General features: G+C 37.9%; 6 protein-coding genes and 1 long non-coding RNA gene across 15 annotated transcripts in view; 4 read left to right on the forward strand and 3 right to left on the reverse strand.

Moving 5' to 3' along the window:
• The window catches only part of LOC122042334 (mitotic spindle checkpoint protein MAD2), a 1436-nt gene extending 827 nt beyond the window's left edge, over window positions 1-609 (forward strand). The window contains exons 5-7 of the mRNA XM_042602382.1: window positions 1-70; window positions 146-267; window positions 350-609. The exon at window positions 1-70 is cut by the window's left edge and continues 34 nt beyond it. Coding sequence (XP_042458316.1) covers window positions 1-70; window positions 146-267; window positions 350-400 — 243 coding nt within the window. The 3' untranslated portion in view covers window positions 401-609. The remainder of the gene's footprint in view (window positions 71-145; window positions 268-349) is intronic.
• Window positions 610-690: 81 nt separating this feature from the next.
• On the reverse strand, window positions 691-14715 carry LOC122042333 (trihelix transcription factor GT-1-like). Its single transcript, XM_042602381.1, has 5 exons — window positions 14012-14715; window positions 11984-12022; window positions 5802-5930; window positions 5363-5584; window positions 691-995 (listed from the first exon to the last, which is right to left on the reverse strand). Exons 1-5 carry the CDS (start codon window positions 14613-14615, stop codon window positions 781-783), a joined length of 1209 nt encoding a protein of 402 aa, XP_042458315.1. The 5' UTR covers window positions 14616-14715; the 3' UTR covers window positions 691-780.
• A 2801-nt stretch (window positions 14716-17516) lies between these two features.
• On the forward strand, window positions 17517-19838 carry LOC122042336. The gene is made up of 2 exons (XR_006129200.1): window positions 17517-17815; window positions 19625-19838. It is a non-coding gene; the product is annotated as an uncharacterized LOC122042336 (long non-coding RNA).
• Window positions 19839-34825: 14987 nt separating this feature from the next.
• LOC122042338 (phosphopantothenoylcysteine decarboxylase-like) lies at window positions 34826-61692 on the forward strand. 9 transcript variants are annotated; one of them, XM_042602389.1, is made up of 7 exons: window positions 34826-35388; window positions 36032-36065; window positions 42307-42468; window positions 42642-42713; window positions 52292-52393; window positions 60758-61116; window positions 61184-61692. In XM_042602389.1, exons 6-7 carry the CDS (start codon window positions 60793-60795, stop codon window positions 61454-61456), a joined length of 597 nt encoding a protein of 198 aa, XP_042458323.1. In that variant the 5' UTR covers window positions 34826-35388; window positions 36032-36065; window positions 42307-42468; window positions 42642-42713; window positions 52292-52393; window positions 60758-60792; the 3' UTR covers window positions 61457-61692. The 9 variants fall into 9 exon arrangements, with proteins under 9 accessions (XP_042458323.1, XP_042458325.1, XP_042458327.1 ...); XM_042602391.1 differs by lacking the exon at window positions 42307-42468; XM_042602384.1 differs by lacking the exon at window positions 52292-52393 and having other exon boundaries at window positions 34827-35388.
• On the reverse strand, window positions 56793-58510 carry LOC122043999. The gene is made up of 2 exons (XM_042604549.1): window positions 57203-58510; window positions 56793-57089 (listed from the first exon to the last, which is right to left on the reverse strand). Exons 1-2 carry the CDS (start codon window positions 58508-58510, stop codon window positions 56793-56795), a joined length of 1605 nt encoding a protein of 534 aa, XP_042460483.1.
• A 2230-nt stretch (window positions 61693-63922) lies between the features above and the next one.
• LOC122042337 (CBBY-like protein) lies at window positions 63923-80783 on the forward strand. The gene is made up of 8 exons (XM_042602383.1): window positions 63923-64368; window positions 64504-64574; window positions 64953-65111; window positions 72886-72952; window positions 75568-75663; window positions 78319-78365; window positions 79532-79612; window positions 80453-80783. The coding sequence occupies exons 1-8, from the start codon at window positions 64021-64023 to the stop codon at window positions 80574-80576; spliced, it is 993 nt and encodes a 330-aa protein (XP_042458317.1). The 5' UTR covers window positions 63923-64020; the 3' UTR covers window positions 80577-80783.
• Window positions 80784-83010: 2227 nt separating this feature from the next.
• Window positions 83011-100613, reverse strand: LOC122042340 (T-complex protein 1 subunit epsilon). Its single transcript, XM_042602394.1, has 9 exons — window positions 100319-100613; window positions 96933-97251; window positions 94416-94764; window positions 93995-94127; window positions 93855-93907; window positions 89193-89295; window positions 84779-84945; window positions 84584-84697; window positions 83011-83504 (listed from the first exon to the last, which is right to left on the reverse strand). The coding sequence occupies exons 1-9, from the start codon at window positions 100515-100517 to the stop codon at window positions 83334-83336; spliced, it is 1608 nt and encodes a 535-aa protein (XP_042458328.1). The 5' UTR covers window positions 100518-100613; the 3' UTR covers window positions 83011-83333.
• Window positions 100614-144179: the final 43566 nt, after the last annotated feature.

The following is a 144179-nucleotide window of genomic DNA, read 5'->3' on the forward strand; positions in this document are numbered from 1 at the left end:
AGGGAGATCCAAGCAATCATGCGTCAGATTGCATCGTCGATCACGTACCTGCCGTGCCTCGACGAACCTTGTGGGTGCTCAATTTGCGCTTAGTTTCTTGGCACAGTTAGTTGTTTTACTGGTTTTGCTTGTGTTACTCCTGAAGGTGTTTTCGATGTGTTGGCCTACACTGATATGGACGTGGCCATTCCATTCTCTTGGATTGAGAGTGATGCAAAGTTGATCGAGAACCCGCAGATGGTGAAGCTGCATTCCTTTGATACCAAGGTAGGATTGTGCTTTTGATCTAGTTCTGTTTCTTCTGGCTTGTTCTAATGTTTGCCTTTGTCGACATGACTACTTGATGCAGATTCATAAAGTCGACACGCTGGTTTCTTATAAGAATGATGAGCAGGATTAGCGGTATTATATCGTGTTTGTGAATGATTCATTCACTCTTATGTGCGGGAGTGTCTGATGGTTATTGTTGTTGTAGCACAGCATTGTCTTGCTCCATGGTGCTTGTTGGCTGTGAGATTTATGCTTTAATGGGGTTTCAAATCTGGTCTGTCTGCTCTTTGGATGAGATTTGTTTGTGCTGAAATGTGATAATATTGTCTTCTGTCAGGAGCTAAGGAATTGCCAATTGATTGTTTTGGTTTCTTTATCATCCAAAAGGAGAGGGGATGATGGAAATTAAGTGAGCTCTAATGAACCGAATGAGTCAAATAATATAAAATTCTTAGTACTTATACACAAACACACCATGAAATCTCACACTTTTAAGAACTTTACAGCTAACTAATCGCTAAGCAATCTAACTCCCTGGTACACGGCACCTGGGTGCAGTTCATCAAGAGAATCGACATTTTTAAAGCTGCTTAACTCTCTAAGGCCGGTCCATCCACGGTGAGAAAGGAAATCATGGAAACCGTCCTCTGTGTACAATGTCTTTTCTTCAGTACGAACTGGTATATGATCCGTGTCATCATAAATACAAACTTTTATGGTTACACCTGCAAAAATTAGAGTTTCATAAGCAGGGGGGAAAAAGAGCAAACTGAAGATGCAATGAACTTTATTGTCAGTCAAAATAAACACATCAAATTTAGACAAGTTCATTTGAACTGATGCTGAAGAATGGATTACCAGAAATAGGGAAAAAGACACATCAAATGTAAATTATAATATCATTGCATGTGTTATCAAGCATACAACAACAAACTTTATCACATTAGATAGGATCGGCTATATAGATCATTTTAGACCATTGGACTTTATCCCCTACTATATCATCATCTATATTTAAATAAATTTTATTTTGTTTTATCTTTACTAGCTAAGTCTTATTTGATCTTCCTCTTCCTCGTTTAATGTGTATATTTGTCATAATTTCACATCATCTAACTAGAGCATTTATCAATCATCTAAGTATATGTTCATACTATCTTAAATGTGTCTCTAGGAGTTTTCTCTCAATAGATGCATTCCCGATTTTCAATGTCCTCATTTTTTATCTTGTCCATCCTCGTATCTCCACGCATCCACCTTAGTATCCTCATCTCTATGACTCTCATCTTATGGTACTTGAGTTATAGCCCAATATTTAACTTCATACAGCATAACATATGTAACCGTCATTTTATAGAACTTCCTTTTAAGTTTTTAGAAATACTTTACGATCACAAAAAACACCTGACGCTCTCTTTCATTTCAATCATCCTACTTATATTCCATGTAAGACAACTCTCTCAACCCCTCCATCCCGTTGTAAAAACGATCATAAATACTTAAAACTTATAGATAACTCGTCATCTCTAATCTTAACAATTATATTATTATGTCTAATATTTTTAAACTTAAATTCCATATATTCTATCTTTACACTACAACACCTAAAGCTTTCATTTCTAGTATTTCCCACTAAGATTCGAATTTAGCATTTACTTCTTTACGTGTCGCATCTAAAAAAACAATTAACATTACAAACAACATGCATCATGGTAACGTGTCTTAGATGTATCTAGTAAGTTCATCTATGATTAGTGTAAAAAAATAAGACTTAGCGTTGATCCTTGACATAACCTATCTTCGTAGAAAATGCTTCGATTAATCTATTTGGAATCTTTAATCTTGTAATTACATCCTCATACTTATCTTTAATTAATTTAATATACGCTACGTTAACACCTTTTTTTCAAGAATTCTCCACATAATTTCCCTTAGATTCTACCATAAATTTTTTCTAGGTCAACAAATATCATGTGTAAGTCTTGCTTTTATTTCCAATATTTTTCAATTGGTTAGAAGATGTATAACTTTTATCGTTGACCAATCCAAATTGATTTCAATTACCACAGTCACCTTCCTTAGTTTTTTTTCTATTGCTCTTTTCTCAAAATTTCATGATATGATTCATTAGCTTAATACTCCTAAAATTCATACAATTTTATATATTTCCTTTGTTTTTATATAGGGATACTAGAGTAATTACTGGATCATATATTTTTTTCGTTTTCAATATCCGGTTGAATAACTTTGTAAATCATTCAATACTTTATTTCCCCAAGCACTTCCATACCTCTATCAAAATATCATCTAGTCCAATTATTTTTCCATTGTGCGTCTCATTTAAAATTTATTCTACTTCTGAAGTTTGAATTCTATAAATAAAATTTAAATTTATATACTCCTATAACCTACTTAAATAGTTAAGTTCGTCACATAAACCTTCATTAAAAAATTTATGAAAATACCTCTTACATCGATCTTTTAGGGGGTGTTTGGTTGATGGGTTTGGGAATGAGGGAATGGAATGATAGTAAAAAATAGTGTTTGGATTGTGGGTTTGGGAATGACATTTTGGGAATGATTACTAGATTTATAGGAATCACCAAACCCATATAACTTGATGGGTTTCATTTTCATTCCTATTCTCATTCCACCCTACTATCAAACTCATACCTATAGTCATTCCCATCATTTAACCAAACACCCCCTTATTTCCTTATCATTCACTAATACCCTATTACATCCATCTTTAAACTTGCTTTAGCTATTTTATGGATGTCCCTTTCCCCTTTTTTTATATACATACAAGCATTCAAAATTTTCATTCTTAGCTTCACTCACCGCTTTCTTGACCTCTTTCTTGACTACTATATAGTTTTTTCGGTTTTCTTCATTCTTACAAGTGAATAATACCTTGTAGGTTGTCCATTTAACCTTCACTTTCTCTTATACTTTTTTGTTCTATCATTAAGATTCTTTACTTGATGATACACATCCTTTTGACTCACCGAATACACTCTTAGCTACCATTTTAACTTTAATGTCATCTTATCCTATATCGTATTTGAGTCATCATGTCTTTCTCTTAATACTTGTACTTTACTCTCTCCTTAAATATACTTTGTTTCTCATCCTTTAAATTCCACCACTTGATTCTAAAAGTCATGCATGTTTTTCTTCTATTGATATTATATTTGAGACACATATCCAACATTCATAACCTATGTTGGGTAGGGATAACTTTACAATCTTTACAAATTTTTTTATCCTTCTTCCTAACTATAAGAAAGTCAATTTGTGATTTATTGTTCTCACTTTTAAACATAACCAAGTGTTCTTCTCTTTTTTTGAAAAATATATTAGTTATTATACGTTCATATACAACAACCAAACTTTATCCCACTAGATGGGTCAGCTAGTTATTATAAGTTCATATGCTATCGCAAAAAATCCAATATAATTTTTCCTCTTTCATTTCTTATTTCAAAACCATAACCTCATGCACCCTAACATATTCCTCATTTCTTACTCCTACATGCCAAAATCATATCTCTATGCACCCTATCATATTCCTCATTTCTTTTTCCTACATACCCATTTAGATCTTCTATTAAAATCATTTCGTTTAGCAGAATATTTTATACTACCTCATCTAGGTCTTCCTAAAACCTATATTTAATGTCTTATCTAATCTTACTTAAGATACATATTTGTTAAGTACATTGTCCCCACGAGTTGGCATAGTTGGAACCTGCATGGGAGTTTGCTTCAATAAGTCTTGGTGTCAATTCTCAGAGATACAAAATGCCTCGTTGGGTGTCTGACCTCCCATGCAAAGGATCGCTGCACTAGGGCAAAATGTCTCCCATGATTTATCTGCATGTATCTTGTCGTGGGACTAACGATACTAGGCCGCTTGGGGTAAGCGATATCACCTTTTGCTCCAATATATGTTAATTACATTAATAAATTTTTTGTCACTACTATCTTGAGAGTTATAATCTTATACCCTTTTAACTATTCTTACTACTTCATTTAACAAACTATCTATAGCAGTACCTATTTCATTTCTTATTTTATTCCTTCCTACTATAGCTTAAAATTTAAGTTCTTTAACATTTTTCCTTCTCTCCTACTTATTTTATCTCTCATAAATATAAAATATTAATTCTTCTCCTACTCATATCTAGTACCTCCATTGTTTACCAGTGTGTTCCTATGTTTCATGTTTCAAATCTAAAACAATTGGTATTCTTAAAAAAATGTTTGTTTTTATCCAACCATATGAAAACTCTTGCATATTTAAAATGCACTCAATTTCTCATGAAGGTGTAGTAGTCTTTGCCGAGACGTTCTAGTCGAATCCGGCAATGCAATCTATCTTTTCGAGGAATAATAACCCAATATTAGTACAACAATTTGATGGATTCATTTATAGAACATTAGCTTGTGTTTAACCTTGACTAACAATCTAACACAGCCCTCAATATTTTTTATCAAGCCTTAGGCCCCGGCATCGGCAGGACCAGCATGACTATTTTGCATTCATTATTAAGCATCATGGGACAAAATAAAATCATTCATCAAGTGCATGAATCTGTATCAAATTGTCAGAACAATAAAGGAGAGATAATAAGAGCACTCATTACAAGACCAATAATGATCACAATAATCGCATATTAATCTATAATTACATTTAGAGATAAAGATGTAATATTAAATTTTGTAGTGTATCAGAATTGCAGCTTTTTATTTCTTGCTTTCATAGCACTGTTTCAATTTATTACCGCAATTGCATCCAAGTAGACGGCCAAAGAAACATTATTTGTCATTAGACTTGTATTCCATTCATAATTGTGTATACTTCCTCCAAGTAAAAAAAAAAACAATTGTGTATCCACTTTTTGTGCAATAAGGTTTTGTTAAGTACAAAAATTACATTTAATCAAACACAAGTTCTTATAGAAAGTATGAAACACATAAATGATAAGATTTAGCAGTCCAAAATTTAAGAACAGATGACAAATGAAAGTATTATTGTCACAAAAGGTGCAGTTTTAGATATATAGTCATAAAAGCATATTATCATTACCTTCATAAAGATGCAGAGTATAGGAACCAAGAGGCATTTCTCTGTCAAAGCTGCGAACCACATTGTCTTCATCTTCTAACCAAAAAGCCCTTTTTGTTCTTAAACCAAATGCAGACTTGATGGCTTCCTTAATCGCCTCTGCAGTGCCGTCAATGCCAATTTTTCTCGAGAAATCACCCCATTTGACTAAAATGACTCTTCCAACATAAGAGGCACTATTATCTGCATAGTATAAAATTGACAAACTAATCATGTCATCAGAAGGAGAGTAGCAGTATTTCAAAAACAAGACCCTTTTTTATATGATAATACTATATGTTTAGGTTAGCAACACAAATGAAACATTTTGAGTTGAATAGTACGTGTGATATTCCATGTCCAAGATGGAATCAATGAATATCCAAGAAGATACTTCTAATATCGATAAAAAGTTCATTACCATTCACAGATGCATCTCTCCAGTTCCATGGGGGAACACTATTGGCAGCAACAGCATCAGCTGTTGTTATAGCAAGTGGATGTCTGTCATGCTCTAATGTTCTGTCAAGGTTTAGTGGTGACCTACCACCTGTTAGATAATAACTCAAAATCTTATATACTTTATTGCTACAAACTCGAATTAGAAAATCTAATCTGGCACAAGTGGTAAACATTCAATTTTGATCAATAAGATGACGAGTAAGCTTATCACAATCAAATATAATAAGAACATTTAAAGGGCTATTTTACAAGGACATATTCTAACAAGAAAGATAACCCATAGCACATTTTCTCTTTACATGAATCATAAATTATTAAGCAACAAAGTAGCTTGGGAAAATATCTAGTTTGGGTGTAAAATTCAGTAGCTAAACACCCAGAACCATTAAAGATAGAAAAGGCTAATCAAATCAATGTAACCAGTCCCAAGGATACACCCCTCCCTACACATGCAAGGCAAAGATTGCTGGACTCGAGAGATCCTAAATCTGGCATTGAAAAAAAAAAAACCTCGTACACAAAGATAAAGTTTCGTATTTCTGATAAAACACATAATAGATTCACAAATCCAGTTTATCAAACGACCTGGCAAATGTAGTCACAAAAAACCTAATCTAACCATTTATCAATTTGTTTTCAGTCAACACATCGTCTTGCCTGAGTGATTGCTCTAATTGTGAGCTGCCACTATGATACCAGCACACCACAATGAAGTATTGGCTGAGGATAAAAGTTCAACGGCTAAGTGGGCATGCAATAAAGGTAAGAGATTGAAGTCCATGTCTTATCTTTATTGCCTGTGTGTCAATGTACTATATGTACAGCAATGTGAGAGGGGGATAGTTTCCAAGAATATGAACATAAGTTACGTTTCCCATCCATAACTATGATGAAATGTAATACTTCTGTTGAATGAAATGACTTTTAAGGGAGTCCAACCAAATGAGGAAACTTCTGATTTATTAATATTGGGTGTCAACAAAGCACCTGTTGAGGGAAGGACAAATAATCCTTGGAGTCATCTCCAGTGCCAGAAATAGTCAAGCATTCCGTTCCAACATTATCCTGCCTGTTCCAATTCTAATTCTAGTGACGTCGGTCTACCTTCCAATGGTGAACCAAGATATATTAAAATACAGGTGGAGAAATCAATTCCAGTAGTTTATATCCAGGGAAAATTATTTAATTTAGATCTTGAAAGATTGTCAAATTGATCTCACAAAAATGCTACAAGAACTGATGCCCTCATCTGATACACCATTCATTTTGGTATTAACAAGGTGATCAAGATGACGCATGCAACAATTTGTAACCTATTGCTCCCAAATGTTAATGGAAATATTTTTTAAAATTGGTAGAGACCTATATTTTAAAATAAATAAGTGCTAAAATTGTGTCAGCACAGTAGTGTACAATTGCGTCAATATACAATGCCCTAAATTAGCAAACGCCACTAATTTTATCAAATTTAATCCATTCATAATATTATATTTTAATTTAAACTAACTCTTATCAGGGTTGACATACAATTATTATGGTAATCAAATTATTAATATATATTTTTAAAGGACTCTATTTATTCTAAAATACTTGCATTATAAAAATATATTATAATTATATCACTATAAATAGAATTATTAGATTACCTTTTCACAAATTTAAATAATATATCACATTTGTATTGCTATATATAAAATTATTAGATTAGTTGAACAATAACATAAAATAATATATATAAAATAATATATCATATTTGTATTGCTATATATATATATAGAGGGGGCAGAAATCAATCTTGATATATATAAAATAACCATGTTAAGAAATCACTTAAATAAATACAGAATCATTTAACTTATTAACACTATTGCAATTAATAATTAAAATTAAGAATTATTAATTTAATTTATAATTTTCCACCTGGTTAAAGAATTAAAATAAGAAAAGTAATAGTGGATGTTTCCAAATTGAATAGGTAAACTACAAAATTACATAAAAATTATGGTGATATGACAATACAAGGAGAAGCTTTAACATTTTGCTTTTATATAGAGACAATGATATTCTTATAACATAAAGCTATATGCAAGGTGTAGGGATCTTTTGCGAAACAAGGACATACGCAGCGGAAAAATGATCCCTCCAAAGATCCAAGCGAATACTATATATATGTTATTCTACTCTATCAAAATAGAATAGTTACCTTTGTTGTGTGAACGGTACCATCCCGAAAGCAACTTTGATTTGTCTGATCTCAGCACAATCAAAGTGGTCATGCCTCTTCGAAATCCACACGAACACATCCTTCGTTCGTCTCACAAACTCAGCCTTCGAAGAAGAACCACCTTCATTGTGCTAGCCACTTTAGTGATTCGACCAAGAGAGGAAGAGGAAGAAGATCAAGAGTCTCACAAAATTTGACTCAAAAGGGTCTTTTTATATTCATCCAATGAATACCAAGGGTTTTGCCATTTGGTGTTCTTCCATTAATGATGAATTAATCTCCATTAATCTTTATTAATCTTATTAATGGATTGGATTTAATATATTAGATTAACCATTACCCAATAAGTCAATAACCCAATGAGTCTAATCCGTATTCATTTGAGTCTAACTCAATGAGTCAAATTCAGATTAGATTTAACTCTATAATCTTAGAGTCCATCATATTTTAGTTAAACTAAAATATACCCATCTCCAAACCAATATGTTCTTTGTGTGTGACCCAATATACTCTCGTAACGTTGGCAATGTCTCAAAAACAACATTTTAGATACATAAGAAATGAAAGGCATCTAGCAATGCATCATTGCTACCTAAGTGACGAGAATGTCGAGATCCGACTTAATCTTTTTGTGTCTATTATATTGTATAACTAGTTCCTTCTATCTTCGATATCTAGATTGATCGATAAGGTATAGATCGTGTCATCCTTTTATCAATCTTTGTATTTCTTGATCTCCAAATAGACTCACTTAACCAAATGAGCTCAATATCTCATATTGATTTATTTGATCATGGTCATGCATTTTAGTAGTCCTACTTAATCAAGAGGTCCATAGATATCACTTTCGTCATATGGAAGGGATAGATCTCATCTACATCACTCGCATCCCTCCGCATAACTTATTGCATACCCAATGATCGACTTTATAGTCCACCTTGTTACAGGTGACTTATGAGATTAAGTCAACAATTGACCTACATGCTAATCTCAACGTATTAATATTGTCCTTGTATATTAGTACTTGACTAGGAATAGTTAAGAGTAGTGTTCTATATATGTCTACAATTTCTCACTATCAATTCAACCAATTGATATGCTATAAACTAGAACCTACTATCCTACAATATTATTATACTCATTCATCTGGCACAGATCTGAAGTAAATATAATAACCATAACATTGTCTTTTATTGATAAATATGATACAATATATCCTAAATCAATCAACTCTTGATTGACTCTTAAGACTTACACTAACACAAGGTACCATACATATTTACAATCAAAGTTCTAAAATTCACTAGGCGCTAGTCGAGCACCAGACCAGCGCCTAGTGCTTAGGCCGCTTAGGCGGGGACTAGGCGCTGCTAGGGGGATTCCACGGTATCAACATAAATTACATAATAAATCACATTCTATAACTCTAACACAATAACATCAAATTCAAAATGAGCTTAAAATTAGACAACTAATAAAATATCACAAATTTATTCTACTTCTCTATAATTTTCAATAATTTATTCTTCATCGGACACAAATTCAATATCATTATTATGATCCTCCACTTCTTCTTCGAATGTAAAATCATCCACATGAAGTTCTCTCACTCTAGAGTTTCTTCAGAGTTGTCTGATCAAATGACGTTTCCAAATGATGAGGATTTGGCTAACCTTCAATTCAATCGCTTCCAAGTCGCTCAGTTAAGAAAAGATCAGACAAATTTTTCTTCAAATCAATTTCTCCAGTCTGTAACTCTTTGATTTCTCATAAATGTGGGTTTCTTCATTTGCTCTAATTTCTCCAACTTTGGTTACTCGGTACATTGAAGATGGAGTTTGGTGCTAACCGCTAGGGCAAGCTAACAAATCGAGTTTCTTGTTGGACCAAAGTTTAGGACTTATAAACCTTAAGCCCAATAAAAAAAAATGTTATATTTTTGTTTTTTTTAATTGGGTTTTAAATTTAAAAATTCAAATTAAAAAAAAATCATGAAAACCCTGCACGATTTTTTTCGTGCCTAGACAATTCAACCGATTAGTCAACGTCTAGGGCTGCCTAATCCTGCCTAGGCTGGTCGACTAGCATATTTTCGGTGCAGCTGGCTTGTGCCTAGCGCCTAGGCAGCATCTAGGCGGCCGCCTAGACCGATTTTTAGAACGCTGTTTAAAATAGGTCAATATCAAATTTATTGTTAAGGAGTTGGGAAGGAAGTCTCCTATGGCTCTCAAAAAACATCTTTTATAAGAGAAATATTAAATGAATCTCTTTGCAAGAAATCAGTATGCTTAGATTAAAACTTACAGAAATTGCAAAATTGCATAATATGTGATCATACAGCACTGAATTTAATAATTGTTCCTGTAATTAAAGAGGTGCAAAGACTCATCTTGTATACAATGCCAAACATAAGTCAAGCTATCAAAAAGCCAAGAAGTGTTACTGGATAGTAGCGTTAAGCATTCTGCAATATCAAAATGCATTAAAGAAATGATTTACCTTATAAGTATGGACATCTAAATAGTGGTGTCTATTATGATTTAATTATACTAGGTTGATTATTAATAAAGTATCCACTTCAAGATTTTATACATATATCAAAGGCAACCTAGTAACTTAATAATTGAAAAGGCAAGAAGCAATTTGTTGTATGATGAAACTTGGAACAGAATATAGTGCAATAGCTCACATAGCTTGGTAGACAATGTAGATTCATTTTCTTTGAAGATCTCAATTTTGGTAGTATTGAACCAATGAATATGCATTATGACAATTGAGAACGCATTTATATTGTAAACAATCTAATGTTCCATGAATCAATTAACAGGTAGACTGCCACTTCATCTATGATATATAGTTATGTCTTATAAAAGAAGCATGGCATACCTTCTTTTGGAGAACAAATTATTGGCATTTTTATCATGTCTCCTACTACTACGATTTATGTTTAAAAATAACAAGCTAGCCACAATAAATACTTATATTCTAGAATGAAGGAGAGTGATCGTAATAGGAAAGATAACAACCTAGCCTTACACCTATATCTTAAACATAATTACTAATGTTAAAGGCTATAAATACATGAAGTATAACCTATATTTTGATATAACAGTAAAATACTTAAGTTTTAACTTTAGACAATGTACTATTTACGAAGTTATGAAGGATTATTCTGCTTTAACTAAAGATCTCTACTAGATGATAATAACATGAAACATTTACGCTGGGAAATTGTTTTCCTCATGGGAGAGTTAGATTCTTGAACATGTGGAACAAACATGAGAATGTTATGATCCCTCCCTAACCTAACTGGGATTGTATTAGGCCAGACTTACAACTAGATACAAAAATATGTATATATGCTATCACAGTAAGAGATTCTCTTACCACTTATCTTTTTTCTTAAAAAAAACTACCTGGGATTGTTATGAATTCATGTGTCAGCACCACCCCCAGTTTTATTTTGCAAATCCAAAAATTAGATTATTCAAACATCAGTATATTATGCTAGATAAAATATAATACAAGAGTTTGATCAAGTGAAAATATGAGTTAGAGATTTAATATAAATTAAGGCAGCGTTTGGTTTGTAAATTTTCTATTTTCATTCTATGAGAAAATAGAAAATATTGTTTGGCTGGCAATTTCCACATTTGTTTTCTAGAAAAGGAGATATCATTTTATGGGAAAATAGAGAATACATACAAGTCATTTTCTAAGAAAAGGAAAAACGTGTGTTTTTCTGAAAATGAAAATAGAAACCAAACACTCTCTAAGTTTGAAAATAGAAAAAAAACATTCGCACAAAGATTTCAAAGCCCATCCATGCAATGATGACATGGAGCTAACTATTTCATGAAGCAATGACCATATAAAGGAAAATGGATAAAGCATAGTTTAGAATGACATGATAATACCTTCCACAGATCCAAATGGAGTGTTTACATCTTCAAGACCTACAAGAACATGTATGAATGTGACAAATGACGAGAACTGAGAAGATAAAGCAACAAGGTCATAAAGGTAAATCCATCAAAGTAATCTGTTCATGATTCCTGGCCATTAAATAATCGTGCATCCTAAAGAATTGTACAGAACTCAATCAGGTAATCCCAAACATAAATGTATTGACTAAAAGATAACTTATGCAACACATTCAATAAATAAAAAAAAGAGAGAGCTTTTATTATGAGCAGACAACAAAAACTACTAGACCCAATTTGTGCAGGATAGTTAAAGAATAAACAACTAAAGGATCAACTGTAATGCAACTAAAAACAAATCAGTAAGTCATCCAACACAAGAATAAAAAGAAGAAATAACCTTTATCATGAGCGAACATAAAATTCAAATGATTGCAAAGCATTGTCGTGTAGCGGCTTAACAAAATTTTAAAAAAAAATATTGAACCAAGTAACACCGAACCTTGGACGACCTGCCCGGGGCCACGGAAGTTTCCCACCGACCGTAGGATAAATCGGGAAGCGCTCGCGGCGAGCAACCCAGAAGCCCAACATCCCGTGGTTGCGTGCCCCATTTGGAGGAAAAATCCCTACAAATGCGTCTTAGCTCGAAATCGAACCGTGGGTGCCTAAGTGATAAATCGACGCCCTTCCGCTGCACCGCAGCCCCGAGGGCAGCAGCTTAAGCAAATAGTAAGTGGGCAAGGTGGTTACAACCAAATAATAATGAGTTGCATGAATAAAATTACTAGCCATAATAGTTTTAGGATAATTAGGAAATAGGTGCTGACAAGGAAATCTCTCCTTAGTGGTCACTCTAGCATTAAGTGGATTCCTCCCGGCTAGAATACACATTGACGGATTAAATTATGATTTTGAAATAGCAAAAAAATCATCATTAAACAATATAAAGTAATGTAAAGAATAAAATATTTCATCTTATTTACTTTATCACTTGTGTTTAACCTTAATTGTTTAGAATGTCACTATATATCCCTTATATTGCTAGTCTTGTAACAATAGAGGGTGCACAACAGTAAAATATTGGGTTTCTCCTTGTGACTTGAGTAATCATGATTTGATTCTAAGAATTTAGTACCATTATGTTTCTTAATTTAAATGAACAAAGAATACAAAAATTCACGAAACTGGGAAAATAAGGTGTAGCAATCAAGGGAATTAAGAAAATTGACCTTTAGAATGCAAAAACAACTAATAGATAAACAATGTAAACAGAAAACTCAAGCATAGTTAAGCATAACATCATGGGATTACTTCCAATACTGAGAAATTCAAAAAAAAAAAAAAACCTATTATAAATTCCTAACAAAGTAAACCAAAAAAATGTTTTCCTATGAAAATTAAATAACAAAGAGGCAAGTGATGATTATGATGCCATTATATGTTTGAATTGTTTTTACAATGCTGAAAAAGTCCAAGAAATGAGAGACAAAAGATGGTTATGATGGCATTGTAGAATACATTTTGTTTTCTGGAAATCCCGAAAAAGTAGAAAAAATGAGACGCGAAAAATTGACTTACATCAAACCGTACCTGTACCTCATTGATAGATATAAAGTAATTTTCCTAACAACTGTGAATCTTATCAAAAAAATATGGACCACAACACTGTTTTATTGAATGTATCAATCACCATATTGTGCCATGAAAAAAGAACTTTTCAAAACTTAGTTTGGGAATTGTGAAGCATTAACGTGAGTTAAATGGAGAGAGTGACATAATTTCTAATTTAAAACAAAAGGATAAGTAAAACGTCAAATGAAATAAAACTAAATGGATTCAAATGCTAATTCCAGCTTGTGAACTTGCGGACAACTTAAAACATAAGTAGATGCTAACTCCAGATTGTGAGGATGTAAACAACTTAAACAGAATTAAATGTTAATTCGAGATTGTGAAGTCATGAACAACTTAAACAGAAGACAAGTAGAGATTCAGGATGTAACAACAAGAAAAAGGCACCTTTATCAGGAAACTGAATGTATGTGTCAACCTTTGACACCGAAGAGCTCTTGAAGCTGGATTTCTTGCTTCTCTCTTTGAGCAACTCATCCAACTCCTTGTAGTATGACATCTTGGCCGACCCGCTCCCTTTCGACTGGTGCTTCGCCTTCTTAAACTCCTTTAGCAAGTTCCTCCACTTATCCGTGCACATCGTCGGCGACCTGTCGAAGCCTTTCTCCCGCATCTTGGCGGAGATCTGCTCCCACAGGTGTTTATTCGACTTGGAGGTATTGAAGAGCCCATCGATCTCCCGGCGGAACGCGATGAGGCTCCTCATCTCCTCCTGGATCCACGTCTCCGCGCGCTTCTTCGTCGCCTTGACCTCATGATCATCGCCACTGCTATCGCCCAAAATCATCTGCTGCTGCTGGGGCTGGGGCTGGGGCGGCGGCGTCAAGCCGCTGTTGTTGTAGAAATCGATGCCGCGGGGCTTCTCGGCCAAGTACATCGTCTTGGCCGGCTTCGCCGCGGCCGCGCCTTCGACAATGGTGAGCTGAGCACTCCCGTGGAAGCAAGGAAGAGACGATTCGGAGAGGAACTGGTCTAGGGTAACGAGAGGCATCGTTGAGGTTGTTCCAAACCCATGCCGGAGAAAGAGAGTGTAGGATTTTGGCTGCCCAGGAGATACTATGGGTTTGGGATTATTATGCAAAAGATTTGGCCGAAAATTAAAATGCGCCCCCAATTAAAAAAAAAAGCAAATGGGCGTTTTATAAAAAATTATTAAAAAAAAAACTGATGTTTTATCTCCGTTCTTTATTTTAGGATGGTGGTAGAGATCGATAGCGACTATAAACATATAAAAGTTATTCTTTATTATCAACGTTGTTGTAACTAATAGTTATTATAATATATATAAAAGTTGTCTCATAGGATTTGATATCATGCCAAAAGATATGACTTATTTACTAAGTAATCATAGTTCAATTCCCACATATAATATATTTATGCCTATTGAACTATTAGGGAAACTAGGATACTCGTCATATCATTGTATTTCCAAGATTTACTCAATTGAGTACTATAATGTGATGAAAAAGAAAGTGCCCCAATGAGTGTTATAAATGGCAGTAGGTGGTAACGAGATGACTAATGATCGTCTACTACCTCAATCACCTAGGTGGTTAAATTTTTTACTATTTTTGTACCTAATATTATAAATAGTCATCATTTTTTATGATGCTTATGCATAAATAAGTGTTGGAACCCTGTGATAATTTTGATGTGATCAATCGGGTTATGTTAGGTTCTGTTGTATTTGACTCTTGTGTCTAAGTGTGCATGAACTTAGGAACACAAAAAGTCGAGTAGTAAGACGCAGCTAGCGAGAAGGATGACACGGGAAGGCAGCCGAGGGACTTGGAGCATCCGAGGAGCAAGGTACTGCGGAAGAGTATACCGGTGGACGAGAAGGACATGCGCGACGTTCTAAAGGATGAGAAGTCAGAGCGGAAGCCTGCATGAGGAGAAGGCCGAAAAATGGATCCAGGTGAGTCCTATTTCGGAAGGCCACGATTATCTAGGCGATCAGAGTAGTAAAAGAACGAAAGAAGACTGAAGATGTTGCTGGAGGCGCCTTCAAAGGGAATTGAAGGTGCCTTCGAGGTATCTCCGTGGCGCCTCTGTGCTTCACTGTGGAAGGCGCATTCGATGAACAGTATGAAGGCGCCTTCCAGCCCTATGAAAGGCGTTTTCGACTAGACTGATTTTAGTAGTTGCCAAAGGATAAAACTTTATCCTTTGGCGCCTCGCTGGAGGCGCCTTCCAGCCTTATGGAAGGTGTCTTCAAACCACGGATAAGATTTTTCAGGAACTAAAAAAGACCCCTGAACCTAGGAAATAGACAATCAACTCATGTATTCTTTTCCTAGCAACTGTCTGAGCGTTTAACGATTGTAATAGACTTCTCCGCCTATACGAAGGAGATCTTTTAGAGATTTTTATTGCCCTTGGATTAATAACCACCTATGTTATAACCAAGTAAATAGTGTGGCTCGTCTCTTTAGCTATTAATTTAAGTTATTATTATTGTTGCTTTTAATTTAAGTTAAAAGAACGGGAAATGTATTGTTTTTATTTTCAGGTTATTCATATCTTCCTCCTGCCGACCTCCAAGGATCATAACAATAAGCTTCATATACAATATAATTTATATAAAGTACAAATAAATATAAATGTAACTAAAAAATAATTAATACAAATTCATTGTCATATTAATATTAAAAAAAAATAATATCATTACTTTTACTAAAAGACTAAGTTTATAATTTATTAGTTTCAGAGTGTAGGTTATGAACCCTACTTTTGTATTTTGAATTTCATGGTTTATTTTTTCGATATGACTTTTTGTGTTTAGGACTAAGCAGCGACAGAACATCTCCGAGCTATAGGAAGTAATGTATATCTCTATTATTGTTATACCTCCTGGGTTCACTACTATGTTTATTGTATTGTTAGACTAGTTGAATGTCTATTGAGTTTTCACTGATTTGGTTTAGCATGATTACACTTGGTGAGTTAACACACTTGTAATCATGGTCAAGAACGACCACGAAAGTGACAAGTTGACAGGTCCCATATGTGAATAACTTATTAGAGATCAGGGATTACAGTCTCAAGAAATATCACCAACCATACTAACCCTAGTTACTACCAGCCGGGTGAAAGAGTTATTTACTCTTGTTGGTTCGATTAGTGGAGGATCAATTTACTCGTATTGGTTCAGTTAGTGAGGACCGACTTATTATATTTCATGGAGATCCGATATTTGGATTTCTCATGCTTGGTTAAATAATCTAGAAAGCACATTTGAGTATATAACTTATATAGATGTAGGAAAGACTGATTTAGCTGCATACCATCTATGAGATTATATTGTAACTTGGTGGAAAATATAGAGGATGATTTTCAAAAAATAAAGCATCTCTGGTTGATAATTTCGAAATACTCTAGAGAGATGGTATTTGTAATGTCCTAAACTAATTATTTTAATTACAAGAAATTATTTAATTAGTTCATGTATAGTTAGAATGAAGTTTAAGTTAAGTGACTAGCTTTAATTATGTTTAATCAATAGGTTATAGTATATTCGAGCTTAAATAAATTGCATGACCCAAATATGCATAAAAGTTATAAAAAAAAAGGGACTTGGTGAGATAAATTATATAACCTTTGTACGGCTTGGAGGAGTATAAAATAAATACATAAGGTTATTAGTTATCAAAATTATGGATAATGGTGTAAATAATTAAAATCTAACATAATTAGATTATTTTAAGGAAAAATAAATATGTTTTCATGAATAATTTATCAGGAATTAAATTAGTATGAATTTATAGAGTTTGCTGAAATTTTTATGAATTTTTAGAGAATTATTTTAGATTTTAAAGGGTATAATTGGATATGAGAAAGTATGTTTAGAATACTCAATTAAATTAGAAGTTGATTGTGTTCAATTACCTAAGATTAGGATTTAATTGACCTAGGTATTTAAACCTATCCTTACCCGTTTCTCACGCACCCTTTCTCAAATTCGTCGACTCCACGCTTCGCACGACGATCTGCGACGGAACTCTCCACCGAGGATCGGGAGTCCGGCCAAGCAGCTCCTCACGTCGGCGAGCTTGCGGGGAACGACAAGTGGGCGAGGAGACTATCGACCAACACATCTGCGGCGCGGCTACAGCTAGGGTGAGGGCTTCAACAGAGGGACGCGGAAGTGAAGGCAAGTTCAATCCCTATGATATTTGAGAGATCTATGAGGTATGGAATAGGAAACTGGGAGAGGTTGAAGTCCCTATCAGTGAGGTCCGTTTGTTTGTAGGGATTGCGATTCATACCATCAACTTGAGGTTTCAGTGCTTTTGTTGACTCGGAGAATGTTCTCTTTGAGATTTGCTTTGAAATTGTGATTTTTGTGAGGTTCTTAACGGATTGTGGCTTTAATCGGAGGTTCACGGGGTTCTGAGATTTTAGCGGAATTCGACGATGTTTGATTCATGTTTTGCGATGCTGATATGTTGAGGATTTGGGTCCAGCGTGTTTATGCTTCATACTGTGAGATTCCATGCCGATTTCCTTCGATTGGTTTCTCCTCGGTTGAGTTTTGATTCGGCATGAGGATTCGTTGTTGTTTCCTGCTCGGTTCGCTTTGTTTTTAAAATTTTGCTGGTGTATTCTGTTAGGATGGAGCTCGATTTTCTCCGGAGGGTTCTTCTCGTGGTTTTATGGTGATCGATTGGCTATGGATGAGTTGGATTCGATTTTTTTTCCTTAAGGATTGATGTTCGAGTTCTGTGTGACACCCGCTTGCTTAAATGATTGATAGAGTTGCCGATCGGTGGATGGTGTTGTGATTTGGGTTTTTATGAAGTTTTAAATTTGTGTTGAGGTTTCAGCGATATCTTCGGGTTGAATTCGTGACTTCCATGAAGTTTGGTTCGAAACTTTTGTGAAGTTCTTGCTTGAAATGTTTACTATGTTGTCTGATATCGTTGCGGATTGTGGTTGGCTTCATTTCCTTATGCTGCTGCTAGAAATTCCGAATTTACTTTGTTATGAACCTGTTCTTCATGCTGGATTTGGGAATTGGTAGGCTTTGGTTAGTGAGTGTTGCTTGAAAATTTAATTAATGGTGTTTGGTTTTCTTCCGAATTGGATTTGGTTCTTGGTACATAGATCTATAGTTTGAAGTACGAAGTCTGTGAATACATTGATTTCTCAAAAAGTGCATGATGTCCATATGGAATTAGTTGTAGAGATTTGGTTGGGTTTAAATTTCAAACGAATAATTCTTGAGATTTCCTTTCTTGTTTATCAACATAATCTGGACTTGTGGTGTTTGTTCCAGTCTATCCATATGGTTCTCGCGATGATAGGGGGCTCAAGTTCTGTTAATTTCTGATTTTGGAATTTTTATGCAGCTTTTGGAATTCTTTCGAGTTTGCACTTTGTGATAAGTAATCAAGTGGATTTTCTGTTTAGTTTGTTAACTGTTGAAGGTGTTGTATTCATTTCCTTTAAATACTCGATTATTAATACTTGCTTTAAGCTAATTCGTTACAAATGAGTTAAAACCTGTTCTTTGTCATACTTGAGTTATATTCATATTGGATAAGAAATGGTCTTATGAAATGACATGGCTACTGATTGTTATGAAATGAGTTAATGACATAGTTATATTATGAGTAGGTTAAATTTTATGTAGCTAATTAGTTGGATATGAGCATATGTGGTGACAATATGGAATGAGCTCCGAGGAGGGCCCTCCAAACAAGACTGATATTGTAATTTATTGTTATCTTCGACTATATGACTGCATGTTCTCTAGGAGGTATTTCTAGGGTCATGGGACTATTGACCGACTCAAATAGGGGTTACCGGATATGTGACATATTCACCTAATTAGCTATATAGGGTCACTTGTGCATTGTGTATCTTTCTTTGCTATATTGTATTTGGGTTACGTTTTCTGTTGGCTTCTAGTTGCTATTTCTGCTACTTCATGGATGCCCTTCTGTTCATATTGGATTGTGCTTGCTGGGCTATAGACTCATGATGTCTACATTACAGGTGAGGATGACTCTCAAGATATGATGGAAGACCTTTAGACGGAGTAGACGAGGAGGCGAGATGAACGCATGGTACTGCCCGAATGTCTAAGAGTGCAGAGCATACTGGTTTCATTGTGAGAGATTTTTTTTTATTATATGTAAAGAGGGATGTTTGGGGATTATTGTCCTTATTCATTAAACTCCTAATCGATGCAGTCATTTCCTTTGGTTAAGATAGTACTTCTTGATGGGCTTGTATTGTGGCTGACTACACAACAGATGTCGAGAGGATCGTTAAAATAATAATAATAATAATAATAATAAATGTGAGGGATAAACTCGGGATGTTTCAGTATTTCTCTACCTCTTTCTGTATAACTCATTATCAGGAGTTCTAAAACCTAAAAAGAAGGAATCAAGACATAATGGTAACAAGATAATGGTTAGTCGATTCACCTAACGTTATTTCATGGGAGATTTTGACTCATAGATTGGTTGTATATGGTTGGATAACCTCAAAAGTATATTGGGATATATGACCCGCAATGATGCGGAGAAAGTGATGTTAGTTACTTACACCTATGAAGTTCAACGGTTTGAATGGAAATTTCAGATGAGGATCTTTGAGGAGCAGAGCGTCAATTAACCATTATTTCGACAAGCTATCTCATGATAGTGCTTATCTACCATTATGTGCATAGCTCGTTACTAGAGGTTCCTAAACCTTTAGTAAAGCAGGTGCAATAAGATGGGTTACAAGCTAATGGTTAGTTGACTCAACTAACATTGTTTCCATCGAGTAGCTCAAGACCTTTACCACATGATCATTTATCAAATATCTTGAAGTTTATATGTCATATCAGAGTATTTGACCTTTTGTCGACATTTATTGGAGGACATGCATGGGCATGATTATGAGGTTGGTGATACCTTCTTAATGGGTAGACTCTTAGTCAAGAGGTTAAGTGATCATTTAGACTTTGGATTGTCATTCCTTTATGGTGGATATTTGAGTACTTGGAATGATGAGAATTGGTCACTATAAGTTAGATTTGTAAGCACATGACTAGTATGTCTCACTAAAAATATAAGGTAATAAACTTCCCCACTGGATATAATCCCTGTAGTGGTACAACATAGACATACAATATTGAACCATGGTAATATATTAAAATTTGTTGGAAGTAGGTGTTGAAGGTTAGATGCATTCCTTTTCCCTATCATTGTGAGGTCAGATGTTGTGATATATTATTTTCTAATGATACATTAGTGGATATTAACTTGATGGTCTATTGTTAAGTAGTGGTTGTTAATAGTGACATGAGGAGTAGCACGAGTGTGATATTTATAGATTTGATGATTTACAATTTGTGATCAGATTATAGACATGTTATTAATGATCTTATAGTTGAGTATGTTCGATGTACGAATATTATGAATTCTTGGTAATACCATTTGGGCTTACCAGTTTTCATGGACTTAATGAACAGGGTATTTCCAGAGTTTTTAGATTTGTTGATATTATCTTCTTTAACAATGTGTTTTATATATTCCCGATATGAGATGGATCACGAACATTATCATCATATAGTTCTGGAGATGCTTCGACGAGAACATCTCTATGCGGAGTTTAGTAAATGCGTGTTTTGACTATTTCTGTGGGATTTTTGGGACACATCATCTCTAGTAGAGATATATTAGTAGACCCATAAAAAATTGAGATGGTTACCAATTAGGAGTAGCCAAATAATGGGCAGAAAGTTCTTAGATTCCTATGATTAGATGGATATTACTTTGTGGGTTTTTTCTAGCATAGCTATGATGTTAACTCGACTAACTAGAAAAGGAGTGAAATTTTCCTAGACAGAGGCCTACAATGCCAATTTTCAGGAGCTTAAGTAAAAGCTAATAATTGCACTCGTCTTAGTTCTACCTTCTAGTGTAGATGAATTTGTATTCTATACAGATATATTGTACCAGAGATTAGGTGCAGTTTAGATGCAACATGAATGAGCAGTATCATATATTACTCGATAGTTGAAAGATCATGAGAAGAATTATCTGATTTATGATTTGGAATTAGCAACTATCATTTTTGCGTTAAGATTTTAGAGACATTATTTGTATGGAATCTGATCTGGTAGTAAGAAAGGGGGCCCTGCCATGGGAAGTCAACGCCACGTGGAAGCCATGGTGGTAGTCGTCCGCCCGGAGAGGGATGGGTCCGATCGGCTTGCCGACCGGACGATATACGGCTGATGGTTAAAGGCGCCCTGTCGAAAGCAGGGTTCCGGCGCTCAGGGGAAAAGGTCGTGGGCCAAACGGACCCCACGCTCGGCCAAAGCCATAAGGTAACACTGCTAATAGTCCCCATAAAGCATGTGATGGAGAATCTCCCTAAGTAAACCACCGCATATGTCCGGCCGGATGTTGAGGGAGCTGTCCGGCCGGACGCTAGATCTGTAGTAAAGGGGAAAATGACAAGGGAGGTCTTTTTCTGACAGCAGGTATGTTTCACTTGTAGGCCATGCCCCAAATCTTGTGACAGGGGATTCTGCTATCCCATCGAAGACATGTTTTGACTGTAGCGGTATGGGTCAGGTGAGCTTTCTGACAACCGCATACCGAGGAAAGGACAGAGGACACATATGCACCTCGGTATGCATGCCCTAACCCTTCACAACTCTATATAAAGAGTTTCAGACTTCGCTGGAGGTACGCATTCTGAAACTTTGGGAGCCACCTTTTTCATCGTTGCTTACCTGACTTGAGCGTCGGAGGGTCGCCGCCGGGAACCCCCTTCCCGGCTCGACTTCTGTGCAGGTTTGCCGGAGCTTCGTTCTAGCAGTTTAAGAGCCACTTCAGTAGTCGAAGAGCACTCCGTGCCCAGCGTCCATTGATTCAGCCTTCGGACAGGATCAATTTGGCGCCGTCTGTGGGAACGCTCCTGCATCCGACCGGAAACAATGGATGAGGCTGGACGACAACACACGGTGACGCTTTCGACGGAAGAACTCGACGCTCTGGTCGAGATAAGGGCCGCCAAACTTGTGGAGCAAAAACAGAAAGCATCTGCCGAGCGGCCGGAGCAACAAGCAACATCTGCGTCGGGTGGCCGAGCGGAAGCACCTCAAGCCACCCCTGCATTCCATCGGGCCTTATTTCGCACCCCTGAAGCCGTACCAGCTCGAAGAGATAGAGGATCTTCTTCAGACGAAATGCCTAAGCGAGATGACAGAAAGGGGAAAGCCCCCGAGCGGACGCGTCGCCCGAGCGGATCAATCGCCAATTTTCAGAGGCCATTCTACGAGACCCTCTGCCCAAGCACTACACGCCCCCGACGATCGGCGAGTATAATGGGACAACCGACCCGGATGATCACCTGGGTAAGTTTGATAACACGGCAACCCTCCATCAATACACAGATGGAGTAAAGTGCCGAGTTTTTCTCACCACTCTCTCGGGATCGGCTCAACGGTGGTTCCGGAGGCTGCCGGACGGATCCATCACAAGCTTCAAGGACTTCCGCACGGCCTTCCTCCACCACTTCGCCAGCAGTCGGCGTTATCAAAAAACAAGCGTAAGTCTGTTCGCCATCAAGCAAGAGGCCCGGGAATCGCTTCGAGCTTACATCCAGCGATTCAACCAAGTGGCGATGGACATTCCAACGGCCACTTCGGAAACCATGATGAATGCCTTCACACAAGGCCTAGTGGATGGAGATTTCTTCCGATCGCTCATCCGAAAGCCGCCCCGGGATTACGATCACATGCTACATCGGGCTAACGAGTACATTAACGTGGAAGAAGCACAGGCGGCCAGGAAAAAAGAAACTCCCGCCGAGCGGCCTCCTCCAGCCGAGCGGAAACAGCACGCCGCTCATCAGCCGCCTAGAGGACCAAGGGCTGAAGCAATCCGATCTTCCCATGTCCGGTCCCATGTGCAGGAGGTAGCCGCCGCCCGGCCCAAACCGAAGAAGAGGTGGACCCCGATGTTCTGCTCCTTCCACCGGACGGATACGCATAACACCGTGGATTGTCGAAGTCTTCCCGTGGCTCATCTGTGCCACGGAGTCTTTGACGGCGATCTCCCTCGATCGATCGGACGGAGAATTTGAAGCCGATCGGACGCGAGTTGATAGGCAACAGACTCTGATCGCGCCGCTCTGGCGAGAGAATCGCCGGACGTCAGGAGCGGTCCCACCATCCGCTCGGAAGAGGAAAATAAAAACAACACTTCGGCGAGATAAATGTCATGTTGGCGGGCGGCCGGAGGAGACTCAATCGAGCTAGAAAGGCGGCGTTCGGCTCAAATCCATGCCGTCGGTTGCGGCGAGCAAGCGGACTGAAATCGGTTCGGGCCGGGGACTTGGAAGGAGTTGAAGTGTCTCACGACCGCTCTGCTCATCAATGCGGTAATAGCCAACTACACTATTCACCGCGTATTTGTTGACACGGGAGCTCGGTCAACATCATATTCAAGAGGGCGTTCGATCAGTGCAAATTGATCGAGCCGAGCTACCTATGACGACTCCGCTCTGGGTTCACGGGTGCAGTTCAATGGTCGGCCGGATCCGGTGGCTACCTCAGGGAGAAGAGCGCTCGGGAGGACGAGAACAACAAACCGTGGTGGTTGACTCTCCTCGTCCCTACAACGTCATTTTGGGACGGCCGGCGAGTTCCAGGCGGTCGTCTCAACTTTTCATCAAGATCAAATTTCCCGTGGAGGACCATGTGGGAGAAGTACGAGGAGATCAGCTAGCTCGGCGATGTTACATCGAGATGGTCCGAGCAGAGGCCAATTCGGATCGAGGTAAACGCCATCACTGAAAAGCCACCCTCTTTAATTTATGAAGAAAAGAGGAAGTGCAGATTCATCCGACCCGATCGGAGGCCACGACTTTTGTGCCTCCGATCCGGAGGAGGAGCTGATCCAATGCCTCGACGAAATCATGATGTATTCGTTTGGTCGACACATGAATTGCCCGGAATTTCGCCGAGCATAGCGCAGCATGAGTTGCATGTCCGACCGGACGCTGAGAAAAAGAGATTTCAGTACCGAGCAGAACTCCATCATCCGGGCGGAGGTCGAGAAGCTTCTGGAGGCCGGCCATATACGAGAAGTACAGTTTCCGAGTTGGTTGGCTAACGTAGTATTAGTCTCCAAGCCGGGCGGCAAGTGGAGAGTCTGCATTGATTTTCGAGACTTGAACAAAGCATGCCCCAAGGACTTTTATCCTTTGCCCCGGATAGATCAGCTGGTGGACTCTACGACCGGCTGCGAATTAATTTGTATGCTCGACGCCTACCAAGGCTATCATCAAGTGCCGCTCGCCCGGGAAGATCAAGAAAAAGTAAGCTTCGTAACGGTCGACGGCACATATTGCTACAATGTGATGCCGTTCGGATTGAAGAATGTCGGGGCCACCTATCAACGCTTGATGAACAAAGTGTTCAGAGAGCAGATCGGGCGGAATCTGGAAGTTTACGTGGACGACATTCTTATCAAAACCGCCCGAGCGGCCGATCTCTTCAAGGACATGGAAGAAACCTTCCGAACGCTACGCAAATATGGAGTCAAGCTAAATCCTCAGAAGTGCCTGTTCGGAGCAAAAGGAGGGCGTTTCTTGGGGTATATAGTGACCGAGCGGGAATTGAAGCTAATCCCAGCAAGGTGAAAGCTCTACAAGACATGCCGCCTCCAAGAAATACAAGGGAAGTGCAGCGTTTGACCGGTCGGATAACCGCATTGTCCCGATTCATCTCCAAAACTGCCGACCGGAGCCTCCCTTTCTTCAAAATTTTGCGCAAGGCAACTAAATTTCACTGGGACGAGGAATGCGACCGAGCATTCGAAGAATTGAAGACATATCTTAATTCTCTGCCTATACTAGCCAAGTCGATCGGGGGTGAGTCACTTTATATTTATCTGTCTTCAACCGAGCATGCTGTAGGCTCGGCACTTGTAAGGTCCAGCGGCGAGGAACAGCCGGTGTATTTTCTGAGCCACATCTTAAAAGATGCCGAATTTCGTTACACTGGGCTCGAGAAGTTGGCCTTTGCTTTGGTTCTAGCCGCTCGGCGCCTCCGACCATATTTCTTGGCTCACACCATCATTGTCCGGACGAACAGTCCACTAGGAAGAGTACTGTTGAATCCAGAAGCGTCCGGACGGCTCATCAAGTGGACGACAGAACTAGGGGTGAGCAGTCAACCCGCTAAACCGACCAACCCGCTTATACCGACCCGAGCCGAACCGAAAAAATAAAATCCGCCGGATATAGGGCCGGATGTAGGGTCATGATATTACATTATCCGATCTAGTAGGGCCGGATAGTTTTTTATCCCAATAATCGAACCAACCCGATCCGCGATCACCCCTACTTGTAGCAACTACTGTTGATAAGTTGTTACACGTTATAGTAGCTACTGCAGATAAGTTGCTACACGTTGTAGTAGCTACTGTCGATATGTTGTTACACGTTGTAGTAGCTATTGACGATTAGCTACTACAACGTGTAATGAGTAATGTCTATTATCATTTTAAAATATTTTATTTTTTATTATTTTATATTTATATTTTATATTTCATTGGATATAGGGTCAGATATCCAAATAACTGACAACCCGTCGGATATTTAATACGTAATAACCGTCGGATATAGGGCCGGATGTAGGGTCATAATATTACATTATCCGATCTAATAGGGCCGGATAGTTTTTTATCCCAATAACCGAACCAACTCGATCCACGATCACCCCTAGACAGAACTGAGTGAATTTGACATCCAATACCAGCCCCGCTCGGCGATCAAAGCGCAATCCTTGGCTGATTTTGTGACAGAAGTGCAGAGGCCAGAGCCGGAAGCTATGTGGAGAATATATGTGGATGGGTCTTCCACTCGGCTCGGAAGTGGAATTGGAATATTGCTGTTCTCACCCCAAGAAGAAAAGATGCACTTATCCGTCCGGCTGGATTACAAAGCTACCAACAATAAAGCAGAGTATGAGGCCCTCATAGCCGGATTGCAGGCAGCACGGCATGTGGGAGCCGGTCGGGTGACACTCTATTCGGATTCACAGTTGGCCGCTCAGCAACTTTCTGGCACCTTTGAAATCAACAGCGTTTGGCTTAAACTCTACGCTGAGGCCTTCGAAAAACTTAAAGCTACTTTCTGAGAGGTTCTTATTCAGAAGATTCCCCGAGCGAGACGGTAGATGAGTTAGCCAAACTAGCAAGTTCTATAACGCCGTTCAGCATTCAATTGAAAAAGTACTGCTGGTGGCGCGCGTCGACCGGATGGAAAGCCTCACATTTCCAAGCGATTGGAGGCACCCATCATAGAGTTCCTCCGCTCGGGAGCCACACCGGAATGAAGCCCAATTCTGAGAAGAAGAGCCGGTCGGTTCACACTCATCGCGATCAACTTTACAAAAGGCTTTCTCCCGACCTACGTGAGCTCGGAAGACTCAGCTTACATTCTCCAAGAAGTACATCAAGGATCGTGCGGAGGGCATCCGGGCGGACGATCATTAGCTAAGAAGATCCTACTAGCTGGATACTTTTGGCCGACCTTACAAATAGACGCCGCTCGGACAGTATCTACGTGCCTTTCGTGCCAGAAGTATCACAACTTCTCGCACCTACCGGCAGAGGAGATGAAGGCATCAACCGTTTCATGTCCGTTTGATCAATGGGGAATGGATATTGTGGGTCCATTTCCGATGGCGACCGGGCAGAGGAAATTTTTGCTGGTGGCGGTCGATTATTTTTCCAAGTTGGTGGAGGCCGAGCCACTAGCCAGGATCACCGAACAGATGGTCAAAAAATTCATCTGGCAACACATCATCTGTAGGTTCGGTATCCCTCGCCGATTGGTTTCCGACAATGGGCGGCAATTCACAGGGAAGGTGCTAGAAGATTGGTGCAAAAGCTACGGCATCGAGCAACACTTCACGTCCGTGGCTTACCCCCAAAGCAACGGTCAAGCCGAAGTAGCCAATCGGGAAATTCTCCGTATTCTGCGTGCTCGGCTCGACCACTTGGGAGGAAGTTGGCCAGATGAAGTGCCAGGCATTTTATGGGTCATCCGAACGACTCCTAAGGAAGGAATGTGCGTCACACCTTTTCATCTAGTGTACGGCGGCGAAGCGGTCATTCCGGTTGAAGTCGGCGTCGAGTCCGTCCGGGTCCAATGTTACGATGGAGGCAACGCCGAGCGGAGGAACATGGAGCTGGATTTGGTTGATGAGGAGCGGGCCAAGGCATCCGTTCGGCTGATGGCGTACCGTCAACGGATGAAGCAAAACTACAACCGGCGCGTCATTCCCAGATCATTCCAGGTAGGCGATCTTGTCTGGAAGAAAGTCAAGCCGGTCGGCGACGTCGGCAAGCTTGAAGCTCCGTGGGCAGGCCCCTTCAAAATCATCGAAAAGCTCCGCTCGGGCGCGTATTATTTGGAGGATGAGGACGGCCGACAGCTAGATAAACCGTAGAGCCGCGCCGACCGGCTATAAATATCCGCGCCGAAGACCGTCTAGCCCAGACGTTAAACCGTAGAGACGAGCCGGCGTCTATAAACCCTCCGAGCGGAAGACCGTCTAGCCCATACGTTAAACCGTAGAGCCGACTGACCGGCTATAAATAACCGCGCCGTCGAGCTCCGACGTTAAAGATCGAGAGACGAGCCCCTCCAAGCGGAAGACCGACGAGCTCCGTCGTTAAAGATCGAGCGCCGACCATTAAATACCGTCGAGCTCCGGCGTTAAAGATCGAGGGCCGCGCCGATGCGCCGACGAGCTCGTCGTTAAAGATCGAGAGCCGTGCCAACCGTAATAACCGTCGAGCTCCGGCGTTAAAGATCGAGACGAGCCGGCGTCTATAAACCCTCCGAGCGGAAGACCGTCTAGCCCATACGTTAAACCGTAGAGCCGACTGACCGGCTATAAATAACCGCGCCGTCGAGCTCCGACGTTAAAGATCGAGAGACGAGCCGGCGTCTATAAATAATTCGAGCGGAAGACCGACGAGCTCCGTCGTTAAAGATCGAGAGCCGCGCCGACCAAAAGACCGTCGAGCTCCGACGTTAAAGATCGAGAGACGAGCCGGCGTCTATAAATAATTCGAGCGGAAGACCGACGAGCTCCGTCGTTAAAGATCGAGAGCCGCGCCGACCGGCTATAAATAACCGCGCCGTCGAGCTCCGACGTTAAAGATCGAGAGACGAGCCGGCGTCTATAAATAATCCGAGCGGAAGACCGACGAGCTCCGTCGTTAAAGATCGAGAGCCGCGCCGACCGGCTATAAATAACCGCGCCGTCGAGCTCCGACGTTAAAGATCGAGAGGCGGGCCGGCCGATCCGAGCGGAAGACCGGCGAGCTCCGTCGTTAAAGATCGAGAGCCGGCCGACAAATAACCGCGCCGTCGAGCTCCGGCGTTAAAGATCGAGAGGCGGCGTCTATAAATAATCCGGCGGAAGACCGGCGAGCTCCGTCGTTAAAGATCGAGAGCCCCGCCGATCGACGAGCTCCGACGTTAAAGATCGAGAGCCGCGCCATAAATAATCCGAGCGGAAGACCGACGAGCTCCGTCGTTAAAGATCGAGAGGCTATAAAAGACCGTCGAGCTCAGGCGTTAAAGATCGAGCGGGCGTCTATAAATAATCCGGACGGAAGACCGACGAGCTCCGTCGTTAAAGATCGAGCCGACGGCTATAAATAACAAGCGTTAAATATCGAGGCAGGCGTCTATAAGCGTCCGGCGGCGAGCTCCGTCATTAAAGATCGAGAGCCGCGCCGAAAAAGACCGTCGAGCTCCGACGTTAAAGATCGAGAGACGAGCCGGCGTCTATAAACGTTCGAGCAGAAGACCGACGAGCCCCGTCGTTAAAAATCGAGAGCCGCGTCGACCGGCTATAAATAACCGCGCCGTCGAGCTCCGACGTTAAATATCGAGAGACGAGCCGGCGTCTATAAACGTCCGAGCAGAAGATCGACGAGCCCCGTCGTTAAAAATCGAGAGCCGCGCCGACCGGCTATAAATAACCGCGCCGTCGAGCTCCGACGTTAAAGATCGAGAGACGAGCCGGCGTCTATAAATCATCCGAGCGGAAGACCGTCGAACTCCGACGTTAAAGATCGAGAGGCGAGCCGGCGTCTATAAATCATTCGAGCGGACGATTGCAAATGTCCAAGAAGGTCGTCGCCAATATCGTTCGACCGACTCTACGTTCCTCTCGGCTCAGGACCCAAAGGTTCTCGTCGGTTTATAGCGAGCGACTCTTGATAGAAACACAGAATGATAGTTGTCCGATCGGAAGGGCTTGACCTATGCCGAAGGTAGGATAATAGGCGAGCGGGTAACACACATATTAGCAAGGGGACAAAGTGCAAGAAGATAGAGTGCACGAAAGGAAAGCATTTCATTGAAATTAAAACATTGGGCCGAGTGGCCTAAGTACAAAAAGGTTCATATTCAGCCGAGCAGCCAAATTACAAGAATTACTCAATATAGTCGTAGAGGTCCCTCGGAATATTGCTCAGGAGCTCCACCTGATCACCGGCTGGAATATTGGTGGACTCCGGAAGAAGGCCCTTCGACTTCAGATAGGTCATGGTGGCCGTAATGGCCAAGTCGAAAGCTGAGTACATCCGCTCGCAAATTTTCTCCGAGAATTCAGGCGATCGGATGTGGTTTTGTCGAAGAGCGGCCACTCGGCTCGGCTCGGCATCCTGATATTCTTTGAAGGCTGCCTGGGAGCTTGTGAGGGCCTCATTCAGACGCTCAATCTTCTCCGTGTCGGCCGAGCGGCCCACCTTCTCCCGGTTAAGCTGCTCTGTCAGCTCCTTTATCTTCAACTCCAGGCCTCTGGCCTCAACATTCTTTTTCTCCAGGTCGGAGATAGCAGTATTCTTCCGAGTGGTAGCCAGAGTTATTTTTGTGTCAAGTGACTTGACTTGTCGCTCGGACTCGGCCAGGGCGTGGGCCTGATCAGCTGTTTTCTTCTGCTCGGCCGCCAGTAGAGTTTGAGTTTTCTTCAGTTCCTTTTGTAACTCGGCGTACGAGGGGCCTTGAGGGCCGCTCGGACTTCCTGCCGCCCGCAGTTGCCTTATCTCCTCGTCCGCCATAGCCAGGCGGTTGGAAACCGCTATCTCTTCCACCCATCTCTGAAGCAAGAAGGCGCAGTTGTTAAAAGCCGAGCGGAAAAATTACAAGTGAAAAAAAAAAAAAAACGAACTTACCCCCGTAGCCTCCCGCATGTGGCTGTTGGCTAAGTTCTGGAGGGGGATCATTGCAACTCGCGCCCGAGCGTCGGCCCACATCTCGGCTAAGGGCCCTTTCAAAGTAATGGTGTGCTCGGGCACGGTTGGTCGATCGGCTTCTGGTAGCAACTCTTCAGTAGGGAGATGTAGAGTGACCCGTATTGTGCGGCCGTGACCAGGGATCGCTCGACCAGGATCAGAAGCCGGTGCGGAAAACCGTGAATGGATGGTCGAGCGTTGGACTGAATGGCGAGCAGGGGGGAGAGTGTTGACCGGAGTGGCCTCAACCGGAGCAGTCAGCTCATCCCAGTCAGAAGGAGTCCGGTCGGACGAAAGGGTTTCTGCCATAGGCGCTTTGCCTCTAGCAGTCTCGGCGGCCCGGTCGGAGGGTTGGACCGCTGAGGTAGCCGAGCGCAGCGGAGTCTCCACCCGGCGCCTCTTTTGCAGGGGCTGTTCCTCCTCCCGAGCGGACCCTTCCTCGGGGGCCGTTGGTTCCCCGGAGGGGATAGTTCTGCTGGCCACCTGCTGTTGAGAGGCCTGAGTGGCTGATTCAGCCTGGGTGCCGCTCTCTCCTTCGTGAGAACCGACCGGCTGAATACCCAACGCTTCCATTTCCTTAGCCGCAGCGGCCTCCAACGCCGCTGCCTTTCTCTTCAGAATGTCGGCCATCACCGAGTCCATGACGGTGTTAGCTGCATGGAAAGGAGAAGAAATCAGTTAGCAATTAAAGCAAATGCCCAAGCAAAATTCTTACCGAAGCCGGTCGGAATTGGGGTCCGTATAGGACTCAGCCCGAAAATGTACATCACTCCCTAGTGAAGAAGTTTGTTGATGTCAAGTCGCAAACCGGCTAGTACATTTGCGGCATGAAGATAATCCGGTCGGGTCTTGAATTTCTTCAACTCGGGAGGAGGAGGCAGACTGACCTACCACTGGGTCGGGAAGTTCGGCTGATTGGGCATGCGGATGTAGAAATAATAGTCCTTCCAATGTTTATTGGAGGTGGGTAGTTTGTTGAAGAAGACCAAGCCGGGTCGAGCTTGGAACATAAAGGTGCCCGGCTCGACTTGCTTAGGGTAGTAGAAATAAAAGAAGACCTCCGGTCGGAGGGGGATGTTGTGAATCTTAAACAAAACAACAACGCCACAGAGGAGACGGAAGGTATTGGGTACTAAGCTTCCGAGCGGCACACCAAAATAATTACAGACATCTACTATGAAGGGATGTACAGGAAACCGTAGACCAGCGGTAAATTGGTCACGAAAGACACAGAAAGCGCCGCGCGGCGGTCTGTTTTGGCCGAGTGGAGGGACCAGCGAGGCGAACTTCGAAATCCTCGGGGATTTCGAAATTGTCTGTCAAAATATCGAAATCCCGCTGTTCGAATCGGGACCGCATGGTAGTGTACCATGGGCCGAGGGATTGTTCTTCGGGATGAGAGGAACTAGCCATGGTCCGGACGGAAGAAATCAAAAAAGGAGTGGAAAGGCCAGAGGAAAACAACCGATGAAGAAAAGAAGTTTCAAAAATTGGAGCTAGGGAAAGAAATGCGAATGAGACACCGGAAAAGAGGGACGAAAGATATAAAACCTTACTGCGGGGAGAGGGATTAAGGAAAGGCGCCGGAGAGCGTCGGAGGGCAGAAACAAGATCGCCGGAGCTCCAAAGCGCAGAGGGCAGTAGCAGAAGTCGCGGAGGCGAGTGTGGGGGAGAAGGAAACGAAGAATTTATAGGGTGAAGGCCGGGCGGCCTTAACCGTCGGATCCAGGTCACGGGAATCAAAGCATGCATCTAGTCGTCCATTTCGAATTGCTTCGATCACGTCAAAATATCATGCTACCGCCGCCGTACACCGATGACAATGCTCCACGTGGTATTCAATCATTCGGAGCATTTAATGAAAGCATGCTCAACCTTGATGTCGAAGATTGGCGCAGAATATGAGGAGATCCGGTGAAGACCATTGTTGATTCGCTTAGGCTACCTCTACGGTTGGCCGAGCGGATGATACAAGCACGGAGGAACCGCTCGGCCGGATTCTTAGTCCAGTCAGTCGGGCTATTCGCCTCCTTCGACTAGACTTGAAGGGGAGGCAAGTGATCCGGTAGTAAGAAAGGGGGCCCCGCCATGGGAAGTCAACGCCACGTGGAAGCCATGGTGGTAGTCGTCCGCCCGGAGAGGGATGGGTCCGATCGGCTTGCCGACCGGACGATATACGACTGATGGTTAAAGGCGCCCTGTCGAAAGCAGGGTTGCGGCGCTCAGGGGAAAAGGTCGTGGGCCGAACGGACCCCACGCTCGGTCAAAGCCATAAGGTAACACTGCTAATAGTCCCCATAAAGCATGTGATGGAGAATCTCCCTAAGTAAACCACCGCATATGTCCGGCCGGATGTTGAGGGAGCTGTCCGGCCGGACGCTAGATCTGTAGTAAAGGGGAAAAGGACAAGGGAGGTCTTTTTCTGACAGCAGGTATTTTTCACTTGTAGGCCATACCCCAAATCTTGTGACAGGGGATTCTGCTGTCCCATCGAAGACATGTTTTGACTGTAGCGGTATGGGTCAGGTGAGCTTTCTGACAACCGCATACCGAGGAAAGGACAGAGGACACATATGCACCTCGGTATGCATGCCCTAACCCTTCACAACTCTATATAAAGAGCCTCAGACTTCGCTGGAGGTACGCATTCTGAGACTTTGGGAGCCACCTTTTTCATCGTTGCTTACCTGACTTGAGCGTCGGAGGGTCGCCGCCGGGAACCCCCTTCCCGGCTCGACTTCTGTGCAGGTTTGCCGGAGCTTCGTTCTAGCAGTTTAAGAGCCACTTCAGTAGTCGAAGAGCACTCCGTGCCCAGCGTCCATTGATTCAGCCTTCGGACAGGATCAGAATCATTTTCGAGATTTACATGGTTCACAATTTACCAGAAAGAGTTGAACCTTAGACAAAGTTCTCATGTGATGAGAATGAGATTCTTTGTTACCATGACAGATTGTGTGTACTTGGGTCATAATACGTCCAGAAGGATTTCCTTAAGGAAGCACATCAATCTGGATTTGCCATATATTCGGGTGGTACCCGATGTATAGGGATCTAAAACGTTCCTATTGATGGAACAACATGAAATGAGACATTGCGGATTTTATAACTTGATGTCTAGTATGCTAGCAAGTGGAGGGTGAACATCAGAAATCAGTAGGATGATTTTAATAGATACAAAATATTGAAATGGAAATGAGAGCATTTCACAATGGACTTTATTGTGAGGCTATTGGTTAACCAAGTTTACTTACTTTCTATCGATCTATGGGATAAATTCTTTGGATTGATTAGCAAAGTTCATGGTATACCTCTAAGTATCATACCAGATAGAGATTGATGATTTATATTACGGTCTGGTAGAGTTTACAGTAGACCGTAAGTATAGAGCTCTATGTTAGTATAACTTGCCATCTTCAGACAGATAGACAATCTGACTGCACTAAATATATGTTAGGGGATCTACTGATAGAGTTGTATATGGATTTCGGAGGTAGACTTTGCTTGCTACAACAGATAGAAATATTAGAGTGGTGGAAGATGAGTGAGCTCATAACTCACAAAGTTATTATTATCTACTTGGAAGTAGATCATCATGTGGTTTCATAAGAGAATTTTAAGTCTCTCATGATTAGAAATTTATTCATGATACTAGGATAAACTAGCATGTTATCCTTAGATAAGAATTTCTTAGTTTGATCAATAAATTTAGAGACTAAAATTTTATTGATAGAGATAATGTAAGATACGATAATTAAATAATAAGTGTTATAGAAAAAATAATTTTATAGAATTTTTTAAAAAATTTTAAAGTTTGTCTAAAATTTAAATAGAGTATATATAATATATTTAAAGAGATAAATGTCTCAGGCTTAGTCGATTAGAAATATGACTAAGTGGAAGTTCTTTGAAGTTAAAAATCAAATAACCTGCTAAACCTACTATGAATAGCTAAACCTAGGTTTGCCGATTTCCTCCTCTTGCCCCTCCCGACCTCTCTGTCGACACCTCTTCCTCTTCTCTTCATCGCCGCCGACCCGGCGCCACAGGCTCTCCTCCGGCCACGAGCGAAGTCGCTGATCTCCTTGCGCGCCGTCGCCCCCTTCGACTTTGTTGAGCCAGGACGATCGATCAACATCGACCGTTACTATTCGATCGATCCACGGCTGAGCTACTCGTGCCACCGCCAGCCGTGGCCCCGACCATGTGTCACCACTGGAGCGCCTTCTTCCTAATCTGAGGCCATCATCCATTCCATCGCCGGCAACTCCTTCCTATTCCGTCCATCCACAATGCACCTCATCAGAGAGCTCTGGGATTTCACAGTTTCTCCTACATCCCCTTCATGAGTGTTCGATCTCTTTTGGAACTGAAGCAATTCCCTGCCTCCGGGCGAGCAGATCGCCGACCCTTTCTGCTCAACGCCATCACCTCCAGCCTTGGTGGCACTGCCGGCCAGCTGTAGCTTTAACTGCTGGAAATTTGGTAAAGCTCAGTTTACAGAGAATTATTGTTCGAATAAGTAGGGAATTTAATACATATGTTCTGATTTAATGGATTAGAGTGGTTAGTTAATTGGTTAGAAATCTAGATCAAAGATTAAGGGAATTGCACTCAATTGAATTCGGATCATTGTAGGTTGATTAATTTCTGGTACTTAATTGATTATAGCTAGTCTTATGAGGATTAGCTAACATCTTCCTTATTATTAGATGCGGAATGGTTGATTGCTGGATTGGGATGATTGGATTTGGTTAATTTCAAATAGTTTAGTGGATCCATTTCCATGGTTAATTGAAGTTTATGGATTTAATTGGTTGATATGAGTAGTAAGCTTGAAGTTGATTAATCTAAAGTATGATTAATTTAGTTGTGGATTAATTGATATGTAATTGAGTTACAGATTCAAATTTACTAATAAATCATTTATGTGGGAAGTGTTAATGTGGAATATATTAGTTGGGATTGATTATGGATTGGATCAATCGGAACTTAGTTGACCACCTCAGATTGATTCAATTTGGGGTTTCCTTAATCAAGAAGGGAATAGGTTTATTTATTTGGTCTTGGGATTTAGTTTAGCTAGATGATGCATGTTAGAGTAATTAAACTATACCTTTTGATGCAGATTCTGATTTGGGACGAGCATTTCGACGTGGGAGGTATTTGATACGAGCTACTTACTAAGCGAGCATTTCTTGACTTGCTTCTTTAGTACTTTAACCTTAGTGCATGAGCTATATTCGGATAGTTGCTGTATTTAACTTGACTCTATTCATATTGTTGCTTAAGCTTGACCTTTTATTGCTTGATCTTATATTTAATCTACCGTGGTATCCATGCAGTCTTCTTTGTTTTTATGCATGTATTGTTTGAGTATTACCGTAGTATGATTACAAATTTATACTCGGACATTTACACCATATAGTAATACCCTTAAGTTGGTAACCGTATGTTAGTGATACTATAGTATAGTTGTATACTTTATGAGTGCATATATGATAGCAAGACTATACTGGCTTATACGGGATAGATATCTTACCCTAGCAGAGTGATAGGAGTATTCCACTAGGTCATTTTCTTAGACTGACATAGGATTACTTGATTTGGATTCCGTTGTTTTATTATATGTATGATGATACCATGGAATTAGTTGAGATTGGTTGACTAGTATTTTGTGAATATGATTGTTTTTGTATATTCATGCCTATATATTAGTAAGATTATACTGTACTGTAAGATATCGAGTATTCTACTAGACCTTTGCTTGTTTTGTAGGCTCATGCCTATATATTAGTAAAATTATATCATAGTGTAGGATATCGAGTATCTTACTAGACCTTGGTTGTTATTTAGTCTCCTATATGCTAGTGAGGTTCGACCGTAGGATAACTTGAAGAGTTTTATCCTCGGATGAATTGTTATTGCTTAATTTGTCATTATGGCTTGGTATATGTATATACCCTATCTGCCCACGGGACTATCCGTGGTAGAGTGTTCTCCCGTAAACAATAGCCACTTATACATTTGGTCTGCCCACGAGACTATCTGTGGTAGATTGTTTTCTTGCAGATAGTGATTGTTTACATATCCTGACTGTCCATGGGACCATCCATGGTAAAGCGTTCTCCTATAGTCAGTAGCTGAAGTGCTAGATAGCTACCTCATTCTATCCACCACGGGACCATTTGTGGCAGAGCGTTCTTTCGTTGACAGTGACTAGTTATATATCCTGATTGCCCACGAGACTCGCTTGTGTTATTATGATGTGCTAATCAAGACTTGTTATATGCTTGTTATATTCTGGTTACTCATTTGTTTGTGCAAATTTGTATATACAGTACGTACTCCCGATTTATGGGTTAGAGGATTATGATATTGTTTATGGTTTGACTAGTAGGCATTTTTTCTGAGATTATATCCTTTGATCTCCTTACATTACGTTGATCATGCACTTATTCCTATTGAGCTAGCTACCTCTCGCTTTCCCTTTATTTCCATAGAGAGAATTTAAACTTTTAATCCAACATGACAATAAGACAACAAGGACTAAATTAAACATAATTAATTTTTTAAATCATCTATACATGCATCGTTAACTACATCCATAATCCCCTCATTATCAGACTCAAAATCAACATCTTCTTTATTCTCCTCCTTCGATATATAAATCCTCATCAAGTTCTCTAATGGGGATGTTCCTTGCACTCCTCCTTGATTGTAGTACTTCATCTGATAAACTCCTCCCTTAATAAGCTTCTTACATAATTTACAGTGATCCAATCTTTTTTTTCCCTTGCAATACATCACCTCATAATTTTAAACAATATTACTAGACTTTCACTTCAATTCCACCTTGGGTTGGTTCTCATTCTCTGCCATTAAGCTTCAATAATTCAATAAATAATAAAAAATTAGAAAAAAACTTAATATAAAATATATTAATTAAAAAATAAAAAAAGTTAATCAAAATATTTTTTAAAAAATAAATAATAATAATAATTTTTTAAATATATATAAATATATTAAATTAATAGGATAATTTTATTAGGCTTTAATTAAGTTTATTTAAGTTATCTCAATCATAACTAGAAGTTGATTAAAATTATTTATATGAAGTTTCGATTAAATCTTAAGTTTAAACAAATAACTCTATTTGGCTTTGGCATTTTGACTCAGACGTGTCGCCTGAGCTCGACGACGAGTCTGGACTTGTCGCCTGTACTTGGTGACGTGTTCTGATCCATCGCGGACCCATCGCCTGGGCTCAGCGACAAGTCCGGACCCGTCACCTGGGCTCGGCAACGAGTTCAGACCGTCGCCTGGGCTCGGCAACGAGTCCGGACCCGTCGCCTTGGGTCGACAACTAGTCCGGACCCGTCTGCAAAGCTCGACAACTGTCCCGAAGACGTTGCCTGAGCCCGACGACGCGTCCGAAGCTGAAACACCGAACTGAGTCGAATCCGAAATATATAAAAGCCTAACCTAACGATGGCAGCAACAATGACAACAACGATCGCGACAGCGGCGAGCAACAGTGCAGCGTTCACAGTTCGAGGCGGAAGGAGACAGAAGGGTGTGGCCATGTGGGTTGTTTTGAAATCACCAACGCACTGTAAAGATTTTTTAACCTACGTTGACTTTGACCACCTCCCACCTAGGCAGTCACCTCAACCACCATTTAGAGCATTTGTCCAAATCAACTATAAAACCCTTTGTGCTCGATTTTATGCATAATAGATTGTGTCGGTATGGCAATGGATTGGTAACACCAATCAAGTGCCTTAATCGATTACAAAACCTTTTGTTCACTAATTTAGGTGAAATAGTTGATTGCTCCTATATGCAACTGACTGGTAACCACTTGAGTGTCCCAATCGACTACACAACTTATTGTTTGCTAATTTAGGTGAAATAGTCGATTGATCCATTAGGACAGTCGACTCGACTGTTAATGGTTTGGTTGCATTTTTTCAAGACATTTTTTTTTTCCCAAAAATTCAAGTGATTTTTAGAAACGACCATTGTTCTTTGCGAAAACCATGAAGACTCTGTATCCTAGGCTTTGTATACCCAAATCTCAATGAATATGTAAATGTGTTATATCAAAATTTAACGCAAAACACTTGCATTTGAATAAAAAATTATCAAAAAAACTCGCATCCTAATGTTATAAAATCAGTGTCAACCTAACATGTGGCTCTGATACAATTTGATGGAATTTTAATCCTCCTTAAGATCGTGCTTTCGCATGTGAATTGACAAAAAGATTCAAGCGATCCAACACAGGATCTTGTCGGAGATCTACAACAAATATGTGATAATGAAATACAACGGAAGCATTACAAGAAATACATAAATCCATAGACATCCTCGACTTCCTTATCGCTAGAAAAACTTGAAGATTAAAATGAATCAATAGGCGTGATTTTCCATAGATGCGAGGGCGATAGCTCTGAAATCTTAGTTTGATGGGGAAATCAACAATATATATCGGGGCTCAAATCCATTAGTATTAATAGTAACGGATTAATGAGTTCTACATATGAGTTACATCCAATAACATAAACCTATGATTAAAACACCAAATTAGATTACTTTAATAGGTTTGTTTACAATGGCAAAATCATGGTTAGTAAATAACATGTCACCCCACTTAATGGAGACTAAATCCAATAGTCGAATCTTTCATCCCCTACTATAGTTATACAGTTAAGTTAAGCGTGTTCATGAGTTGAGCAAAGGGTTTAAACTCATTGCATACTTGACATGTGTGTTAAGTATCACAAGATCTATCTTGTATTCAAGTTCACTTGGTTTAGCTAAGGTTTTTGATGGCTTGATGAGTCGAGGTCTGTGGAGATCCTAGAAGGATGGTGCATTCAATGGACTGCAAAACGAGGTCCATAAAGATCAGAGAAGGATGATGCATTCGAGAGACCGTAGGATGAGGAGCATTGGGTCACAATAAAGCCAAGGAGGTGAACTATGTGAGTGAAGGCGTGAAAGGTGGTGCAAGAGTGCAAATGACTTAGCTTAACTGAAGATCTTAAGACTTGGAGAAACTTATGTGAGATGTGAATGAAGTGACCTGTATATATATGTAAAGAGGGTAGATAATAACAATTAGACGAACTTAGATGTGGTTGAAGTAAATAACCAATTAATTGATGATTGTTAATAAGACAACTTATGATCCAAGGATTCAATCTCCTAAGTGTTTTTAAAGTTTGTGTTTTGCTCAATCGACTAGTGGTTGAATACCTTAAGTTGAGTTTGTTTGGTTTATTCTATCATAAACCTTACTACAATAAAAGTAAGGATTATTGATGAAATTTTCTTAGTCAAAATCATGGTTTAAAGTGTCATGCCAAGACGGTTGAAATAGGCAAAACATCTCGTTCCGCTCGACAATCGGCACCAGACTCACGACAACTAGGACATGTTGCGCGACCCCGTGGCTGCAGCAGAGGGGTCACTCACTCCGCAACAACAGCAGGGGGTCGCATAACCCTTTCGCCGCCGCCACGGAGGCGTTGTGCGACCCTGTGGCCGCCACAGTCGCTTTGGAGGAGTTACGCGATCCCCGCGGCCATGGTTGAGGGGTCGTGCAACCCCGCAGTAGAGCCGAAGTAGCGTGAGTTCGCAATTGGTATCCGATTTCGGATTTTTTTTTAATTACTCTTAGGTTAGTTATTTTAATCAACTCCTAGTTATGATGGAGATAATCTAAATAGACTTTATTAAACCCTCATAATTTTTTTTTTATTTTCATATCTTTTCCTTTTTTAAAGATTATTTTTTATATTATTTATTTTTTAAATATTTATGTTAAATATTTTATTTTTTAATTAATATGTTTTATATTTAAAAAATATCAAAACTATATCGGCACGACACGATACGGTACCAAAATTGTATTGTTCTAGTTCAGGACAGAAACCTCGGCACGAGTCGAAATTTTATACCTTGGTCAAAATATGTTTTATCAGTAGTTTTTTTAATCAAACTCAATCTTGTCCGCTAAAAAATTAATACAATATCGATCAAATGAGTTTTGGTCTGTAATTAAATTTATTTATTAGCCAAAATAAATTTTGGCTAGTATTTTAATTTTTTTATTGATCAAAATTAACATTGACTAGTAAAAATTAAAACTATCATCCAAAATTCATTTTTTGATTTTTTGTCATTAAAGTTTAGAGTTATGTAATTTTTAGTTTTAGACAGTGTTCTAAAAAGCGCTAGACGGTAGGCGGGCGAACAGCCGCCGCCTAGTGCCTAGGCGATGCCTAGGTGGTCCTAGGGCGGTCTTAGGCGACGCCTTTTAGAACACTGCTTGAACGCTAGGCGGTACGCGGGCGGACACCCGTCGCCTAACGCCTAGGTGATGCCTAGACGGTCCTAGACGATGCCTTTTAGAACACTGATTTTAGAATATGATTGATGAAATTTAATAAAATTACTAGCAAAAAATTTGGCTAGTAAATTTAAACTAATTTATCGGTCAAAATTTGACTAATAATTATATTCATTTTGGTTATTAAAAAATTTAAAAATGTTACCTAAAATTCATTGTATTAATTTTTTTTGCAAATTTTTTGTAATGTGTTAATTTTTTTTTAAACTTTTAAAGAAACGTGTTAAAATTAGAAAATATGCTTGATAATTTTAATAAATAAAAACTAATTTATCAACCAAAGTTATCTGGCTATTATTTATATTAACTTTGCCTATATTTTTATTTTTTAAAATATCAACTAAAATTTCGTTTAACCATTGAATTTTAATATAATGTCAATTTAAAAAAATATATTAAAATTTGATAAAGTTATTGGTAAAAATTTTGATCAATAATTTTAATAAATAAAATAAATTTATTGATTAAAATTGAATTTGTAGTAGAGCATGTTTATGTTCTATTCGATGGAAAAACATGGAACATACGATTATCCATGAGCTTGAGCCCTTTGACGATGCGGGCATGTTGTGAACACAACGCGAAATATGATTGTCCATAGGCCTGGAACCACTGGCGGAGCTACTTATTGAGAATGTAACACGAAGTACGATTATCAATGGGTCTGAGTCCATTAGAGGAGTGGTCGTGTTACATACGAAGTCATAATTAAGTACTTTGGTGGAGCATGACTCTCATCAGTGAGGAGCGGCTTATGAAGGTAGTTATCGGTGTCCAACAACGCGAGCACTTTTCAAATTTATCATGGTGATATGTGGAAAACTTTCATACAATCGGATTAGTTGCCTTTCGAATTAGTTAGTTCGAATAGTCAGATACATGAATTTAAAAAAAAATAAATCCGTAATTATATGTAAGTTTGATTAATAAAAAATAATTAATCTTAATTTTATTTTTTTCTTCTTACTGCTTTCTCATCGCAGTTATCTTCCACTCACTTTCCGTGCCTTCCCTCAACCCGAAACCCTGATGCCCATCACTCTTCCTCCACCAGCATTGGAAGTCCTCTCCCTCTCTCACCGCGCTCATCCGTCCACCCACCTCCAATGACATTATCCATCATTCCATCTTCGATTCAAGAAAAGGTTTGACGCTTTCCTTCTACCCCCAATAGTTCTTGTCTCTTTTTTCAGGTATTTGTCTCTTGATTGGGATTGTTGTCCATATATTCTTAGTTGTTTGAATGGTTTTTGCAATTGAATCTTTTGTGCTCGTGCCCATAATAATTTCGTTATTTTTTTTATTTATTCGATCGAAGGCGATGAGCGCATGTCAAGAGGCTAGTTAATCGGAAAAAAAAATTGACATCCTTGAAAACTTGGCTGGCAAGGTATCACCTTTTTGAAGCTTATTAAATTTCCATTCCATCATGTTATTTTTCCTCAAAATTGCAATTGTTCATGTTGGTGAAGTTTCGCAATCATAGTTCTGTCAGTTCACGAACATTATAGATACTAATCTATAAAATGGATAAATGCGAGATAAGGAACGCATGATATACAATACAACAAACAGCCGCAACTGGTTTAGGGATGGTATATCAGTGTGCTTTAAATACTTAGGGAGTCTTTGATTTACATGTTTTCCATTTCCATTTTCTAAAAAATACGTGTTTTCTAAAAAATAGAAAATGATTTTTAGACATTTTCTATTTTTCCGGAAAATACTATCTCAAACAAATAAACATAAAAAATACAAACCAAATATTATTTTTCAGAAAACCTGCGTTTTTCAAAAAATAAAAATGGAAAACATGCAAATCAAACGCCGTCTTAGTTTTGGCTCTACTATACATAAACATCACTAACAATTACAATAGGTATAATAAAAAAAATACCACCTGAATCAACTAATGCCAATCTACTCGTTGCTAATCCTAACTAAACTTTTTCTATCTTGAATGTTGACTATTGGTTTCGATATGCCCATTGTGAAAAAATGTTCTTATATTTTTGTTATTTCTACCAAAGTAACTTTTGTTGGAAAATCAAATCATAGATGAAATAAACAAGAGTGATCCTGCATTTTTCTTGCTGCTTAGTTCATCTACATAATTGAATGAATTTTTTCTTTTATTTATGAATTCACTTGTAGTAGGCTCGAATCATGAACTATTTCGGTGTTTTTGCAAATTGTGAATTGCAAACTCATGTTAAGGAGTATTAGGAGAAATACATAATAACTCAAATACGATATAGGATAAGATGACATCAAATTTGAAAACAGTGACCAAGAGTGTACTCGGTGAGTTAAGAGAATGGGCACTACCAAATAAAGAATCTTATTGTTGGAATGAGGATAGATAGGAGAAACTAAAGGAAAAAAAGAATAATCTATAAGTTAAGAACAAAGAAAACTTTAAAAAGTATGTAGTAACCAAGAAAGAGACTAAGAAAGTAGTGAGTGAATTTAATAATTAAGCTTTTGAACGCTTGTATTGACAACTTGATTCAAAAGAAGGGGAAAGAGACGACTATAAAATAACTAAATTGGGAGAGGAAAAGAAGAGATCTTACTCAAATAAGATGCATTAAACTTTAATTCAATAGGGTACTACTAGAAGTTGAGGAAATAAAAGAGCGATGGAAGAGGTATTTTCATTAACTTTTTAATGAATGTTTTAAGTGACCAATTTACCTTTACAAGTTTAAGCAAGTTAGAGAGAAGTATAGGAATGTAAATTTTTATCGAAGAATTCAAATTTGAGAAGTAGAACAAGTGTTAAATGGGATGCAAAATGAAAAAGCGATTGAACAGAATGATATTCCAATAGAGATATCAGAATTGAATGACTTATGAAGTTATTTAACTTGATATTGAAAATGAAAAAAATGTGTGATTAATGGAGGGCCAGTACTTTAGTTTCCTATATAAAAACAAAGAAGATGTACAAAATTGTGTTATAGGGATATTAAACTAATAAGACATACCATAAAACTTTGAGAAAGAGTGAAAAAAATATCAACATTTTACTAAAGGACGCACGTAGGTTCCCACACTACACTTTTATTTCTACCAAAGGGTGCACTTGATTCCAAAAATACCCCTATGTCCAAACCAATGTTACTCCTAATGGCCGTTCTTCGATCTATCCGTGCCGAACCATTATCCGAGCCATCACTCCGTCACCTAGACTGTCGTTGTCACCTAGTTTGTCGTGGCTGGAAAATACTAGTTTTGGCTTTTTTTTTTGCCGACAAATGATATTCAACGAACATGGATTACCAGCCAACATATGACAAATTTGTCAATAATTCATATTTACCCGTCATAATAAGGGATTATCAACTATTTTTCTAAGCTGATAATTCTTTCTTTTCTCATAGTTGACTTGTGAGTAAAAGATCGTCGATTGATGTGTCAAGTTGATTGATGTGTCAGACTAATAGCAAAATAACAAAAGGTTTTCTAGTTGACTAACTTAATTGACTGAGGTTTGATTAGCCGAGAACAAAAGGTTATCTAGTTGATTGATGCACTCAGCACCAAATACTCAATTGATGCTACAATGACCGACAAAAGATGGAAGGTTTAACAATAGGATTCAGATAAGATACTATGGATTGCCACATCAACAAAATAATAGGATTCAAGAGAAATCTATAAAAGGAGCTCAAGGGGTTGTGAAATACATAATCTATTTAGTGCGAAAAATGCTCCCCTTCTACCACTTTGGAAGATCCATTGTATTACTTTTATTCTTATTTATTATATCCTATAATTGTTGATTTGTAAAAGGTTTTCCATCGCCGTTGATGCCAAAAAGGAGAAAAGATAAAGGTTCCCGGGAGTGATCCACCTAAACGGATCATAGGCATGGACTAGGAGCCTGAGGCCACCAAACCATGTTAAATCGTTGCGTACCTTGGTTTGCTTGTTTTTGTGTTCATTTATTATTTTTGTTGCATATTTTGTCATGTAGAACACTAGCATCATAGGAAGGGTATTCACCCCCACTACAACCAATAACACAATCCAACAATAGACACATTAGATTCACTCCAAACCTACACCATTCTATTCCTCGAGCTTTCATGATTCTTGTCGTGCTCAAATTCTCTAATTGTGGATCTTTTCATCCATTAGTGAATTTTATCTAAAAGTTATTGATGGATCTACACACTTTAATTTCACTCTAAATCAAAACCATTCTCTTCGTATACTCTGCTGAGTAGATCTTTTTCAGTCAACAATGAGTTTTAGAAGAAAAACAAGCCACCAATGAGTGTTGTTACATAGTTATTGGTGGACCTAGGCACTGCATTTTCACTCCAAACCTACACCATTCTATTCTTGGTATTCTCTTGACTTTCATTGTACTCAACTTCCATGATTTTGGTCCCCTTTCAACTATCAATAAGTTTTGACTAAAAATAATTGATAGACCTATATAGTTCAAATTCACTCAAAACTTATTCCATTCTCTTCATGAAATTCTTTTGAGTCTAACCATACTCAACTTGCATCTCAAAGCCCACCATTAATAAGTTTTGGCTAGTGTTCTAAATGGTGGCCGTCTAGGCGGGAGGCGGACATCAACCACACCTCTTTTGCCTTAGGCGGTACTTTAGGCGATCAAAGATGAGGCGAGGCTAGTGAGGTGGGCGAGGCGACGCGTGAGGTGGGCGAGGCAATCAATGGTAGCAAAAGATGGAATCTGCCACCCCAACGACCCCACACGATCGACCTCACGACCATCAGTGAGAGGTAAATCTGGAAGCTGTAGTTGCCTAGTGCGGGGAGGGTTTTTTTTTCCTCGGCTTTGCCGAGATTCGAACTCTTGCCCTATGGTAGCAACTCTGCCCCACACTAACCAACTCAACCCTGTCTCGGGCAAATGAGTGAGGCAATCAAGGCAGTAGGTGAGGTGGTCAAAATCAACAAAATTTAAAAAATCCTAGATATATTAATACTCTCTTCCTTCCAAAACATAAATAACTCCCACCCACCAAGTCATCCATAACCCACCTCCTTCTGCCTAGCGCCTCCGCCGCCTCCTAAACCAGTGGCACATTAAGTTCTTGTTTTAGTTTTTGATTTTTTATTTAATTATTGAAGGTTAATAGTGAAAAATGAGAAACAACTGGATGTTAAATTGAAGCGAAAGAATAGTGATATTGTTTGGGATTATGGGGTGTTGTATTGCAAAAAAAAAAAGAGATTGGATTACACGCAAATTGTGCAAGAGCCTTATTAAGGGAAAAGTTTATTGGATGAAGTATCATATTACGGTTATTGTAGGACACTTTGAAGCATGCCCTAAAGCATCTGATGAAGAAAAAAGAGAGTAAGAGTTTATCTTGAAAATAGAAAAATAGGAAGCGACAAAGGATGGAAGAACTAAAGGAAAAGAGGGCGGAAGTAAATATAGGTGTTGATGTAGAGGATGATGATTGTCAGGTGGAGTGAGATTCTTCTAAAAAGAGGTCAAAGCACCTCGGGCCTATTGATAAGTGGACATCCATAATTGATCCAACAAAGGCAAGACAACAAAACATAAATAATGTATTGAAGTTAAAGTTTACAAATGATATGCATTAGTACCTTGCAACATGGATTTATGAGGCGGGAATTCTTTTTCATGCAATTGACAATCAAAGCTTTAGACATTTTGTAGAGATAGTTGGCCAATTCAGCCCGGGCTACAAACCTCTAAGTCAATATCTTATAAGAGAACCACTTTTAAAGCAAGAAGTTGATAGGACCAAATTATCTCTAAAAAAATGAAGAACGATGAAAAATGGATGTTTAATTATGACCGATGAATGGACGGATTGCAAGAGAAGCATTATGAATTTATGTGTTAATTGCAAACTAGACACTTCATTCCTTGATTCTATAGAAGAATCCATGGAGGCACATATTGAGGCTTACATTTTGGAGTTTGTGAACAATGTGTTGTCCAAGTAAGGATGGACAATGCGGCAAACAATACGGCGACAACGGAATTGTTGAAAGTTACACATACTCAAAATTTTTGGACCTTTGTGCGAAAGTTAGCGGAATGCTTGAGAAAGCAAAGACCCTAACAATATTCATCTATGCACATCATAGAACTTTGGCTATTATGAGGAAATATACTAAAAAGAGGAATATTGTGAGGTTGACTAGATTTGCTAATTATGTTTTGACCTTGGAAAGTCTCCAAGGCAAGAAAGATCAATTGAAACTTATGTTTACATCCGAAGAGTATAGCAAAACAAAATTAAGGAGTAGTGTGAAGGGAAAAGCGGCGGAGGTGACAATGACAAATATCTCTTTTTGGAATGCTGTTTTTTTTGGCTTTGAATATTTTCACCCTTTTAGTGAAAGTTTTACGTCTTGTTGACGATGACAAAAAACCATCAGTGGTCTTTTTATTGGGTGCACTTAAACAAAGCAAGGAAGAGATTAGAAAAAACTTTCGAAAAAGAAGAAAATGTCACCCTTATTTTTTTAAAGATTATTGATAAGAAGTCTAAGGGTAGACTTGATAGTTCTTTGCATTATGTCGTTACTTGTTAAATTCGATTTTTTACTTCGAAGATTCAAGCATACAAAATGACATCAATGTTATGAATGAGTTCTTGAATTGTGTTGAGAGAATTTTTACTCATTGACAAGGACATGTGCCATTTCTAATGATCAATTGTTGAAGCATAAGAGTAAACCTGGAAAATTTGGAAGAAAAATAACGGTTGCGGCATATGAGAAGGTGGATGTGTACCATGACTTTGATCTGGGTACATGTCTTCCCTTTATTTTTTTTAGTTGACACCAGGTATTAACTTATGCAGACTAATCATAGGGTTGACTGGCTTAGCACTACAGAAGTTTTCCACCGGCCATCAGGGTAAATCGAAAAGTGCTCGACCCATCACCTCAGCGTTCTTATATCAGCCGTCGATTTAGGGAAATCCATCCGTTAATTCACCGAAGCTGTAATCAATCCTTAGATGTTTGGGAAATTGAGAAGGCACTCTGTCCCACCATTGCTCGAGGACTCTTTCCTTTATTTCTATTCATTAACATACATGTCCCTTTTACCTATTTTTTGATTTATTATTTTTTTTCTTTACTTTTTTAAGTTGGATGGTGGTTCAATTATGGTGGTGTCACTCCAAACTTAAAAAAAATGACAATGAGATTTCTCTCTTTGACAAGTAGTTCATCGAGGTTGTAAAAGAACTTAGAGCCAATTTGAAGGGGTAAGTAGTAATTCATAAATTTTGTTATCTATCCTTTTTTTATTAGTTTTTAATAATTTTCTAATTATTTAGATACATATTACGAAAAGGAATAAGCTTCAGACATTGAATGATCTTGTATATGTCAAATTCAGTGTCAATCTTATAAAGAAGAAGAGTAAAAGAAAAATGAGTGGAGATTTGCTTCTATCCTCTCAAGCTAGTGAAGCACAAGGTTGGCTTGTTGATGGTGGTGATAAAGATGAGGTCAAGGCAGGTTCGAGATTTACTTGGGGAATGGTGGCGAGGGTCTTGGGAGCGGATAAAGTGCTATAACCAAGGAGAAGTGCAAAAAGCATCTCCATTAGAGAACTTGATGAGGATTTAGATACATCAAAGGAGGAGAATGAAAAAAATGCTGATTTTGAGTCCAATGATGAGAGGATTATGGATGTAGTTGATGGTGCATGTGTAGATGATTTTAAAAATTAGTTATGTTTAGTCTATTCCTTGCTAGCTTGCTTCCATTGGATTGAAACTTTGAATTTTAAACTTAAGCTTTTGGTAAAAGTAATGATATTATTTTTTTAGTACTAATATGATGATGAATCTTTATTAATTATCTTGTTAGTTGCTTTTATATATTTATTTGTACCTTGTATAAATTGTATTGTATGAAGTTTATTTATGCTTAAACATCATTTACTCATATATATTACATAAAGAATTATGACTATTTATAATATTATGTATAAAAGGTAATAACAAAATTCAACTACCTAGGCATTGTCTAGGTGGTAGGCGGTCATTGACCGCCTCGTCACTACTTATTGTCATTTACAACATTGGTTTTCAACTAACAAGGTTCAAAATCTCAAGCCATGCCAAAGTTTTTGGCTTTTGATTGGAATGATAATGTTCGATATCGTGTTGATGTTTCGATATATGATGTCAGAGGTGTATTGAAGTTGAAGAAGAAAGAAGCTGAAGCATAGGAAGGAGACATTGCCCATGTCAAGCATGGTTTTAAATCTTGTATCATGCCATGTGAATTATCAAAACTCCATACCACTCAACACAATAATATCTTCTTCCTTTGCTTTTTCTATTTCCTCCTTCAACTTTCAGTCTTCAATCTCTAATATATCACCGACACTATGCATTGGAGCGTCAACACGGTATTGGAACAATATCTTTCCAATTAAAGATTGAAACTATGACACAGTTCGAGATTTTGAATGTTGGTGCCGAGTGATATCGAGTTTCAGTGATTTATTAGAACGATACATTTCGACTGTTTCGACCAACACGATATAAGATTTCAAACCATGATCACTAATGAACTTGGACACATTAGATTCACTCTAAACTTGTATTATTTTATTCTTGGCACTCTCTTAAATTTGATCATAATCAACTTCCTTGATGATGGGCCCTTTTCAACCATCGATGACTTTGGCAAAAAGTCATCGATGAACCTATACATATCCAACAGATATCAGATTCACTCCAAGCCTGAACCATTCTCTTCCTGGTACTCCTAATCCTCACCATGCTCAACTTCTCTAATTTTAGACCCTTTCAATCATCAATGAGCTTTCTCCAAAAGTTATTAATGAACGTGTCCTCAATTTTAGATCCTTTTCAAGAATCCATGAGTTTTTTAAAAAAATAAAGAGAACTATCAATAAGTTTTAGCAGATAGTCACTAATGGATCTAAACACATCAAATTACCATTCAATGACTCGGACCATACTTAACTTCCCTGACTCTGGATCCTTTTCAACCATCAATGTGTTTTGATAAAAAATCATTGATTCATCTACTAGGTTTTCTCCATATTTGAATCATTCACTTCTTAGATTTCTCCAGAGTCTAACCATACTCAACTTCCCTAATTCTGATTTTTTTTTTTTTAACTAACAGTAAATTTTAAAAAATTGAGTTTTTTTTTTACAAAAATCATGGATGAATCTAAACACATTAAATTTACTCTAAACTTGGACCATTTTCTTCCTAGCACTCCCTTGAGTTTGACCATTATTCGACGTTCCTGATTTCGAACCCTTTTCAGCTATCAATGACTTCACTCCAAACCTGAATTATTCTCTTCTTAGTACTCTCTTGAGTTTGAATATGCTCGACTTCCCTGATTCTAGACTCTTTTTCAGCTATCAATGAGTTCTAGAAAATAAGACAACCATAAATGAGGTTTAGGACTCTAAGCTTGCAACACTATGCTTCTAAGTTCTAACATTTTCCTAGGTATGACCATGCTCAACGTCTACAATTTCGATCCCTTTTTTAGACATTAATGAGTTTTGACTCAAAGTCATTGATGAAGCCACTCATTTTTTATTCACTCCAAACTGAATCATTGTCTTCTTAGGACTCTCTTGAGTTTGAGCATGCTTAATTTTCATGATTTGAGATTTTTTTTAGGCATCAACGAGTTATTAAAAAAAGACAGCCATTAATGAATTTTGGAAAATTGTTGATGGACCTTTAACGGCACCTAAAAGACTGCAAATTTGAAAGAAAAAAAGAATATGAATGACTTTAGGAGGCGATCACTAGGGCTAGGAGTGCAACAATACACATTTTAGAACAAAACTAAGCTCTTTACGTTCTTTAATAACTTTTGGTTCCATATTTTTAAAAAAATATAGATAGACTTAAGACACACGAGTATATTTTTTATCTATAGTAATTAAATACTTTTCACACAAAAGTCATTAATTGCCCTAAATGGTTCTAAATTTTAAAAAAGAATATGGATAGATTTAAGGGATCACTAGTAGTGCAAGGATGCAAATTTGGACAAATTTGAGTACTTTAAGGCTGTTAATAATTTTTTAACAAAATTCATTAATATACCTGAGAAGTTTAATTTTTTATTAAAAAATATAGACGACTAAGGTCATTAGAAGTGCAACAGTGTTAATTTTGTATGAATTGATTTTTAAAACTATCAATAATTTTTGTATATATATATTTTATAAATTATGAAAGTTTTTTTTTTTTAACCTTAGTTCAGGTTTAGGGGGTAATATTTTCGAAAATACGTGCATTTTTAATAAATATCAAAGTAGGTAGGCGCTAACTGCTAAGTTGGTACATGTTTAGAATATCTGTTAGTTGATTGTCTATTGCTCAATATAAATATTATGCTGTGGAGATAAACACGCAACACATAATCCACCCAAATTTCTTCCTGTGGTGCCTTGCCTCACCACCGATCCGAAGGGAAAGAAGGTACTAGTGACAACGACCTGGGGTTTGTCTTCTCAGTGGGGAACTGCCATGTTAGGGTTGGACTTTCAACTGTTGTCGGTTCTTTGGATTTGGGGTCGACCATCTCTTCCTCCTTGGAGAATGCTTGACTGGAATGATGAGCAGGATTAGGTTCTTCATTATTCACTTCTCTTTCACTTAAAATTTTAACCTTTTCTGTTTGGTCTAAATCTCTCCCTCTATTTATTCTTTTATTAAAAAAAAAAAAAATCTATTTTGGTTCTTGAATTAGGATGGAACAGAATTGACAGGTTGCGTAATCACTGTATATTGTTTAGGTTTCTAGGCTTCTCTTCTGGAGGAAAAAAGTTGAATTTTAGAAGTTCTTACCAGTGTGTTAATGCCGATGGGTTTTTCAGCTCTAGGATTTCTAATTACTCTAGATTTGCTTCTTTTAGTTTGGCACTGCATAAAACTGGCTAATGATAGACTATTGTTCTGGAACAGGAAGTTTCATACTTGACATAATCATGTTTATTTCTTCTTTATCTCATCCCAAGTGAGTGGGAATCAGGATTTGATGTGAAGTACAAGAATATGGAAAACAAAGTAAGAATTTGTATAAATGTCTACTTTCTGATCATTTCATTGGCAAGATGCTAAAGGATCTTCTGGAGATATGATTACTAAATGATACTCTGATTGTTGCCATCAAATAGAAGTTTTTTTTTTCTGCAATTAGATTTGAATCTTCTATTGCCTTCTTGATGGAATGATTGACTGCCAAAATTACCTCATCTATGGAGGGTTGAAAAGAGACCTTTCACTCGTTGGAAATAGATAATATTTCCTCATTTTAAGGAGGGATAAGTTCCACACAAATGATGAAGGGAGTTGATCTCAAAATATTATGGAGTACTACCAAGGCCTTGACCAAAGTAGTTGGCACTTTTAAATTACAGAGTTTTTTCTATCACAACCATAGTGTGAAATATCCTAAATTGGACTACGATCAGTCAATCTGATATGAATTTTGCTGAGATCTTGAGCGAACTCACACCAGATCAAGTGGTATTGAGGAAAGGCCAGAGCTACATCATGAATAGGCAGAAATCGATAGGAATCTACATGAGTTGATAGAATTGGATATCAATGCCTATAATTAGGCAAGAAACTTACAGATTAAGTTGGGATAGCAAAGGTAACTTTACTGATAATAGTGCTTACAAGGTATTGAATTTTGGAGGACTTGGTCATTCTTTGACATCATTTTTTTTGCTGCAAATAAAATCAGAAGATCAATACAAAGAATGCTAATGAGGAAAGAAGTTCAACTCGTGGATATGATGGAGTACTACCAAGGCGTTGACCAAAGTAGTTGGCACTTTTAAATTACAGAGTTTTTTCTATCACAACCATAGTGTGAAATATCAAAAATTGGACTACGATCAGTCAAATCTGATATGAATTTTTCTGAGATCTCGAGCGAACTCACTCACACCAGATCAAGTGGTATTAAGGAAAGGCCAGAGCTACATCATGAATAGGCAGAAATCGATAGGAATCTACATGAGTTGATAGAATTGGATATCTATGCCTATAATTAGGCAAGAAACTTACAGATTAAGTTGGGATAGCAAAGGTAACTTTACTGATAATAGTGCTTACAAGGTATTGAATTTTGGAGGACTTGGTCATTCTTTGACATCATTTTTTCTGCTGCAAATAAAATCAGAAGATCAATACAAAGAATGCTAATGAGGAAAGAAGTTCAACTCGTGGATATGAATTGTGGCTCCCCATTCTATCTTGGGATTATGTGAGCTGGCCATGACAAATTGGAATCACATCAACATCCACAGTTTTGATGGCGTCTTCTTGATGGACAAAACAATGTAGATGTTTTAATGATATGAAAAACCTGAGCTAATCGGACCTTCAATCTGATTGACGACGCCTTGGATACAAAACGACTTTGCCCAAGGACAGTGTCTTGGTGGCACTGTGGTGTGCAAACAAGTAAAAAGAAAGAAAATGAGAGGCCTATGACATGGTATCGGCTTGACTTGGGTCCAGGTGGTCGGGTGATGGTTACAGGTGCAAGGAGTGGGGGAAGGAGAGAGTGAGGGGGAGGAATGGAAGGGTCATGTGCCCTCTTGTCTTTGAACTGCAAGTGACCGCTTGATGGGCTACAACGCAGGGATAGGGAGGAGAGAAAGAGGGGAAAAGGGTGAGAGAAAGGAGGGCTGACTATGATGCAATGCTAGGGTGATGTAATTCTTATGTGTGTCATCTCATCATATGAATCGCATTCCTTCTGTTTTCCTTCATGATCAGGTTTCTTTTGATTATCTTTCCTTGTAATGTTTCTTAGTGTCTTCCACTAAGTGTGTTTAGATGCAATCATTTTTATCTATACCTTATCCCCGAGCAAAGATAAGTTGCCACCAAAATTGTCAAGTTTATTTTCCTTGGATATTCTAGTCTATAAAAAGAGTGGATATTGTTACTTTATACATTAAACTTTCATCCTAGATGGTGTTTCCTTCTTTGAATTCATCCTTCACTTCACCTATCGCCCTTAAGTCTGTAGTGGATGGATACTTTTATTTCTCTTCATGGTTTCTAATTTCAGGCCGTGTCGATTGGCACAAGAGAATTTTCTTTCTGTCCGCCACCAATGCATGAGAATCTCTATTACCCTAGTGAACAAGCCTTTTTTGCAATCGTGCCTTGATTATGAGCCTTTTGCTTGGTTGTGGATCTACGCGAGCCCTTTACCCTGGTTGTAAGCTTCACTTGAGTCGTCTACCTTGGTTGCGTGAATTTTTGTGAGGACTCTCCTTCATCAAAATGTGTCTTCCTCCTTCATGTTCTCCACTCGGGTTGTGAGTTAACTTTCACAAGCATCTTCTGTCTTCATTGCAAGCTCCCCCTAGCTGCCTGAACCATTAGCTCCTTCTGTGAGCATCTTCTGCCTTCATTGCAAGCTCTACTCAAGTTGCGAGCTACTTCCATTTGATTTCCTCCCCACTACACCTGAAACCTAGCCAATCTAGCCATCATCTCTCTTTCTTCTCATTTGACCTTTTTATCCCTATGCATCAATGGATTGGATTAATTAACTTCAAACCCAGAAATATTAAGTTTTTGTACTGTTTTAGCAATAATTAGTTATTGTGTTATGCGATCAAGTGTGGTTTCTTTTCCTTGTTACTGACATGAGTATGCATACAAGGGATGTGATTGTGGTAAGGATCTAGTTTGCTTCTTGTTTTAGAGTTTTTTTCCACGAGTGCAGAATGATTCTTGCTGCAAGTTGGGCCCTTTTGTTGCTCTGTTTGATCCTTCTGGTTCAGTGGTGGGTGGAAACATGCAACTGGCAGACGAAGGATAGTTTCATTTGATAGATGAAAATGAGCTCACCCATTCACTAAAATGCCAACCTACTGAATAAAATGTGGCCATGACCTGATCCTGACCCTCTTCGTTCTTCCTCTCTTGCCTCCTACATGCTTTTATTTAATGAAGCATTTTTGTTAATTGATGTTCATTTCTGTATAAATTGAAATTAATAGTCAGTCCGTAAGTAAGATCCATGAAAGCAGGAAGTATTTGGAGAATGTTGAAAAGGTACGGGTATACGAACTTTGTCCTATTTGCCTACAAACACAAATAAGAAGAAAGAGCAACCAATCCTTTCTCCACTGTGTTTTACTACTGCTATCTATCCACATTCTTTTACTAAGCATTTGGATAACTAAACAAGCAGTAATTTCTTTCTCATTATGGACATACTTCTCTCATCTGCTAGATGATGTTGGAGGTAATATAGTTGTTGTCTCAATATCAGTGTTTTAAATCGCGTAGCGTTGGTTCATAGCGTTTTTGTCTTGTCATTACGTAGCGTAAATAGCGTAGCGTATAGCGCAAGCTTTTCGTGCACGTCAATGTTTAAATTTTAAAAAATAAAATATACTTATATAAGTAAAATAAAAAAAACATAATCTAAAATTAATCATAATAATTCATTACATGTCAAAATATCCCATACCAACAATTTAAAAAGTCTTATAATTAAAACAACATAACTTAAAAATAATCAGTATCATCCAACTCTATATCACTATCATCATCAATAGTGTCTATGGTTGGAAAATTTTCACTATCAAAAGTTGGAATTACTCCATAATTTTCAGCATCAAGATGATTATCTTCCACATCAACAAGACTCAACCTTGCTTGTTTGTCTTTGCTTCCACCTATTATATAAGAGATACAACATTTAAGAATCAATTATAGATGAAGTAGATATAAATAAACAATTTACATATGCTTAGTGCTTACTTGAATTTTCAGCAACTCTTTTTTTTGAATTCGTAGGAGGAACTTCAACTATATCCTCAACATCTTTGACTCGCTTATCTGAGTCAAAAAGACTTTCAAAGGTAGCAGATGGCACACTCACAATAGGATCACTTTCAAATAATTCATCATCTTCAAGCCATTTAGTAGTTACGGGGAGAACTGGACCTTCTTTCTCAGTTATCCATTCGTCATCTGAATTAATTTCATCAACTACAATGGGATCAATCTTGTCTCTCCTCCTAATACTTCTCTCCCTAAGCTTGAAGTTATATTTCACAAACACCAACGCATTCAACTTTGCATGTTCAAGCCTATTTCTCTTTTTTGTATGAATCTAATATTACAAAAAAGAAAACATATATATATAAAAATAAACAATGATATGAAAATTATAAAACAATTAAAATTCAAGTAGAGTTAGAAACTTAGAATACTCACCGATTCAAAAGTGCTCCAATTTCTTTCACATCCCGAAGCACTACAAGTGAGACCAAGCACTCGAATTGCAAATGTAGTAAGCTCGGGTGTCTTACCTCCAAAACGTTCCCACCACGAGACTAATAAGTAATAACATTAAAAAAAATTACAAGAATGTATATAATTTTAAAATATGAATGCTAGTATAATTTTACAAGAACGGTTACAAGAAGAAAATTTTACCCGGAGTTCGCAACATTCTTGTTCGTTTTGCTATTGGAGTTCCAAATTCTCCTTCAGCTTTATCATATAAGTCCAATTGGATGCCTGCTTTAAGACGATCATCAGAAGACAACATCCTATCCATGCAAGTATACAATCCATCTCTAACTTCATCACAATAAGAAAATCTTTCTTCATAACGCAATTGTGGATTCAAATAGTACCCGGCCGCGTGTAGAGGATGATGAAGTTGTGGAGTCCATCGTGAATCAATTTTTTCCAAATGGGTTTGTATTTTCTGTCAACTCCCCCACAATTAAATTTTATTGTCTCTTTTGCCTTATCCATAAGTTCATAAATATATCCCATGGCCGATCTCTCCTCCGAATCAACTTCCCTTAACACACTTACAAGAGGAACAACACTCTTAACACAAAATGCAACATGTGGCCAAAAGTTGGGATCATTAATAACAATTCTCTTCACGACCTTCCCCTGAGTTGTTTGAGATAGTGGTGAACTAACCCAATCTTCTGAAGCAAACATTTGTTCAAGTGGCCTTTTAACCTTATACATACTCTGAAGAGTGAGAAATGAAGTAGCAAAGCGAGTAACAGCGGGACGGAGAATTTCTTTACCGTTTGTATACTTTCTCATCAAAGAAAGTATAGTCCCATGACCATAAAGGAACTTCACAACCATCTTAGCATGCTCAATTGTATCAGAAAAAATCTTCAACTTTGCAATATCCTCCAACATTAGATCAATGCAATGCGCCGCACAAGGTGTCCACCAAATTCTATGTCTAGTCTCCATAATTTTTTTCCCCGCCTTAATGCAATTCGAAGCATTATCCGTGACAATTTGAATTACATTTTCCTCTCCCACCTCATCAACAACATCATTAAGATATTTAAAGATCAATTCCCCATTTTTAATAGAATCTGATGCATCAATAGATTTCAAAAAGAAAGTGCCGGCGGGACTATTTACTAAAAAATTGATCAAACTTCTATTCTTTCCATCCGTCCAACCATCGGACATAATAGTGCATCCATATTTTTTCCATGCCTTTTTATGCTCCTCATATATTAGGTTGATGCCATCAACCTCAGCTTTAAGTATCCAAGTTCTTAACTCATGCATTGAAGGAGGCTTGAACCCTCTTCCATATTCCGCAATGCCCTCAACCATAGGCAGCCAATAAGGATCATTCACAACATTAAACGGAAGTGCGGCAGAGTAAATAAAACGACCAATTCTACGCTTCACATCAACCAACAAATCTTTTTTGTATGTCGAATTTAGGGTTGTTTGTCGAGGTTCGGAACTAACAAACCCATGAAGAGTACCTTTACCTTTTGATTCACCACTACCAGAACATCCAATTGAATTTCCCCCTACACTTCCAACTTTTGATGATTGCGTACTCATACTTTGGGGACCTTCACCGATCTCTCGTAACAATTCAGTTTGTTTACTTTTAGATGCTCTAATTTTGTCAAGTGATTCTCTAATTTCTTTCTTAATATCATCCGGAACACTAACACAAGGTGCAACCCCTTTATGAGTTTGAGCTAAATGTTCCTTCAAGCGAGTAATCCCTCCATTCGATATATGATGACAAAATTTGCACCGAACAGCTTTTTCCCCTTCATTTTGATAACAATACTTCCAACCAATATCTTTTTTATCTTTTTTTGATAAATTCGTAGACATTGCAAATTCTAACTAGACAATCAAAATCCTAGAAAAACAAAAGAAAAAAATCAGAATAAATAATTAATTAATTAGAAACAAATCAGCAAAAAAAAAAATCAATCCAGGGCATCTGGATCGATCATTGCATCGATCCAAGGAATTGGATCGATCCAGCAATCGATCCAGGGTCGAACAGAAAGGATCTGGATCGGTCGCTGGATCGATCCAGATCCTTTCTGTTCGAACAGAAAGGATCTGGATCGATCCAGCGACCGATCCAGGGTCTGGATCGATCCAGCGACCGATCCACTGTTCGAACAGAAAGGATCTGGATCGGTCGCTGGATCGATCCAGATCCTTTCTGTTCGACCCTGGATCGATCGCTGGATCGATCCAAATGCCCAACTTCTGGAAATCGCGAAATCGTTTTTGCTCCTTCGAGAAAAAAAAAACGAGAAGGAAAACCTAAACGAAGAAAACGAAAGGAAGGAGAAAAGCTTACCTCCAAATCTCCAATCGCTGTCCCTCGCCACCACTCACAGGTCACCGCTCGCTGCTCGCCGATCGCCGCCTGTCGCCTCTGCAGTCTGCCCTACCTTCGCCTCTGCCACAGTCACGATTCGACTCACCTTTGCCCTAGCTATTGGTAAGTAATTTGTAATTTTAGCGCCCGCTATGGGGCGCTAGGGCATGATAGCGCACGCTATGTGCGCTATCGACGCTTTTGTCCCGAATAGCGTGGGCTATTTGGGACAATCGCGATTCAGCGAACGCTCTGCAGCGTTCGCTGGTCGTAGCGCGCGATAGCGCGCTATGTAGCGCGCTATTCGCCGCTATTGAATACACTGCTCAATATTCACTGACACATCTAGACCTGATTCAAACTTTCTATAAGAAATCTGAATCATGGTATTGTACAATCTGACCTGACCTAACGATCTGAACTATGATTTTTATCTTAAATAATCAACTCTATCATCTACCTGCAGCTCAACTTAGCAATAAAGGAAAAAAAGGGGTCAAACTCCGCAACTTGAAACATACTTCTTTCAGGTGATGATTCACTGATGCATCAGGACCTGATTGAGAGTTTCTTCTAAGAAATCCGAATCATGCTATTGTACAATTTGAACCTGACTGAACAATCTGAACCATGCTTCTTTTGTTAGCTTAATAATAAAATTCAATCATCTACCTACTTTGCTCAATTTAGCAGATGAAAGGACAAGCAAGCCAAACTCAGAAACTTGAACCATGTTTCTTTTAGGTGATGCTTGTTTTTGAAAAAGGTTTAGGTTAAGTTGGCATTTTACATTTTGATTATCTTACACTTATCTCCTAATAAACAAGGCAACAGATACCTTTCCCTACTTCATCCTCAATGTCTCATTAATGGAGAAATAGGAGGATTGCTGTTTCATTTCCCCTCTCCTTCACCCTTCCTTCCTGGCTAGCTCGTGTTCAATCTGCGTATCCTTTTCCCCCCATGGACACAATCTTAACTTAGCTAACACATTGGTTTGTGTAAGGACTAGGTTGGGTTCCTTGCACACCTGTAAAATGAAGGCTCATACATCTTTTGGTGCACTAAGAAGGGCTGGCAGATTGTGGTTTGTTGATGTGTTGACGCCATAGTCATTCTTGTACACTGTAGATTTCAAAGTGCCACCAACCTTGGAGGATATTCTCTCTTGGGAAACTTCTCACATTCTTTTTTTACTCTCTAACCTTTGTAATGCTACCAGGTAGCATGATAGAAGCTGAGTGGCATGAAGTGCAAAGTGTTTTCTAAAGCTGTAAGCATTGGGGAAATCTGTACCAATTCCTCTGAAATCTACATAAATCTGATGAATGAAGTTCTTGAAACTCAAGGTGGCAAAAGGCAAATACGCTCGCCCCCAGCACCCCCGCCAACCCGTCCTAGGACCAACACGGAGGAGGTAAATCACGGGCGGCTACTAGTCTTTGGAATAGTGACTAACACATAAGGAAGACATTTACCTCGGCTTTGCCGAGATTCGAACCCTAGACCTCATGATAGCAACACCTCATACGCTAGCCACTAAACCGTTTTGAGGAGACTGAAGTTCTTGAAACTCAAGGAATTGTGTGAAGTTGTTTTTCGTTTTCTCATACTTGATTGAAATGGTTTTCCATTCAGAAATTTGCTTAAGACATGATCCTTTCAATTAACAATGTGTGATTTAAATTTGCAAAAAAGGCCCATCAGTATTCACTTTCTTTCTTTATTTATATTTCATGCAGTAGAAGCAAACTCTCTCTCTATGTGATTATGCTTGATGGCCAGTGCTAAATCAACCTCGGACAACCTTCAGCCTGCTAAACCAAGGATCCTTTTAGCTGTTTCTGGAAGTGTTGCTGCTATTAAATTTGAGATTTTATGTCGGAAATTTTTGGAGTGGGCAGAAATAAGGGCAGTCGCAACTCAATCATCGTTGCACTTTATTGACAGAAGATCACTACCTAGCGATGTGCTTTTTTACACAGATGATGACGAATGGTCTACTTGGAAGAAGATTGGAGATGATGTGTTGCACATTGAGCTTAGGAAATGGGCGGATATCATGGTGATTGCACCATTGTCAGCAAATACACTTGCTAAGGTAAAAGACTGTTTGCATGTGTATCCCTCTTCTATTTGCTTTTACTAATCTGTACTTCGTTTTCTAGATTGCTGGAGGATTGTGCGACAACCTACTAACATGCATTGTGCGAGCCTGGGATTACCGCAAGCCGATATATGTGGCTCCTGCTATGAACACCTTCATGTGGAATAATGCTTTCACAAAGCGTCATCTGGATGTAATTAAAGAACTTGGCTTCCATCTCATCCCTCCCATTGCCAAGACGCTGGCCTGTGGAGATCATGGAAATGGTGCCATGGCTGAACCTCATGTTATATATAATACCATTAGACTTTCATTCAAGCCATCAGCTAGTTAATTATTAATCAAGCCGCCAACTTATCGGCAAACTCCTTAAGTGGTTCAGTTTGTAAACGTAACATGAGTCCAGCTAGTTTGATTTATCAGGTCTTAGATCATCACTGTTTCTCTTCTCAGGAGAATTAAGCCTTGGTCTTAATGGTTGTCTGAACCGTTTTGTGAAGGAAGTTTCCATTATTTAGTCGCTGATAAAAAATATTATATAGTTTTAGTATTGTTGAAATTTGTGGATCATTGTATACATCTATGACAACCGTGTGATGGTTTCATGGATCGTTGTATGTTGAATTCTAATCATAACGCCCTTCCCCATCCTAGAAAATTTCCTGTGTCGGCATAAATATTTACTTCATTTTTTTAAAAAAAATCCTGCTGTTTAGCTCTTGAGCTCAATCAATCCTGGGGGTGGGTTCTCATGCCTAATAGTCAATTTTTCAGATTTTTCATCTCACTAGATGAAAATGTCTAGCAGTACATTGTAGTTAAATATTTTGATGAGTTGGACAAAAGATTTAGGTTAGATTGGCGCTTATCTAATTTATGTATTAAGTTGTATAAGGTGTACTGAGTATACAAGTTGATTTGGCGAGACTAAGGGTTGTGATGGCTTGATGACTTGAGGTTCGTGAAATTGGAAAAGGATGGTGCAGGAACGGTCGGACCAGAAGTATCAAGATGCTAAAGAGGAGCCATATACAGGCTTAAAGCACTTAAAGGACATGACTTGTTTGTAGAAAATCTCTAGACTTGACACTCCAGAAGAGATGGGAGTCGAATGGTGTGTGTGTGTCTATATACGGAAATATTATCCTGCGGCACACATCTGTCCATGCGCGCGCGCGACGTTAGCAGACGCAGCGCCGCCGATTCTAGTCGCGATTACGCCGGATTCCGATCGGATTCCGGCCAAATCGCGACCGGAATTCGACCGTTTCGTGGCCAAAATCGACCGCGACGCTAGCAGACGCAGCGCTGCCGATTCTGACAGGAGGTCGACGACGATGGAAGGGCGCTGCTGGCATGATGGGCGCGAGAAGACAAGCGGGGCTGAATCGATCCACTGATCGATTCAGCCCCGCTGGATCGATCAGTGGATCGATCCAGCACTAATTTTGATGCGCGCCGTACCAAACCACACGGAGCGTACCACAGGAGATTTTTTCTCTATGTATCTCCTGCAGCACGCTCCGTGCGGTTTGGTGCGGCGCACATCAAAATTAGTGCTGGATCGATCCACTGATCGATCCAGCGGAATCGATCAGTGGATCGATCCAGCGGAATCGATCAGTGGATCGATTCAGCCCCGCCTGTCTTCTCGCGCCCGTCGTGCCCTTCCATCGTCGTCGGCCTTCGGCCAGAATCCGGTTGCGATCCGGTTGAAATTCGATCACGACCAGATCGCGACCGAATTCTGACCGGATTCTGGCTGAATCGTGGCCAGAATCGGCAGCGCTGTCGCGACCAATTTTGGCCACGAAACGGTCGGATTTCGGCCGCCATCTGGCCGGAATCCGGCCAGATCGCGGCCAGAATCGGCAGCGCTGCGTTTGCTAGCATCACAACCGATTCTGGCCCGCTTCGTCTTCTCGCGCCTGCTGGATCGATCCAGCGGGGCTGAATCGATCAGTGGATCGATCCACCTCACCGATCCACACGGATGTGTGTCGCAAGATAATATCTCCGTGTATATATATATATATACTGACTTGACCTTAGATGAGGTCAAAGTCAATTGACTAGTGTCTAGTGGTCCTAATACTCCAAGTTAAATCTTTGGGTATTCTAGTTAGATCAGGCAACTAAAAAATAAAGATAAATCGATTGATGGCTCAAGCACTAATAAAAAGTGTTCCATAGACTAGTTAAGTGTTGAACACATTATTACAAATTGTGTTGTGCTTAAATTGATTATGTTAATTTGGAGAGTGGCTAGTTAAGTGTTTGTACAAGTTGAAAACCTAAAAAATGGAGTCTTCTATCAAAACCTTAGGAGAGAGAATGTAGGTAACCTAAGAGACCACCTCTATGAAGTCTAATAATGATTTTAAGAATGGGAACATTGAAATAATGTTGAACCTTAAATAAGAGTTCACCTTATATTTCTCACTTCTAATTTTTTTTTTTTTTTATACGTGTGATATCGTCTAATGGGTTGAAGATGATGTTGTATTTTGCTCGTAAATATAAAATTGAAATTAATCATTGCTAATTTGAAAGTCGTTGTTCTCCAAATTTATCCGATTGATTGATGAACCAGGGGAGAAAACCTTCTACCTAACTTAATATAGTCGAGAGAGCTTGTTTTTACTCCACAACAAATGACATATCAGTGTGTTATCCTAAATCACATTGATAATTTTTTTTTAAAAAAAAAATACTTTTGGCGCAAATAAATTTGAATATCTAAAATAATAAACTATATATGACACGTGGCGGGTTCTTGGATAAGCTTTACTTGCTCCTGAATCCTGATAGACCGTTCCGGAAGCTGCGCCACTCGACGACGCTGCTTCCACTCCCATCGCTCGACGCTTCCCAGCTGATTCCATTCCGTTCCGTTTCATGGCCGCGGCAGCTTCCGCCGCGCCGGTGACTTCCTCCTCGTTGCCATCGAGAAGAGGCTCCTCTCCGGCTCTTTGTCCGATCCACGCTTCCTCTCCCCTTCCCAGGTTCCTTCGCGGAGGAGGGAGGAGAGTGACCTCCTCTTCCTTCAGATCGAGCAGGTGTGGATACCCCCCATCGGCCGCCCTCGCTTCACGAAAATCCTTCGTCTGTTCCTCTTCAACGTCGCCGGTAACGTCGCCGTCTTCGTCGCCTCTACCTTCGGCCCTGCTCTTCGATTGCGACGGCGTGCTCGTCGACACGGAGAAGGACGGCCATCGCGTCTCCTTCAATGAGACCTTTGCTGAGGTGAATGCTTGTACTTTTCCTGGTCGATCGGGTGAAATCAACATTTTGCATTTCTTTTCGCCTGCTTATGGGGTGCCTCGATTAGCTTGAACTTCTAGTCTCATCCCGATCTGATTTTGATTTCTGCCGCCGCAGAGGGAATTGGGAGTCAGTTGGGACGTTCAACTTTATGGTGAACTACTCAAGATCGGTGGTGGGAAGGAAAGGTAAATTTATCCAAATAGCTGTTTTTTTTTTAAATGCTTATTCAACATACTGAATGGACTATTCATGATATTTAAAAGTAATTAAGGACGATTTTGGTTATTTGTGGAGAGGCGCAAGTTGGCTTTCGTAACTTGTTTAAGCATTAGTACTTCTCTCGTCTTTGACTCTTCAGAGTTAATGACGATGAACTTACTGAAGATGATCCTCTGCCAACAACCATTCAGGCTATTGTATGTTAGCATAGTATCGTTTTGTAGGTAAAGCTGCAGCCGATTTTTTTTTATCACAGATGGAGACAAGGAAAAAGGTTTTCAATGTCCGTGTTACCATTTTATAACCGTTCTTTGATCATATTTATGTTGTTTTATGTCCTTCAGAATGACAGCATATTTTAACAAGACTGGATGGCCCGCTAAAGCTCCAAAGACTGAAGAAGAAAGAAAAGATTTTATAGCTTCTCTTCACAAGAGAAAGACCGACTTATTTATGGCTCTTATTGAGAAAAAGCTCCTTCCTCTCCGTCCTGGTGTTGAAAGGTTAGGAGAATATTAAGCATCCACTCCAAAAGTTATCTAGTTGTAATTTGGGAATAGGTTTATTGTATTTTTTTTTTTATCTATAAAGGAATTAGCATGCTTAATCTATGTGGATTATCTGTATTTTCTCTAATCGGTAGCATATTATCTTCTCATAACTTTGCATGTCATGGGAAATCTGTAATTGAAAGGTTCATTGGAAGCTAGTAGCCCTTACAGCTAAACCGAGATAAGTTTTCTGGATAGCTAAGAAACTTGAATGCTTAAATGTATGATATTTCTCCCCACAATGACACATTCCATCAATGTGGCATATTGAGAGTTAATTTTCAATATTGACTGTATTCTAGAGTTTCTTTGAACCATTTAAACATTAAACAAGGCAGACAGGTTGCACAATAATATTTAGAATTGGTTATATGGTTTTGCCCATATTTCTTACCACTGGGTGAACTTATTGTTTTAATTCCAAATAGAAAGTTTAGGTTGGCATAACTGCTGTTCTAGTATGGCTTTGCGATCGTTAGATGACAAAAAATCTTTAGGAGACCCCACAGCCTTCCCACTTTCAGAGAATCAACCCTTAGTGGTGATGTCACCCACTTTATTTTAGAGGATTTGGGCAATCTTTAAAGAAACAAACTATATCTTTCAACACATAACCATAGATTTCATCATTATCATTGAGTTTGTTGGCCCATATGAATGCAAGACCACGGTATACTTCTTTAGTAATTTTTTAGTTCTGTTAAGACCTTTTATTCGCTTTGACACTATTTTTCTAAGTTGCTCTAGATTACATCCCACAATGAAACAACAAAGCAACATAAGATGTTGAAGATATGGAAGATACATCAAATGCAAAATCATAAGGACTTGCATGAAGACAATATGTGGCATTAGATGGAGGAGGTAGATAAGTCATCAAGAAGATAGTAATCAGCGCTATGATGTTGTAATCATGCTCCATCTTGGACTTGTTAGACTAAGGTATTTCAATGCTTAGTTCTACGCTTGGTTAGAGATATGTTTGACTCAAATGGTTAAGTTAGGATAAGGTGTTAAGTTTATATGGCGTGTCAAGTAGACCAAGGCTGGTTAGATACTTGACAATAATAGGTGTTGGCAGTGGAAATGTCCAACAGGTGTTCACAATGGATAAAATCTCGCAAGTGTTGTAAAAGGAAAAGTCCAACAAGTATTGACACAATAGTAAGTTTCGACGGGTCCAACAGATGTCAATAATGGAAAGGTCCAATAGGTGTTGACAGTGGATGTAGTACAATAGGTGTTGGCAATGAAGAAAGTACAACACAAGTATTGATAATGAAAAGTCCTAGCGAGTCAAGGTGGACCTAAGGTTGGGCAAATAGTAGTCCTAATGAGTTAAGGTTGACTAACACTAGACAAATGATGAAGTCTCGGAGGCTAGGTATCTTGGCAAGTGGAATTCTTAGTTGATCATGGTTGGCTAACATTGGGCAAATGATGAAGTCTCGAAGGCTAGTTCTCTTGGCAAATGGAACTTATGGTGGCTCAAGGTTGATCGATACTAGGCAGATGAGGAAGTGCCAGAAATAAGGTCTTTTGGCATGGGAAGTCTTGAAGGCAAGGTCTTGATAAGAAAGTCCAAGGAGGTGTGGTCTCTTAGTTGGAAATTCTAAATGATACGTGAGTCTATGAGTGACCAGTACTTTAACGGGTTTTATGTATATTTGACTTACTCAAAAACTTAGCTTAGGCTAGTTGGTCGGTGAATGTTTACATTTATGTTCATGTCTTAGTCGACTAGGCCGGTGACTAAGCCAATTTGAGTTGATTGATAAGGCTGATGACATAGTAAAAAAAGCGAAAAAAGTTCATTAATATATGACAAAGATTGACAGGAGACATTAGATGGTCTGCGAACTACTGTAGGCCAATTAACTGGATGGAAGATCAATCGACTCAAATATCTATTGAGGAGCCAAGCAATTGACTAGATGCAGGTGTAGTCGACTCAGCTATCTGTTGGTGGATAGAAGGATAAAGCAATCATGAGATCATTGAATACGAAGAATAGCAAATAACAAATGAAGCCAAGCTAAAAGAAGAGCTCCATCTTGTATTGTTTGTTTATTGTTATTGTCATTACTTGTCTTAGTATTTGTGGTTGTTTGTAAGCTCAGATTGTAAGAAGTTTTCCACTTTCGGAAGGTATTTGAGAAGGAGAAAAGATAGAATCATAGGTTGTGAAGTAGAAACTAGGGGTTCTGAATCACGTAAAGGCTAGTATCTGTTGATACTAACTTGTTTGTAGACTCGAGCAAATCAATAGAAGCAATTGACTAATCAAGTCCCCCCCACCCCAACCTCACATCAATCCAACATGATACACTCGATAGACACTTGATAGGCCAACCATACCAAGGAAAAGCTTTCTTCTTAAAAGGAATCAACCAAGGAAAGAGAAAGAGGGAACTAAGAAGGAATACACCTTTAAAAGAGTGAGATGAGTTAGAAGGAATCCACCTTATTCATTTATCTAAAAACATCTACAATGACACTTATACAAACTTACAAGCTTAGGGAGCAAATCAAAGACTGGATGACCTTAACCAAACTTGTATTCATCTAACTCAAGTATCTATGCTACTTTAATAAAAATCCTCCTAAAACAAGTAAAAGATTTCCAAGTTCTACAATAATCATGCTTTCATCTTTGCATTCCCATAGTAATTATTTCCAATGTTTGACTTATCATGATGTAGCCTCGGTATGTTTTTAAGTTGTTTTGATTGTTGTTCCAAACTCTAGGATGGGATAGATTGAAGATAGAAGTTTGATATGATCGAAAGGGCCCAATATTAGAGATCAAAAAGTTGAAAAGCCACATTGATAGCTCTTGCATCATACTTGTTGTTTGAAAAAAAACTCATCCTCAAATTTGAATCTTTATCTTTTCTACGATAAGGCATAAAATCCGCAACATTAAAGGTATACAAAACACCATATTCTTCGGGAAGTTCAATCTTAACACCTTTTTACCAATTGTTCGAAGGATTTTGGATGGGCATTTGCTCGAGGCTCGAGTTTGTCAAAACAACCTCAAGGAAAGAGTTATTGTAGAGATGAATCCATACTAAGTCTCCTTTAAAAGTTGTGGGCTCGTGGTGTTTGTTGGCGACATCTTTATACTTTTTTATTTTGTTTGAGGATGTATTCACAAACTTTGTCATGGCCTAAGTAAGCCCTTCCCATAGTTGACAATGGCCATGTTGATGATAGAAAGTTAGACAACATCAACATGGCGAAGAACACCGCATAATGTACTTATAGCCTATAGGAATATAAGAACATTACAATAATAAGGAATAATGATTTATTTTAAAGAAATAATGAAATGCATCACTATCGAACATAAAAGAAAAGTGTATAAAGTAAGCTAAACGAAGAGCTTTCAAAAACACATGAACACTGAATGCAATGGTGGCTGCGTCTCATAAGCTCAGTAGCTGCAATAACTTAATACCTCTCGTAACCATTGACTATTCTAAAGATAAAATGAAAGGAGACTTGTGAGCAAAAACTAGTAGGAGAACCTCCCAGGTCTAACAAAATACAACTTTGACAGTGTAAAAGAAGGATTATGTGTATGCTACAAACACTAACATGAAATATAAAGAGAACTTCAATCATAATTGCCAATCACAGGATGACACTCCTCTCCACCTAAGAGGGTTGACTTAAATATCCTTATTGACTATACTGGTTACATCAACCGGTAGGCCTAGGAAAACTCTGTCGACCCTAAGAAGTTGTATCAACGTAAAGTTGATACTCTAGAGTTTCAACTTTTCTATTAACATTGATTGTGCCCAATTGTCATGAGTCCTCATCATGAGATATCATGTGATAATTGCATCTAACCACCCAATTATCCTTGATCCATCCTTAAGTGCTTCCTTAACATGTTATGATTTATTACATTTTATATAAAAAATATTACCACACCATATCTTTAGGCGGTATTCTATCTTTATTCTATACATGTATTGGCATATTTTATATAACAAAGAGTAAGAGAGCATTCTCCAATAAAATGAACACTGTAACATGAAATATTTAAGCATGGCAAAGGTAACATAGCATGTACATAAGCATAAAGAGTCCAACGACATGTATAAAGGTAACATGATAATAAAAGAAAGACCTTAAATGAGAAATGACTGAAATATTAGTAGGTTAGGATTCAACTAACTTTTGGTGGTTATGTTTGACTCCAAATTGAGGCATGGTTTTCTACATCATAAATACTCACAACTTTTCTCCTAAGATTTGGATGCAAAACTTCTCTTCTCATTTTTTATTATCCCCACAACACAGATACACACCAGAAATTAGATATATATTTTTATACAAAATCATAATGGAGTCTCTGATACCAATTCTATCCATACCAAAATCCCTCATGCCCATCCATTATTGGATTAACCCCGTAACGTAATGGATTTACCATACAAGCAAGGGCACGATCTTACCTCAACGACTGAGATCATAGATACTAAAACAAAAATAATAACAATGGATGATTGCAGTCGTTAAAATTCAATAATGTTGCTCCCTTAATTAAATAAATCAAGGCTTTTAGGCGATTACGATGACAAAGTATCAACCTAATGAAAAAATCAAGCCCTCTTGTCCACTACAAATATATGGATCAGTGGATGAAATTCGTTTCACATGCAGCTGAAGTTCATACTACTGTCACAGTGTCACTACCCTAACCTAAGAGCACAAAAGGGTTAGGACATCTTGCAAGAATAGATAAGGGATGATAATGAATAACCCATGTCTTTCCATGATACCAACCAAGGCAAACTCAATACCTAAATTAGATCACAACCAATACTTTGAGTTTATCAAAGATGGAAATTGGCTTGTTTACAAAAGTTCCAAACAAGGGCCATTCACTATGATCAAGAGTGGATGTTGTGTTCATGTCGATCAGTAGAAATAGAAGCTTGATCAACATATGGAAAACCTCCATGGAAAGACTAGAAGAGGGGCCAATTATTATCGGTGGAGGAGCAATCCAAGTTGAGTGAAGGTTCGAGTGGTATCGAGTAATGGGGTTGGGGAAGTCATACTTAAAGATTTAAATAAGCTTGTAGGGAAAAGGTCAAGTTGTTGCTAATTGATTTTTTGTAGGGCGATGAAGTTACAACATTTGGATTATGCAGGGGAGGGAGTGGGCTATGATAAGCTCAACAAGAGGGAAGCGGGTTTAAAATTTGGAGTTATGTCGGAGTTTCAATTTATAACTGACAGGATACAGGTTTGGTAAAGTATCGTGCCGTACCAATACGATTTCAATACTATTTCAAATATAAAATATATTAATTAAAAATATTTTTATTAGTATTTGATTGCTGTAGATGTTTTTTTCTAATAATTCTTCTCCACCTTCATCTTTGAAGAGGTTTTTCTCTATCTCTGTAATAATTCTTAGTGTCTGATGTTTATTTTGTTAGAAGGAGGGAAAGAAACAGATTAAAGAAGGAGGGAAAGGAATTAATTGTCAAAAAAATAAAAAAAATGAAAGAGGGAAAAAAATAACTGCCCTAAACCCTATAAAGATCCTAAAAAGATGAAAATAGAGGGAAAAGAAGAAAGACAATATTTTTTTTTTTTTTAAAAAGGCAGCCTCACGATCTCGCAGAGGGCTCCGCGAGGCCATTTCTGCCTTGTGGTTCCACCCGATGTTGGTGCAAAAATGATTTCGGTGCCAATCGGTGGGTGAAATTGTAAATTCTGCCTGTGTTGATTGTCACGGCTCAATATCATGGTCCTTGGTTCCTATGAGAGAGGATAATGACGTGAGAGGAGGATGATAAGGTCATAGGGTTAGATCTCACATGGATGATGTGAGTGAAGGATGCTCGAGTTGTTCAAGGCATGAGTAGGCCTTAGGAGGAAAACGAACATAGTTTGGAAAAAAAAATGGTTTTAGGATATTAATAACAATATACTTAAAGATGTCTTGATCCACTATTTACAACTAGGCCCTCTATTTAAACAAGTATGAGAGGTAAGCCAAGAAGAAATCATTATTAAAATCTTTCTAAGGTGTCTTAGGTATTAACAAAGGTGTATAATGACTAATATTTTGGGAATGAGCTTTAGCAATATGACATGTAGGACATCTCTTGATATAAAGTCTAAGATCTTAAGGTAAAAGGGCCAATAAAAATATTCTTGAAACAATTCTAAAGTTTTATCTCAATCAAAATGTCCATTAAGCTCAATTTTCCTTATTATTCTTTGATAATAAAATAACATAGTGAACAGTTAAGAATGCTAGGGGATTACCCTTGAAAAGAAAGCCATTTTATTTAAAAATTGTTGAGAAGGACCATCTTGGCGTACTTTTCAAATCTCATCAAAATATATAAAGTATTCAAATCTCACCAAAATATAGATTATGCTTGCAAATCTCATAATGTTTTCTAAGCACTTTAAATTTGACAATTTTTAATAATATAGTAGCAAGCAAAGAATATTTTCTACTAAGAACATCAACCTCTTGGTTTAGAACACCCATTTTATGCTTGATGACAAAAGTATATGCTTGAAGAAACTTCACCCATTTGACAATCAGTCCTCTAATTCTCATTGGCTTGGCTAATTTATGAGTAATCCAAATCTCTAAGTACTTGATAGCCATTAATTTCTAGATTGTATTGGGCATCCTGGAAAACATGGGAATTGAGAGGAGACTATGAGCTTGTACAGATGCATTCACAGTTCTGATCATGGCATGTGATTGATCAAAAACAATCAGAAAATTTGTTGTTTTTTCACTTCTGATTGGTTCATGATGTCAAGGTAATGTGTCAGACTGGTCAGAACACATCAAAATGTTAGTGGATCTTCGGACACATTTAATATTTTTCTTGATTTATAGACCATGCTACACTAACTTATGCATTAACTACATTATTATCTTACTAGGAAATGACATTTATAATAATTAATTTAAAGCTTATAAAAATCAACTCAATAAGCTAAATGAAAGTTTATATTCAATATAGAAATGTAGTTTACAATTGCATACTAGTAAATAATATTCATCAATTTTCGGGAAAAAACTCTAATATTCATCATTCATAAAATAACTTTTGCATTGTAATGTGTACCTACAATATTCAAAATATAATCTTTGAATTTCCTATAATTATAAGCTTATATCTAATGTGGGTTTTAAGTTTTTATATTTCTACACCAGTATTATTCTACTTACAATAAGAGTGTGATTAGAATAAATTTGAAAGTTGAATTGTGTGAATAAGCTATGAATCTAAAGGTTTAAAGCAAACATGACCATTTAAAAAAATAATTAGTTTGACAGGAAGTAAATATTAACAAGTATAAAGGTTTCCTTATCTTGGATATAATATTCAACAAGAAGTTTATGAAGATGTCATTAGTAAAATAAAGACTCACTAGTTAAAATTGAGCGACTTGCGTAGACTTGTGCAATTATCTTATGCTCCTTATGTCTAAGTAAAAAATTGACGTGATTCTCATATGACTATCAAAGTTTAGTGAGTCAAGATGTAGAACAGTTGAGAGACTGCACTATAGACATGCTGTTGTTATTGTTATGCACCTATAATATTTAATTTCTTCAATTCAACATGGCCTTAGATTCTCATTCTTCATTTTGTTACACTCTTTTGCAAAAATACTTTAATCGTTATTGTTTCTAATATTAATTACCTGTTCTTTGTAGGTTGATCGATGAGACTCTATCAAAGGGAGTAAAAGTTGCTGTTTGCAGTACTTCAAATGAGAAGGCGGTATGTGTGCTTATTCTCACCCTTAATTGCTGGCCAAAAGTTGTCGTGTCTATCTGCCCTCTGCTTCAGCCCCATGGGCATTTTTATTTATTTGAACTATTAGCAAACCATCTCAGTTACTTACTCTGGATTCGATATGTTAATTTTTGTTTTATTTCAGTAGGTTTATCCAGTTTATAGCTTGTTTGGCATCCTGATTAAGTGATTATTATATGTATGATTGGCAAAGTAGAATATAGTGTTATTGAATTTACTTGTCTGCTGTAGCCCTAAATGCCAGATTGATATATGATAATAGAAAAAAAAAACATTGTAGATGACAAGATAGAACTTCACAAGCTATCTTTAAAATGTAAATCACAATTTTTTGTCCTTTCACCCTCAAAATTAACAGTTGGCATTCCAATTGGTTATCTTGTTTTCCTTGGAACTCTATATGTATCACTCTTGATTCCAGTATGATTTTAGCCAAGCGGGTGCATTTTTCTATCAACTGTGTTGAGAGTGGCTAATTCACTGGGAAATGAATATTAGTATCATATGCTTGGGATAATTATTTAATTTGGGTGTTAAAATATATATGGGTTTGCTCTTCCAAGGATGTTGCAAGATTTGATGCATCCGTATGATATACACCTCCCCCCTTTTAATATTAGCAAGGTGATATATTGTGTACTTCACTAAACTCATCCATGTTGCATTAATCTTTTTGAAAAAGAGAAATATGTTTGTTTGCGTTTACCTAACAATCTCAGTTTCCAACGATTCAAAACTTGTATCAAGCTAAAATAAAATTAGGTATATCAAGGAAACATTTTTTTAAAAATCAAAACAGTGAATACTTATATCCAAGAATTATATGTATAGGTAATATAGCCAGCATATCGATGAGTCAAAGCCATCATCTGCTCACTACAATAGAGAATGTGCTTTCATTTGTATTATTAAACCAAATTTAGCTGACTACAGGAATTGAAGTATTGAGACATGTTGGTTGAATTTGAGCAAAATTTAATGCTCTACCTGCAGACCCCTAATCTAATTGAATGCTAGAGAACCAGATTATCCTATATATAGACTAAAATAAGCCCAAATAAAGCCTAGATTTAATCCATCTAACCTTAATTATCATGTTTACTGGATGAGTTCTACCCAACCCAAAATTAACTTCCAGTCGCCCAAAACTCAAATATTGGTTCAGTTTAGTTTAAAATGCAACATTTTAAATAGGATAATTTGGTATCTAACATTGTTTATTATTCTTTTCTATGTTTTGACTTTCATGATGTTTATGCGGGCAAGCGATGAGAAAACTAGGGTTCAACATGATCATGTCAAACTTCTTTCACTCCTATGTCTTCTCTTGTTTTCGTGTGTCAAAGAGCAATTAGGGTTCAACACCTCGCTTTAATTAAAAGAAATTTTATTTGATAAGTTAAATAAATATTTATTTATTTATTTATTTTTATTCTGTTTAATTCATTTCATTAGAATATCATGAGTTTGCTACAAAGAAAAAAATTGTTGAAGGTGGACCATCTTCTACTGTGGTAGACAACATGGTTACTTGTTCTTTCATTGTAGGCTTGCTAGGTTGGGTTAGACTAATTCTTTATTGCTTGTATTCTTCTTGGATACGATTAATTAGTGTTGACAGTTGCCTTGCTGAGGTGGTTACTGACTAGATGATATTTTTGTCTTTCTAACACTTGTATCTAGCTTAGCTATACCAATTTGGTGAGCACAAGAAACAATAAAGTTTTTTGGGATCTTTATTATATCCTTGGAGTGGTCGGGTTTAACCCTAGTAAAGTTTTTAGGCTATTAAGCAGTTTTGTCATTGTATGGTATCACATTATTGTTCAATGTTGACCAGTTCTGCTTAGAGTCCTTTTGTTTAATGGAAACCAGATTTTTCAAGGTTCAATAGTAAATCATGGTAAAAAAAAAAAATCAACAGAAAAAGTGATATATATTTTTGTAAAGAAAAAAATGATTTTCTTTAGGAAAGAAGTCATTTCTATACTTATCCACAAGCCCTTCACTTCATCAATAAATCTCTCTGTATTTCAACCTTCAACCTCATTCGTGCAGGCAGATCAGCTGGACCAACCTACTTGATTAACCCAACTGTGAGAAGGGAAAAATATTTTCCTATGTACGCAATAATCACATGAAAATATTCTTCATTAGATTTTCCTAATACATTCAAACAGTAGAAAATAATTAATTTTTCCAGAAAAAATTGGGGCCTTAGTGTTTAGTTTTCTATCCTTTGCCTTTTAGAAAATTGTCCAGTACTTGATTAACATGTACTTCGATTTTATGCTAGTTTAATATATTTTGGGTAAACATTGTTCATCCTTTCGTTTAAAAAAAATTGTTCATTTTTGATTTTCCACACTCAATTTCATATTAGATTTTATTATCATGGCATATGTACGTTCTTTGCTTTAGATCTATTAAGAAACTGAGAGAACTGCATTAAGCTTGTTCTGTCTGGCAATCTTGATATCATATTAAATTTTCAAGGAAAGATTTCATATTTTTTGGAGTTGAGTTCTATGGTGTGAGTTTCAAACTTTTTAACAACTTGACATGGGTGAGAAATGCAGGTTTCAGCAATAGTTTCATTCTTGTTAGGCCCTGACCGAGCAAATAAGATAACAATATTTGCTGGAGATGTAGTTCCCCGCAAAAAGCCTGATCCGGTGTGTTGTTTCTTCTCCTATAATACTATAGAAGTTCCATCATCTCTTTATTGGACATCTTGTTCTGAAGATCCTTTGTTTTCTGATTAACAATAATTTGCTTTAACTTGATAGAGATATATTTATTTGATTGGCAATTTTAGATCTGATTATCATCATAACCTTTTGTAGTTTCACTATGTTTGCATGTCAAGTATACGGAAATTGAAAAGTATGGCAATATTCTAATGTGTCTTTAGTAATTTGTTTCCTGCAAGCAATTGAAACATTGTTTTCCTATCATTTGTTTCCCTTTAAAAAAATAAATGAAAGAATAGTTAAGCCTTGTGGAAAAATAACCTCCAATTGAAAAGAGAGAATGATGGTAGTATTGTTCATAGGATAAAGGAGTAATTGAAATAGACAGGCTTTTGTCATATTGTATGATAGGTGTATGCACTTTAGGAATTGGATTAAGAAATTGACTATGCTTATGGTGAAAGGGTTGGATAGTGAAGAAGAAATATGTAGATAAAATTAATTTTACAGAGATGAGGATGTTTAAATGCATGCAGAAGAAATAACATAGAATTGCTGCCAAATACGTAAATAAAATTAATTTTGCAAAGATGAGGATGTCTAGATGTATATGCAAAAGAAATTAAATAGAGATGTTACCATCAAGGTTCTAAATCTTGACCCGTGCCGAGGTTTCGGTATATATATATATATATATATATATATAGTAATTATTAGATAAATATGTTTATTGTGTATAATTCAAAAATAAATTGTATATTGATTTTGTATAAATTCTCAACAACATGATATTGTTAAAAAAAATAATTAGGGGAATATTATTAAAATAAAAAAATTTCTATATGTAAAAAATAATATCAGAATATAATTTAGAACTCTCAATTATTTAAATAATATATATTTAAAAAATAATTTAAATAATTATGTAAAACAGTAAAAAAATACAAAATATTTTTTTAAATAATCAGAATATAAATATGTTTTTTAGATTTTTTATAGAATTTTTAAATAAAATTTAAATCAATAAAACTAATTTTTCAAATATTAATTAATATTTTTTAAATTTTATTGAATAATTTAATCTGAGTTTAGAAAAGAAATACCACAAAATTTTTAATTACTTGAAATGCTGGATTTTTTTTCTTACGAGCGTCGGGAAGAAAGAAACGCGACTTGCGGACGCGAGGCATCGGGCGGCACTGGAGGCGCGGGTGAGGCGTCCACCGGCGTCAGAGGCGTTCGACGACGCTTCCGCTGGCGCCGGAAGTGTCCCGCGACTCCTCCGACCCCGCCTGTGATCCTCCCAATCTTCTGCAGTTCTGCGAAGAGGATTGGAGGTCCTGCGATTCATCCGGAGGCGTCGCACGATGCCTCCGGTGAGCCTCGCTCGTGTCCTCCAGCAATTCTTGGCTAGCGATGCACGCGACGTGATTCCTCCCGTCGCCGCTGTGAGGAACGTAGTGACGCACGAAACAAAGTGGCTCACGGTGCCAGTTTCGTGCATCAAGCGGAACGGCAAATTTCGTCCGTACCGTCCGGCACGGAACGAAATTTTGTTCCCTGGTTACCATAGCGAGCAAATGAGTGTAACTTTACAAATCCACAAACGATAAAAAAGGGCAGCCCGGTGCACGAAGCTCCCGCTATGCGGGGTCCCGGGGAAGGATCCATTGTACGCAACCTTACCCTACTTTTTGCAAGAGGCTGTTTCCAGGAAACGAACTCGTGACCTTTTGGTCACAAAGCAACAACTTTACCGTTACGCCAAGGCTCCCCTTCTCATTTGTTGTGCCCAAAGGATGTCCACATATCTCCATAATGACATAATATTATCCACTTTGGGCCTAGACCCCTCTTGGGCTCTCCCCAAAAAGCCTTATAGATCCACAAATGATAGAATAAGAAAAAATAAGATAAACATAATACTTGTTCAAATATGATCCGTAGATTCTATAACAATTTAGAAATATGATCCGTAGATTCTATAACAATTTAGAGTTGAGATGAACAAAGTAAAGCAAGACCAAAGATAACTCTACTTAAGTAGATGCCCAAATGAATGGAATATTTCTAATGATATTAGCCTATATAGGGCTAATGATGGAATAAAATCCGTATGGCCAATTCCAAACAGGAGGGATACATGCGTTTCTTGTTTTTTCTTATTTTCCTTGTGAAGGTGATGATGGTGAAATTACAAAATTCCTATGTAATATTAGCTCATACGATACTTTCATAGTAACGGGACCATACAGTGGTGACTGTTGAAACTAGAAAAAGTTTAAGGATACTGTAAATATCTGTGTATTAATCTATTCACCCACATTATATGATAACTTGACTACATGATATTCATTTTCTAGAGCATTTGATGCAAACTGTTTCTCTTTTCATATTTCAGCCTATGACCACTACAGGCAACTAAAAAACTTAATTTTATTTAGAATATGTATTAATACCTTCCTATTATACATGTATACACATGTTTATTTGTTTGTTTGTTTTAATTCTGTTTGGTTGGAAAATTTATTCACCGGCAAACTAATGTTTAGTTTAGAAGGCATGACTACTTTCCTTGTATTGTTTTTTTTTTTTTTCTGTTCTTATTTATAGTCACTTTTTATTTATTTTTGGCAGGCCATCTACTTGTTAGCAGCAGAAACTCTTGGTGTGGATCCAGCTAGGTATTACTTTACATGAAATTTCCAGTTGATGCACTGAATCTCACCGCATTTTCATTTTCCCTAAACCTTCACATTAATGGAAAATAGTATCTGTTATACATTTGAAATTATGAATCAAAGTCTTAATTATTTATTTTATTTTATTCCCCATGGGACTCTTTTAGAAAAGTAGTAGGTTTCAATGGATCATGTGATGTGTATTTAAAAAGAAAAATCGCACAATTATGGGTGTTCAGTCAACATTTGAAACTATATGACTAAGAACACCCATGGTTCACTAGTTCTTTAGTGACTGAATTCTCACACATAATAGCTCTAATACCTTGGCACTCCCCCTCAAGCCATAGTATACATCTCGTGCAACCTGTTAAACTAGAAAAGCGAATAAAAAAAGAGATGAAATTGACTAAGACCATGACTATGAAAACCTAACTAATAAACATTGTAAATTGTTGATCGAACGTGTAAACAATGATATGCTCAACCTAAATTAAGACCAAGAGGAAAGTGAGACTAAGTTGATGAATACTGGGCTTCTCCATGAAGTAATGCATACACCAATATGCAATAGACCAAGGGGGAAAGGAAAACACTCCACTAGCTCGAGCCCAGTTACGAGATAGAAAAACTAAGATCAAATATTTTTTTACATAATTGAGAAGGAAATAACATATACCAGAAACAAAGGGTAAGGCAGATGGGGAATCAAGCCACACCACACTGAATAAGAGCCTCCACCTGGATGAAAATTGGTGAGATTAGATTAGTGCAGCAGAGCATACTGTAGCTAGCACACAACACTTCACAATTTTATTTTATTTTCTGAAAACTACAAACTAAATAGAAAAATTTTCAGTTGCCAAACAAGGCTTAAGTTTGCTTGTTCTTGTGCTAACTTTAGGGTCTCTAACTAGCTCAAACTTAATTATGCTGCAGTTTCCTGGTGCCATAAGAGGTTAATTATACTAGCATTGTAATATCGCCCACGGTTCTGTTCCATTCTATATTGATGTACGTTTCAGCGATTTTTTTTAAACTCTCTACTTTAAGCTGTCATGTTTTCCTTCTGCTGTTGTTCTTCTCAGTTTCATGAACTACCAGATTAATCGTAGCATTGCTTTCTTGCATTGGTCGTACATCATGCTTAATCACCCTGTACTTTTCAGTTGTGTCGTGGTAGAAGACAGTGCTATTGGCCTATCAGCCGCCAAAGCTGCTGGTATGAAGTGCATAATAACAAAGAGCGGGTAAGCATGTTTATCTTTGCATGCTTTCTTTACTTTTCTATAGTGAAACATTAGTTTGAATTAATAAAATGGATACCATCATAATAAATAGTGAACATGGTTCGGACCCAAAAACATGCACAGTCATCTTGAAAGATTGTGCTATTCTGTCCTTCCATCACCATGAGTAGAAAATCGCCACTGCCCACTTTTTGTTAAGCTTCAAACCACTTACTTCAGCCTAAGGGTTCACTAAAAAAGTAAGACCATTCTTATGTTGGATTATATACAAACCGACTTGTTTTGAACTTATTAGGGCGTTCTTATCCATAACTTTAGTTAAAACTAAATGTTAGCAACCAAATGTGAAGATTATTTTATTTGCTTTACTATTGAGAAAAAATTCTGAGAGACACATTTAAGATAGTATGAGCATGTACTTAGACGACCAATAAATACTCCTTTAGGCGATATGAAATTATGACAACATGCACATCAAACGAGAAATAGGAAGACCAAAAAAAACTTGGTTAATAACAATAAAACAAGATAAAATTTATTTTAAGTATAGGTCATGATGTAGTAGGGGATAGAACCAAATGACGTAAAAGGATCTATATAGCCGACCCCATCTAGTGGGATAAGATTTGGTTGTTGTTGTACTATTGTATAGTATTGATCCTTATGGTTTCTTTTGGTAGACTGTATTTCGACGTTTCATTTGAAATTGGTTTAAGCAACAATTTTAAGGTTGGATTTAATTGCCAAAAACTTAATGTTTCAAAAGATGACAAAACATGTGAAGGAAAAAAAATGTATTTAGTGTTTATGCTATCATTCAAATGATATGGCTGCACATAGGTATACTGCAGAAGAAGACTTCGTCACAGCAGATGCAGTCTTCGACTGCATTGGAGATCCTCCTGAAGCACGGTTTGACTTGTCTTTTTGTGCTAATCTTCTTCAAAAGCAATATGTGAGCTAGGTACATAAATTCTCGCTTCTTGTTCTTTCACAAGTTCCAGGTTCACAGATAATAGTCGTATTCATAATCATAATCCTGGATTTATTGTTCAATATCTTAATAATAATGAGATGGACTCTGGCATGGCCATACAATGTGCAGTGTTTCAGAGTCAGAATACTTGCATTGGTACAAATATAAACATGACTTAGTTTCATGTCTTGAACATTTATTGGTCAGTATAGTCTAAGTTAGTATAAAATAATTTTAAAATCAATTCAGCTTTCTGAAATAAATGAAATTATATTTTAGATATAGATGTCTCAACACTTCATAAATTATTATGTCAAATCACTTTGGTATTGCATTCCTAATAAACATATTTAAATAACCCCTTTGAGATATTATCCTTTAGAATAGCTCATTAAGTTTATTATTAATTTCCTCCTTTTAAAATATTAGAATAGGTCATTATATTTTTTAGTAATTTTTATATTGATAATTTTTATTATTGAAGGACAATGAGATATATAACAAACTAGATAAGTTGATTTAGATATATAAATTTAGAAGATCATTTTCTTACTAGTGGGAAGATTTTCATCCTGAGTCCAGCAATTTTTTAGGGTTTCAAAAAAGTAGACATGAAATTGTAGCTCAGATTTTACCAGAGTCAAAATTTATAACATTCTCATTTACAAACAACGTTAAATTTTGCCTAATCCTATGCCTACAACATTTGTGATAGCCAGCCTATATTGGCTAAGGCGTGTACTAATATACTAAACTAAGGTACATACAATTGTGTGAGAAAATCTAATTAAAATGGGAAAAAAAATCTCGCTATTTTTATTAGATTAGTTCAAAACTTTGAGACTCGTAAAGAATGATGTTTAAAGAACTTACATGTGGGGATGGATTTGAAATCCACTGGTATAATTGGTCAACCAACGAAATTTTAACTCCATTCATAGTTTTGAGTTCAATGAATGATTTATATTTAATTAGTAAAAGAATATTTGAAATCGAATTATGTGCCAATAATTATGAATATAGTGTGGTCTTAGGGGTGAGGAATGAGTTAATAATCCGATTAAATCAAAATCAAACTTTTTTTTGGACAAATCAAATGGATGGTCACAAAAATCAACAAATTGAATTAATAAAAAAATTAATTAATTTAATTGATTATCAAATTAATTGATATTTTTTAACGGTTGCACATCAAAATCAAAATAGTTTAGTTAATCGATTTTTGAATTTTAAAATTGAGATCGATATTTTTTTATAAAATAAAAATAAATTTTCAAATAAAACGAATTGAAGTTTTGAATTGATTGATTAATTTGGTTTAATTAATTTTTGTTCAACCTCGTCACGCTGACTAGCAATTCAATTCTAAACATTTGTGGGAAAATAGACACATTATTGAACTAGGATTGGGTGCGTTTTGGATGTATCATTTTCTTAGTTTTTCTTAATCTTAAAGGGAGGAATAAAGCACATAGATCATAGTGGCAAGACTTTATACGAATAGTCTTAGGAAAAACATTCTTTCCTCTTTTAACTGTTAATTATAAATTAATCTCATAATTTATCTTTATAAGGAGGAATTGGGTAGGATGTTTGAAATGAGTAATTTAACTTTTACATAAAAAAAACTCAATATCAAACAAGCTCATCAAATGTTTAGAAATATATTTTTCAAAAGTATTTTTCTGTGGAACATTGTTGATTTTTTTTATTTTTAAAACGCCAAAAAAACAAAAGAAAGAAAGTAAGCATTGGGATTATCAACTTTAATTTCATATATAAAATTTACAGAAATTTAAATAAAAATCATTACCCCAAATAATTATTTAAATAAAAATCATCGCACACGGTTGGCTTGCGCATTAGGCACGATCCAGCCTATGGCAAGTAGAATTTATGTGACACAAACCTCATGATGAGTCTATTGGAACACATTGATTTTAGTAAATCAAATTAACAAGTATATTTCATTTTACTATATCTATAAAGCACTTAAAAATGGTCGAATCGATGACCAAATCACACCAAGTAATTTTACACCAAAACTCCCCTTCACAAACTAAATCCTTTTAAGCAATCTAATAATCTAAAAGAGCCCTAAATGTATATGACTCCATCAGAGGGCATCTAAAAAGCTTGAGTGAGTTATTCATTATCAACTATAATTTAAATGCAAATACACGACAAACAGGGAATTGGCGAGCAACAAAAAAGATTTGTCGGAGCAATAATCTTTTGCTGCAAACAAGCTTCTATCAATAAATTTACACATTTCGATGCATAAATTTCATCGGCTTTATCTTCAAGTGGCATGGGTTGTAACTTGTAAGTTCTAACTTTGGCAATATAAGTGGCATAAGCATATGGCCAATCTCATCATTTCTTATAAGAAATTCATCAAATTCCAACAGCACACTACTGATAGACAAAATTAAGCCTTAATAATAATAATAATAAAACACTACTAATCACGATCGTTAAATGTTCTAAGTCGACTGGCAACCAAATTTGTTCGACACAATTTAACTTGAAAGTGTTAGCAAGCCACATGACCTAAACGCTGACTCGGTCGAACATAAAATATAACATTACCTACGGAAACATAAACCACAAAACTGTTTCAGATTCAAACCCCTAAAGATATAACATTAGAGGTAAGCAATTGCATTTCTGGGTGCCACATCGCCCACCTAGCTATGTGAAATTCAACTAGAAACGCCTTCACGGACCACCTTAGCCGCAGAATTAATACTCAGATGGGGTGATCACATCATCAATCTTCAAAATCATTTTCACAACCTGAGTTGCAAGCAAAATTTGCTGCTGCTTCCCAATCAGCGTCTCGAATACGTTCTGCTCCTTCATGTCGTTTGTCCCAACATCATTGCAATCAACACCGAAATGTGGATTCGTCTCCTGCGTCAACCACAGGAATGTCAGAATATTAGTCTCAATTAAATTTTACACGCCCACAAGAAACAACTGAATTTGATATTCTTTGTTCCACGTGTATTTTATTATGATATCAAGCATAAGCCTTGCTACTAGAGGTGAATTTAAACATAAACAGGAAACCTACTTTGCACCAAAATAATCCCAAGGAAAATGAAAATAAAAAAATTTCCATTCCTCCTCGATATATTGCCAGGTCCTGAGAAATTGGAAGTCATCAGGCTATCACTGAATGCGGAGGCACCTAAACACCCATTTTCGGATTGGAAAACATAATTCCATATCAAAACAGTATAAAGCTTAAGCGTGTAGCATTAATTCTATCCGTGTAGGTATGAATCTAGTTTTGCAAAGTAGATCAAATTAAAGAAATTTTTTCACCATCTATATACGCACGAAAAAACCCTGATAAACTGCAAGCGTGTCACTCCTTGCAGTTTTAGTATGAAAGAAAAATAATAATAAAACAGCCAAAAAAACATAGTACGATTCCATAAAACCAATGAGGCAGTGTCGGCCTACCCAACCAAAATGGCTTAAATCTACAACAGCTGAGCTTTTCCCATGTGAAAAGTCTAGAAACCGATTTGTGATTGAGTGATCACTGTTGTGAACCCCAAAGATGATATATATAAAGGGAAAGACCAAAATGCACGGTTTCAAGTCACTGCATAACTGCCTTTTCTTAACCCAGAAATACTAATACTTATAAAAGGGAGACAGTAAAAAAACTGGCAGGAATATCACACTAGCTACGTATTTACTAGAATGAACTTTGTTGAGCGACAGGAAAACTATGAGCAGAGATCAAATTAGCCATTTTAATGGTTCCGGTGTTTTAACTAAAATGGGCCTTTGGTTATTACTTCATAGCTCAAAGTTAAATTCACAACTGAAGATACTTCATAGATGACCTATGAACATAAACAAGATAAATACAAGATTACTCTACTGCAAACATTTTACTTCAACAAGGAGTTAGAACAAGTATAACCTCCAATGAGCCAGCATTCAGTAGTATAGAACCAGTGGTGAAGATTTACCTTAACTTGCTGAGATTTAACTGCTGTAAGTGTGTCAATAGGTGGGAGACCACTATTCTCAGCAAGGGCCATTGGAATAGCATCTAAAGCTTCAGCAAAAGACCTGATAGCATACTGAAGAGAAACAAAAGGAATGATTTAAGAATCAGTGTTCAAATAACTAACATGGTATCTAAGAGATTCTGACTTTCACACCTGCTCAACCCCTGGAAATTTATCTGCAGCATTTTCCACTGCAATTGAACAAGATATTTCAGCAGAACCACCACCATAAACAATAGAATTGTTGCGTATCAGATTTCTTGCCACACACAGTGCATCATGAAGACTACGCTTTGTTTCCTCTATCATCATTTTGTTACCTGTAATATTGTGAATAAGGAATCATATTAAATAGACCCCATATCGCATATTGTCGACCGAATGGTATATAACCTATAACCTATAAAAGGTATCTCTTTCAAATCAGAAGCATAAATATACAGATTCGCATAAGAAACAGATTCAATCGAAGTTGTGAAAGTTGGAAGAAACACTAGTAGTCATAAAGAAGTGATGCTAAATGTAGGCTCAATCACAGTTCATAATTCAATTTAACTCTACTGACTAATTTTCACAAAGTTACCTGTTTTTTGTCTCTCCCGTCTTAATTTTTGCGAAGTTACAATATTTCTCTGCTCTCTCTCGCAGATTACAGTTGCTCATAGGCATGGTTTAAAATCAGAGTTTCGGTTTATGATCGGAATGCTACAATTTCAGTATCATATCGTGTCATGCCGTGCCTAGCCTATATAGTTTTTGTATTTTTTAAATATAAATTATATTAATTAAAAGTAAAATAAAATAAAATAAAACATTTTTTTTAAAAAAAGGAAAAGATATGGAATTAGAGTGCTTCTATATAGTAAATAAATAATTTCTTATATATTTTCGTAATTGCAGCACAAGGTGGGATGCATATCAAAGTCTTTTATATATATAAATATAAATATATATATATAAGATTGTTTAGATTATCCCTATTATAGCTAGGATTTGATTGAAATTATTAATATAAGTTTAATTAAGCCCTAAGTTTACCTAAGTTTAAGTTTAATCTAGCCGCGGGAAGTTATAGCGGAGGACTGCGGCGGCCTCCACAACCCCACAGGATTGCAGCAACCTCCCGCTGGGTCGGGGAGGCCACAACGGCCCACGGTGCCAATGTCAAGCGGAACGACAAATTTCGCCCGGCGCGATATGAAATTTTAAACCTTGCTCATAGATATTAACAGTATACTCGATCGTTTTTTGCTAGTGTGCTATGACGATAAATATTTAGGTATAAATCTCCACAACAATTACCATCCTAAGCTTGAAGACACCCACCCTAGTCATCCAATGCCAAGCATTTTAAACCTTTTATATCTTTCACCACTCTTCACATTTGGAGATTCTCATTCATCTGATAAGCATTGCTATAAGGGCTTGTTCAATTGGAAGGACAGATGAATTAGTGAATAAATGGCGATGGATGGATGTAGGGATGATTGAATGGGCAGATGAATATTGTGTAATTATCCTTTCATCTATTCATCTCCATTGATGGACGAGTAAATGATCCATCCATTTTCATGTCAAGTTGGAATGAAAAGTCAAAGGATGTATCACAAAATTTCAAAATAATAATAACAATATCCTCCTCTCGATAGCTCCTTTCCTCTCCCATCTTCAACTCCAACTAGCCAACCTTCAAACCTTCCCAAATTTGCTCCAACTTAAAATTTGAAATCTAAAATCAGACATGGAAGCAAACAATTCGAACAAGACAAGTCATTCCAATGAATTAGCAGAGCCATCTGAAACAAAAATAAATAAATAATGTTTTATACTATGCATGTCACAGACCTACAGAAATATTGCTCATTTCTGGCTGATGAGAGGGGGACCTAAAAGGAATATTATTACATTTGACTAGCCCACTTTCAGTTCACAAGTTTCAATTAGTCAACTACAGTTTAGAAATAACAAGAGGAAGGGAGGGAAGGGCTACATTTCCTGTATTTTGATCCCTAGAAAGGAAACAGAAGGTGGCTCACTCAATCTTCTATGCACCCATGGTATCAAAGCAACTGGGCTCATTAGGTTGAAGGAAAAAATGAATAATGTCTTTAATAGAGACATCGCTTTATGTTGTTAGCAAGGTTTAAAATTTCGACCCGTGCCGAGGTTTCAATCCTGGACCGGAACGATACGAAAATATAAAATATATTAATTAAAAATTAAAATATTTAACATAAATATTTAAAAAATAAACAAGATAAAAAATAATCTTTTAAAAAAGGAAAAGATATGAAAATAGATAAATAAATAAATAAAATTTTTATTATAATTTTTAAATTAAAATAAATGAAATATAAAATTAATTAGATAATTTTATTAGGATTTAATAAAGTCTCTTAAGATTATCTCCACTATAATTAGGAGTTGATTAAAAAAATTAACCTAAGTTTAATTAAAAAAAAATTGAAATCCGACACCACCCGCGAGCCCGCATGAAGACGTTTCGTCCATTTCGACCGTTTCGGCACGACACTTTAAACCATGGTTGTTAGTGGAGATGTACATTTTGTTGACCGCATGCATTTTTATGAGAAGCTCTAAGCATTTAGTTTAACTTCGATTGTATTTGTACAACATAATAGTATTCTTTGCTCGACAAACTAGTAATGACTATACTAGGAATTTGCCTATAGTGGCATAATGTATCCTTGAAGTCCTAACCATAGGAAATGGGAAATGGGAAATGGGAAATGGGAAATAGGGAAGGTTCAGCAGAGGTATATCTTTCTATGGTGAGCAGTTTCTCTATATGTTTGGAAGCATCTGTCACAGCAAGTGTTTGAGCAGCTGTCTATGCTTCGACCAAATTTTCATCTACCTGATACTGGATGTGAATGAAAGAGCCGGCCTAAGGAAAAAAAAAATTTACATTCTTTTGGGAAGGCTTAGCATAGTGGTATACCTTTCAGAGCTGAGCAATCATTCTATATGTTTGGAAGCATCTGTCACAGCAAGTGATTGAGCATCTATGCCCATACTTGAACCCAAATTTGCATCTACCTGATGCTGGAAGTGGATGAGAGAGCGAACGGAAGAACAAAAAAACTACATTCTCTTGGGAAGGCTTAGCACAGAAGTATACCTTTCTGAGCTGAGCAGTCACTCTAAATGTTTGAAAGCTCTGTCACAACAACTGACTGAGCGCCTATGCCTATCCTTGAACCCAAATTTGCATCTACCTGATGCTGGACGTTAATGAGAGAACTGGCGGAAGAAAAAAATCTACATTCTTTTGGACAAGTGTCGTTCTAAGATGAAAGGTTATTTAGAGATCACTATTATTTCATGAGTTGGGAGAGGGCATTCTAGGATATAAAATGGTAGAGAAAAAATAGGGCAGACAAAAAAAGATATAAATTGGAATTTTTTCCCTTCTAATCGTCCTTTATGCTTAATCCATTATTCCAACCAAATAGTAGAAAGAATGGATAAATGGATTCAACTGCCCAATCAGTCATCCACCTTTCAATTTATCATCCCCAGGGCAACATAGCTAAAGAAAAGCAATCAATGTACTTGGTCACATATTTATAAAATCCACCCTGACACAGATTAATACCAAATTAATCAAAATTTATTTTATACAATAATAAACACCAGGCAAGATCAACAAAAAGGTCCACATAACCAAGATTCATGATGCTGTTAGCAGACTGGACTAATGCACGTAAGAATGGCATATTTCGATTCTGCTGAAGCACCATGAAGTTAAGCTAAGACTAAAGGCAATGAGAAATGTTATGCTGCTCACCTCCCGTGCGCAACACCATCCGCAACTGAGTGCACTTCCGGACACCCAGACCACTTCCGGGCGCCCCGCGCACTCAGGTCGCGCACAGCATATCAATCTCGCTACAGGCACTTATCTAAAATGAACAAATTATCCAATAGGCAACAACTAAAAAAAGAATCGTACAAGCTCAACAAATGAACTTCCATGTCATGTATATTAATAGGTGAAGTGTTGCTGGATGGTAAAAAACCTACTAAAGGTTGTCATGTCCTCTCTGGAGAATGGACAATGTGAGATCTTTTATCAATTATCATTAAAATATTTGTAACAACTTATTAGCAGTTGCATCAAGATAAGGATTCACACCTATCTATCAAAATTTATTCCCAGAGAAGCAATTGCCAATCAGATAAGCCAAGCCCCCGATTCAAGATACTTTATCATGACCAGAATCAAATAATGGGCAAAAGAGGAACAAACTCAAGGTGACAAAGAAGCAATTTTCTTCTTAATGAGAGGAACTTCAGTAATATCAGATCTTGGAGTAAATAACAATACTATAAAGAACAATGTTCTTGATAACTATCCATCTGAAAAAGAATGCAAACTAAGAAATTTCAAAGGCCATTTTTCAGAACCAAGCCACTATATAAATTTAGTCATCATAGAAATTCAGTTATTAATTATCAGATTCTCACAAAACTAACAATTATGTGAACTGAAAACAAATTAGTATTTACATTTAAAGAGCTAAACTATAAAGGATCAATATACCTCCACGAATGAAAATGGTTACAGCTCTGGAGTTAGCACAATGCTCAATATATAACATCCGATCTTTGGTAGTTCCAAATGATTTCTCTCTAACTAATCCAGCCTAACCAAGTAAAGGATTGGATTAATCACCTTCAGCAAAATTGATGCATGGAAAAAAGGATAGCAATATCAAAATATCACATTTAATTTAAGAAAAAATTTACAACAAGAATCCAAAAAACAACTAAACTTTGTTTGGTTGTGAAAATTTTCTCTTTTCTAAAAATAAATTGAAGTCATTAAAAGACAAAAAAATTTGGATATTTATCACATCATTCACCTTTAATAAATTCAAATGTCAAAAAATTCACCCAGTTTTCACTTTTCCATTCTAAAATTTTATCTAATCCTAAAACTCTCTTCCTCTTCTGCAACAACCATTTTCCAAACTTTTCTCTAAGAATTTTCTTCCCAATTTGAGAAATATAAGGTTGAAAATAAAATGATTCAATTGATCTTTCTACTTTCACTTTCCAATAAAACAGCATTTAGTGGATTGTATCCCACCTCTCTAAAGGAAGCATCATGAGAACTTACTTGGCATGAAACTCAATAATTGCTAAAATTGTTGATACAGTACTGAGATAATCAAACAAAGTTACAATTATTGCAACAAATTTATGAGAACCCAAATTTTATTAACTAAAATATATATAATGTTTAAATAAGTTGGCAAGTCAAATAAGATTAGAATCAATCTTTCTAATGTAAATGTTGTTGAAAGAGTCATTATGAGATTTCTTAGGCTAAGGCATAGATACACCCTCTATAGTTTTAGAGTATACAGGTGCATCAATATATTTTTATAATAATCATTACTTACCTCAATCTTTCTCCTAGTAACAATATATATCTTTCACATACCCACAATAGAGGTCCCAATTTAGTTGATATAACAGAACCAAGTCAATATATCTTTAGACTAAAAATGACAATACACGAATGCCAACTCATATATGCCTTAATAAAATAGTTATAAGCAATTTTATCAAGCAGTAAAAGTGAAACTTACAGTCGTAATATGTTCTTTTGTACATTCAATTTAGTTCATTTTTTTAGGACCTTAGGGTGACACGATAATTTTAGATCTAGATCATGATTAATCATATATGGAATATTCCTTATAGGTGATAAGTTGTTCGGGAATTATTAATGAGATTCGATTAAAGGATCACCAGATGATTCTTTAAGAGGCTCAATGAAAGGATCATCTATCTTAGGAGATGGAATCAAGATATTCTTTTAAGATTAAGTACTAAGGCTTGCTTTAAGGTTCTTGGGCCTTAAGGAAAGCATCCTCAACCAAGAGAGGCATCAATTTTTATAGAATTCATTGTACATGAATATTTCTGATGACAGCAAGTCATAAACAAGCTCTTCTCCAATTATATATTGAGGCTCAATTAAGGGTACTTTAATTTCATGAGATGAATCGCCAAGATAGGAACTAACTCTTGCTATGCTAATATTGGATTCTCCAAGTCTCCAAGGTTTTTGCAAAGCTAAGGATGAGGTGGCTTGCCAAGTAATATTTCTAGGATTATACTCTTGGAATAGTTCTGAAAGGATGGTTGACTCTGGGAAAGTGGAGTTTCTAACCTTGTTACTTGGAAATCTAGTACTGGCACTTCTCGTAAACTTTTCCTTTCATTTAAATGAGGGTTTGAGGATTCTCCTTTGTAATATTTAGCTTAAGTTTAGCTTTGTGATTATAAAGTATGATTCTTTTCCCTTATATCTTCAAGTATATTGTTTCTCTTCCATCGCGTATGATAGGGAGATCATACGAGCGTGGTCTATTAAGGATGACATGGTTGATCTTCATGAGAACATTACACTATATCTCATCAGTACAGAAGCCCATCAAGCAAGGAATTAGTAATCATACTAAGAATCTAAGATGGAAAGGAACTGTTTAGTCTCATTATACAACAATTAAGATTTAGATGAGCTTCTAGTGTGAGTTAAACTACCACTGTCTATAATGATTTTGCATATTGAGTTTGCATAATGCTTAAGTATACAAGATGCTAGTGCACTTCTGTGTGTCATCTAATGTGGTTGAAGTTGAATATCTTACTAAATTAAGTCTTATAACCACCTTTTCGTCTTTATTTTTCTTTAATGGTTCAGCTAAATAATGAACATCTTGATATTCATCCCTTTTTTTAATTAGATTTTATAGATTGTCCAAGTTGGTTCGGCTAAATTTAGACTAGTATTTTGATTTTAGAACCTTTACAAGCAACAGTTAAATCTCATAAATCTCATAATAGTCGTAGTGCTTTTTCTCATTGTGTAGATTTAATAAAAAGAAGATAAGCTAGGGTTTACCACAAAAAATATGCTGATTTTTTATTTCAACTGCTGGATGGTGGCTAAACCATAAATGATTCATGATGATCAAACCAAGAAAAACATAAAAAATATCTTACAATCTATTTGATGATATTTTTTATTGAGAATGTATGTTGATATGAATGGATTTTGTAAGAAAAACAAATTAAATACAAAAAAATGAAAACAAAAGCTGCAATTTTATTGAAGTGACAAGAATCTATCTTCTATTGAAATTGTCACTAGGTTTAAGTCTTGATGGGAGAAGGAATTGGTTGCTTTTGGATTATTTTTTTTCTCTCTTGCAATTGTAAAACTGTCATTGTAACAAATCAAACCTCTCTCTTAATCCCAAAGCTTGCATTGAACTCCAATACTAGTGGGCCCTTTGATGCTTTTATTTCTTTGAGAGAGCCTTCTTTTCATGTTTTTGCCCAATTTTTTATTAAATTATTACTGCTGTTTTTTAAAATTAAACAGCCTAGTAGTGTAGATCTACATGACCAAACCTGGTCTTGCAAACAAAGAGAAGACTCAGGAGATGAAAACGTCATGGATCGTGATTGTCTCGAGCATGTAGATATTGTGGGAGGCACAAACTGCATCTTGATTCAAGTTTGATGGGAAAGGTGAAGACACTTAGGAAGAAGGAAGTCCAGAGTTAGATTGAAGCACTGGGAAAGGAGGTAGAGTTTATGAGGTGAATCAGGCATGAGTGTCATGCTTAGGCATTAGCCAAGGAAAGTGCCACATGAAAGAGTGTGGATGTATGTAAGCAGAAATTGTAGAGGAGGCTTCGTATAGTAGATCTAGTGACAATGTCAATAGACTTAGTCCCCGGCCGATGAGTTGTATTCTAAATGTTAGAAGACAAGGGAGAAGAAGTCTCATGGCTCAACCGCTGCGACAAGGTTCTTCTGCTGAGGAAATCAGAGGAAATGACATCCTTAAGGTATCATAACGAGCAGAAAAATTGTGCACAAATAGGGTTGGTGGATGATCAATTGCAATAAGTTGCTTCCAACACTAGTGGAGCAGAGAAGGTGCCCCTGTGTGAGACAGAAAGTGGTTAGTCTTCCTCTTCTATGCAGGTGGTAATGGCAGAGGCGACCAAAACTAATAGCTTGAAGTGAATTGGAGGAACTAGCTTCCGTACGGTGTGTGCCCAAAGGTGATGATGGGTAGCGTCAGTTGGGTTGTGCATAGGTGGAAGTTGTCGGACAATGGCAAGTGGGTGAAGCATGGCGTAGAATATAGTCATGTAGGAGAAGGGTTTATAGCACATGGGAGAATTGTTTACTTAAAGGGGCAGCGAAGCAAGTGATACATTGGATAGGCTCATGAATGGAGAACCACTACACATTGACCAAATACTGAATCTGAAATTGACTCTGGTACCAAATTGAGACGGTGCAAAAAAACTACCTAAAGAACAATCAAGAAGAATTTTATTAAAATAAAAAAAAACTTATTATTCTAAAAATAACCTATCCTAATTATTTGGTAATTAACTTATCTTAATAAACAAAAATTCTTGACTTTTATTTTGATTACTTCAGAATAAAAATCATAGAACTTATAAAATTTAAACTTCCTAATTTAAAACTCCAACTTTTTGTTTTTAAGTCCATCTTAACCACAATTCTAGACCACAGCAATTTCGTATGAATGTCAGATAGATATACCGTTGAAACACCAACAAAAACACAATGGGAAAATTAATTTAAAATAAATCATATGTATAAAATAAATAATCACCATTGTAAAAATAAAAATATTTATTAAAAACAAATAAATGATTTATGAAAGCTAGGGCAGCTTATTAACTGCTATAGGTTTCACTGCTGATTTCAATTTCAGTCACATCCAGTAGAAAAACACTTTCCAAGAGTGGTTTGATAAACTTTAATAAAAATAAATTTCTGCAGTGAAAAAACACAAACTCTAAAATGAAAGTCTAAACTCCATAGTGTTGAAGGCAAGACCCACTCTAGTATTATCTCTTGCGCTAATATCATATTAGAACTTATTGGCAAACTGCTTATTATAGATTGAACTATCAGTTATAAACTAGTTATAAACTGCTTAATTTATATATTTCTATTCATAAAATAGTTATACTAACAATGAATGTGCAGCCAATAAATTGTTCAACGCATAGAAATCAATGCAACAAGGGGACATGGAACTTCAGTTGGAAATTTATTTTTAAGATTGAAGAAAAAGAATTATAGAACTTTGAGAATATAAATCTTAAGTTAGAATTGTTTAGTTGATTTTTACCTTTCCTAGTTTTTCAGGTGTCAACTCCTGGAACCTTGGAACTATTCTCCCACCTGTTTGAATAGCAGCATCACAATCAACATAGGTTTTCATTTTTTTTCCTTGATATGTTACAAGAGGAAAATATAACAAATGCAAACCTGTAGCTATTGCAATCAACTCCAATTCAACACCACCAACCCATCTAACAGCAGGTAAATTCCGATGCATTAATAGATGGTTTGCTTCATCATCAAAACCCCATTGACAGATTACTAAAGTGGCACCGACATCCTATATAAGTCAAAAACATCATTTTGGAGCAACTGATTCAAAATCCAAATACATTGATTTGAGATGTAGTTAAAACATGATTAATTTTAATCGGTCATATTAAATGACTGCAGAGGGATTACAAAACTCAAAGGCAATGAAAATGAAATAGTCACAAGCAAAAAATAAATAAAAATTCTTGACAAGTCAGCATTAGCAACAATCCAATTAACTATCAACAATCAGAGTGCAAAAGCTTAGAGAAGTTCTTTGATGAGACGGAAACTAATTAACATGAAGCATATCTACCTTGCATTTTTGAACCATATCATCAAAGTATTTCTGCTCCTGCTGGCGTAACGTCTGGAATTTTTCCACAGAATCAATGTCAATCTTATGCTTTGTCTTTGGCTTAGGCGGCTCAAATGGACATGTCAGAATAGCAATTTTTGCATCCTCAATTCTTTTTGGCATTTGAGGATGGCTCATATCTTTATCAACCACAATACCATAAATAAGTTCTGTGTCTTCCAATTTTCCACCAACTTTCCCTTCAACCTTGATTAATTCCAAATTAACATCTTTCCTCTCTAGATCGGCAACAGCAATAACAGCCTTTACAGCAATCTCAGCTAATTCACGCTTGCAGCGGTTGACACTGAATCATGAACATGTTAGGTTAGGTATTAGACATGCAGATGACAGAACAATAAAGTAACTTAAAAAAAGACAGCAACACATGGATGATAATTAGTGTTCAATGCTTAGAAACCTAAGAATTGCAGCAGGTAGGTCATCAGTACTATATTCAAAATCCATCAATATGAGAGCTGATTTGAGATAGGATATCAGTGAATTCATAATTGAATCAACAGAGCAAAATAAGATATTCAATAGAAGAGGTAATTCAGTGTCGATCATTTAGGATCCTATGCATCCTATAGAAAATAAAAATATATTTATTTTGAACATCATGTTATATTCCATGTAGGAAATTCGTTTCATGTTTACATAACCTTGTCTTTTTTTTTCTGCTCAAATATTTTAAAACCATCTCTGATTTCAAACAACATTGGCTCTCTTTGATAAGCCTACTATCAGTGAGATCCCATAGATCATCATGTACATATCTCATCCTCTCTATCAATGATATTTTTTCTTGCAACTTCGTAATAATTATTAGCATTAACATAAAACATGTCAGGCCTTTGGTCACCATACTCAAACTTCAACCGACAACGGAGTGACTTATGTGGAATGGGTTTAAGCACATAACAAGCTAGTAATGAGTTTAAGCACATAACTAGCATGATCTTGCATAGACATCGCATGGTAATAGTTATGATTGAAGGTATTGGTATCCAAAATTCTAAAAAACTAGGTATCAACTGTATCAGATCAATGAGATCAGTACACTCAGAATTGGTAAAAAAATTAATAAAAGAAAAATAACAATTTTGATCAATTTTCCTTCTTATTAACTCATTTTTAATTAATATAATTAATTTTAGTTAAAAATATTGGACTTAAAATTGGATTTATATTAATCTATTGTAGTTAGATTAATTAAATTAAAATTTGACTTAATTTAATCAAACAAATCTATGATTTAAAATCTAATTAATTATACTAACGTAATCAATTTAAAATCTGATTTAATCTATAGTTTAATAAATTTAAATTAAAATCGGTTTTATTGAATAAATTTTAAATATGATAAAAATCAATTTAAACTAATATAATTTTGATTAAATCAATTTTAAGTTTGAATTAACACTATTTTACTTATTTTTATTATTTTTTGTTAGTTATAGGAGATTGAAAATCCAATTTAGATATCTTTAATTTTAATTAGATTTTTAAAGTTAAAATCTGAATAATTACATTGATTAAATTAATTTAAAGTCTGATTTAATTTAATTTTAAATCTGATTTAATCAATTTAAATTAAATTGCATTACTTTATTTAGTTTCAACCACTTCTTCTCAGTCATGGTCGCGCACCTTCCCCCTCCATGCCAATCCTTCTTATAGACATCAAACTCTTTAAGTTTCTTCCTCTAAAAATTAAGTTTTATTTAATCTAGATCTATTTCTTCATTTTCTACCACCAACAAGCCTATTTGAACACGTATCCCCAACTATTAATATGCAAGATTAACTAAATCAAGCAATTTCACTGAATTAGACCCATATCTTCTAACTTTAGAATTCTAACTTTCAATGATTTCAACCAATTTAACAAGAAATTTTAGCAATTTACAAGTTGATTACTCAACATTTCAACATTTGGTATGGTGTCTCTAAGAAATCCCTCAGAATTAACAACAATCCCAATCCAAGGCAGTCAATCAGTATTGGAATCAGCCGAGTTGGCCAACCATGGTAATAACCTACACCAATACTTATGCATGCAATGACCATAGGGCCCACTAGTTAACTGGAAATTGCAAAGTTGAGACTCAAAAATAAAAGGTTAGATTGCTGGGACTTGGATAAAAAAAACTTGACCACATAATTTTGATGCACTAAGATAAAGAGCATCAAAAAGCAAAATGATAAAAGATCAACTAGGTTTCTCTGTGAGCATAAAAGTGCAAGATAATAGCAAGATTCATTAAAGTAATTCCACCATGCTCTGACATCACTAAATTAAATACTTGATCAGAATATTTTGATTCTTTACAAGTCAAAGATTAAAAAAAATTAAAGTAATAAAAAGAGTGGCACAGTCAAAAAAGGGGGAAAAAAAAGAGTAGCATATAAACAGAATGTAGCTGAACAAGAGCGCCTAATGTAGTGAGTAGAAAAGATAAATAAACCTACATTTTTGAAGACAATGTTGTCATGCAAGTCTGCACCAATGGCTCAATATCAGTGGCACTAAATTCAAATTTATGTGAGATGCGCTCGAGATGCTCCACAGCAAGCCTAGAGGCCATTTCATAACCCTCGGCAACTCTAATAGGGTGAATACCACGTTCCAGTAGTTTCTCTGCCTGCTCAAGTAGTGAACCTGCCAAAACAACAACTCCAGTGGTACCATCACCAATTTCATAGTCTTGACTACGGGACAATTCAACCATCAGCTTTGCAATCTGATTATCCACATCCATCTGCTCCAAGATTGTTGCTCCATCGTTTGCTGCAATAATCAGAATACACCAATCAAGAGGCACAAAGTTTAAAAAGTGAGAGAGGAAACCAATGACTTATTATCTGATCTCTGCTTGATAATGTGTATCCAAATAAATGGAAGAACAAATCAAACAAATGTAACTGCTTCTTATCCTAAAATAGCTAATATTCAAACTTATTTTTTATCAATAAAAGTCATTTGATATATTTTCATAAATATTGAATTTTTCTCAAGTTATTCATCTATGCTTACTATCTAGATAATTAGTCCACAAGGTGTCTTAGATATACATGAAGACTGTATGAATGACAATATTGTCAAAAGTCATGTAATCATGTAATGACCTGCCAACCAGCATGGACAGACCACAAGTCATGTATCCCAGCCACTTAAGGTTGGCTCCATGGATCTTATCACAGAATAGAGTTAAATGTAAGCTATCTTGCAATACTACTGAAGACATTATCATTTCTAATTATAATAAGTAGAGTTTTCCTTCAACTCCAATCCCTCATCCCTTTAATGATAATCAATTCAACTTTTCTATTTTATCATGGAATTATATTAGTCATCTTTTTAGCTGCTCTTAACATTTTAAGCTACCAATAGGGAATATCAAATATAATTCAAGGGATCTGTATCGGGGTAACAAGATATGCTCTACAATATAATTGACATGGTGACCAGTAAAGACAAAAGAAAATGCACTTCCTGTACAGTAACTGGCCAAGCGAACATAGTGATTTTGTTTTTTCCACATAATGAGATAAATTCTTAGGAAAGACAAAAGAAAATTCACTTCCTGTAAGGTGACAATGCCAAGAGAACATAGTGATTTTGTTTTTCCCACATAATATGAGACAAGTTCTTAAGATTTTTTACTATCTCTTACTAAGGGCTACTGAACAAGTAAGCTAAAGCAATGAACCAAGACTTGGAAAGGATAGATTTAGTAAAAGAGATACACAGAAAAACACAAATATAAAAACATTTTGTATCAAGCACCATGCTAGATCTATAGTTCATAACAAAAAACAAGACATGCTTCAACAGCCTTCCCTATAGATCATAACTATCATAAAATTCTTAACTAAATAAAGATGAATGCAGAAGCTATTTCTAAATAGGCCAGACAATATCAATACCAACTCAAGTAACACATACCAAAGGTTCACACTTGAGGAGTCAGATTGTCATCTAACTCTTTCGTAATTATAATTTCATGGCCAAATAAAAATCAGATCTGCCTACATTTCCTCAAAGATAGTAATCAAGATTATAGATCTACCAGACCTAATAAAAAAATATTATATTCCTCAACTTGGCATTATGCCATTCCACATCCAGATTTTAAAAACCTTAATTTGACACATAAACCCAAAAGCCTGAAGCTCCATGTAACCAGAACAACCATGAAAATAATATAAAGTAGAGTTTTTCTTGGTCTCCCTTTCCCAACTATGTCACGTGGATGATTTTACATCCGAAGAAGAAGATGAGGATCACAATAATGATATTGAATTTGTATCCGATGAAGAATAAGTTGTTAAAAATTATAGAGAAGTAGAATAAATTTGTGATATTTTATTAGTTGTGTAATTTTAAGCTCATTTTAAATTTGATGTCATTGTGTTGGAGTTATAGAATGTGATTTATTATGTAATTTATGTTGATACCGTGGAATCCGCCTAGCAACGCTTAATCCCCACCTAAGCGGCCTAGGCACTAGGCGCTGGTCTGACTAGACCCTAGTGAATTTTAGAACCTTGATACCAAGTAACGCATACCAAAGGTTCACACTTCAGGAGTCAGATTGTCATCTAACTCTTTTGTAATTCTAATTTCATGGCCAAATAAAAATCAGATCTGCCCACATTTCCTCAAATATAGTAATCAAGATTATAGATCTACCAGACCTAATAAAAAAATATTATATTCCTCAACTTGGCATTATGCCATTCCACATCCAGATTTTAAAAACCTTAATTTGATAAATAAACCCAAAAGCCTGAAGCTCCATGTCCACATCTGGAAACCCAGAACAACTATGAAAATAATATAAAGTAGAGTTTTTCTTGGTATCCCTTTCCCAACTACTTGAGGTTGACTATACGGATCTTATTGCAACATTGATTTAATATAGACTATATTACAGTTATTACCCAAGAAGTCTAAATCACTTCTAACGATAAAAGTTTTTCTTGTTCTCCTGTTCCTTCAGCCTTCAATATTAATCGACTAACCTTATCTATCTTTGGTCATCTTGAAGAACCATGACATCTTAACCTACTGGTATGGAAATATCAAACATAATTCAGGGGTTCTACATTAGTGTAAAAATGTGTTTTCTACAATATGGTAGTCATGGTGATCAGTAAAGACAAAAGAAACTGCATTTTTTCTGTCAGGTAACTTGCTAATGCTGTTTCATGGATATGTAGATTTTCAACAAGCATAATTATTTTTATTCCCATATAACATGAGATGGACGCTTAGGACTTTTTGCTATCTCCTTAAGGGTTATTGGGCAAACATATTAAAGTGCAATGCGACAATACTTAGTAAGGATAGTATCATGGTAAAAGGGTCATACTGAAAGATACAAATATAACAATATTGTGTATCGAACATCATGTGCCCCTAGAGGTTATAATACCAATGGCATTTGGCCTATGGCCTGCCCTACATGTTACAACTTTCAATAATAAAATTCTTAACTAAACCAATATGGTTACAGAAGGCATTTACAATCTGTCAAAACAAGGCAAATGTCAATACCGATTCAACCTCAGAAGCTACTTGATATACAGAAGTGCACATCAAAGGCTCACACTTAAAGAGAGAACGCAACGGCACTTTTACATTTACAATTTCACGCCCTCATTAAAACCGAATCTACCTATACTTCCTTGAACATGACAATCAAAATCACATCTCTCGGGCCCAAGCAAAAGAAGAAAAAAACGGTCTTCCTTGGTCTGCCATTATACTATTCCCACATGTAAAAAGCAATAAAAGAAGAAGATCTGAGCAGAGCGAAAAGGAATCCAAAGAGAGGGAACAGCATACTGACTTATGATGACGTCGCCATCGGGGCTCTGGAGCATCTTGTCCATACCCTTGGGGCCGAGCGAGGTGCGGAGGATCCGCGCGACGGCCTGCCCGGCGGAGATGTTTGCCTTCTGCGCATCGAGACCCCGCAGGCGCGACTTCTGCTCCTGCTCCTTGATTATAATGAAGGGACGACCGTACTCGTCGAACGCCAACGCCATGCTCCCTTCGCCTCCCTTGTGCTTCTTCTGTCCGCCTAGAAACGGTGGCGGAAGTGGAAGAAAAACCTAGAAGCTGCACTGCTGCTCCTTGTGTGACTTTTTTATACACGTCCGCGGGGAAGAGCCATTAGTGTGTTAGGGCAAGTAAAGTTGGGTCGGGCTGACCCAGACCAACAGGATCCGGATCCGGATCCGGATCCGTTAGAATTTAGTTTATACAACAAATTTAGAATATAACTAATAGAGTTTGAACTTTGAACCACGTAAAGAGACTTGTTAGCAGTGTTTATTCTTCTTATTTTATAGTATTTTATTTCCATCGTGCTTTCACTCTAAAACACGTAACACATTGTTGGTGCAATCAAGTGAGCGTGGTGTTTTGATATTTAACATTTATACAAATATGTTGTGTGCAAATATATTTGTATAATATGATAATGAGTTTAAGTAACATAAAAAAGGTGGAACCATCAATGGACTCTCACTTGGCAGTCCACGTCAATAGAAGGAGATTCATCAGTAGTACATATGTTAAATGTACAATGAAATAAAGAGGGACAATTTATTTTTAAGATTCGAACCTTACCCACTATAGATAAATTATCATGCATTTCACCATATGTGTCAAGCCTTAGGGGTCATGTTAAGTAAATCAAAACTAATTAAATATTTGAAATTGGATGAAATCTTAATTCACAAAATATTTGGAAAGATTAGAAATGCCAACGAGAGTTGGCAAAGAATAAATTCAACAAGTATTGACAAATGAAAAGTTTAATAAAGAATTGACAATGAAGAAGTTTAAACAAATGTTGGTAAGTGGCAAGACCAAGGAGGAGTTGGTGGTGAAAGATCAAGCATTAAGATTGAATGTTTGGTAAGTAATAGAAGTGTAAGTAGATCATCGAGTATTTGATGCTTAGCAAGTTATAAAAATTTAAATAGGTCAACAATGACGGAATGCTTGACAAATGATGGAAATCTAAATAGATCAAGAAAAACTAAATGCTCAAAAATGTACAAGCCCAAGGTTGACCTAAATCTAGAAAAGTGAAAATCCTAGTAAGTTAGGATTGAATAGCTAAGCAAGTAGAAGCTTTAGTGGATCAAGGGTTACTAACACTAAGCAATGGATGAAGTCTCAGAAATTCGGTCTGTATGTAGAAGATGTAATAGTAATCAACACCAATTTATACTAAATAAAAGAGGAAGTTCCAAAGAGATCTTTAGGAAGATGAGACTCAACTGAACAATTGACTCAACTGAAATGTCAACTAATAGAATGCTTTGTTTAGAAGTCAATCGACTAGACAATCGATTGAGGTATGCTAATATTTTTTAAAATTTAAATGCTTATAATTGTTAAATATAATATTGTTTGAAGAAGTTGACAATTATCATCTAGAGTCGAGTGATAATGACAAAATAATCAATCGATGGCATAATGAATAGAAGAAACGATTGAGATCCCAGTGAAATGGTCATAAACTTATGACCTGTGTCAAAGTTTAATCTAGGACAGCCAACTAAGATTGAAGTGAGTCACATGATGCTATTCACTCGCTTTTAGTATCAAAACTTTGATTTGAGTTTCCCCAAAGAAGAGACCACCATTTATTTACACTTCCTAGCTAACACCAAGGACATTGTCGAGGATAACCTTTACACCTTTGTCAACTTTAACATCAACAACAATCTCTTCGTGTTGCCTTAAGAATAGGGCGGTCCAAATATATCAATTGATGCTTGGCAATGAGACAAGGAACTACCAAGCAATAATTCATCAATGCTTCTCTTGCTCATGTTAATGCCGACTGTTAGAAATTTGAATGAAAACAATAGATGTGGAAAGGAAGGAGATTCCATTATAAATGAGATTTTAATTTTACATTAGAAGTTTCATGATATTACGATTAGTTTATAATGTACTAGAAGTATTGAAGTTGTGAATATATATATGGAAAGATGCTCTTTTTCCTGTGAAGACAATAGATGCGGAGAGGAAGGAGACTCCATTATAAATGAGATTTTAGTCTCACATTAGAAATTGCATTCATAATGTATCACAAGCATTTAGGTTGTGAACATATGCATGGGAAGAGATTCTCTCATCCTCACGCTTAGCGCAAGGGGTGTAAATTTAAGGACTGGATTGCACTGAACCAAAAGTGACTTGTATGCTAGCACAACTTGCACGCATCGAATTCTAGACTGATTAGGGCAAAATTTGCTCAAGCTAATTAACCAACGATTTGCGAGTACTCAGCAGTTGGGTGACACCTAGCTTCCCACTCAGACTTAGGAACTACACTCGGTGCTTGGGCAACATTCAACTTCTCGACTTGAACTCGTCGCTCAGGTTCCCACTTGGGCTCGAAAAGCATTCGGCTATCACCCAACAAAATCTCACTCGAGCTCAAATAACCTTAGAGCTCGACCCAATCGTCTCAAGTTGATAGCTTGAGATTACAAGCTCAAGTCATCTCAACAAATAAGATTGAATTTAATTTCTATTCAATAAATTCCCTTGTAACTCCAGTAACAATTAGATTGTCGAATATTTCCCAACACCGACATAGGCAGAGGTGCTTGTATGTGGTGTCGGTTTGCTAAGCACATGCTTGAACACTAAGAATAAACAAAATTTTCATTAGGGCCTTGACATGTGTGGGAACAATATCACAGATTCAATATTAGAGTTGGACATGAAGGTGATGATGTTAGACTATCTTCCATAATGAAAATTGTTTACTAGAGATTAGGGATAGTTGCTAAATTGAAATCTATTTTAAAAAATCAATTTTATACCTATTGATATGACCTAAATTAATAATCTAAGACTGCCAAGCAAAGAAGAAAGTGTTGCTTGGGATGATTGAGTTGTCTGATCGAGATGCCTTGGCTAAGATGTCTTGGCCGAGATGTAGAGTCAAAGATGTCATGGCCGAGATGCAAAGGCCGAGATGTCATGGCTGAGATGCTGAGGTTGAGATGCCTTGGTCGAAATGCAGAGGCCGAGATGTAGAGGTCAAGATGCCTAAGCCGAGAAGTAGAGTGAAAGAGATTTTGAGGCATGTGATGAGCGCTAATGCGGTGATGATGAGGAGCCCCACCCCACGGAGGATAGCGAACATGATGGAGGTCAAAGTCAAGGCGGTCAATGCGCAAATAGCATCGGGTGATCATGCCCCGATCGGGGGCAGAAGGACCCAGTCTGATCCCGCCTTCGACACGAGGGGAGGGGGTCAAATGACTGACGCTTAATGGAGTACTGGACGCCGGACAGAGGAAGAGACGATGTGCATAAGCCGGGTCGAGCGGCTACCTCGCTCAGCCAGACAGTAGGTTTCGGCCTTGGCAGAGTTCAACTTCGTCCGAGCGGCTATCCCGCTCGACCTGGCAGCAGGTCTTAATAGTGGCAGAATGGAACCTCGGTTGAGCGGACACATGCACAGGAGTAGCGAAGTTCTGGATGACCAGAACCGGACACTGGAGCGGTGAAATTCTGACCGAGCGGCTAACCTGCTCGGTCTAGCAGTACACTCTGATATCCATCGACATCCTTTTAGGAGTTGGTGCCGTCGACACCGGGCATGGACAGCCAGAAGATCATACGGTGGAAGTTTCCACTGTCACTTCAGAGATATGCTCGGCCTGTTAGGGTACTGTGTCAAAGACACTTTACTGACAAGTTTTTTCAGGGAAAACTTGGGGAAGCATGCGCACCTTGGGGAGCATGCACGCGCGCTATAGGAGCTCTATATAAAGAGTGGTCCAAGTATCGGCGGAGGTATGCAATACGCGATAGACACTATTCTCGCTACTGTTCATTTTGCTCCTTCTACTTCATCGCCGGTGACTGACTTGAGCGTCGGAGGGCCAACGCCAGGGACCACTTCCCTAGCTCGACACTTATGTAATCTGTGTTGCAGGTCTGAGCAGAGTCTACAGACGGTCAGCGGGAGCACCACATCCCCAACTTTTCATCTCATCGACTTTCGAACATGATCATATTTGGCACTGTCTGTGGGAATGTAACCTACATCTGAGTTGAGAAGCTGGTGGATGTTGGACGACTCACAACCGTGACACTCACCCAAGAGGAGCTCGACATGCTCGTTCAAGCTTGAGCGGCGAAAATATTCGAGCAGCAGCAACAGCAGGCACTAGATGATCGACTAGTACAACAACAGGCGACATCGGAAGTAGGAGGGCGAGCGAGATTAGAAGACCGACCGGAACCAGTTTCCATATGGGGATAGAATAGAGGGTCGACCGACACGTAGGGTGAAGCACCGCCCACGCCCATCCCCTTTCATCACGCCCTGTTCCAAACCCCCTCAGAGATAGCTCAGGCAAACCAGGAAGGAGGGTCATCTTCGGACGACGCTTCCGTTCAGGATGCGTGAAATAGAAAGGCGCCCAGAAGTCACGCTTCGCCCGAGCGGATCAATCTACAGTTCTCCTAGGAGATCTTATGTGACCCTCTACTCGGCACTATACCCCACTAGCGATCGAGGAATACAACGGAATAACCGATCCAGATAATCATCTAGATAAGTTTGATAACGCGGCTACGTTGCACCAGTACACGGATGAGCTGAAGTGTCGAGTCTTTCTCACTACTCTCTCTGGCTCGGCAGAGTGCTTGTTCCGAAGACTATCGGACGACTCAATATGTAGCTTCAAGGACTTCCGAGCTGCGTTCTAGCATCACTTTGCCAGCAGCTAATGCTATCAGAAGATGAGCGTCAACCTCTTTGTCCTAAAGCAGAGGCCCAAGGAAGCACTCCAAGCGTACAGCAGGCATTTCAATCAAGTAGCCATGGATATCCCCTCGGTCTCATCTGAGACGATGATGAACGCCTTCACTCAAGGCCTGGTTGAAGGGGAGTTCTTCTGATTACTAATCAGGAAGCTGCACAAGGACTTCGACCATCTGCTTAGGAAAGCCAATGAGTACATAAATGTGGAAGAAGTCTAGGCAGTAAGAAAGAAGGAAACACCGGCCGAGCCCAAGCCGATGACCGACGAGCAGCCACCAACCGCCCAATGGCCCAAGAGCGGAGGGAGCGCGACTACATCAGGAGCCCAGGACACATGTTGTGCAGCATATGGCCTCCAGACGGCAGAAGACGACAAGAGGCAAGGTATGGACGCCAATGTTCTGCTCCTTTCACCAGATGACAACGCACAATACACGCGATTGCTACGATCTAACACCGATCGATAGCCGATCATCTCCGAGAGGATACTGTCGCCGGTCTCCAACTCTCGATCGGCGACATAGATAACGATCTACTGGGCGACGAGAGGACGAAAGAAGAGTGGCCGAACGACACAATCAGCACCAGGGGATGGATAATGCTGACCCTGCCCGAGTCCCGGCCGAGTGAAATGGACTATCCGTTCGGGAAGAAGAAAATAGAAGCAACACCATTCGAGGAGAAATAGGCATGATCGCCGGTGGGCCGACCAACAGTGACTCCAATAGAGCCAGGAAGTTGTACGCTCGGGAAATGGAGATCCACGTTGTGGGATGTAGCAGGGAGAAAGCCGAAGGGCCCAAGATCAGCTTCGGCCCAGCGATTTGGATGGAGTGGAGATCCCTCATGACGACGCGCTGATCATCCGAGCGGTAATTGCTAATTACACTATTCATCGAACTTTTGTTAATACAAGGAGTTTGGAAAACATCATCTTCATGAATGCGTTCGATCAATTACAAATCGATCAAAATGAGTTGATGCCCATGATGACCCCACTATACAGCTTCACGGGCAATGAGGTACTATCACTCGGACATGCCCGATTGGTCATCTCGCTCAGGGAAGAGTCACTGAGGAGAACCAGGACCACGAACTTCATCGTAGTGGACACACCGTTGACTTACAACGTCATCTTGGGTCGACCAACCCTCAACGAATTCCAGACGGTGGTGTTTACCTACTGCCAAAAGATAAAGTTCCCCGTGGATGACCGGGTGTGCGAAGTCAAAGGCGATCAACTGGCCACTCGATGATGCTACGTCGAGATGGTCAAGTCTAAAGCGAGAAGTGCTCAAAAGAATCCACACTTGGAGGTGAACGCTGTCACCGAGAGGCCTCTTGCATTGGTATACAAGCAAAAGGAGAAAGTTCAAATTCACCCATGTCGGACGACGGTCACCATATTCATCGCGGTCGACCTGGAGCCTAATAAGAAGGCAGAGTGGCCGAGGAGCGCGAATCATCTCCAACCCTACAGAGCCGGATGAGGTGCGTCAGTGAATACATGTATTTTTTTGTATGCTTCCTAAATGCAAGGCAAATGTGAATAAAAGAGAATGCTACTCTTGAGATGAGTCTTCAGCAACGGTCGAGCGACGACCTTAAACCCTTGTCGTCATTAACAGTTGAGCGATGACCTTAAACTCTTGTCGTCATCAACGGTCGAGTGACGACCTTAAACCCTTGTTATCATCAACGGTCGAGCAGCGACCTTAAACTCTAGTTTACACCAACGGTCGAGCGACGACATTAAACCCTGGTCTACATCAACGGTCGAGTGGCGACCTTAAACCCTGGTCTACATCAACGGTCGAGCGACGACCTTAAACCCTGGTTTTCATTAATGGTCAAGCGACGACCTTAAACTCTAGTCTACACAAACGGTCGAGCGATGATCTTAAACCCTCGTCTTCCCCAATGGTTGAGCGGCGACATTAAACCCTTGGCTCGATGAGCGAGCATGCGACGATCTTATAACTCAAGAATAACAAACGACCGATCGAGAAACACAGTGACCGTTTAGGAGTATTCTTTAGAATACTTGCGTCAACAATCAGAAGGTTGCAGAATCATAAGGAGCAACTCGGGAAATGAAATGGCTCGATCGACTAGACAAAATAGTCTCTGCCAATTGGAGGAGTCACGAGACTACGAGTTTATGCAATGTTTGAAGGATGAGTTCAATAAAATAAATACTAGGAGAAGAAAAAAGATCGCCGAACAGACGATCATTCGTTAATACTTCAAAAAGATATCATGCAGGAGGATTACAAACACTCACTTGAGGCTCACTCTAGATAATTTAAGGCATCTTCAGGCAGCAATTCGGTCAGGTTGTCCCGAATGATGACCATACTCGATAAAGCAGCGAAGATATAGCCACCTGTTCTTGCTACTGTTCATTTTGCTCCTTCTACTTCATCACCGGTGACCGACTTGAATATTAGAGGGCCAACGTCAGGGACCCCTTCCCTGGCTCGGCACTGACTTGAGGGGGAGACATGTGATGCGATAATGATGAGGGACCCCATCCCACGGAGGATAGCGACCACGGTGGAGGTCAAAGTCAAGGCGATCAACACACATATAGCATCGGTCGATCGAGCGATCATGCCCCAACCGGGGGCAGAAGGACCCGATCTGATCCCGCCTTTGACACGGGAAGGTCAAATGACCAACGCTTAATGGAGTATTGGACACCGGATGGAGGAAGAGATGATGTGCAGAAGCCGGGCCGAGCGGCTACCCCGCTCGGCCAGGCAGTAGGTTTTGGCCTTGGCGGAGTTCAACTTCGTCCAAGCTGCTACCCCGCTCGACCTGGCAATAGGTCTTGGCAATGGCAGAGTGGAACCTCGGTCGAGTGGACGCACACATAGGAGTAGCGACGTTCTGGCTGACCAGAACCAGACACTGGAGCAGCGAAATTCCGGCCGAGCGGCCAACCCGCTCGGCCTAGCAGTACACTCTGATATCCATCGACATCCTTTTGGGAGTTGGTGCCGCCGACACTAGACATGGATAGCCAGAAGATCGTACGGCGGAAGCTTCCACTGTCACTTTAGAGATATGCTCGACCCGTTAAGGTTCTGCATCAGGGACACTTTACTGACAAGTCTTTTCAGAGAAAAATTTGGGAAGTGTGCTCGTCTCGGGAAGCATACACGCGCGCTACAAAAACTCTATATAAAGGGGGGGGTCCATAGACCCTGTTTTCGCTATATTCATTTTGCTCCTCCTTCTACTTCATAGCCGATGACTGAATTGAGCGTCGGAGGGCCAACATCAGAGACTCCTTCCCTGGCTCGACACTGACATAATTTGTATTGTAGGTCCGAGCGGAGTCCACAAGCGATCAGCTGGAGCGCCATATCCCTAGCTTTCCATCTCATCAACTTTTGGACAGGATCAAGCATAGTTTTCTTAAAATAGATTCGTCCTCCTCCAGTAGTTGAGGTTACGATGGACATCTATTTCCCATAATACAACGGGAAGACCAAGTCAACAACCAAATGTTGGTCTCTTGTGGTCGGATGGAGGGGGTAAATAACCTAAAACAAAAAATGAACACCTTTCTCGACTTATATCTTTATTAACATAAACACTTATGCAAAAAAGAAATATCAAGCAAATTAACAAGAGAAAGAGCCACAGAGATTTTACTTGGTTTGTAATCAGAAGATTACTAATCCAAGATGTTGAAAGTCCACTAAAATCTCCTTCAGGTGGAGAAGACTCTTATAAAAGTTAAAGCACTGAATTGTAAAGCTAAACTGAAGATAGAACATTTACAAGTGTTGTATTTAGCTACTAGGATCAGGGCTGTATTTATAGCCCTGATTGGGGCGCTTGGAAGGGTTCAAGGTGCCTAGACGTGGATAAAACTTTTTCTACATCGCAATGGATCACGTTGCAATGGATCTGGATAAAATCTCTGGTCCAGGCGCTGGAAGGGTTCCGGGTGCTCGGACCGCTTTCGTAAAGGGGATCCGCGCTAAGGCATCCCGGCTGGACCAAGCCAGTCCGGGCGCTCGAAGTAGCTCTGGTGCCCGGACTCCAGTCAACCTGAAGTTGACTTTTTGTCTCGGTCTTCCACTTCGGCTCCACTCGCTTAGGTGATTTCAGCCATCAGGAATAGGGCTCACTCGAACCCATTTTCCGACCTTCTCAAGCAACCTTCTGTTTCAGCTTCTCATCCCTCAGAAATGTCATGTGCTTCCTTCTCGTCTGCCAGCATACTCTTCCGCAGTGCCTCGTCCCTCGGATGCACCAAGCCCGTCGACACTCTCCCGTGCCGTCCTTCTTGCTAGCTGTGTCTTTCGCTCGACCTCCTATGCTCCTAAGTTCCTACACACTTAGACACAGGACATCAAAATATAACAGAACATAACTTGACTTGGTTGATCACATCAAAACTCCTATAGGGGCACTTACAATCTCTCCCTTTTTGATGTGTGCAACCCCAAGTTAAGTTAGGATAAACCAAAACTAATTAACATAAAAATAGCAAGTACGTAAATTGCAATTTGAAAAAAAAATTACAAAAATCAAAATGTATCCTCCCTTTGACTTAATCTCTAATTCTCATTCTTTGATCACATTAAAAATAGGGATATTCTATGAAACTAATTTGAAATAAATTTAACACGGAGTCTAAGGGATTAAACTACTATCATCTAGAAAAATTAAGAACTTTAAATTTGAAAATCTAGATTTTTTTTTCAATTTATAAACCATTTTAAACAAAGTAATTTGAAAAAAAAATATTTGTTGGAAAATTATGAAAATTATTATAGCGGTAAAACTAACATAATCAAAGCTGTAAAAATTTTTTCACTAAATTATGTAATTGATTTAAGCAGTAATAATTTATTTTCTATATTAAGATGGAATTGCTTAGTTCAAAAATCTTGAAATATTTTTTGAAAATGTAACGAAGCAAGTATTTTTATAGAAAAAAAATAAATTTTCAAAAATTTTTAATATTAAAAATTTGTATTTGGGTAAATAATTCATAAAAAATTCACTAACGATTAAAAAATTTCAAGAAAATTTTCTAATTTTTCTTAGATAGAAAAAATGATAAGGTTTCATAGAAAAATAACTTTGTAAATAATAGCACTGTAAAATATTTTAAAATTGAAAAATATGATTTTTGAAAAAGAAATTATAGAAAAATAATACAATGGTAAAAAAATTTAAAATTTTTTTTCTAAATAAGTAATGAAATCCTCTTTCTCGGAAAAATTAAATTCTTATTAATTTCTAACAGAAATCATGCAAAGACATTTATTTGAAAGCATTAAACAAAAAAACTTAATTCAAACAAAAATAGGGCATGCGAAAAAAAAAATAATTTAGGCATGATTTGGAACCCAATATAAATTCGTTCCAACAAGATTAATAAAATATTTCTTAGGGATATATTTTGATGCTAATTTTTTAATTTGGCCCTTATGATATCTAAAATACTAATTTAATCCATTAAAATTTCTAACTCATTGAATATGTAAGCATGCAAAATTTTTAAACTTTACTATTTCTACCTTCAATTTTTCATTTTCAATTTTTATCTCGTTGAAATCTTCTAATCGACAAGATGTTGCTAAGATTAATTTTAACTCCTCATTTTCTTTTTTAAATTTCTCATTTTCTATTTCTCGTTTATAGGAATTTTTTGACAACATTTTTATAAACTTAAATAACTGGTCAGGAGGTAAAGACTGTACCTGACTTACCTTGTCAATCTCTGATGCTTCCCTTGTAGAGTGACTTTCTTCTAGCGTTGCTCCCCCTTCATCATTGCTTTCGTCCGAAGACTCTCTCCCTTCATCGATGCTCATCTCGGACGAGTTTTCTTTGTCTTTAGGTAGGTATTCGGCTATAATAGTTGTTTCGATAATTTTCTCGATCTCAGATTCTTCTGACGACGACTCGGTGTCCATCGAGAAATTTGATTCAACTTCTTTTAGTTCTTCGTAGAGCTTCAAGAACTTTTCCCAAAGTTCTTTTGCACTCTTATATTTGTTGAATCTGTTGAGATCCTTCCTGAGCATGCATAATGCTTAGAAGGTGGAACTCAGCCTTACCATTTGCCATAAAATTATCACGCTGCTTCTCTGTCCATCGATGCTCCTTAAATTCTTTTCCTTCTTTGCTTTTGGGTATATCAAAATCGTACTTAATCGTTAGTAAAATATTGAAATTGGTTTTAAAATATACCTCCATTCGACGTCTCCAAAACACGAACTCCCCCTCGAACACTAGTGGATAGATGCTAGCTACGACTATTTCTTGTGCTTCAATTAGCGGTTAGTTCTTCTGAAGCGTCCTTGCTCTGATACCACTTGTTGATCCCTTACGACCGACTAGAGGGGGTAAATAGCCTGCAATAAAAGATAAACACCTTTCTTGACTTATAACTTTATTAACATAAACACTTGTGCAAAAAAGAAATAGCAAGTAAATTAACAAGAGAAAGAGGCATAGAGATTTTACTTGGTTTATAATCAGAAGATTGCTAATCCAAGACATTGAAAGCCCACTAAAATCTCCTTCAAGTGGAGAAGCCTCTTACAAAAGTTAAAACACTGAATTACAAAGCTAAATTGAAGATAAAATGTTTACAAGTGTTGTCTTTAGCTACTGATTATAGTTATATTTATAGCCTTGATCAGGGCGCCTGGAAGGATGTCGAGTGCCTGGACGTAGATAACATTTTATCCACATCGTAACAGATCACGTCACAATGGATCTAGATAAAATCTCCAGTCCGGGCACCTGGAAGGGTTATGGGCGCCTGGAAGGGTTCTGGTGCCCAGACCGCTTTCACACAGGGGAGCCGCATCAAGGCACCCTGGTTGGACCAAGAATTCCTAGTGCCAGGAGTAGCTCTGGGCGCTCAGACTCCAGGCACCTAGAATGGCTCCGAACGCCTAGATTCCAGTCAACCTAAAGTTGACTTTTCATCCGGGTCTTCCGCTTTAGCTCCGCTTGCTTGGGTGATTTCAGCCATTCGGAATAAGGCTCACCCGAACCCATTTTCCGGCCTTCTCGAGTAATCTTCTGCTCTAGCTTCTCATCCTTCGGAAATGCCTCGCGCCTCCTTCTCGTCCACTAGCGTACTCTTCCGCAGCACCTCATCTCTCGGATGCACTGAGCCCGTCGACTCTCTCCCGTGCTGTCTTTCTCGCTAACTGCATCTTTCGCTCAACCTCCTGTACTCCTAAGTTCTTGCACACTCAGACATAGGGCATCGAAATATAACAAAACCTAACTTGACTTGATTGATTACATCAAAACTTCCACGGGGTACTTACACCAAACACTAGTTATTCGTGGCAAATTGAGAGAGCACCCGAATACTATCACAGGTAATTATCCACGTAGCAAAATGTGTAAGATCAATGACATGCTAGAGGGGGATGAATAACACTTATGGCTTTTTCATTTGTTTCGGAAAACTTGATCGTATAAGAGTTCGTGTAGTAGAAATTAAAGAGCGAAAAGTAAGAGAACAAAAACCAAGTTGACACCTTTGGTTTTATTTGGTTCGGAGCCTATGACGACTCCTACTCCAAGACCCGCAATCGTTGATCGCTTACGTTAGACAATCACTATAGATCCAAAAATTCTTTACATAGAACAAGTACAGTAAGAAGCTTTGCAAATATTGAAATACAACTTGTTACCGACGACTTGGTGAAATCAATCTTCTAGCTTGGTCGTCATCGGGGGTGTGCGCAAGGGCTCAACTTGTTCTTAATTGATCATTCTAAATGTGTTGTCTCGAAGCTGCTGGTTAACCCTCCTTTTATAGCCGAGCCAGACCTAATCCAGATCCACTGATCTCGGGATCAGTCTTTGACTCAATGCTCATCGGTCGATCGATCCAAGTGTTCGGTCGATCGAACCCTCTGAACCTGCCCAGCTTCTCGTCCACATGCTTCTGCTTGGATAAGAGTCTTCGTTCGGTTGACCGATCTCGCCGTTCGGTTGACCGATCCCCGGCTCATCTGGTCTGATCAACTCAACTCGACCACGTCGATGTCTATCCACTGTTCAGTTGACTAATTTTTTCAAAAAAATTATTTTAACTTACAAATTATTTTAACTTAAAAAATATTTTAATTTAAAAATTTTCTTAAAAATTATGTTAACTTAAAAATTATTTTAACATAAAAAAATAAAAATGTATTACATAACTTAATTAACTTTAATTAAACAAAATTCAAAATTGATTTCAAATTAACTCACACTAATCTTAGCTCATACATGTTGTAGAAAACCAAGTGGATATTTGAAAGTGGTTGCTCCAAACATATGACCGGGGATCACACCAAATTCACTCAGTTAACTCACAAAGGCCTAGGAACAGTTGCCTTTGAAAATAATGACAAGCTCAAGGTAATTGAGATAGGTAATATTGAACTCATAATCGATTTCATCATTAAGAAAGTTTTACTTGTTGAAAAACTCAAGTGCAATCTTCTTAGTATAAGCCAACTATGTGATTTTGAATATAAGGTTAGGTTTCTTTCTACTGAATATTTAATTAAGCACTTAGATAACCCTACTGTAAGCCTAAAAGGGTTTAGAAAAGATAATATCTATGCAGTTAACCTAAACTTTTCTTCACTTAAGTGTTATTTAACACAAAAAGAAGAAATATGGTTATGGCATAGAAGAATGTCACACACAAACTTCAGAAATCTAAGCAAATTAAATGGATTAGTTAGAGAATTATCAAAATTACCTAACTTAGACTCAACAATTTGTAATGCTTGTCAATAAGGAAAACAAACAAAATCTACTCACAAGCCAACTAATCAACTTCAAACAAATATAATATTAGAACTATTACACTTAGACTTATTTGATTCCCATGGAGTCAAATCAATAAATGGAAGCTTATATTGTCTAGTGATAATAGATGACTGATCCTGTTTAAATCTGACGAGATGAAGCGCTGGTGCTCTGGTGGATGAAGATGATGAAGAAGATGAGTCCTGAGAAACTAAAGAAGCTTTGGTGCGGTGGATCTCCGGTGAGACTCCAAGGGGTAACTAGGAAAACTGATGAAGAGGATCCCGATGCCACGGATTTACGCACCACGAGATTCGCCAACAAAGTGTTAGTGACCTAAGACCGGGGTGAGAATCCCTGGCTAGGCCCTCCGATGCTCAAGTCAGTTCTCTCGTTGGAAGATAAAGAAAAAAGAAGAAGAACAGTGAAAACTGAAGTGGAATTAGGGTTTGAGTGATGATGTTCCTCTTACCTGGGCAGTGGAGGGGATTCCCCTTTTTATACTACCTCATATAATCTCCGTAGTCATGAGGTGGACCCCGGTTCATTAGAGTTTGTTAGGAGATGACATCATCTACAATAATAGTTCAAGGAATCTTTTTTGTACCCTAGATATACCTTTTTGGTCATTTAGTTCACCTGCAAAAATTTCTAGAGAATATTTCCCATCAAATGAAACAGGCTGTCATATGATCACATATTGTTCACATATCATTAATATAACAGATATATTTGTATATTGAGAATATTTTTTGATAAGCTAATTTTGGTCAAGTATATGTAAAGGATATAACAAGGTTGTTCATGCCTGGCCGGATTTGGTTAGGTCGATCTTATACTAATAGCCTTAGAAAAGTACATGTTTTTATGCTTGTCCGAGATTATATTATCGAGCGTATTATGCCTATGCTTGACCAGATTTTTCCAAGCCAAGCTCGTTCTGATAACCTTAGTAAGCTATATGTCTGCTCGCCCGCTATATTTATATTGTGTTTAAGCTCGGCCGGGCTTTGCCTATTGAGCGTTCCTAGGTCCGTTGGCATTCTGTTGCTTTAGTTTAACCGGTAGTTTATGCTCAATCTAACCTTGACTATCGAGCGTATCTAGACGCGCTAGTTATTTTTTAATTCAGTTGGGTCTGCCTCTTCGATGGAGCTTATATTCTCGGTCGAGCATATAAACATGCACTTTTCTAAGGCTATTAGTATAAGATCGACCTGACTAAATTCGACCGGGCATGAACAACCTTGTTACATCCTTTACATATACTTGACCAAAATTAGCTTATCAGAAAATATTCTCAATATACAAATACATCTGTTATATTAATGATATATGAATAATATATGATCATATGATAGTCTATTTCATTTAGCGGAAAATATTCTCTAGAAACTTTTGCAGGTGAACTAAACGACAAAAAAAGGTACATCTAGAGTACAAAAAAGATTCCTTGAACTATTATTGCAGATGATGTCATCTCCTAACAAACTCTAATGAACCGGGGTCTAGATCATGACTACGGAGGTTATATGAGGTGGTTTGAAAAGGGGAATCCCCTCCGTTGGCCATGTAAGAGGAACATCATCACTCAAACCCTAATTCCACTTCAATTTTCACTATTCTTCTTTTTTTTTTTCTTCATTTTCCAATGAGAGAACTGACTTGAGCGTCAGAGGGTCTAGCTAGGGATTCCCATCCCGGTTTTAGGTCACTAACGCTTTGTTGGTGGATCTCGTGGTGCGCAGATCTGCAGCATCGGGATCCTCTTCATCAGTTTTCCTAGTTACCCCTTGGAGTCTCGCGGAGATCCACCACACCAGAGCTTCTTTAGTTTCTCAGGACTCATCTTCTTCGTCATCTTCATCCACCAGAGTACCAACGCTTCATTTTGTCGGATTTAAAAATGATCAAATTTGGCGCCGACTGTGAGAACTTTTACTTGAATTTAAATCTTTGCGATGGAGGATGCTAGAAAAACCCACACTATCACAGTAACACAGGAAGATTTGGAATTACTCATCATTGCGAGAGTATAGAGAGACTTGCAACAACAACAACAACAACAAGCTAATACTAATGGAACGCTGCCCATGGTTGCGAATCCTGCCATCTCTGCAACAAATCCTCAAAGGGAAAGAGGTATGGATGAGGAAGATAACATTTACATACCGCCGGCTATTGTTTCTCCCACTCTTCGTCCTCGAGCTTTTTTTCGCACTCTTATCGAGGAAGGAGGACAACGCCCGGTGCTTCAGGAATCCTCTAGTGAAGTGCCAGTAAGGGACAAGCGTAAGGGGAGAATAGTGGCCAACAATAGTTCCCATGAGAGAATAGTCACTCCTTTCTCTCAGAGGGTGTTGGATGATCCCTTATCTAAACATTATCAGAACCTAAACATTGGAGAATACTTTGGAACCACAGATCTGGAGGATCATTTGCTCAAGTTTGAGAACGCGACTCTGTTACAATAATTCACTAACAAAGTCAAGTGCCGAATGTTCCTAACCACCTTCGGAGGTGCCACTCAAAGGTGGTTCAAAAGGCTGCCAGAGAGCTCTATTAGGCGTTTCAAGGACCTCAGGAAGGTATTTCTCCACCATTTCTCTAGTAGCAGGAGATAGCAAAAGACTCCACGGAGTTTTTTCTCTATTAAACAGGGGCCTAAAGAAAGTATTAGAGCTTATATTAAAAGATTCAATCAAGTGGCTATTGATGTTTCTTCTGCCACTATCGAAATTCTGGTGAGTGCCTTTTCTCAAGGTCTCAATGACAATGATTTCTTCAAGGATCTGGTGAGAAATCCTCCCACCAACTTTGATTTATTAATTGAAAGAGCTATTGAATTCATTAATGTTGAGGAAACTCAAGCTTCTCGTAAGAAGGAGGGTATTCAACCTAATCCTATGGCTCCTGTTCAACCCCCTAGAGGACCGCGAGTTGGTCCTCTACACCATCCACTGGAGCCACGACCGCAAGTAGTCTAGCATGTGGAGACGCCATATCCAGCTCCACGAAGATGGTGTATGTATCATATGACGAACACCCACAACATAGAGAACTGCTTTGCTATGAAGAATCAGCAAATGAGAAATGCTCGGTATCGCCAACGCGCTCCATTTCCTAATCATCCATCTTATCCACGATAAAATAGTCCCCTCAAGTTGGAATACAGAACAACTGAACCATAATCTGCGGTGTTACAACTCTCGGCCGGGCAAACACAGGTGCAGGCGCCTGAATGGGTGCAACAAGAACCATCTTCCGCTCTACAAGAAGAAAACAGAAGTAATACTGCCCGGGGCAATATTAACATGATAACAGGAGGACCCACTAATGGTGACTCAAACCAGGTGAGAAAATCGTACGCCCGACGATTAGAAATTCACGTTGTCAGGTGCAGCCAAAATAGGATGGCCTGGACTGAAATTAGCTTCGGGCCCAGAGATCTAGAAGGAGTGGAAATACCCCATGATGATGCACTGATCATCAAAGCTGTTATAGCTAACTATAATATCTCTCGTACCTTTATTGATACAAGGAGTTCTGTTAATATTATCTTCAAGAAGGCTTTTGATCAACTGCAAATCGACCCAAGTGAGCTACAACCTATGGTAACCCCTTTATATGGTTTCACTGGCAATGAAGTACGACCACTAGGTCAGATCAAGTTGGCGTCTCTTTAGGGGAGGAGCCTCTGATGAGAACGAGGCAGTCCTATTTCATGGTGGTGGATGCACCTTCTGCTTACAATGTTATACTGGGTCAACATGCCTTGAATGAGTTCAGGGTGGTCATTTCTACTTTTTGTCAGAAGATTAAATTCTCCATAGACAATCAAGTGGGAGAAGTTAGAGGAGATCAATTAATTACACAAAAATATTATGTGGAGATCATTAAAATAGACGCTGATGCAGCCAGAAAAATTCAGAGGATGGAGGTCAACACTATTCAAGAAAAACCACCCACCCTAGTTTATGAGGAGAAAGAGGTGGTGCAAATCCAGGTTGGCAAGCCAAAAGCTGTTACTTATATAGCATCTGACCTGGCTCCTCAACTCAAGACTAAGTTGGTGCAATGGCTGGTTTATAACAATGATGTATTTGCATGGACACCTAAAGATGTGACGGGCGTATCTCCTCTTGTGATGGAACATTCACTTCATGTGCATCTAGATGCTCGACCGGTTAAGCAAAGGAAAAGGGACTTCGGAGTTGACCAAAATATAATCATCAAGGAGGAGGTAGATAAATTGCTAGTTCAGTTCTTCAACTGGTTGGCCAATGTTATCCTGGTCTCTAACCAGGGAACAAGTGGCGAGTATGCATTGATTTCAGGGATCTTAAGAAAGCCGGATTTATCAATTGGTGGATTCTACAGCCGGGTATGAATTTATCTGCATGTTAGATGCTTATCAGGGATATCATCAAGTCTCACTTGCAAAGGAGGATCAAGAGAAAGTTAGTTTCATAACAGCTGAAGGTACTTATTGCTATAATGTTATGCCTTTTAGATTAAATCATGCAGGAGCCACTTATCAAAGGCTCATGAACAAGGTTTTTAAGAAGCAGATTGGGAGAAATATGGAGGTTTATGTGGATGTTATAGTTATCAAATCCTTTCAAGCTTCTGACCTATGCAAGGATGTAAAGGAAACTTGTAGAACCTTGCGGCAATATGAACTCAAGCTCAATCCCTGCAAATGTTTATTCGGAGCTAAAAGTAGCAAGTTCCTGGGATACATGGTAACTGAGCGGGGAATAGAAGCTAACCCCAACAAGGTCCGAGCACTCCAAGACATGGCTCCTCCATGTAACATGAAGAAAGCACAAAGGTTGACTGGCTGGATCACTGCCCTTTCTCGTATCATTTTTATATCAGCTGACCGAAGCCTCCCCTTCTTCAAGATACTAAGGAAGGCTACTAAATTCCAATGGGATGAGGAATGTGACTGGGCGTTCCAAGAATTAAAAAATTATTTGTCAACCTTACTTGTATTAGCCAAGCCTATAGTAGGAGAAACATTATGGGCTTACTTGTCTGCAAATGAGCATGCTGTAGACTCAGTTCTGGTAAGGCAAGAGGGGAAGGAACAACAACCTGTATACTTTTTGAGTCATTTATTAAAAGGAGTCGAGTGTCGCTATACTACACTCAAGAAGTTGGCTTATGGATTGGTGTTAGCAGCTAGAAGATTACATCCTTATTTCTTATCGCACGCAATTGTAGTATTAACTAACAACACCCTTGGTCGAGTTCTTCTTAATCCTGAGGCGTCCGGGCAGTTAATCAAATGGACGACGAAACTCAGTGAGTATGATATACAGTATCAACCTCGGTCGGCAATTAAGGCACAAGCTCTGGCTGACTTTATAACAGAGATACAAGGCCAAGAGGAAGACGAGACTTGGAAAATATATGTGGATGTATCTTCTACTTGACAAGGCAGTGGCATTGGGATTCTTATTATATCACTGAGGGATGATCAGATGCAACTTTATGTCCGATTGAATTATACAACCATTAATAATAATGCAGAATATGAAGCGTTGATTGCGAGATTACAGGCCGCCCGACATGTAGGGGCCGCCCGAGTTTGGATGTATTCTAATTCCCAGCTAGCATCACACCAGTTAACGGGCAATTTTGAAATCAATAATGAGCAGCTTAAATTATATGCAGAAGCATTTGGCAAGTTGAAATCAGAATTCCAAGAAATAACTATACAGAAGGTCCCCCGATCAGAAAATCAAGTGGCAGATGAGTTGGCTAAATTGGCCTCAGCCATAATACCTTGGAACTTGGATAGGCCTGTAGAGTAGATTGTGTTGGTGTCCTGCATTGAGCGGCAGATTGATGTAGAAATACAAGGTGATTGGAGAGTATTAATCATTTTATTCCTTTAACAGGGTATTCTACCAGAGGATGGAGAACAAGCACGGATATTCAAAAAGAGGGTCGCCCGGTACACTATGGTGGGTGATCAGCATTATAAAAGGGCTTTCTCTAGTCCTCTGCTCAAATGTATAGGGCCAGAGGATATACAATATATTCTTCAAGAGATTCATCAGGGTTCTTGTGGAAGTCATGTAGGAGGAAGATCTCTAGCTCACAAAATATTATTAGCCGAATATTTTTGGCCTACTTTGCAAGAAGATGCAGCTCGACTAGTAAGAACATGTATGTCTTGTTAAAAGCATCAGAACATTCCACATCACCCCACTAGTCTATTGAGAACTTCTATAGTATCTTGTCCTTTTGATCAATGGGATATGGATATAGTTGGCCCGTTTCCTTTGGCAACAACGTAAAGGAAATTCTTATTGGTAGCAGTAGATTATTTCTCAAAATGGACGGAGGCTGAATCACTGGCCAGGATTACTGAACACGCGGTTATCAAATTCTTATGACAATATATTATTTGTAGGTTTGATATTCCACACAAGCTAGTTTCTTATAATGGAAGATAATTCCAAGGAGAAAGGATTAAGGAATGGTATGCCAGATATGGTATCGCACAAGAATTTACCTTTGTGGCTTACCCACAAAGCAACAGACAAGCTGAGATAAACAATAGGAAAATTATCAGAGGTCTTAAAACTAAATTAAATCATGTTGGTGGTAGCTGGGTAGATGAGTTGCCTAGTGTATTATGGGCATATCGTACTACTCCTAGAGAAGCTACATGCATAACTCCTTTTCAGTTGATGTATGGTGGAGAAGCAGTAGTCCCCATAGATGTTGGGGTGGAATCTGATCGGAGGCGGTTATATGATGATGGTAATTCAAGTCGGCGTCTTATGGAGCTGGATCTTATAGAAGAAATTCGCGAATGAGCGGTAACCCGCCTCACATCATATCGGCAACGGATGAGACAAAGCTACAACAGGAGAGTAATCCCAAGGTTCTTCCAAGTCGGGGATCTAGTATGGAAGCGCATCAAACTAGTCAGAGATGTTAGCAAACTAGCACCACAATGGGGAGGACCATATAAGGTAATACAGAAGCTTGCCTCGGGTGCCTACTATCTCCAGGACACGGATGGGAGGAATCTCGAACGACCTTAGAGCGTGAACCACCTGCAACCGTATAGAACTTAAACAAGTATGACTATAATTCATTCATATATTTCATTTAATTTTTGAATATAATGAAGAAGTACATGCAAACATCCCTTGAAAAACACATAAATGCTCCTCGAGTGAACAAATTGACCCTCTTTCAACAGTCGAGCGGGGATCTCAAGGAGTGATCCGCTCGGGCTTCCTTAGGAGGAACCGGAGACTTTAAACCATCATACACAGTCGATCGAGGATCCTAAGGAGTGACCCACTCGGGTTTCCTTTGGAGGAATCGGAGACTTTAAACCATCATACACAGTCGATCGGGGATCTTAAGAAGTGATTCGCTCGGGCTTCCTTAGGAGGAACTGGAGACTTTAAACCATCATACACAGTCGATCGGGGATCCTAAGGAGTGACCCGCTCGGGCTTCCTTAGGAGGAACCGAATACTTTAAACCATCATACACAGTCGATCGGGGATCTTAAGAAGTGACATGCTCGATCTTCCTTAAGAGGAACCGAAGACTTTAAACCATCATACATAGTCGATCGGGGATCTTAAGGAGTGACACTCTCGGGCTTCCTTAGGAGGAACCAGAGACTTTAAACCATCATACATAGTTGATCGGGGATCTTCAAGAGTGACCTGCTCGAGCTTCCTTAGGAGGAACTAAAAACTTTAAACCATTATACACAGTCGATTGGGGATCTTAAGAAGTGACCCGCTCGTGCTTCCTTAGGAGGAACCGGAGACTTTAAACCATCATACATAGTCGGTTGGGGATCTTAAGAAGTGAGCCACTCGGGCTTCCTTAGGAGGAACCGGAGACTTTAAACCATCATACACAATCGATCGAGGATCTTAAGAAGTGACCCGCTCGAGCTTCCATAGGAGGAACCGGAGACTTTAAAGCATCATACACAGTCGATCGAGGATCTTAAGGAGTGATCCACTCGGGTTTCCTTAGGAGGAACCAGAGACTTTAAACCATCATACACAGTCGATGGGGGATCTTAAAGAGTGACCCGCTCGGGCTTCCTTAGGAGGAACCAGAGACTTTAAACTATCATACACAGTCGATCGAGGATCCTAAGAAGTGATCCGCTTGGGCTTCCTTAGGAGGAACCGGAGACTTTAAACCATCATACACAGTCGATCGGGGATCCTAAGGAGTGACCCGCTCGGGCTTCCTTAGGAGGAACCGGAGACTTAAACCATCATACACAGTCGATCGGGGATCTTAAGGAGTGACTCGCTCGAGCTTCCTTAGGAGGAATCGGAGACTTTAAACCATCATACATAGTCGATCGGGGATCTTAAGGAGTGACCCGATCAGGCTTCCTTAGGAGGAACCAGAGACTTTAAATCATCATACACAGTCGACGGGGATCTTAAGGAGTGACCCGCTTGGGCTTCCTTAGGAAGAACCGGATACTTTAAACCATCATACGTAGTCGATCGGGGATCTTAAGAAGTGACCTGCTCGGGCTTTCTTAGGAGAAATTAGAGACTTTAAACCATCATACATAGTCAATCGAGGATCTTAAAGAGTGATCTGCTCGAGCTTCTTCAGGAGGAATCGGGGGCTTTAAATCTTGAACAGGAATGCATCATATCATCTCTCTCAGGATTGCATGCTCGACCAAAATATCATGGCGCTCGGTAATCCAGTTCGCTCATGATTACACACCCGATAGAAATATCATGACGCGCGGGAATTCAGCATGTTAACTCGCTCTGGAGTACATGCCCGTTCTAAATATTATGTCACAATGGACTTCGATATATCCACTCGCTCGGAATTACAACGGCCTGATACTTTAATAACCTGGAACATATTCATGGCTATCCATCCCAACTTGGGATATAAAGCTTGCTAGTACATGAGGATATCTGAAGATGTGGGAATATGGAAGCATCTACATCTTACCCTTCTTTTTTTTCAAGAGGCAATCAAGTAAGGAAAAAGCTAGAAGTTTCATAATTAACAACAGAAGCAAGAAGCAAGTAAGTACCAAGTTTCATAAATGCTTTTTCAATTCAAAATAATGCAAAATGCAAATACTCAGTTACCAGTTCACTACATACTCTTCATTACACCCTTATTTGAAGCTACTAACAAGGTCCTTAGGTAACTCTTTATTAAGTCTACGACGGTTTATAAAATGTGGAGGAGGCTCCTAAGATAAATAACCCCCCTCCCTTAGCTGTCGAATAACACCATCTACAAAATGGGTTAAGGTCCCTATGAGGCGTTGCACATATTCGTCCTTAAACCCTGGAGAATCTAAGTAGGATAAGCGCTTATTCTCTCAACGCTCTTCTTCACCTTCCTTATAACTTTGTAACTCAGCCTAAGACTAGACGCCTTATCCTTGAAAGAGCCCCTTTCTTTCTTAACCTGTTCTAACTCCTTCGAAAGAGAAGTTATCTCTATTTCCTGGGCCTTCATTTGTTCCTATCCTTGTAGCAAGGCAAAGACTTTTGAGGCGAAGTCTTATGCTTGTTCAGAAGAAAAGACATTGTGAAGTTTTTCTACCTTTTCTAGGACTGTGACTTTATGGGAGACATCCGAGAGGGTTTTTTCTTTTAAAGCAGTTTCCATCCAAAGTTGAGAATTTAATCCATCCATTTGTAACTCCAAGGTCTTTTTCTCGTCTTCTTTGGTCTGCAATAATTGGCGATGATGTTGCAAATCTTTTTCTAAAATAGACACCTCTTGAGCTTGGGAATTCACTTTCTCCTGCAACTGGGTGAGGAGGGGGAGTGGTTCTTAACTCCCTTATTTGGTTCTTCAGAGTATTATTCTCTCTTTCTAAGGTCGTTGCTAGGTGACCCATATGTAAACTTGAAGCAACAAACTGAATAGAATAATAACTCAGTTATATGAGGTGATAACAAATTAATAAAACATGAATGAAACACTTACAATAGTAGTCTGACAATTGTGACGGCCAGCGCGATCAAAAATACTTGTCCCCTTCAGGGATGCTTGGCTTTGTAGCCAGGAATTGGCTAGGAGACCTTGTAATTGAAGGAGGCCGTAAGTAGCAGGGACAGAGGCCTGCCCCAATTGAGAGGGCAATCCTTGAGCTTACTTAAATAAAGAAGAGGGAAGAGTAGACGCTGAAGGTCCCGCAAAGGAGGAAGGAAGAGGAGTAGAACTAGGGAGAGCAGCTGTTGAAGAGGAGGGAGCTGAAGTAGATAAGACAGAGGTCCTGGGGTTCGGATTTGATCCAGTGGGGACACTTAATAGGAGAAGAGATAGAGGATCTCCTGTAGGGTGTCCTCCTAGCTCTTGTTCTAGATGAAGAAGAAGCAAAAATTGGAGGAAGAAGCGGAAGGGATGTGGACACATCAGGAATTGTTTCAGGAGCGGAGGTAACTAGAAGAATATCACAAGACATAGGAATGAGTAGACCTGACCTCATCAGGTTAAGAGCTAAATTAGAACGGATATGCATATAAGGCATTGGTTCCTTACCTTTCTCATAAGAAATCTCTCAAGGAACAATGGGGACCTGCTCAAAAGTAGCAAAAGTATCCCGAAAGGGAGTGTCCTTAGTGATCTTCGGCCTCTTACTCTTGATGACAAACAGGCTTTCTTCCTCTGAAGAAGTAGAAAGCCCTTCAGTTGGTTTATCAGGGGGAAGTAGGCCAAGAGTCAAAATGATAGGGTTGGAGCAACGAGCCTGTAATAATTTCTCTCCCAACTTATTCAAGGATGACTTGTTTAGTGCTGCATTTTTATACATAAGAGCTGGGAGAAAGGCATCAGCTGAGAAAAATGGAAACCATACATTAGTAAAGAGAAGGATCAGTAAGTAACAAACAAGCACACTTAAAAGGTATCCAACTTACCAAATGAATCCTCTAGTTCAGTGTCAACTGGGCTTAATCTAAAAGAAAACAACAGACCCTCTGCAATTAACGTCGGTAGGTAGAATTTGGTACCCTTCAGTTTTGACAAAGAAAGGTGAACGGTAGGGTCTGCAAGAATATCTTTTAGATTGGGTGGAGGAGGAAGATTCCGTATCTAGGCTATGGGATATGAAGGAGGAGAATGAAGCCGTAGATAGAAAAAGTTATATTGTCATTCTTCTTGTGCAGGAATTCTATTAAACAAAATGGTTTTAGGACGAGATTGGAACTTGAAAAGACTATCCTCCACCTGGTGAGGAACAAAAAAAATGATGGAATAGGCGAGGAGATAAGGGAAAATCAAGTAGGAAGGATACAACGACAAAACCAACGAGGATGGAGAAGAATTGGAGGATAAGTTGATTGAGAAGTATACTGACATCGGAGGATGAACAAAGAAGGGATGTATAGGGAATCGGAAACCTAGCAAAGCTTGGTCCAAGAAGATGGCTACACTCCCGGGAGGATGAAGGTGAGGGCCATCAGTAGGAGAAGGACGAGCTAAATAGGGAGGAAAGTTGTAGTTCACTTGAAGTTCGTAAGCCTCTGTGTTGTCAAAGTTGGAAGTGCAACGAGTAAACCAATCGCTGGAGGAGGTCGTCATGGCTAAGAGAGGGTTGCAAGGAAAAAGCTTAGAAACAGAAGACGATGGGTTAAATCCTCATCTCTTAAGGAAACCCCTTAAGAGAATACCAAAAAAATAACGTAAGGGAGGAAAACATAAAGATCATAGGGATAAAGGTAAAGTGGGATTAATAATAGGCCGTCAGATGTGAGGGTATAAATTTGAGTTAGGTTAAATAAGTATGTTAACAACAAGAAAGTACAAACGTAACTATAACTGACACAGTCAATCAGAGTAAAAGGGGATGTATCCGAGGAATGAGACCAAATTCGAAAAATATCAAGATCCCGAGGAAAGGTAGGTAAGTTTGGCAATCATTCTCTTAAAAAGTGCCACATACTTCTTTCTTCAAACATCATCACTCAAATCCTAATTCCACTTCAGTTTTCACCGTTCTTCTTCTTTTTTCTTCATCTTCCAACAAGAGAACTGACTTGAGCATCGGAGGGCCTAGCCAAAGATTCCTACCTCGATTTTAGGTCACTAATGCTTTGTTGGCAGATCTAGTGGTGCGCAGATCTGCGGCATTGGGATCCTCTTCATAAGTTTTCCTAGTTACCCCTTGGAGTCTCGTCAGAGATCCATTGCACCGGAGCTTCTTTAGTTTCTTAGGACTCATCTTCTTCATCATCTTCATCCACCAGAGCACTAGCACTTCATCTCGTCAGATTTAAACAGGATCAATGACTATTCTAGATCCACCTGAGTAAAATTCTCAAGAAATAAAGATGAAACATTTAAAATCTTTACTAATTTTTGCAAATAAGTTGAAAATGAAAAAGACATAAAAATTAAAAGAATTAGAAAAATAATGGAGGTGAATTTAAAAATTACAACTTTAACCAATTTTGTCTTGAAAACGATTACCATCATGAATTTTTCATGTCCTAAAACACCTTAACAAAATGGAATCGTAGAATGAAAAAATAGAACTCTACTTGAAGCCTCTAGAACAATGCTAAATGAATATAACCTACCAAAATATTTTTGCACAGAATCTATTAGTACAGCCTGTTATGTATAAAACTGAACTACAATCAATAAAACTCACAATAAAACCCTATTTGAAGTATATTATAATAAACAACCTAACATTAAATACTTTAAAGTATTTGGATGCCCAGCTTACGTACTAAATATAAGAGAACACTTAGGAAAATTTACCTCAAAAATAGAAAATGAGATATTTGTAGGATACTCATTAAACAGTAGAGGTTATAGAAAATATAATAAAGTCACACTAAGAATTGAAGAAACCTCAAATGTGAAATTTGAGGAATCTAACCAACACTTAGAACAAATTCAAATCCAACCAATTGATTTTGTTCAAGGTAACACTAGCTAAGGGGGAACAAATGAAAATCCAATTCATGAAGAAGAAGATCAGCTTCAAGGAAATGAACCGCCTAGAACCATAAGAGTCAACCCAAATAACCCAATTGACCTAATAATTGGTGTTCCAGGCCTATGAGTTCAAACCAGGTCATCTTTCAGAAACCTAAGTCAAATATCCCTAATCTCAAAACTTAAACCCAAAACTATAGTTGAATCCTTACTTGACCCAGACTGGATCATAGCTATACAAGAAGAACTAGCTCAATTTGAGAGAAATCAAGTCTGAGACTTAGTACCACCACCTAAAAATAAAAAGGTAATAGAAACAAAATGAGTATTCATAAACAAATTAAGTGAAACTAGGAAAATTAATAGAAACAAAACTAGGCTAGTTGTAGGTCCGAATAGGCCAGCTAGAGAGGGTTTTGCCTGAAAAATAACTAAAGACCTTTCTCGAGTTTTGGAATTAGATTAGTAGCAATAGCATAAAAATAAACAATACAAAAACTGAAAGAAAGAGATTTAGAATTTTACTTGGTTACAACTGGGTGGTTGTTAATCCAAGACAATGACAGTACTAGAAAAAAAATCTCCTTCGTGTAGGAGGAGAAGTCTCTTGCAATCTTTGAACGCTCAGACTATTGCTAGGAAATGAATGCTTGAGTTATCAATATATTTTCCAGCTCCATGGGCCTTTTTATAGCTCCTGAAAATTCTATTCATAGCTCAAGGGCGCCTCCCAAGGGTTTGGAGGGCGCCTCCAGCGAGGCGATAACAGATAAAACTTTATCCGCTGCGAACAACTATTTTGGCCAAATCGAGGGTACCCTCCATAGGCATGGAGGGCACCCTCCGCCTGAAGGTGGTGGAGGCGCTGGCTCGCTTCGGATGCACTTTCAACACCTTGTTGATGGCGCATCTATCAGTGTTCTTCAGCTCCTTTCGCTCTCCTGCTGCTCCGATCGCTAGAGTGATTACGGCCAACCGAAAATAGGGCTCACCCGAACCCAATTTCCGGCCTTCTCCTCGAGCAGACTTCCGCTCTAGTTTCTCATCCCTCGAATATCACATACGTTCTTCTCGTCCATCGGTGTACTCTTCCGTAACCCTCTCCTCCCTCAGACACACCGAGCCCATCGACTCCCTTCCCGTGCCGTCCTTCTTGCTAGCCGTGTCTTTCGCTCAACTTTCTATGCTCCTAAGCTCCTATACACTTTGACACAGAGATTAAACCAAAAAATGACCTAACTTAACTTAGTTGATCACACCAAAACTAACCTTGGGGTTCCAACACTAGTAGCTAAAGGGTTCAGTCAAGTAGAGGGACTTGACTATGATGAAACATATGCTCCAGTAGCCAGACTCGAGTCCATTAGAATGCTACTTAGCTATGCAACCCAGTAGCAACCCATAAGGGATTCAAACTTTATCAAATGGATGTCAAATCCGTTTTTTTAAATGGACTAATAAAAGAGGAAGTCTATGTAGGTCAGTGATAACTATGATTTCGTTACACTATTTTATTTCATATATGCATGATTTGATGTCTTGTTTATAGATTAAACTCATATTTACATCATATTTCCTAATTGCATTTAATCTTGGACTTAATTACAAATTAGCTTATAATCATGGTATTAGATGTTAATATTCGATATATTCTTTATAGGCATCAAAAGGATCATGGATCCGATCAGATCAGACTAGAATTGGGCTCAAATCTAGGGTTAAACAAGATGATCGAGCCTTGAAGTGATTTGGACCTTTCATTCAAGATCGGAGCAGATCTGAGCCATCTGTTGAAGATCCATTCCATCCAACCTAAGGAAGAGTAGATCAAGATCAATACATTCGGATCGGATTTTAAGTGACTTTTTACCATTGTTCAAGATCCAAATTATTCTGAGTCTTTGGATCAGATTGGGAGAGGTTTAAAAGTTGAGAAGCTACAGTGGAATCGTGGAGCTTGGGCATTCTTTTCTTCCTCGCGACATTTCTCACTGTTCATCCTTCGTCCCCGCAGTTCCCTTCCACATTCCAGATCTGAGAGCCTACCTTCTTCAACGATGGAGATCTTCGAGCTATCGGTGTTCATCTTCCGAGATCAGAGAGTGGCAGAGGGAGGTTTCTCAGTCGTAATTTTGATTCAGCTTCACTGCCATGATCCTGATCGAGGGAGGTTTCTGATCAGCAATCTTTGCATTCAATAGACCTTCGAGGGAGTTTTCTTGAAGTTTCTGATCCTTTTCCGATCTTCATTCTGCAGCGAAACTAAGTTGATCTGATCCATCAATTTGGTTTGGTAAATCACAGAATCTTTCTCTATTTTTTGACCGATGAGATTATCAGATGAACAGAGCTTTGAGGGAGGTTTCTTGGAGATGTGAGCGTCACCTGGTAATAGCCGGAAGCTTGATTATTGTTCGTTGGGTGCTTGAGGGGAGGTTTCCAAGAGCATCCCCGCTTCACGACAGAGAGGAGAAGTTTGGTTCCGGGTTTGATTGTGGAATGTTATTTGTTCCTGTTTTCCTTTGATTTCTTATACCTTTGCTCAGATCTGAGGATCTGATAACTTAGATTGTAGTTTACTTTCTAGTTTGAAATTCTTATTTCGATTTCCATAATTTTATGTTAGTTTTAATTCTTGAATTAAGAAAACCCTTGTTCTTTTCAATGGATATGTTGTCACTGAGATTGAATTTAGATGGTGAAAGAATTATTTGATTTTTTTAATGCAAGTTTGATATATGAATGAATTACTTGATCTTTGAGTGTAATTATGAATTGAATGTTATTTTGGTTCATGCAAGTTTGAGCTTAGTTTCAAGTCTTGAATGTAGGAAACTCTTGTTTTAGTCATTGTATCTGTTGTTACTGTGATTGTGAATGGAAGATATAGTAATTGACTCATTTGATTCAATGATGCATAAGAATCCGAATTTAATTGATGCTCATTTGGTGAGAAGGTAGTGGATCATGTTTAGAAGAGAATAACCTTTCTGTGAATCTATTCTTGATTTTACTAGTGCAGTATTGGGAATTAGATGTATTCAAGTTGAAATGAGAATTAAATGGAAATGCCTGATAGACCTCGTAGATGTAAGAATTCAATTTGAATCAATTCTAGAACTCACACACATTTACTAGTTAACCTTGGAAAAAATACGATTTGGGACTCCTTACTACAATTATTTTCTTGAGTTTTAATGGGTTTCCAATCTTTATTAATTTGAAGTGCCTAGTGACATGTAAATGGGATCACATCAAATTTTGACGCCATTGCCGGGGAAATAACTAGTAGTGTGTGTTTAATTTGGATTGTGCATTGATTGATTTTCTTTGTTAGCATCTTTATGGATTTGATTACTATTCTTTTTGTATTTTCATGTTGGCTTATTTTAGAATTGTGAAGTGATTTAATGTTCATATATCCATGTGTTTGAAACTTTATGCTCCTAAGTCTTCTAATTTTTATTGCTAGTGTTGTAGTGTAAGAACAAGAGATTTCTTTTACATGGATCCATATTTTCAGTATTTTGGAGGTGACATGGAGAGTCAGTATTTTCAGCATGAGCATCAATTTTATCCAACCATGGATCACCAAAATAGGTATGAGTCATTTTCTAATGCTTATAATGCTAATTGGGTGGATCATTCACATTTCAGGTATGGAAATGCACAAGGACAATTTATTGATCCATATTTAGCCTACCAAAATTCATATGGATTTCAAGAGGTTTCAACAGTTACTTGGCCACAAACTTTTCAACAAAACAATCCTCAAATTAAAGAGTCAACATGGAAAGCTAAGGAGGTTATACAACAAATGAGAGAGCATCAAGAGCAACAATTTTCAAGAATACAGAATATACAGATTCAGTTAGATCAAATTGCATCATCCATCAATCAGTTACAAATACAAAACTCCAGTGGGGGGATGGAAAGTAGAGATTTTGTCAGGCCTGACCCTGCTTCCATTACTTCACAAGATTTCTCTAGTATTATTTATGATGATGATGTAGTTGTACAGATTTCTGATTCTACTAATATTGTTGCTGTAGATGTTGTTGATTGATCCTGTCCGAGAGCCGTGGCGGTGGAGGCTGGGGATGTGACACTCACGTTGACTGGGTGTAGACTCCGCATGATGTAGACCTACAACCACAAAATGTCAGTGTCAGGCCAGGGAGGGGTTCTCCGACGTTTTCCCTTAGACGCTCAAGTAAGTCTCCGGTGAAGTGGAAACAAGGAAACGAAGACGAGGAATGAGAGTAGCAGAATAATAGTGTTATAGTGAAGATTATGCATATCTCCGTCGAAGCTTGGGGGTCCTTATATAGGACTCCCGGAGAGTGCATGCATGCATCTCGAGGTACGCACGCTCCTCAAAGCATACCCTCAAAAGATGTGTCAAGAAAGTATCCCTGACATCATACCTTAATGACCCGAGCATATCTCTAACAAGATAGTGGAAGCTTCCGCCGTACGATCCTCTGCCTGTCCATGTCGCCAACCATGTCGTCTGTCAGTGGATCGAGTTCCCACGAGGATATCAGCTGATCCTCTTTTTGTCTGTTAGTGGACCAAGCGGGATGGTCGCTCGGCCAGACCTTGGTCGTTCGGGTGGTCTAACCCTTCGACCGAGCGGAGTGGACGATCGGCTAACATCCCACTGTCCGAGCTTTGCTGTTTTACCGGACAGAGGGGTTGTGTCTGACTGTAATCTGCTCGGTCGTTACTGTTTCGCCAATGTGAGTCCGAGCGGGCTGGTCGCTCGGCGCATACCTTGTTTGTTTGAGCGCCGGAAGCTCGGTGCATGACCGAGTTGTACTAACATATGCTTCATGTAAGCTCAGCAATTCTTCCTCCCAATCGGAAAAGGAGTTTCCCCGACCGGATGATAATGCCAGGGGCGTTGACCAGCTTGACTTTGACCTCCACCATGTCATTGACCCTTCTGCTGAGCAGGCCCCACCTTACCACTGGATCACATGCCTCCCCCTCAAGTCTAGTCGAAGGAGGCTGTAAGTCCGACTAACTGGACGAGTAGTCTGAGTCGGATTGGCCGATCAGCCGGGATGCCGGTCTAGACTCCGATCGGCTTATCGAAGGGTGTCGAACGACTCTGGGAATGCTCCTTGAGGCTGATCGATGCTCGACATATTTGCACTACAAGAAATTAAATTTGTATCCTTGGCTGAGAGTGATTAACGCTGATATCATCCGGATCCCCTCGAAATTCGTGCAAATCATCTTCATTAAAGCGAGCACGCGCCCATGCCTGTTAATGGCATTCATTAAATGTTTCCCTATAGGCGTGTGCCACGTGTCACTGCCGCCGTCACCGCACGCCCGAAGTGACAGATGTTGATGTGACGTTTGGCGGTTTGAATTCAACGGCTAGATATGCGCTCTGACTTTCGTGGCCTGGATCGGACGACCCCAGTCGATCGAGCTTAAGCTTTATAAAGCCACGGTGCCGGCTTCTTCCTCTTGCGTTTTCTGCGAAGGCTGTCGGCGAGTTCTTGTGCAGTCGGTGCTCCGGCGACGCTCCACTCCTATTTTCGACGACATATTCTCCTCCTGTAAGCTCTCCCATTCCTTCCCCTCTCCAATCGCTCGCAGCCCTCCTCGTTTCGTGCAGTTTTCCTAGTGTTCGTTTTGCGTTTCCTACTTATTGCTCCGTTAAACTTCCATCGAACCTCCTATTTTTTGTTTTCCGATGATGGTGTGCTCTTCCCAATCGTCGGACCCCTCGCCTGGGCTCTGGTATTCTACCATGGAGACCAGGTTCGATGCGGGCGATGCTGAGAGCCTTAGAAACACCTTTGGAATCCCCTATGATCATGAGGTCATTCTGGCTTCTTCGTCCGATTGGCCACATTACCTATTGACCGACACCATCTTCTTGTTCCGAGACTAATTTGTGGTCGGCTTGCGATTTCCTATCCACCCCTTTGTCATCGAAGTTTGTAATTACTTCTATGTTCCGCTTTCCCGACTAATACCAAATTCCTTTCATTTGTTGTGTGATGTTGTGGTCCTGTTCTGGCTACACAGCATCTCTTTGACTCCTCAAGTCTTTCATTATTTCTTCTACCCCAAGCAATCCGAGCTGGGGACCTATCTCTTTTAGTCTTGGATCAGGCTAGTATTCTTTGATAAGATGTCCACTTCCAACAAACACTAGGAGTATTTCTTCTTCATGTGACTCCCTGAATGTAACGCCCCAAATTTCCTCAATTAGAGTCCTAAAAGTAATTTTAAAATATTTAAAAATGCTATAGAAATATTCTAGGGATTTTTAGAAATTTTTAGAGTATTTTTATGTAATTTTTGGAGGTCGTTTGGTATTTTTATTAAACGAAGGAAGTTTCGACAAAAAAATGTCCAAGCCGAGAATAGAACCCGCGACCTTTGACTCGGTCAAAACACGACTGACCAGGTGGGCAAACAGATTTTTCTATTAAGAAAAGGTAGCGAATTTATTTAAGATAGTTAACAGAATATTGGATTATAAAAGGGATAAGTTGATCTTGGATTTGTTTGTTTAGAAAAGGTAGCGAATTTATTTAAGATAGTTAACAGAATATTATAAAAGGGATAAGTTGATGTTGGATTTGTTTGCTTAGAAAAAGTAGCAAATTTATTTAAGATAATTAACAGAGCATTAGATTATAAAAGGGATAAGTTGATGTTGGATTTGTTTGTTTAGAAAAAGTAGCAAATTTATCTAAGATAATTAACAGAATATTAGATTATAAAAGGGGATAAGTTGATGCTCTGTTTTCCCGTGACTTAAACCATTCTCTCCTTCTATTCTGCGTACGATGGCGGAGCTCGGGCAAAAAATGAAAGGGAGTTAGGGTATCATCTCCGGCGAGCGGCCAAGGTCCTAGATGCCCTTTTTGTTCGGTTGTGAGTCCAAGAATCAAGGTAAGTGCTTCTCACCTGCAGTAGGAGTAGTTTCGGACCTTTGTTCTTCTTGAATTCGAAGCATGAGAAGCTTTTATAGTGCAGATTTTTAATTAAGCCTATAGTGCAGATTTTAATTAAGCTTATAGTGCAAATTTTTATATAGGCTTATAGTACAGATTTTAATTAAGACTATAGTGCAGATTTTAATTAAGTCTATAATGCAGATTTTTAATTAGGCTTATAGTGCAGATTTTAATTAAGCCTATAGTGCAGATTTTAATTAAGCTCATAGTGCAGATTTTGATTTAGGCTTATAGTGCAGATTTAAATTAAGCCTATAGTGCAGATTTTAATTAAGTTCACAGTGTAGATTTTTATTTAGGCTTATAGTGCAGATTTTAATTAAGCCTATAGTGCAGATTTTAATTAAACTTATAGTGCAGATTTTTATTTAAGCTTATAGTGCAGATTTTAATTAAGCATATAGTGCAGATTTTAATTAAGCTTATAACTGCAGATTTTTATGTAAGCTTATAATGCAGATTTTAATTAAGCATTGCAGTGTAGATTTTTCATTAACCATTTTAATTACAAATTTTGAGTTCCCTATCAGTATTTTGAGTTTAAGAGAAGTATAAGAAAGATAAAGAAAAGTATAAGAAAGATAAAGAAAAGAAAGAAAAGGCCGAGGCCTTAAGTAAATCCCAAAGTCAAGACATTAGGGATTTTGGCACACAAGGTGCTATTAAAATGCCAAGGCATTTAAAGAAGAAGTAATTAAGATTATAAGTATTTTACTTTTAAGAAGAGGCTAGTACCCGACTTCCGAGGTTGTCGTTAAACAAATCCAGGTGTCCAATTCCGAGGTCTTGGCCCTGGTAGACCGAGGTCTGCTCTTTTAGGATTGGTGGCTCGCTACCCCAACCTATTAGGGAACGCGCATGAGATGGTACTATGCCTGGGCCCAAGAAGAAGTTGATTATTATTTTGAAGTATTATAAGTATAAGTTTTTGAACAAGTAAAACGAGTTTTACATAAACATAAAGTATTAAAGATTAAGTTTAGAACAAATGAAATAAGATTCATATAGTTCTAAAAATCAGTAAGTTTAGTTCTTTATTATACTATGTTTATCTAGTGGATGAGTAGTTTTCATGTTTACCTATTAGATGAGTAGCATGATTAGCTATTAGAATTACATGAGTAGATTCCTTAGCTTTTCTTTGCTATTAGTTTGACATGAGCAGTTATGTTTATGCTTTATTTCTTTTTAGAGTATATAGTTTCTAGTTCTTTTCGTATACATGCACATTCATGATTTTGTGAGTTAGATAGCGCTTACTAAGCAAATTTTGCTTATAGATTGCACTTCCTCTTACTGCAGATACAGGAAAGGAAAAGTTATAGCAAAGGAAGGCGACAAGGAGGTGCGGATGGATGTGTGATGCCTGGACTATAGAAGCCTTGGGATTTAGCATAAGAATTTATTAACAAAGAGTTGAGTAGAATGTATTAGATGAGCCATTTAATCTTCCGCTGCTAGTTAATTGTATGTTTTGAGTTTCTCCGAGAGTTTTAGGAATTTCTATCAACATGTGAACAAGGATAGTTAAGTAAAGTTAGTAGTCCAGTAGCCCTCCGCCCTCACAGACCAGTAGTGAGGAGGGTGGGGTGTTACAGTTGGTATCAGAGCAGTTCCTATTCTCCAGCATCACACATCAGCACCATCTTTGCCGTCTTCAAGTAAGAAAGTATTTAAGTTTTCCTTTTATACTTTCTTTATTATTTGCAGTATGGACTAATTGCTTAAATGCGCTTTAGTAAGATAGAAGTTTTGTCTCTCTTATATTCATATACATAAGTATGTTTAGAAAGGATAGAGAAGATATCAAGCCTTCCAAGGACCCCTAATGGGTACGATGCGATATGAATAATAGAGGACCGAGAAGTTAAGAGACTAAGGAACAAAGAGTACCATTAGTGAAAGTCATTTAGAACCAGAAGCACGAGGAAGTTACTTAGGAGCGTGAGGACAGTATGAGACAGAGATATCCAGAATTATTCTAAGTTCGAGGACGAACTTTTTATAAGGTAGGGAGAATTGTAACGCCCCAAATTTTCTCAATTAGAGTCCTAAAAGTAATTTTAAAATATTTAAAAATGCTATAGAAATATTCTAGGGATTTTTAGAGTATTTTTATGTAATTTTTGGAGGTCGTTTGGTATTTTTATTAAACGAATGAAGTTTCGACAAAAAATGTCCAAGCCGAGAATAGAACCCATGACCTTTGACTCGGTCAAAACACGACTGACCAGGTGGGCAAACAGATTTTTCTGTTAAGAAAGGTAGCGAATTTATTTAAGATAGTTAACAGAATATTGGATTATAAAAGGGATAAGTTGATCTTGGATTTGTTTGTTTAGAAAAGGTAGCGAATTTATTTAAGATAGTTAACAGAATATTATAAAAGGGATAAGTTGATGTTGGATTTGTTTGCTTAGAAAAAGTAGCAAATTTATTTAAGATAATTAACAGAGCATTAGATTATAAAAGGGATAAGTTGATGTTGGATTTGTTTGTTTAGAAAAAGTAGCGAATTTATCTAAGATAATTAACAGAATATTAGATTATAAAAGGGGATAAGTTGATGCTCTGTTTTCCCGTGACTTAAACCATTCTCTCCTTGTCTTCTGCGTACGATGGCGGAGCTCGGGCAGAAAATGAAAGGGAGTTAGGGTATCATCTCCGGTGGCCGGCCAAGGTCCTAGATGCCCTTTTTGTTCGGTTGTGAGTCCAAGAATCAAGGTAAGTGCTTCTCACCTGCAGTAGGAGTAGTTTCGGACCTTTGTTCTTCTTGAATTCGAAGCATGAGAAGCGTTTATAGTGCAGATTTTTAATTAAGCCTATAGTGCAGATTTTAATTAAGCTTATAGTGCAAATTTTTATATAGGCTTATAGTACAGATTTTAATTAAGACTATAGTGCAGATTTTAATTAAGTCTATAATGCAGATTTTTAATTAGGCTTATAGTGCAGATTTTAATTAAGCCTATAGTGCAGATTTTAATTAAGCTCATAGTGCAGATTTTGATTTAGGCTTATAGTGCAGATTTAAATTAAGCCTATAGTGCAGATTTTAATTAAGTTCACAGTGTAGATTTTTATTTAGGCTTATAGTGCAGATTTTAATTAAGCCTATAGTGCAGATTTTTATTTAAGCTTATAGTGCAGATTTTAATTAAGCATATAGTGCAGATTTTAATTAAGCTTATAACTGCAGATTTTTATGTAAGCTTATAATGCAGATTTTAATTAAGCATTGCAGTGTAGATTTTTCATTAACCATTTTAATTACAAATTTTGAGTTCCCTATCAGTATTTTGAGTTTAAGAGAAGTATAAGAAAGATAAAGAAAAGTATAAGAAAGATAAAGAAAAGAAAGAAAAGGCCGAGGCCTTAAGTAAATCCCAAAGTCAAGACATTAGGGATTTTGGCACACAAGGTGCTATTAAAATGCCAAGGCATTTAAAGAAGAAGTAATTAAGATTATAAGTATTTTACTTTTAAGAAGAGGCTAGTACCCGACTTCCGAGGTTGTCGTTAAACAAATCCGAGGTCTTGGCCCTGGTAGACAGAGGTCTGCTCTTTTAGGATTGGTGGCTCGCTACCCCAACCTATTAGGGAACGCGCATGAGAGTACATGCAGGCCCAAGAAGAAGTTGATTATTATTTTGAAGTATTATAAGTATAAGTTTTTGAATAAGTAAAACGAGTTTTACATAAACATAAAGTATTAAAGATTAAGTTTAGAACAAATGAAATAAGATTCATATAGTTCTAAAAATCAGTAAGTTTAGTTCTTTATTCTACTATGTTTATCTAGTGGATGAGTAGTTTTCATGTTTACCTATTAGATGAGTAGCATGATTAGCTATTAGAATTACATGAGTAGATTCCTTAGCTTTTCTTTGCTATTAGTTTGACATGAGCAGTTATGTTTATGCTTTATTTCTTTTTAGAGTATATAGTTTCTAGTTCTTTTCGTATACATGCACATTCATGATTTTGTGAGTTAGATAGCGCTTACTAAGCAAATTTTGCTTATAGATTGCACTCCTCTTACTGCAGATACAGGAAAGGAAAAGTTATAGTAAAGGAAGGCGACAAGGAGGTGCGGATGGATGTGTGATGCCTGGACTATAGAAGCCTTGGGATTTAGCATAAGAATTTATTAACAAAGAGTTGAGTAGAATGTATTAGATGAGCCATTTAATCTTCCGCTGCTAGTTAATTGTATGTTTTGAGTTTCTCCGAGAGTTTTAGGAATTTCTATCAACATGTGAATAAGGATAGTTAAGTAAAGTTAGTAGTCCAGTAGCGCTCCGCCCTCACAGTCCAGTAGCGAGGAGGGTGGGGTGTTACAGTTGGTATCAGAGCAGTTCCTATTCTCCAGCATCACACATCAGCACCATCTTTGCCGTCTTCAAGTAAGAAAGTATTTAAGTTTTCCTTTTATGCTTTCTTTATTATTTGCAGTATGGACTAATTGCTTAAATGCGCTTTAGTAAGATAGAAGTTTTGTCTCTCTTATATTCATATACATAAGTATGTTTAGAAAGGATAGAGAAGATATCAAGCCTTCCAAGGACCCCTAATGGGTGCGATGCGATATGAATAATAGAGGACCGAGAAGTTAAGAGACTAAGGAACAAAGAGTACCATTAGTGAAAGTCATTTAGAACCGGAAGCACGAGGAAGTTACTTAGGAGCGTGAGGACGGTATGAGACAGAGATATTCAGAATTATTCTAAGTTCGAGGACGAACTTTTTATAAGGTGGGAGAATTGTAACGCCCCAAATTTCCTCAATTAGAGTCCTAAAAGTAATTTTAAAATATTTAAAATGCTATAGAAATATTCTAGGATTTTAGAATTTTTAGAGTATTTTTATGTAATTTTTGGAGGTCGTTTGGTATTTTTATTAAACGAATGAAGTTTCGACAAAAAAATGTCCAAGCCGAGAATAGAACCCGCGACCTTTGACTCGGTCAAAACACGACTGACCAGGTGGGCAAACAGATTTTTCTGTTAAGAAAAGGTAGCGAATTTATTTAAGATAGTTAACAGAATATTGGATTATAAAAGGGATAAGTTGATCTTGGATTTGTTTGTTTAGAAAAGGTAGCGAATTTATTTAAGATAGTTAACAGAATATTATAAAAGGGATAAGTTGATGTTGGATTTGTTTGCTTAGAAAAAGTAGCAAATTTATTTAAGATAATTAACAGAGCATTAGATTATAAAAGGGATAAGTTGATGTTGGATTTGTTTGTTTAGAAAAAGTAGCAAATTTATCTAAGATAATTAACAGAATATTAGATTATAAAAGGGGATAAGTTGATGCTCTGTTTTCCCGTGACTTAAACCATTCTCTCCTTGTCTTCTGCGTACGATGGCGGAGCTCGGGCAGAAAATGAAAGGGAGTTAGGGTATCATCTCCGGCGAGCGGCCAAGGTCCTAGATGCCCTTTTTGTTCGGTTGTGAGTCCAAGAATCAAGGTAAGTGCTTCTCACCTGCAGTAGGAGTAGTTTCAGACCTTTGTTCTTCTTGAATTCGAAGCATGAGAAGCGTTTATAGTGCAGATTTTTAATTAAGCCTATAGTGCAGATTTTAATTAAGCTTATAGTGCAAATTTTTATATAGGCTTATAGTACAGATTTTAATTAAGACTATAGTGCAGATTTTAATTAAGTCTATAATGCAGATTTTTAATTAGGCTTATAGTGCAGATTTTAATTAAGCCTATAGTGCAGATTTTAATTAAGCTCATAGTGCAGATTTTGATTTAGGCTTATAGTGCAGATTTAAATTAAGCCTATAGTGCAGATTTTAATTAAGTTCACAGTGTAGATTTTTATTTAGGCTTATAGTGCAGATTTTAATTAAGCCTATAGTGCAGATTTTTATTTAAGCTTATAGTGCAGATTTTAATTAAGCATATAGTGCAGATTTTAATTAAGCTTATAACTGCAGATTTTTATGTAAGCTTATAATGCAGATTTTAATTAAGCATTGCAGTGTAGATTTTTCATTAACCATTTTAATTACAAATTTTGAGTTCCCTATCAGTATTTTGAGTTTAAGAGAAGTATAAGAAAGATAAAGAAAAGTATAAGAAAGATAAAGAAAAGAAAGAAAAGGCCGAGGCCTTAAGTAAATCCCAAAGTCAAGACATTAGGGATTTTGGCACACAAGGTGCTATTAAAATGCCAAGGCATTTAAAGAAGAAGTAATTAAGATTATAAGTATTTTACTTTTAAGAAGAGGCTAGTACCCGACTTCCGAGGTTGTCGTTAAACAAATCCAGGTGTCCAATTCCGAGGTCTTGGCCCTGGTAGACCGAGGTCCTTTTAGGATTGGTGGCTCGCTACTCCAACCTATTAGGGAGCGCGCATGAGATGGTACTATGCCAGGCCCAAGAAGAAGTTGATTATTATTTTGAAGTATTATAAGTATAAGTTTTTGAACAAGTAAAACGAGTTTTACATAAACATAAAGTATTAAAGATTAAGTTTATAACAAATGAAATAAGATTCATATAGTTCTAAAAATCAGTAAGTTTAGTTCTTTATTCTACTATGTTTATCTAGTGGATGAGTAGTTTTCATGTTTACCTATTAGATGAGTAGCATGATTAGCTATTAGAATTACATGAGTAGATTCCTTAGCTTTTCTTTGCTATTAGTTTGACATGAGCAGTTATGTTTATGCTTTATTTCTTTTTAGAGCATATAGTTTCTAGTTCTTTTCGTATACATGCACATTCATGATTTTGTGAGTTAGATAGCGCTTACTAAGCAAATTTTGCTTATAGATTGCACTTCCTCTTACTGCAGATACAGGAAAGGAAAAGTTATAGCAAAGGAAGGCGACAAGGAGGTGCGGATGGATGTGTGATGCCTGGACTATAGAAGCCTTGGGATTTAGCATAAGAATTTATTAACAAAGAGTTGAGTAGAATGTATTAGATGAGCCATTTAATCTTCCGCTGCTAGTTAATTGTATGTTTTGAGTTTCTCCGAGAGTTTTAGGAATTTCTATCAACATGTGAACAAGGATAGTTAAGTAAAGTTAGTAGTCCAGTAGCCCTCCGCCCTCACAGACCAGTAGTGAGGAGGGTGGGGTGTTACAGTTGGTATCAGAGCAGTTCCTATTCTCCAGCATCACACATCAGCACCATCTTTGCCGTCTTCAAGTAAGAAAGTATTTAAGTTTTCCTTTTATAGTTTCTTTATTATTTGCAGTATGGACTAATTGCTTAAATGCGCTTTAGTAAGATAGAAGTTTTGTCTCTCTTATATTCATATACATAAGTATGTTTAGAAAGGATAGAGAAGATATCAAGCCTTCCAAGGACCCCTAATGGGTACGATGCGATATGAATAATAGAGGACCGAGAAGTTAAGAGACTAAGGAACAAAGAGTACCATTAGTGAAAGTCATTTAGAACCAGAAGCACGAGGAAGTTACTTAGGAGCGTGAGGACAGTATGAGACAGAGATATTCAGAATTATTCTAAGTTCGAGGACGAACTTTTTATAAGGTGGGGAGAATTGTAACACCCCAAATTTCCTCAATTAGAGTCCTAAAAGTAATTTTAAAATATTTAAAAATGCTATAGAAATATTCTAGGGATTTTTAGAAATTTTTAGAGTATTTTTATGTAATTTTTGGAGGTCGTTTGGTATTTTTATTAAACGAATGAAGTTTCGACAAAAAAATGTCCAAGCCGAGAATAGAACCCGCGACCTTTGACTCGGTCAAAACACGACTGACCAGGTGGGCAAACAGATTTTTCTGTTAAGAAAAGGTAGCGAATTTATTTAAGATAGTTAACAGAATATTGGATTATAAAAGGGATAAGTTGATCTTGGATTTGTTTGTTTAGAAAAGGTAGCGAATTTATTTAAGATAGTTAACAGAATATTATAAAAGGGATAAGTTGATGTTGGATTTGTTTGTTTAGAAAAAGTAGCAAATTTATTTAAGATAATTAACAGAATATTGGATTATAAAAGGGATAAGTTGATGTTGGATTTGTTTGTTTAGAAAAAGTAGCAAATTTATCTAAGATAATTAACAGAATATTGGATTATAAAAGGGGATAAGTTGATGCTCTGTTTTCCCGTGACTTAAACCATTCTCTCCTTCTCTTCTGCGTACGATGGCGGAGCTCGGGCAGAAAATGAAAGGGAGTTAGGGTATCATCTCCGGCGAGCGGCCAAGGTCCTAGATGCCCTTTTTGTTCGGTTGTGAGTCCAAGAATCAAGGTAAGTGCTTCTCACCTGCAGTAGGAGTAGTTTCAGACCTTTGTTCTTCTTGAATTCGAAGCATGAGAAGCGTTTATAGTGCAGATTTTTAATTAAGCCTATAGTGCAGATTTTAATTAAGCTTATAGTGCAGATTTTTATATAGGCTTATAGTACAGATTTTAATTAAGACTATAGTGCAGATTTTAATTAAGTCTATAATGCAGATTTTTAATTAGGCTTATAGTGCAGATTTTAATTAAGCCTATAGTGCAGATTTTAATTAAGCTCATAGTGCAGATTTTGATTTAGGCTTATAGTGCAGATTTAAATTAAGCCTATAGTGCAGATTTTAATTAAGTTCATAGTGTAGATTTTTATTTAGGCTTATAGTGCAGATTTTAATTAAGCCTATAGTGCAGATTTTAATTAAACTTATAGTGCAGATTTTTATTTAAGCTTATAGTGCAGATTTTAATTAAGCATATAGTGCATATTTTAATTAAGCTTATAACTGCAGATTTTTATGTAAGCTTATAATGCAGATTTTAATTAAGCATTGCAGTGTAGATTTTTCATTAAGCATTTTAATTACAAATTTTGAGTTCCCTATCAGTATTTTGAGTTTAAGAGAAGTATAAGAAAGATAAAGAAAAGTATAAGAAAGATAAAGAAAAGAAAGAAAAGGCCGAGGCCTTAAGTAAATCCCAAAGTCAAGACATTAGGGATTTTGGCACACAAGGTGCTATTAAAATGCCAAGGCATTTAAAGAAGAAGTAATTAAGATTATAAGTATTTTACTTTTAAGAAGAGGCTAGTACCCGACTTCCGAGGTTGTCGTTAAACAAATCCAGGTGTCCAATTCCGAGGTCTTGGCCCTGGTAGACCGAGGTCTGCTCTTTTAGGATTGGTGGCTCGCTACCCCAACCTATTAGGGAACGCGCATGAGATGGTACTATGCCTGGGCCCAAGAAGAAGTTGATTATTATTTTGAAGTATTATAAGTATAAGTTTTTGAACAAGTAAAACGAGTTTTACATAAACATAAAGTATTAAAGATTAAGTTTAGAACAAATGAAATAAGATTCATATAGTTCTAAAAATCAGTAAGTTTAGTTCTTTATTCTACTATGTTTATCTAGTGGATGAGTAGTTTTCATGTTTACCTATTAGATGAGTAGCATGATTAGCTATTAGAATTACATGAGTAGATTCCTTAGCTTTTCTTTGCTATTAGTTTGACATGAGCAGTTATGTTTATGCTTTATTTCTTTTTAGAGCATATAGTTTCTAGTTCTTTTCGTATACATGCACATTCATGATTTTGTGAGTTAGATAGCGCTTACTAAGCAAATTTTGCTTATAGATTACACTTCCTCTTACTGCAGATACAGGAAAGGAAAAGTTATAGCAAAGGAAGGCGACAAGGAGGTGCGGATGGATGTGTGATGCCTGGACTATAGAAGCCTTGGGATTTAGCATAAGAATTTATTAACAAAGAGTTGAGTAGAATGTATTAGATGAGCCATTTAATCTTCCGCTGCTAGTTAATTGTATGTTTTGAGTTTCTCCGAGAGTTTTAGGAATTTCTATCAACATGTGAACAAGGATAGTTAAGTAAAGTTAGTAGTCCAGTAGCCCTCCGCCCTCACAGACCAGTAGTGAGGAGGGTGGGGTGTTACACTGAATGACCAAGATTCTGGACCCAGTGGCAGGTCGGACTACCACCTCAGCCTGACCTGAAGAAATACAAGAACCGACCGGATTACCTTCACGCCGCGAACATGCTGGTCGATCAGAAATACAATATCCACAAGCTGCTGCACGAGGGCGTCATGTATATCTTCGGGCGAAGTCCGATTCACACGAGGCTCCTGAGTGGCTTAGGTATGAAATTTCTTGGCACCTCTCTTTTGAG

This window comes from Zingiber officinale, chromosome 2A, assembly GCF_018446385.1.
Source record: "Zingiber officinale cultivar Zhangliang chromosome 2A, Zo_v1.1, whole genome shotgun sequence".
Lineage (NCBI taxonomy): Eukaryota > Viridiplantae > Streptophyta > Magnoliopsida > Zingiberales > Zingiberaceae > Zingiber > Zingiber officinale.

What these genes read in the sequence shown, in the direction of transcription:
- LOC122042333 (XM_042602381.1), bottom strand. Translation starts at nt 14,615, where the DNA reads ATGCCTCTCGTTACCCTAGACCAGTTCCTCTCCGAATCGTCTCTTCCT. An exon ending in TCCATTTGGATCTGTGGAAG is followed by an intron (nt 5,931 to 11,983) that starts GTATTATCATGT and finishes ATTATCTAACAG; the next exon opens with GTGGTAGGTCACCACTAAAC. An exon ending in GAGAGATGCATCTGTGAATG is followed by an intron (nt 5,585 to 5,801) that starts GTAATGAACTTT and finishes TATACTATGCAG; the next exon opens with ATAATAGTGCCTCTTATGTT.
- LOC122042338 (XM_042602389.1), top strand. Translation starts at nt 60,793, where the DNA reads ATGGCCAGTGCTAAATCAACCTCGGACAACCTTCAGCCTGCTAAACCA. An exon ending in CAGCAAATACACTTGCTAAG is followed by an intron (nt 61,117 to 61,183) that starts GTAAAAGACTGT and finishes TTCGTTTTCTAG; the next exon opens with ATTGCTGGAGGATTGTGCGA.
- LOC122042340 (XM_042602394.1), bottom strand. Translation starts at nt 100,517, where the DNA reads ATGGCGTTGGCGTTCGACGAGTACGGTCGTCCCTTCATTATAATCAAG. An exon ending in CGATGGCGACGTCATCATAA is followed by an intron (nt 97,252 to 100,318) that starts GTCAGTATGCTG and finishes TGATTATTGCAG; the next exon opens with CAAACGATGGAGCAACAATC. An exon ending in ATATGGTTCAAAAATGCAAG is followed by an intron (nt 94,128 to 94,415) that starts GTAGATATGCTT and finishes TGACTTATATAG; the next exon opens with GATGTCGGTGCCACTTTAGT.
- LOC122042337 (XM_042602383.1), top strand. Translation starts at nt 64,021, where the DNA reads ATGGCCGCGGCAGCTTCCGCCGCGCCGGTGACTTCCTCCTCGTTGCCA. An exon ending in ATCGGTGGTGGGAAGGAAAG is followed by an intron (nt 64,575 to 64,952) that starts GTAAATTTATCC and finishes TATGTCCTTCAG; the next exon opens with AATGACAGCATATTTTAACA. An exon ending in GTACTTCAAATGAGAAGGCG is followed by an intron (nt 72,953 to 75,567) that starts GTATGTGTGCTT and finishes TGAGAAATGCAG; the next exon opens with GTTTCAGCAATAGTTTCATT.
- LOC122043999 (XM_042604549.1), bottom strand. Translation starts at nt 58,510, where the DNA reads ATGTCTACGAATTTATCAAAAAAAGATAAAAAAGATATTGGTTGGAAG. An exon ending in TTAAGAGTGTTGTTCCTCTT is followed by an intron (nt 57,090 to 57,202) that starts GTAAGTGTGTTA and finishes GGGAGTTGACAG; the next exon opens with AAAATACAAACCCATTTGGA.